Source organism: Anarhichas minor, unplaced genomic scaffold (genome assembly GCF_050575085.1).
Source record: "Anarhichas minor isolate MPS153535 unplaced genomic scaffold, ASM5057508v1 ptg000006l, whole genome shotgun sequence".
Classification (NCBI taxonomy): Eukaryota; Metazoa; Chordata; class Actinopteri; order Perciformes; family Anarhichadidae; genus Anarhichas; species Anarhichas minor.
This window is the reverse complement of record NW_027466452.1, coordinates 1,723,182-1,867,360: the sequence shown is the minus strand read 5'-3', so window position 1 is coordinate 1,867,360 and position 144,179 is coordinate 1,723,182. Positions and strand designations below refer to the sequence as shown.

General features: G+C 41.1%; 4 protein-coding genes and 2 long non-coding RNA genes across 16 annotated transcripts in view; 3 read left to right on the top strand and 3 right to left on the bottom strand.

Annotated features, from left to right (window-relative positions):
- Nucleotides 1-20,021, top strand: part of xkr4 (XK related 4) — a 20,171-nt gene extending 150 nt beyond the window's left edge. Inside the window, exons 1-4 of one of the 3 annotated variants that reach the window (XM_076078104.1) lie at nt 1-548; nt 14,898-15,097; nt 17,812-18,157; nt 19,384-20,021. The exon at nt 1-548 is cut by the window's left edge and continues 150 nt beyond it. In XM_076078104.1, the coding sequence (XP_075934219.1) occupies nt 1-548; nt 14,898-15,097; nt 17,812-18,157; nt 19,384-19,984 (1,695 nt within the window). In that variant the 3' untranslated portion in view covers nt 19,985-20,021. Of the gene's footprint in view, nt 549-14,897; nt 15,098-17,802; nt 18,158-19,382 lie in introns of all 3 variants that reach the window. The other 2 variants (XM_076078096.1, XM_076078109.1) reach the window with 2 other exon arrangements.
- A 9,960-nt stretch (nt 20,022-29,981) lies between these two features.
- Nucleotides 29,982-48,576, bottom strand: tmem68 (transmembrane protein 68). Of its 5 annotated transcripts, none has more exons than XM_076078988.1 (10): nt 48,391-48,575; nt 47,818-47,946; nt 46,632-46,805; nt 45,736-45,835; nt 43,477-43,644; nt 42,460-42,653; nt 38,020-38,080; nt 37,346-37,485; nt 36,823-37,017; nt 29,982-36,226 (listed from the first exon to the last, which is right to left on the bottom strand). In XM_076078988.1, the coding sequence occupies exons 2-10, from the start codon at nt 47,875-47,877 to the stop codon at nt 36,122-36,124; spliced, it is 1,197 nt and encodes a 398-aa protein (XP_075935103.1). In that variant the 5' UTR covers nt 47,878-47,946; nt 48,391-48,575; the 3' UTR covers nt 29,982-36,121. The 5 variants fall into 5 exon arrangements, with proteins under 5 accessions (XP_075935103.1, XP_075935110.1, XP_075935087.1 ...); XM_076078995.1 differs by having other exon boundaries at nt 36,871-37,017; XM_076078972.1 differs by having other exon boundaries at nt 29,982-37,017; nt 48,391-48,576.
- A 297-nt stretch (nt 48,577-48,873) lies between these two features.
- tgs1 (trimethylguanosine synthase 1) lies at nt 48,874-71,363 on the top strand. 4 transcript variants are annotated; one of them, XM_076078946.1, is made up of 15 exons: nt 48,874-49,158; nt 49,300-49,367; nt 49,481-49,617; nt 49,752-49,836; nt 51,527-51,604; nt 51,786-52,331; nt 53,261-53,384; nt 53,579-53,665; nt 56,561-56,717; nt 60,701-61,040; nt 61,134-61,301; nt 61,557-61,703; nt 68,505-68,723; nt 69,032-69,108; nt 70,443-71,363. In XM_076078946.1, the coding sequence occupies exons 1-15, from the start codon at nt 49,043-49,045 to the stop codon at nt 70,557-70,559; spliced, it is 2,466 nt and encodes an 821-aa protein (XP_075935061.1). In that variant the 5' UTR covers nt 48,874-49,042; the 3' UTR covers nt 70,560-71,363. The 4 variants fall into 4 exon arrangements, 3 of the variants coding, with proteins under 3 accessions (XP_075935061.1, XP_075935064.1, XP_075935071.1); XR_012947733.1 differs by lacking the exons at nt 68,505-68,723; nt 69,032-69,108; nt 70,443-71,363 and adding exons at nt 63,732-64,765; nt 67,582-67,600; XM_076078949.1 differs by lacking the exon at nt 69,032-69,108 and having other exon boundaries at nt 68,505-68,686.
- Nucleotides 71,364-88,029: 16,666 nt separating this feature from the next.
- Nucleotides 88,030-127,166, bottom strand: LOC142934494 (junctophilin-1-like). Its single transcript, XM_076078945.1, has 6 exons — nt 126,788-127,166; nt 100,250-101,009; nt 94,788-94,906; nt 92,507-92,773; nt 90,282-90,700; nt 88,030-88,110 (listed from the first exon to the last, which is right to left on the bottom strand). Exons 1-6 carry the CDS (start codon nt 127,164-127,166, stop codon nt 88,030-88,032), a joined length of 2,025 nt encoding a protein of 674 aa, XP_075935060.1.
- On the top strand, nt 109,412-110,822 carry LOC142934526 (uncharacterized). The gene is made up of 3 exons (XR_012947730.1): nt 109,412-110,148; nt 110,378-110,517; nt 110,627-110,822. It is a non-coding gene; the product is annotated as an uncharacterized LOC142934526 (long non-coding RNA).
- LOC142934510 (uncharacterized) lies at nt 113,972-118,442 on the bottom strand. Of its 2 annotated transcripts, XR_012947728.1 has the most exons (7): nt 117,755-118,441; nt 116,505-117,161; nt 116,292-116,337; nt 115,944-116,035; nt 115,299-115,409; nt 114,923-115,199; nt 113,972-114,350 (listed from the first exon to the last, which is right to left on the bottom strand). It is a non-coding gene; the product is annotated as an uncharacterized LOC142934510 (long non-coding RNA). The 2 variants fall into 2 exon arrangements; XR_012947729.1 differs by lacking the exon at nt 116,292-116,337 and having other exon boundaries at nt 117,755-118,442.
- Nucleotides 127,167-144,179: the final 17,013 nt, after the last annotated feature.

The following is a 144,179-nucleotide window of genomic DNA, read 5'->3' as shown; positions in this document are numbered from 1 at the left end:
AACGGGGAGTCGCGGTGCTGCGGCGGCGGCGGGGGCTCCAACTCGACGTGCCTTCGCCCGGGCAGGGAGCAGCAGAAATACACGGTGTGGGACTGCCTGTGGATCGTAGCCGCGGTGGCCGTGTATCTGGCCGACGTGGGCACCGACGTGTGGCTCTCGGTCGACTACTACCTCCGCCGCGAGTACTGGTGGTTCGGCCTGACGCTCTTCTTCGTGGTGCTGGGCTCCTTCTCGGTCCAGCTCTTCAGCTTCAGATGGTTCGTCCACGACTTCGGCACCGAGGACAACGCCGAATCCGCCGCCGATTGCGCCCACATGGACGGGAACAAGCTGCTGAGCGGCTCGGCCTCGCACGGCGACGTTACCGCTCAACACCACCCGGCCACGCCGCAGAGACAGGCGTCGACCGCCAGCAAGAACACTACGACCAACAGCACTGCGAGCACCGCGGTGGGCGGCAGAACCGGGAAACGGTCGGCCTACTACTCCTTCTGCGTCTGGTTCGGCCAGTCCGTCATCCACATCCTCCAGATGGGCCAGATATGGAGGTAGGATGGAGGCCTTGAGATGGGTAATGACGGTGTGTGTGTGTGTGTGTGTGTGTGGTGATGTGATGTGTTTGTTTATGTGTGTGTGGTATAAATGAATGAATGAGCAGAGGGCTGCTCTGACAGTTGGCACTCTTGGCACCATGGTGGACTCTGAATAAGGCCAGATCTTACAGTGTGGCTACCAGCTGCCATCTTTGACATGCTCCCATCTGCAGGGCCAACAGTCACTTATCTTCTATATCCATATATTGATGGGTCATCATCACACAGGAATGATAGGTAGGGAGTTGGCCCCGGCCTGTCAGACACACCTGCTGCAGATGCTGTGGATAGTTCTCTCTTTTGGTGCCATTGGAAAGAACTTCCTACACAGCCTCCGGGTGCAGACATGAATTTGAATGACCCCGTAACTCAAGATGCACATGGTTGCGTTTGACAACAGCCAGCCCACAGTCATTCATTAAATCTATGTAGCTAACCATTGCTGACTTATCCTGGGGTGCACATGCTGCAGAGTAACCGTGGTGGAAGATTATTTGTTGCAGCTTTAATGTTTTATATTGAAATTGTGCAAAATCTCCTATATTCCCGAGCTTAACCTCCGTTGGAAAATGTACCAGAGTCTTTGCAACTCTGTCACTTAGTTTAACCTTCTGTTAGAGAGGACAAAGACAAGCAGCAAATCCTCAGAGTGTAGCCAGTACCCCCCCCCCCCCCCCCCACACACACACCCAACTAAATCAGATCACATGACCTCGGGTGGCCCTGGCTGCAGCTAAAGTATCTACGAACCTGTACATTAGTATGACAGTTTATTACAGAACTATTTGCTGTTTTTTGTGTGTAAAAATGATCCTGATGTGTCCATCAGTGGTGATATGGGATGGAAATCTCAAAACATCAGACAGAAATGTGAGATATGAACATGCTAGTGAATTTGTCTCAGTAGAGCAATTCATTTTACGGTCTGTTGATGTTTTGTAGAAACCTAATTTGGAAACCTACATTACTGTTAACCAGTGGCGGGCCGTGCATTTTATACCTGGGCCTTCACTGCTGTCCTGCAGTTGAACCACCTAACCTCATTATGACGCCACAGCTACGGTTATTATTTGTTTCGTGTAAAAATGAAGCTCAGCATCTATAAATACACTAACTGCAGAGTGCAGATACATGAATACGCGCACGGGATGCTGCGTCATTAACGGACAATGCATTAAAAAAACTGCGGAGCTAAAACATGTATTCCACCGCACACTGAAGAGCACGGGCCATTCAAATGTTATTCACATCAGAGGGAACAATATACACCATAGACAAATGAACACAGTAGTAACACTATGATCACTCCTTCCAGGAAATACACAAAACCGTAATTCTTGTTACTGACGGATTTATTCGTCCGTCAACACCGAGAGGGGAAATGAGTCCACTTGAAAACACATGAACCTTCAAAGATAATCACTTTAACACTTTAACTTAAACTTAACTTTAACACTTTAACACTTTGCGCGCAGTATATCGACTTCTGCCGCTTCTTCTTGTTGCTGTGCACTGACTAAATGTGTCTCCAGAGCAATATTGGACGTAACAATAGTTCCTATCACATATAAAACCAAACAAAAATCCATCTTCATAAAAACAAGTTGTACAAATAATAATATATACTGCCGATGTAAAAACAAAAGCAGTTCACTTACCAAAGCTGCTGTTCACTATTTAAAGACAAAGTCCATCCTCCTTTCTTTGTTAACAAAGAGTTTAATCTCACGGTTGTTCAGTACATCCGTGTGTTTTAGTTCCAGTAAGAAGTCCTTCTCGATTCATGGACGCCAGTGAAGACAGTCGAGCCTCCCCAGTTGTATTTCTTGAATACGTTTTAATGCGTTTGAGGGCTGAAAATGTCCGCTAGACAGAGGCAGCAGATATTGGGATTGTCACCGCCCAACATGTCACGCTAGCCCACTGACCAATCACGTAGTTGTAGGCAGCTAGCAGGCTGTGACACGTCAAAGAATACGCCCAACATGTCAAACTAAAGATCTGATTGGTTGAACACTATGACAATCAACAATATCGTCCCCATTCACTTAAACTGCAAAGGGATGCACTTGTGAATCTGCAGGCCTCTGCCTCTGTTCTTACCTAGAGACACAGAGGTGAGATCTGATTGGATAAAAGCTCTACTTAAAACAAGCTGCACTGGAAGCAGAGCAACTGAGGAAGACAGTAGCTGTGCAATGAGAACATAAGATAATGGGGAAAATATTTTTATAAATTATAATACATGTAGTGTATTTAAGAAAAATTATTAAATTATAAAATCGCTATAACTTTGTGATTCTGTTTAGGCCAGCAGAGAAGGCTTTGCTGGCCCTGACGGCCCACCACTGCTGTTAGCACTAACAGTAACATGAGAAACAGGAGAAAAGTACTGAAACAATAAGTTCATTAGCTGACAGAATATTTTTCACCAGCAATGTTTGATAGTTAATTATTTTATTCAGCTTGCTGTTCCCAGTGTGCTTTGCTGCTTTTCTCCGTTTGCTGTCACTTTTAACTGAATATTTCTTTGGTTTTGGACAAAACAAGACATTTGAAGACGTTAACTTGGACTCTGGGAAATTGTAATGGTCAGCTTCAAGACAAAATTATTATTTAAAATGATCGACAGATTAATCAATATTGTAAATAATTAGACAATACCTTATGGTAAAATGTCCATCTTTGCTGATTTGTTCTAGTTGCATTGTTATAAAACATGTTTGTGTGACAGATCAGAGTTTAGAAGAGGAGACGAAATTTACAATGTGATATTTTATTGAAGATTTTATGTTAAATTGTGTCTTAGGCCTAATTTGACTTGGTATGAAATCGCACTGCCTCAAAATTTCGCTTTGCATCCTTGACCACACAGTCCTAGACAGATATCTCATAATCTGGACAAATAAAACCAGAATGCCAAATTCAGTTTGAGTAATTTTTGTTAAGAGAACATAAAGTCTACTTGATGCGGCAGCGTCACATTCTTTTTGTTTTTTACAGCGTTTTACTAACACATTTGCAGCTTCGTCATTGTTAGTGTGGTAACAGCTGAACTCATTTCAGTGACGCCGTTTGCTGTGATATCTTTATTTTGTGTATTTCCCGGATATTATGCGTAGCTGAGACTAGGATTAATAGAAAATAATAGAAACGTGATCCAGCAGAAAATACTTCCCCTCGAAACGAATTAATATAATCAAGTTTTGTTGTATATTAATGTAATTTTTAGTATAGCGATATCAGATATCGGGCCGATATTGACTCAAATAGCTGGATATTGGTGGCAATGGGGCTTATCTATTCAAATCTGGGATCCCCCAGAATGAGCTGGAACATGTTGCCGGTGAGAGGGAAGTCTGGGTCAGCCTGCTTGGCCTGTTGCCACCGCGACCCGACCCCGGATAAGCGGAGGAAAATGGATGGATGGATGGATGGATATTCAAATCAATTCTATGTTTATATACCAAATTAATTTAATACTGGAATTTTACTTCCTGTTTAAGTTTTAGCAATTTGCTGCTGCATTAAAAAGTTTACATTTGAATTGCAATTCCTGTTAATTTTGAAGATTTTCTAACAAGTTGCTGGTGAACAATTTATTATTTTAACAATAAATAACAATTCCCTTAATTTTCTATTGATGCATTTATTTTTTACATTTTGTTTTACAAAGTTAGGAAAGCAGTGTTTAAGTCAAATCTGATGTTGCCTTTCACATACAAAAATAATCCCAGTCTCTTCCACACAGTGAGGCATGCAGCTTATTAATGAATCGGTATCTGATCGCTACCTAAAGCCCAGCTATCGGTATCAGGACTGAAAAAGTTGGATCGGTCCATCCCAGAGTTTTAGGAGACCAGGCTGCCAGAGGCGAAGTTACTGGAACAAGAATTTGATTTGTTTAATGTACTTATTAAAGACAAACTCAGTAGCAAATAAAACTGGTAACTCACCATGAAATTAATACATGATTTCAAGGAATTTGAAGCCTTGAAGCGGCGAGCTGCTTCAGTACAACTAGATGAAGCCACGTTCTGTGGACATTAGACATTAGATGTAAACATTAGTTTACATCCTGAAAAAAGGCTGCTATATTGGATATTCCGATGACACATCTTTTTTTAGGTTTTAATGCGAGCAGATGGAGTTTGGTGCTTTTATCTACATTTGAACAATTCTAATTATGCACCTAACTGTACTGAGGGCAGTGAGGAACAGACTGTGTCTCACAGTTTCACCATTTGTTTTCTCAGTTCTGGTGCAGCTCACTTTTATTTTCATTACCCAGTAATGTTATATTTCACCCAGCTTCAGTCTGCACAACGTCAGAAATAACAGGAGATTCTCATCTGCAGGCCCCAGTGATGTTTTCACATTTCTTATTCAGTCCGAACAACAATCCTGAAGCTGACGACACAGTTCTATTCATTATTGATGTGACATTCCTGTCGAAATAACGTATTCAATATTTTGGAATTCATATTTCTAAACGATTCAAGAACAAAAAGAAGCTAAAGCATTGTGGTATTTCTAGAGTATAGATCTATTCATTTATTTACAATATATTCATAAAGAAATAAATAACACTTTAATTAATTTAATCATCATGGCATCATCATTGCCATCATTAAACATTTTTGTTTTAGCAGCTTCAAGAGTTGACAGCAATTTGGAGATACTACACTTAATGGATGTGAATTATGACCTACGGTTAAAATGGATCAAAGAGTATTTGAAAGCTTCAAAAAAGGACTACAATTTATATTATAATAGTTTGTATTATCAAAAGTTAGTGTCAGTATTTCGAATGAGGTATTTTAAGTAATGGACTATTGATCAGTATGTGCCAATAACTACATTACAATCAACATATTGAACTTGGGGGCTCATCATACTTTTCATTAGCAGACGTTCAGCATCTTAATGAGCTATAAATGGACATGCAGCTCTTTATTCTGGATCCATTCAGTCGGTCCCCAGTGGATTCTCCTCACAGAGAGTCATTCTGACGGCAGTATTAATATATAATCTTTAACTGTTGCACAGTGAACGTTATAGAATATATTGTAAACATACAAATAGTCATTGTGGCTGGAGATACTCCCTGTTCTCTGCTTTTAAGTGTCTTGGTTGATGAAGCCAATAGAGTCAGTTCAAATAGATCTACACACATGCATATTACGCCATGTACTTGCAATGAAATAAGCTAGCAGTGTAAATTGATATTATACATTTTGTCGGGACAGCAACGTGCAGATACAGTAGTTCCTTGTTTCTACCTAAACCTGCATGAATTCATGTGTTTGAGTCAAATGAATCGATGCAATGTGAAAATGTCGCTTGGAGGGAAATTTCAAATTCCACCCAACTCTGCTACTCCACAGAGCTGTTTAGCCTTTAATAGCTGATTGTTTGGTTTTATAGCTTGCGTGTTTTGTCATCAACCCCACCCCCATGTAGGCAGCCATTTTTGGTATCGGAAAAGTTCTGGTTTCCACTTGTAGTCCGAGTTGACCAATCACGTTGGAGCAGGCTTTGGTTGAATGTAGGTAAATAGTCCATGTGGAGAGCAAAAGTGGCGGAATGCACTGGCCGCAATGTAATCTGGGAACCCACCAGCTATTGTTTGATGATAATTCATTGGTTTGAAATTAGCCTGTAAACTAGCTACATTTCCACTGCATCTCTCAACTCGACTCTCCCTTGTTTGGCTTTTCATTAGCAAAAGTTGAGGGTAGTAACTATTTTTTTTTTGGTTGAGCTTCAAAGTTAGCGGAGCCTATATTAGAGGGAGGAGTAAAAACTCTTCAGACCACTGATTGGTCAGAGAGAATCGTCACTTGCGGGACACGGGACATCCTGCACAAGAGCGGCATTTTTAAACAAGCCAGAAGTGGCCGCAAATTTTTTTAAGTGCAGAAGTTCTTTTGATTGGTTGCCGATGAAAGGACTCAGCGAGTGTCGCGTTGAAGATGATGACAGTGATGGCAGTTTCACGAGCCGCCACGTTAGCGACCACCTGAGGGGTTACTGTTCGCAGTGGAAAACAAAATAGAGAAAAGGACCTGGTACCAAAAGTGAGTTGAGTCAAGTCGAGCCGAACCATGCTCTGGAGATGAGGCATTAGAGACCAGCTGGGGAACACAGTGGAGCATTTAGCAGTTAAAGAGCCAGATATTAATCTCAGGAGTTGGTGGAGACCAAACCAGAGTTAAGAAGAGAGTGAATATTGGACTTACACAAACATCACTGCAAATAAATGATCATGTTGATCCGTCTCTGCTGGAAACTGTTTGCTTACCAAATTAACGTTATGGTGTGATAATATGCCAAATTTGTGTTTTCAGCCTGTTGCAAAGTTCCACAGCATAATAAATGTATTACTGCAGCTTTAGCAACTGTCTTGAAGTTGTGTTGAAAGACAGGATTTGTGGGTTCACAGTGGTGGACAGAAGTGACACAGGGCTGTAAGACTGTCAGGTCCTGGACATGTCCAAGACTGATCTCTGTTCAGCTGAATGTGATAAAGTCCAAAAGGATTTCAATACCAATTTAAGACCTGGACTGGTAAACTAAGTCCTCATCCACAAATTAAAAGTCAGTAACTTTTAATAGTTAACTTAAAATGTTTAAACCTAAATACTGTTCATGTTGAGCCAATATTCATAAGACAACAACACGGAGGCTCCGTAGTCCGGACCAAGGCGGCCAACTTTATTACTGCTTTCAACCTCGACAAAGGCAGTGCAGACCAGATCCACTCCTTATGTTCTTACCTTTCACAATAAAAGCCCTAGATAAATCATATAGAGTGCTGCAGGAATGAGTCCTAAATGCCAGAAATGAGTCAGCATTGTTGAACTTGCTTCGGTTGATATCTTTATTCATGGTGCAAAAGCTCAGACAAAATCGACCTTCCTCTGAAAAAACATGAGATCACTTTCTCACTGTCTTATATTTAAGTGAAAGTATTCATGATGCAAACAACATGAAGGCTTTGAAATAATCCAAACTTTGGCAACGACAGAACAACATGTAGAATGGCACGTACATGCACTGGGGTGAAAGTGGCTTTATGCAACACAGGCATTCACAAAGAAATGCAGTTGCAGCCCAAGACAAACATGACAGAACAATGCAAAAACAGTAGTTCGTCCCTGTGGTGCATTTGTTAAAGATTTTCATCAGGAGAAATGTAAACAGCAGCAACAAAACAGTCAATATGGCTGACATCTTAACATTAAAATTCAACATTAGGGTAACATTTTTTCCCTAACTTTTTCCATTAACTTTGACTGTGTTCGAGCACCAAGCATTATTGATGTAAACACAGAGTCCACCTCCTCTCGTCCCAGATCCGGGATGCCACCATGGAGCCAGGTCTCTGTAAAGATGTGGACACAGCAGTCACAGGTCTCCCGTTGCTGCTTTCACCGGAAGTCTTATTTCATCCATTTTATTTTCCTGCAAACGGGCATCAGACAGCAGTCGGCTGGGTAGAGGAGTAGCCTCAGGTCTGAGCTTAGTCAGCTTAGCTTCCATCTCGGCTCTCCTCCCTCTGCTTCTGGGGCAGTCGACTGCCTTCAGTGGTGTTTGGTTCGGCAGGCCTGGTTGGGTAGTCGGCCTCGGGCGATGATCGTCTCAAGGTCCGCTCATCACAAGTTAATCCAATCCCCACGCTTCCTTCTCAGATGTTGGACTTTTCCCTATTCTGAATTGTCCCTGGTAATATATATTTTTTGATTTTCAAATTGCGTCTCATATTGATTGAGTAAGTCTCACTTTTCCACCTCCGATGAAGAGCGGGGCACGGCTCCTTTTTTAATTCCTCCAGAGTCAGAACGGGGTTCTGTGTCTGTCAGATGGTCTGAAGGGGAAACTACCAAAATCAGCAGAGCAATGACGTAATGCACAGCAGAGGACAGGTAGGTTTTTTTCTCAAACATTATGACTTCTCAGGGAACTCAGATATGTGTCACATATGTTTCACACAGCAGACCTGAGGTCTGTCTGACCCCGCTCTCCCCTACTCACTGGCAAGGTAATGCTGACAAACATTGACTTGATCATTGTGGTAAATCAGAATGCAACATCTTGTTCAGATATATTCAGACCTATAGAAATATTTCTCCTTGTGCATTAACGATACAATCAAACCAGTTCATTTTAAGATTCTCTGGGTCATTCATTGAAATGATGTTGAGACCTCGTAGACTGTGGCAGAGCCAAACAGACGAGGTGTCGTGTTGCCGCTGTCGTGCCGCCTGACTAATGGATTTTGAAACTTGTGTAGGGAGATGATTTATTTTTTCCCACACTACAAGATGTGTTTACCAGGAGCCAAACACAGGTCAGTCAGTAAGCTAGATACGCTCACATTTCACTTTAACTGCTGGATAACCTTCGTGAAGCTCATCCAGCTGTTTATTCATATCTTAAACCTATTTAACAGATCAGCAAGTACAGTACAAATAGGGTGGAAGTGACTTTTATTCTCTACCAAATATAAGTGTGCTCCAGATAAAGCTGATCATGCTTTGAAACGTTTTGATCAGTTCAGTACTGAGATGGTTAATCTGGGAGGAGACCTCAGAAACTAAATCAGTGCAACACTCAAGTTACACTCTGTCTGAAAACTTTATTTTATTACAACAAGACAGAGAAAGTCTACAGAGGGTTATTATTAATTATTGATTTAATTAATACATTTTGTATTATGATTATTAAAACAAGTCGGGGTAGTTTTGAGGATGACGTAATTTCTTCATTTTTCTTACTGTCAACAAATCCCATGTACAGACCCAAACCAACAATGAATGTATTCTACTAATATAATTGAGTAATTACAAATATTTTTAGTATTAGTATTATTGTGTGTGTGTCGAAGCCTGATATAATTTATTCCTTGCCATAAGAAAACACATCATCTAGCCTCAACGTTACACTGGAATACATGATACTTCTTTGCCAAGAACTAAATCTTCAAAATCTTCAGCCTGGTCTCATATAAATGATGCTCCTTTCCTACAAAACTGCATTGTCAATCAGGGACATGTATTTCCTCCCAAATTACGTTTGTTTTTGACGTCAACATTAAAAAAATATATTTCACAACGTTAATATCATGTTAAACACCATAACCAGGGATAAAATATGATTCCCTTGAAACGTAATTGGGAATGCAGTTTAGTTGTACGGGAACGTCATTTTGAAAAGTTGAATTCTGAACCCAAGCCATGACCTGATTCTGATGATCCTGACTGCTGCTGGCAAAGTTTAGACCAGAACCCGACCCAAGACCTGAGTTTTTATTTTTGCTCTATTGCATCCATCATAATCTTCATTTCATGGCTCGCCAGGCCAAAGGCCTCAGTAAACAGTAATTCAAACAGTCCCTGTCAGATCATATTACCATCTAAAGCCCCTCTACGACCACGTAGCCCAGCTCTAAGACAAGTTTGAGACACACGGATCTACTAAATAATAGAATCATTTATATACAACTTAAAGGTTCTGTATAGGGGATTTAAAGCATTAATATTGCAGCAAGCAACAATTCGCTATGTGAAGATATAGCCATTGTAATCCAAAATCTCTAATACCTGTGCTTTGTTGACGTAGTTGGACTGGCCGTGCGTGCCCTTCAGTGCCTGTTAGTGCATGTGATCCCCACTAGCTAGCTCATGGCCGTCGCTCTGCAATGCTCTCATACGGTGGTTACAGCTGATAACGTTGTCCCGACTGCGGGAGCATAGGGCCCACCCTCCGGTCCCAGCCCAGGCAAACACTGTTAGCTCTGTCAGCATTGTTGCCGTTGTTTGCACTGTTAGTGCTGTTAGCACCGTTAGCTGCTAGCTGCCAGCTCAGCCATCACCATGTTGAAAGCCGTTGGGAGCAACAGATATGCTCTGAACTTTGAATTGCCGATATCTTGAGTGAAAGTTGTGTTGAAAAAAGAAAAGAGAAGGCACAGCACAGAGGTGAGAGGGGATCTGAAAGGGACTGACTGCTGCTCTGACCTTTATGCGTGGGGAACAACAGGCCCAGGTGTGGTCCATGCCGCTGTTAAAACTGCCACAGGTCAGCAGAAAAGGCAGAGCAAGTCATATGATCATTTGTTCGAAGCATAGTCAGGCCTTAATGCACTGCATTGGGTGCACTTTTTATTTGAGAGCAGACAGCAGCCCAAACCTTTTAGCCACCGTGGTACCCCGAGCCATTTAAAAAAAAAAGAATTATATCATCAGTAGGGACAGGGATCTACTGGGACTGAAATTCAGCCCTGGACTTTAAAATAGAGAGGTCTTCATGTTCATGTTCAGGACTGAGCCAATCAGATTTCAACAAAAACGAGGATCAGTCCAAATTGGTTTGGGCCGCTCATATCGCCCCTCAATATTGAAAGTGTTAGTTTGGCCAAATCTCCTCTGAGGGCCAGGCTGGCCTGACATAAGATATTGAAAAATAAAAAAACTCTACCACCACCGGCCAGTTCAGCCTGCAATGGATCGGCGGTTTGGGAGTCTTCCAGAACTTCTCGATGACCAGTCCACCCCTAAGAAGGGACCAGGGCTACGGCAGTCAGGAAGCGGTATGGGCGAACACAATGGTGGTTTTGGTCTTTTCATTGGATTTAACAATGTATCTGCAACACAAATACTTGTATTCAAATACAACAGCAGGACTGCAGGTTATGAAATAGAAAAATGTGAGTTGCTTGGTACGAAAGTGGCCATTGTTATTTATCTTAAAATTGTCGTTCAGATGGATCATCAGTGGAGCACTGGTACCTCGAGCCTCTAGCAGCCACTTTCATGCTCAGTGCAGACAAATGGTCCAGTGCCATAAATATCCTATCATGAAGAGTAGCATTGCCATGGTAATGCTGGCAGTACTGATGGAGGTGACGGTGGCTTTGCTTCAAGGGTGAATGAGCTGACTTTTCTTTTCTGTAGATGTGAGTGAGGCAGTCAGAGCACCTTCAGTAACAGCGTGAATGTATCTGTATTTGCAGACACAGACACACAAACAGTGAGATATGTGTCATGTCCATCTGTCCATGTACAGGCTGCAGCTTTATTGCCCTCAGCCCAGATTTCATTTTCAAATGCTTTATTGATAGTGGAACTTCATTTCACGGCCTATTAGGCTGCCGCTAAATGAATGCCATGTGTCGCTGATATTTCAGAGATAGACGGAGGGAGACTCATTAAAATGTAGGCCACAGACAGACTGAAAAGTAATAATGAATTCACTTCATTAAATGAGCTCTTGCCTCGGGTCTGGAGAGGTACAGTTGGAGCTGAAGTATGAGTGCTGCTCAGGCAACGTCCATGTTGCAATCTGGTATTTTCAAATGCAACTGCATGGTGAAACTACAGACTATATAGCACAGGGTCTTTGTGTCAAGAAAGTTGATATTTTCCTTGCTGTTGAAAGGTACTTTGCCCACTTTGGGCATTGTAGAAAAAAAATGAAATACAGGCCTGTGTCAGCAGCAAGCAGAAGCTTATTTTTGACCTTGACCAGAGCAGTTTCAGTGCTGTGAATGGAGCGAAAGCCTGACAAAATGTCTCAAAGATTTCATTGTTATCCATAAAAGACAAAATCAATTGAGTGAAAACAGTCTTTCATTTTATTAATTGCACAGGTTTTGTGCTCTTTTCTAATTCAATCCAAAGGCTTTATAAAATAGGAAATAAGGGTTCCGAAAAGGTTCTTCCTGAAAGGCTGAGGTTCTAACCAGAACCTCTGAAAACCCGGTTTTGGGAGAAAGAGTTCCTCAAGGATCGTTGAAAGCATAGGTCTTAAAAGATCATCGCAGCCCACATACCCCCAGAAACTGTGATTTTTGTGAACCAGGATTGTTGTGGGTTGCGGTGCAGCACATCATTCGGCCTCCTCTCCGGCCCTTGGGGATCCTCATGAGGAAGCCTGGGTGTATTCTAGATGAAACCCTTGGAATATAAAAGGGTTCTTGTTGGAACCCACCAGGTGGGTTCTTGTTGGCACCCATAGAAGGTCTGGATAGAACCTCTAGAGAGGATTCCAGGCAGAACCATCAAACCATAAAAGGGTTCTCTGTAGAACCTCTCATAGAAGGTTCTGGGTGGAACCTTTCACAGATAATTCTAGGTAAAACCCTCTGAAAGGTTTCCAGGTGGAACGTGTATAATCCCAAATAGTGTTATGGGGACAAGCCAAAGAACCCTATATATGGTGCTAACTAGAACCAGTACTCAGTATACTGAGGTGATTTTTAAGTGTTAGCCTGTTGTGTACGCTAGAAATCCCCAACTATAGAAAAGGATTTGGTGGGACCTGGCATGAAAGTTTTTCCACTAGTGGCTGGGAAGAATTTATTTTCTTTAATTTACTATTGAGCACTATAGCAAAATCAAGGACTGTCCCCTTTAAAGTGGGCAATGTTGCTGAATGGGCCTATAGAACAGCAGCCCTGAGAGCTGAACAAGTTGCAACCTGAGAAAACATGTTCATACATTTTGAACACATTTTGAAAAAACACTGCAAATATAGAAAACCACCGAATACAGAAAGGTGCTGCAGGTAGCACACAGCACAATGGAAACTGTTTCCAGGTGACACTCAAAAGTCACATGACTGTGAGAAGCTTAGTGTTGCAAATGAACTAACCTGTAGTTATGTTTTTTTCTGGCTAATTTTAACATTGTCATAGCATGATTCAGATATCATTGCAGATATCTGCTGTTGACCCAGCATAAACCTTTTGCCAATTCAAATAATCTGCCGAAATACAAACAGTTCATTTTGAAAGAGGCTAATGTTATCTTACTAGTGTAGTTACTTTCAGAATTGTCACCAAGTAATGTTCAAGGACAGAAATTAATTGAAACTCAAATTCAAAAGTCGCTAAATGATCCGATCCCTTCAAGCCTCCCTCCAAAGACAATCCTCCAAAATGATCAATATGAATGTAAACAACCAACATGGCTGTTGTTAGGACTCCCAGCTGTCAAGCTAGCAGCTCGTAGAAGATTCTGGCGACGAGCAATGAGTGCACGGGCAGAATACACACAGGTAGATAGGTAGGTAGATAGACGGGCAGGTTGGCCGTCAAATCATTTTAATTTGAATGAAATCATCTGACGGGCTTATTACAGCCTCCCTTTTTTGTCAGAGCAATATATTTATTGATTGCTCTTGGGATGTAAAAATAATTGCAACAAATACAACAAAAAAATCCTAAACACATAATAACCCACCCTGGCTTTAACCATGCATGCAGACTTTCAATATGACTTTGCATGAAAACAATAATTAGTTAATTTGTCCATTTGTCTGTCTTGACATCAGGCTGTAGTTAATGTTTTTTTCGTTGAAGTAAAAATTGAATACATTTTGTCCTAATTCTTGTTTTCAAAGGTTTCCTTTTCTTTAGTTTTAGTCTTGTCTTGGTTGTAAAAAATAGTCCACACATATCATTAAGTGTTTGTACTTATACCTACGGAAAGTAATCGTAATCCAGAGCCAAGACGTGTAGGGCTGCCTCTGCTCTACTGCTGCACTTATAGCACCGGCTTCACAATTAATTGTGTGTATTTTGTCATATTATGTTTTGTCATGCTGTGTTATCACACAGTGATGTTTTGTTCATAATTAGCCTGCCAGTCCAAACTGGCAGGCTAATTATGAACAAAACATCACGAGTCATAAATAATGCTGGGTGAACAGCAGATATTTGCAATAATATCTGAATCATAACAATGACCATGTTAAAATAAACCAAATAAAATGTAAGGTGACATTTAAGCTCATTTTACAAAACTACTAATGGATAACCGACTTCAATAACCTCATAAGACAAAACCATGGCAACAACAGGCCATGTCTCTGCCGTGTGCATCAGTTTTTCGTGTTCCCTGGAAACAGCTCCTTGCACGCCTTTCTGTATTCTGTTGTGTTTTTTGCAGCACGTGTTTTCAAAGTGGTGAAGATGTCTTTCTTAATTTGAGCTCTCAGGGCCAGCGCGTTATAGCCACATCACAACCTGAAATCTATGTCCAGCCTGACTGTTATATACTGTTACACTGATATATGGCAACATTTGCTCACTAACAGTGCGCCTCAGCACTGCAGCCATCAGTGTTTCATATATCGATATAAGTAGAAGGCTGTTTAAGAGGTAGATACATTTGACAAACTGAGAGAATGAAAATAAATTAAGACTGAATTCCAGTGTGTTGTGCCTTTCTCCTTCTTCGTTAACTGTAACATGCGATGTTGATGCTGAAGCATGATATTTTCCTCCATGTCCTCCAGGTATCTTCACACCATCTACCTGGGCGTTCGGAGTCATCAGAGTGCTGAGACAGAGCGCTGGCGTTACTACTGGAGGATGGTCTATGAGTTTGCAGATGTGAGCATGCTGCATCTCCTGGCCACCTTTCTGGAGAGCGCTCCGCAACTGGTGCTGCAGCTGTGCATCATTATACAGACACACAAGCTCCAGGCTGTGCAAGGTAACACACTCACTTACTCACAAGCACAAGCACTCTCACAAACCCTAATGTGTTAGGGTTAGAGGGTTATGCTATATACTTAGAGGAGTTTAATATTATTTAACATGTGCCTGTGCACCACGGGCTACACCCTCGGGATGTTGACTGCATCTCTTTCGACCTAACATAAACGTAATTCTACTGTGAACCTTAAAACCAAGTCTTAACCCTCAAACAATCCTTTGAAGTAGCGAGAACTGGCCAAAAGAAAAGCCTCCTCTGACCACTGTATCCATCCAGGGGGAGGATGTCAAGGTGATTCACTCCTAAATAACCTCAGAATGCACCCGGACGACGGGCTAGAGTGGGCTGGGAACACGGGGGCCCTCGTCAAGAAGGGTCAGAGCGAGCTCTATTACCTGTGGAGGCTTCAGAGTCTGCAACAAGATGCTGAAGAGACACTAACAAGCAATGCTGTTAGCCATAAAACCTTTTTACTCATCAGTAGACTGAGAGGCTGCTGAGGTTAGCTGGACTCCCTAACTATACGGTATGATTACATTTTCTGTAAAAATGTAAGCACTGGGACGGTAGTGGTCCAGTATGGATTGTGGACTGTAGCTGGAGAGGTGCCAGAGGTGCCAACCTTCTAGCCACTACGATTTGGCCTTGAGCACGGCACCAAACCCCCAACTGCTCTGAACTCTCTCCATACAATAATACAATAATGCATGTGTATAACAACAGAGTGATAAAATAGAATTTCCCCTTTGGAGATTAATAAAGTGTGCATACTTCTGGCACAATTTTATACTGGTAACTACATCCATTTTGCAATTTGCCCAAATGCATGCACATGCTTAAAATGTCACTTTTTTAACATTTGTGCGAATGATGTTTGACATGTCTTTTGCATTATTCTTTGCACAAGGTATTTTGCTCGTGTACTGCTGCTGGAACATGCACATTTCCCCCAAGGGATAAATCATTTATCTATCTAGCTTTTCACTGCATCTCAAATGTCCCCACAAAGCAAAAATATCCTCATTGAATTAAGAGCAAATCTATGATTTAGGAAATGTCTCCACACAGCTCTCAACATGACGATAGCTGAGCCAGCGGCTAGCAGCAACATAACTCCACTATACAGTTACACAGCAAATAGTGGTTTCCTACCATATTAATGTTCAGAATGTTGAAGAATGAACCTTTAAGCTCAGACCAAATAACTCCCGCACAAACCCACTTACTTGCTTTCCTCAGTAAATCCAGGTATCATTTCCAAATAGTCTGTTCGAACAGAACTGCTCTCTCTGTGATGTTCCTGCTCACCTAGCATTAGCCTGAGCATTAGCTAGCTAGCTGTGCTCTCCACTGCAGAGCAGTGAATCGGTCAAAAGCTGGATTCCCTCACTTGTTTCACGAATATACACCATTATGTCTGAGTACTACTACGCCACCTGTCAGTAATGTCATCTGACTTCAGAAGCTAGGCAACAATGTAACTGCAGATGCATGCAGACTTTCAATATGACTTTGCATTAAAACAAGAATTAGTTAATTTGTCCATTTGTCCGTCTTGACATTAGGCTGTAGTTTATTAGGCTGTGGTTTATTTATTATTAAGTAAAAATCGAATACATTTTGTCATAATTCTTGTTTTCAAAGGTTTCCTTTTCTTTAGTTTTAGTCTTGTCTTGGTTGTGACAAATAGTCCACACATATCATTTAGTGTTCGTACTTACGAAAAGTAATCGTAATCCAAAGCCAAGGCGTGTAGTGCTGCCTCTAAGGAAGTCAGGTGTTGTGGTATAAAGAGTGACAAAGTCCATGTAGGGAGGAGGTCATGGTGGATGATGGGTCAAACAAACACAGGACTTTCACTCAGGAGACAGCTATTCATATTCTTGTGAAACTGAAAGTCAATGTTAACTAATTTTACCTTATTTTTGTTATGTAACTTATGTACTTAACTAATGCCACATATCTACGTTATGTAAGCAACAATCTAGTTTTACGTAAAAAATGTATTTCACCCAAACTTCCTAAACCTAAACAAGTAGGTTCAAGGGCTTGCACAGGAACACTCATCGCTTGTGCAAAACACACGAAAATTAACTTATCATAATACAAAACATTGTATGAGGATATGTTGCATTGCTTAGCCCCTGTGTGAAAGAATTGTCAGTGACGCCTCTCACCCCAAGCAGCGACTGTTTGCCCTCCTCTCCTCTGGAAAGTTTTAGGACTCACCGTTTCAGGACCAGCAGGCATAGAAACAGTTTATTTTCCTCAGCTGTCACTTGCTGAACTTTGCACCCTTTCTGTTTATTCCACATCCTATTTATTGTATATTGTATCCTGTATATTATTTTGCACATTACTCAACTTTTTGCACTTCGGCTAAACTGCATTTTCTTGTCTCAGACCCTGTACTCTGTGCAATGACATGAAATATAATCTAAAAAAACGAAAAAATAAACAACCTATATTCTAAGCTAACACTTTCCCCTGCTTGCAACGTTTGTGCTAAGCTAGGGTAAACACATACTGAGTCTGTGTAATAGATGCACAGAGAGGAAATCCATACTCATCTGCTTATCTGACTGTGGGTCTGATGACAATTCAGCATATTTTCCAAAATGTGTGCGTTTCTGTCTGTACTGTACCCATGATGTGACACTGGAATCAAACCCGTTGTGTCTCTGTGTGCCTGACTGTTGCAGGTATGACAGCTGCAGCCTCCCTTGTCTCTCTGGCCTGGGCCCTGGCCTCCTACCAGAAGGCCTTGAGACAGTCTCGGGATGACAAGAAGCCCATCAGCTACCTGGCTGTCATCATCCAGTTCTGTTGGCACTTCTTCACTATCGCTGCGAGGGTCATCACCTTCGCCCTGTTTGCCTCTGTGTTCCAACTCTACTTTGGCATCTTCATTGTCCTGCACTGGTGCATCATGACCTTCTGGATTGTCCACTGCGAGACAGACTTCTGCATCAGCAAATGGGAGGAGATTGTGTTTGACATGGTGGTGGGCATAATCTACATCTTCACCTGGTTCAACGTCAAGGAGGGACGGACAAGGTGACACGCTCAACTCCATTTAATGTGACGTAGACCTGAAGAAATAAATCTGTTCTTTTTAAATGAGTTATTTAATTTAATTGTCATTCTGAGGTGCTTGAACAAACAGGATGTAGTACAGACTAAGACAGGTTGAAGCTCCATTACTGGATTTTCTTCTGGCTGCTTAGGGGCAGTCGAACAAGCTGTAACAATAGCATTGACATCTAAGTTGTTATGGTAAAGGTGTTGGCAAGCCTGTTTACACGTCTAACAGACACAGGGCTACATTAGTATGTATTTGAAGGTGTGCCAATGGGCTATGAGAGAATGAAAATCTCCATAGAGATGATAATGTAATATAAACTGGAAAGTCAGTTGAAGTTTGTGATTTCGTCATAACTGTACCACCAGACAATGTGAAAGTGCCTTAAACCTGCATTCTTTCTACTGGCCATCAGGAAACAACTGCTCTGGGTGAAAATAGAAGTCAGACTGAATAGAAGTCTATGAGAAAATGACCCTACTTGACCCCACTTGAGTTTATGGTCTCAATCTCTAGTTTCAAGTCTTCTTCAATACAGCATGATGTTCATTTGGTCCATTTAGAGTCAGACAGACCATAAAGCAGGGAATGCTTCAGGGCGGGGCTAACTGTGATTGACAGGTAACTACCACGGTGTTGTCCGCTCTGGGAGTTGTCCGTGTTTTTGTCTTAGAACTTTAACCCTTACACAGTGGGTTTTCAGTTTATGAAAGTCAATTTTGTTTACATTTTGGTGGCCCTAAAATGTCTTGTTGAGCTTTGGTTTGTTTATAGCTTCACCCTCTCGTGTCACTTCTGGTTGCAAAAGATGGTAAAATGCGGTATTCTAGGCTTCAATACTGTTTCGCTGCATAATATTTGTGCTGTCTGTAAAAGTACTCATGACAAAAACAGCAGTTGAAAACAGTAATTTAACAGTATATTTTAAACATTAAGTGGAAGTGGTTGGCTTGATGGAGGCTCTAATGGAACAATCATTGGAAATCATACTCTAAATATTATGAATTTGGAAAACAGTTGTAGAGGTATCTGTGTTGGAAGAATGGTCTGACATATTAGTATAGCCATCCTCAAGCCCATTGTCCAAATAGAACATAAGCATTTCCAAACTAAACATATCGTGCTAATACTTGAGAGCTGCTTCATGCTTTGTTCACTGATTTGGTTCTTATTCATTTCTTTTCATCATGTCTTTGTGCAGGTGTCGGCTTTTCATCTATTACCTGGTGATTCTGGTGGAGAACGCTGCTCTCAGTGCGTTGTGGTATCTTTACCGGTCGCCTCACACCACCGACGCCTTTGCAGTGCCAGCACTCTGCGTCATCTTCAGCAGTTTCCTCACCGGTGTGGTTTTCATGCTCATGTACTATGCCTTTTTCCATCCCAACGGACCACGCTTTGGGCGCTCGCCGAGTGGCCAGGGTCTTGACCTAGATCCCACTGCTCAGTTCTCCACGCTACCATCTGAAGGTGCCACCAACTCACTACGTTCCAACCGAGGTACCACCGCAACCCTGGAGCGTGACGTGGGAAAGTATTCTGAGCGGGACGGCTGCATGCCAGTTTTTCAGGTCCGACCTACAGTGCCATCTACGCCATCGTCTCGTGCTCCGCGCCTCGATGAGACCGTCATCAAGATCGACCTTTGTAGGAACCGCTACCCAGCCTGGGAGCGCCATGTCCTCGACCGCAGTATACGCAAGGCAATCCTGGCCATAGACTGCTCGCTGACCCCTCCACGGCTGCAGTACAAAGATGACGCTCTAGTGCAGGAGAGGCTGGAATATGAGACCACATTATAGTTCCACCCTGCTCTCAGAACTCATAGAGGGGTGCAGTTGTCAGAGGATTATCCTGCTATAACATAATCAGCAACAGGGACTGTGGCAATAAAGAATTTGTTACTGGCAGCAATTCAACTTTTCATCTCTCATTACTCTCTTTCTGTTTCTATTCCTCGGCATCAGTGCCCACCCAGGAAAATTCAGCCCTGTTGGTAGTGATCGGAGGAACAATTTGGCACGAGTGCAGTTGATGTCACTAGATGTGTTTGGGTTCTTTGCAGGGTTGTTGCTGTTATTTTTACTTCCACTCATCAGGGAAATCCCGTCTGGAATGAACTAAATGCAAACTCTTCGACACTCTGCTCAGACGGTACAAGACGCTTATGCGTAAGGTTGGAAAAGGATATATTTCCATCCAGACACATTTTAATTCATCGGATATTCCACCTTAACCTAAATGACACTTGAATTACACAGAAGTTCTTCTAATGTGATGAAAGGAAAGGAACCCTCATTCAGCATCAGTGAAAACTTTAAACTGTCGGAAGTTCTGATGATGTGATCCTATAGTAGCCACAACTGGGTGGGTACTTCCATCACTATCTACATGAAAAAGCTCATAATTTCTGTTCTTTTAGTGCCAAAAAGGTTCTTTGGACATGTCTTCAAGATTCGGAGGAGTTGGAACACCTCACGCTGGGTTCAGACTACACAATATCAGCCCGATTATAGCCTGACCCGTCAGACGTTGGGCATCAGCTCGGATTGGGAACAAAAATGGGAGTCGGGCGCGACAATTGATCGTTTTATCTTGTGTAGTGTGTCAGGTGGACAACTTGATGACCTCACAATATCCCAACAGAAAGATTAGCAGGTGTTCCCTCATGACTCTAACTTTGGCCAGTAAGAGCAAAGAGTGCCCTTTCACGCACAGCGGTAAACATGACGAAGCGAGAAGAATGATGATGTTGCTGCCGGTGGAACAGTGAAACAGAGGAAAGGTTTTTCTTTTTGTTTTTAGACTTTTTCCGAACTCAAGACAGCCAGCATCATGCACACCGCCGTTGTTTGTTTACATTCTTCTACCTAGCAACTCCTTCCCGATGAAATCGCGTTTTGATTGGCCGGTGACCAATGTGTTGGCTGTCATGTCTCTCGGCCAAGTCCCGGAAAGAATTTATGACTTTATAACCGCCTAATCTGACACAGTGACTATCGTAACAGACACAAATATTGTGTAGTCTGAACCCAGCATTGAGGATGGCTGGGAAGTCCAAAAAGTTCTCTCGACTAAATATTTCATTCTTCTTGGATAACTATGGTCTATACTGGAAGAAGGTCAGACAGAAAGTGAACTACATGAAGACAGTGGTCAAAGTAGCATCTGAACTCAGTCATTGTGTTGTCTTTGGATAAATCAACCAAGCCTGGAAGTAAGGAAGGATAGGAAACAAGAAAAAAGTGGTGAAAGCTGGACAGACACAACCTCACTATCCCATAAGGAAGTAAGTCAAACTCACACAATGCCAAGAAAGAAATCTTCCTGGCAGCTCAGCTCAACTATTTGCAGTCCAGCCTCATATACCTGGTTGTGCAGTGATGCTGATCTCTGCTTGTCTGTGGACGTGAATGTATGTATGTATGTGTGTGTATGTGTATGTGTAGGGGGGGGGGGCAAGACAGAATGACGCAGGAAATGGAAATGAGTCAAGGATGGAGAAGAACAGGCTAAGCAGCCATCTCAGCCAAACTAAACCAACCACCAGGATGTACAGTACTCTGATACAACATGCAGCATTTTTTTACGTAAGAGATGATGTAGAAAGTTATGAAGTCATTGTGTGTGTTTTGTTGTGGTGTGAGTGTGTATGTGTTGGCAATAGGCGACATTTTGACTTCAAGTCTGCTTGATCTTTGATAAACACACGTCACCTTCTGGGGCACATGTTCCTGTTTTTCCCAAAAGCTTTTAACATTGTTACACCAAGCCACACAACACAAGTCAGCATGTTGTTGGTAGTGTCCACGGGCTTTAATGAGAAATGCTAACTGAAGTGCCACTATAAAAGCTTGACAACTGTTATACCACATATCACGGTCTGGGTTGAGCAACGAATGAAATCCATTTTCAGTGAGGAACTTCTAATGTAGGAAAAACAAAAAATATTAACCGCAGGTGGGTGCAAAACACGATTTATTACAAAAGATATAGGTCAATTACACACAAGCCGTGTAAATTTATGAATGAAGGCACAATGTTTCTTCCTCGCTCATGGAATGGGAGGGGGGGTCTGTAACTGGTGGCCAAAAGATATAAAAATGACACGTCATGTTATTCATATTTTTTGACACTTTTCATGTGTGAGGACACTACATATTGGTAATCCTTTACCAAAATAGACCCAGACTAACTACTACCAACAAGTCAAAGGGAGAGAAACAAGGGGACAGTGCTAACTTTGGATAAAATGGTTGCACAGATATAAACTTTACAGAGGGAGGAAAGGAAGGGAGAGTACTTAAAACGATTTGGTGGCTTTTAGCTCAGCTGTGGCTCTGACTGACAACCTTTTTTGAATAGATCATAAAATGACAACCATCCTGTCATCCACTGAGTTCATATTTTGAACAATCATCCCATACTGTTCATAAAGTTTATGTTCAGGTTCCATCAGATCAGCAGCATGGTATGGATGTCCTGGATCAGGGAAGGACAGGAGCAGATGATGATGGAACAAGACTAAAGTTCTAAAGTTCCTGTCAGTGGCAACATTAAGATCTCTGGTGAAAACATCACATTTTTTAAATTTCATTAAAATCCAGACATTTGTTTTCAAAATACTTTGATGAATCAAAATGTTAGTCAAATCACATTCTTCACTGAATGGTGTCTTGAAATCAAGGGTCAGAAGGTTGCTAAAGTCATCTTCTAGGGACCATGACTATCCATGCCATGAGTTCTGTTCAAAGTGTTGTTCAGACAGAACATTGTCCATAAGCCAGGCCCCACTGATGATGAGAGCCAGTAGTCAAATTGTCACGGTGTCCTTTTCAACATGCTGTGTGTATGAAAACAAACCCTCGGACGTCCCCAGTGATTTGAATCAGAGTGCAAAGAGACAACTAGAGACTGCAAACAATGGAGAGCTGCACCATTTACACACTCCCAACCCAACCAGCGTGACTTCAGGGAATGCTGGGAAGATGGTAGAAGATGGAAGATGGTAACAGTGTGTCTTTGCATTTTTAAATGTCTGCACAAAAGAAAGGTTTCCAGATTTCTTAATATCCGTCACAAGTGCAATGTCTTTTTTTCTAAGGATGGCAAGAGGAGAGAAAAGCACAAAACGAGTTAATGGGATAATCATGGCATGAGACTGTAAACCTTTTCATCCTGCTTAACCAAAGCAGCCCCAGGCGCACTGAGCTGTTCTCACCTCAGCTGGTCCTTCATTTTGTGTATGAAGTCTTAATTCTGTTGCAAGTAATTATAGATAATGTCCAAAACTTAAATAAACTTGATCATCTTATTCTTTTGGTTAAAAATATATCACTAAACAGAGGATTTGTGTGTAGTAAAGTATACAGAATATGTAGACCACAGAGAGAACCAGATGGATGTGTTTACATGATCCACTTTCCCAGCAAATATGGGAATGTTCCAGCTATTATTTGCGGTTTTCTCATTAGATACACCTTTAAAATGCTTATGTTAGTTTTTACGATAATTGTATTTTGTTGGTGGGGGAAAAGTCCAATAGAAGGATTTCAACATATTTTTATGCTTGTGAACAGACCATACCAGCAGTTTTGCATGTTTTAGCCATATCTTATTGATGTCACAGCCAATCATTTTGAAAACCAAGCTGCTATATTTCTGAAATTTGAATGTACTTTTTCTAGTGTTCCAGAGCATTATATGGTATAAATTCTTGCTTCAATTTTGTAATCAAGTGAACGTCATCTATAGTCATCATTGTCAAAGTTATTGTTGTAAGGTATTGGAGTGCAGACCTTTTAAATCGATCTACTTTTAATAACGGTTTCATATTGTGAATGGAAACCAATGGAGGCCTGTAACTGTGGGCAAAATACATTCAAACATCTATCAATATACAGCTTGCATCTGAAAATGGTTGTAAAAATATGAATAATGTGTAGTTAGAGCTAAAATTTTCAAAAACAGTGGTATGGTTCTTTAAGTTTGTGATGGTAATTTTACGTTAAATTATCATGTTTTCAAGTGTCTTATTCTTTCAGTATATTGAACCTTAAGTCACACTGAAATACATACTGTATGGCTTATTAATTTGCCTTGTTACACTACTGTGTGTGTGAGTTCTCATTAGTGTGTTGTTTGACTGCACTGAGCAGTTTATAGATAACATTTTTGTTATCTATAAACTGTCTGTTTCTCTTGTTTTGACATTTTTATTTTATTTTATTCCTTTTACTTAATTTTGAGCTTTGGGTTCATTTTTTTAATTTTACACGTCAAAGTCTACAAGACTTGGGGAGTCGCCTACAGGTGAAAATAAGTTATATAAAGCATTATGTGGCGCCAGGGGAAGCTATATGAAATTGGATAAATTGCCTCATGTCATGTCACTTCAGTCAGCGTTGGTTGGGGCCGAAGACTACAAGTTCAATATCTGGATGTGTGGAGTTAGAAAGAAGTGAGTTTACCAGAACTCCGTAGCCCATTGCTCATCTCTGCTGCAGGTTAGAAGCTGCAGGATACATTAGCCTCTACTAGCATTACTAGGGATTCATTTACACTTCTGCAACAACACGGGACGGCATTATCAGCGCTAATCACTTGTGCAGTGCATCGAATGGGTATCGAATGAAGTACTCTATTGGTATCGGTATCACTTTTAGGGCACAGGTACTGGTACTGGCATCTGAATTTCCGAATGAACTGTCAGTCGTCGAGGTGCATTGTGGGTAAGGTAGACATGATGTTTTATTTAACTGTCCAAGTGGAAAAAGCACAGGTTTCACAATGACTTATCTTTAGTGGAATTACGACAGCAGAAAAGCTATCTGTATTAATTCACCAGCAGAGGTCCTCACGGGTTTATCTGCCAGCATTCTGGTTGTGAAAAAAACTACTTTCAAAAGTTCATGCAATAAATGTTTAGTTTGTTTGACAGACAGTTGCTAAACGGAAACAATACCTGGAAAGAATCTTCATGAGAAAGTATGATTGAAGGTTAAGAAGGCCATTCCTTCTTTGTAGCCTACTCTGTGTAAATGCAGCATTATATTATCTGGGGATGCCAAAGCATCTTATGGAAGTTTATTTGAAGTGTTTCCTAAATCCGGTGTAGCCATCTCATGAACTAACATACACGTATATGATGTGTACTGATACCTACTTAACATAAAGCTACCTCAGTTTGTTTCATAGACAGAATGTATTTTCTTCTGTAACGCAGGAGATACACAGGTCCCTGTTTTTGTAAGGAAGACAATAACACTGAAAATACAATTTCCCAAAATATCCATTAACAAATCATATTCAGTGTACTCCCAATGTACGGAAGCCCCGAGAGAAAAGTGAGAGGAAATAACTCTGTTAATCCATTTTCAAAGTCCGATCTGAATGTGTCTATAACTTAAGAACTGGTGAAAAAAAAGTTTTGGCAGGATGACTTTTCTAAGTTTCTTCAGGTGGGGACTGCCAGGTGAAAAAAAATATTATTATTTATTTTCCTCTGGGGAAAAAAAGTTACAAAAAAGAGTTTGTTGCCATAGGAGGCTGAAGTGCACCATCACCCCATGTTCTAAATAGGACTCAAAGCATTTATGTTTTCGTTAACACACAATGTATGCACCTTGAGTTTAGAGTGCATGGAGAAATAAAAACAACTGGAAGAAAACATGAATGCTTTTAGTCCTCAGAACATGGAGGCACTTCAGTCTCTTGTGGACAAAATAAGTATCACAACAAAATACACTCACCTGGCAAAACTTTCTCTCATCTGTTTGATGAAAAGACAAATTATGGAAACTTTAAATTATTATCCTTGCGAAATCTTTTTTTCACTATAGTTCTTCAAGTCATAAACACAGGAGAGAAATGACTTAGAAAATGGATCACCAGAATTGTTTATCTCACTTGTCTCTCAATGCTTCCGTAACAAAGCTAAACACAAACATAATGCAGACGTGCCAAGCTGAAATTGCAAATTGTTTTTTTAACTTGAATTTCCATTATGTACTAATTTTCCAGATGAAAAAATTTCCATCTCATTAAAGTGCTTTCACTCATTCATTCATTTTCATTTGAAATCGTTTGAATCTGTCAATAAGAATTCTCTTTCTGCATTTTAATTGGTCATGAATCATGAACACGCATGTCAGCACTGAACTCCCATGCACAGTTTTTCATGAATCTGGCCCTTGGGTTAATATTTCTTTCAGTAGAGCTAAGTATATTAAAAAAGAGCCATTGAAGAAGGAGGGCTTTGGTCTGCCTCAAGATGTGTTTAATCTCACTGTAAAAAAAAGAGGCTCTGTCATAGACAGGTGAATCCTCTATTAATGTTCCTCATCTTCTGATTGGTGGTGGGTATTCTGCTCACTGCAGGACGTGAATCACAAAATAGGACATGACACATCGACAGACTCATAACTCTTAAAAGCTGCTTTCTATGTTTTGTTTGCCTTAAAACGAATATTTGTGTCTTTATTTCAACCTCATCATCCAAGACATTGTTTGAGTCTGTACTGAAAGCACAGCTTGATTTCGGGGTTAGCCCATGGTGTGTGTGTGTATGTGGTGGTGGTGGTGGGGGGGGGGATTTGTGTGTGTGTTCTTTTTACACTATTCAATAATAATGTGTCAACAGCAGTTACTGTGCTTATACTAGGACTGAGCCGTTGTCCAATAGGGAGGGTGTATCGACTTCGGTCCTCCATCCTCTCAGATGAAAAGCTTTGTGTCCAGCTGAAGGAAACATGGCTGACTGGTGATTGTGTTTGGTTGTAAATCCAGGCATCAGTTGTGACAGTGCTGTAGCTGTAAAGAAATGAATGCGCACTGTAGAGGATCTCACCATTTCCCATTACATTCCCGTTGTGTCTTTGTCACTGAAGGAAAATGCTTCCGTTTATGCCTCAGCTGGTTTTAGCTGCACTTCTTCATCCTGCGGTGTTATAGCCTACAAACTAAGACAGCCAAAGTAAAGGTTATTCAAAAATTCCTTGTGCTTAATTTCAGTAACTGTCAGAAGGAACACCAGGGTACAAACATCAGGGACATAATACATTTATAATGTGGTATCAAAACTATTATACATCAAACAACTACGTTCAAAACATTTATAACAAATAAGTGTGATCATAGAATGCCTTAATTCGTGTCATGATCCATTCTATCCCACCTTTAGAATTCTTCTCACATGTGTAAGACAACGCAATCTCATCCCCACTTGTCATATTTTCCTGCTTGGCCAGTCTTATGTGTAGCATTGTGACACAGTAACACGTGGTCAGCATTGTGAAAAGGTGAGGTTTAGGCAATGTTTGGGTTAAAAAAAGTATGTTTGTTATGTTACTGAAGCTACAAACATCAGGACGTGACTCAGTGATGTCACGTGACAAAGCATCACGTGACATAATGTCGTCAGTAAAAATCATGAAACTTTTGGTTTCATACGCAGGCAGGTATATTCAGAGGCAGGTGAAAGTCCTTCGTTTGACCCATCCACCTTCCCCTTCTGTTCGCCCTTAGCGGACTCTCTTTCTCTTCTAAGTCGGTTGCTGTGACCGTCTAATAATGAGGCGGATGGGTTTACATTGGAGTTAATTGAAAGCCTGGCGGTCAGAAAGTTTGCAGGTATGAAGACGCCGAGGGCTACTGTCCAAGTGTTGGTATTTGATGCAAGTGTGACCAGGCTGTCAGGAAGGACGTGTCCCACATCAATCAGAACCGTAGCCAAATAGTTTAAGATTCCTAAACTTTACCAAAGCTTCGGCAGTTCACAAAACACTCATATTAATCATTTTTGTAATGCTCATGTGTCTTTCTGAAAGGCTCTGAACACAGACCACTCTGTCATTTAGGTGTGAGGTCTGTCTGAGGAGACATGTGGCTGTCCACAGTGGGATTTAGCAATGACCACTCCAGCACAAAGCTGCAATGTATCGTGTTCTTCTGCCCTCTGTAGCTCTCTGAGATGTGAACAGGCCGTGTTTCTTGTGAGCGTCTCGGCCCCGAGGCTGTCTCTGTTCACCAGCTGTAACGAATCAAAGCTCTGCTGTAGAGGTCTGGATATACCAGCCAAACACAACAGAGGAGTACACTTCTTCACTCTCAGCTCACAGCTGAAGAAATTACTATTTAGTTTGGATGGTCAGAACAAGATCCGTGCACCAGTTAGAGATGAGATAACTCAGCTTTAGTAGAAGCACAGTAACCAGCAGGTGGATACGGCTGGGATTCCAGTCACACTTGTATAATCATTCTGTACAGATGTCTGTTTAGAGAGATGGTTGAACATGGATACCACAGATAGTGAACTGATCAACTTTAAAGCTTATCTGTAAATAAATGTATGCAAAGTGTACACGCTAAAAAAGAACATTCCTCTCTTTTTGAGTTCTGACTGTGAAGGGTGTCTTTAGAGGTGTGATGCCACCATGATGGTGGGTAACTATGACGATATACTATAGAGAAAAAAATGATAAATGTGGTGTATGTGGTGTATTTAAAAAAGATACAAATGTTTAAGACAAAAACAAATTGGTCTTTTCAGTAAGTTGCATTGTGTGATGAAAGTCTGAAGTGCTAAAAATTCTTTCAATGGGGAAAAAGTACATTTTATTGTAAAAATAAATCAAGAGTGATAAACATGTTCAAAATTGCATTTTTGTATATATGGGATTTTTGTACATTTTTATTTGAATCTATTGCAACACAAACTACCAAAATACATTCAATAAAGTACACTGTGGTAATTTTTCTGGCCTCAAGATTTTTCATTTATTCTTGGAAAAAAGTCCTATACCCGCTTTGTGTGAGTCTTTTAATGCTGAAATACATAATACTAAGAAGGTTCAATCATCACAACAGAATGCGTAAAGTCTCAGTGAGGAAGAACCAAGAAAAAAGTGAACAAACTTTCTTTATACAGAATGAGTAAAGGTGGGGGCCGATGGCCAATGTTAGACATTTCAGTCCCAGACTTTTGGTCTCAGACTGATAGGAACAACAATGACAAACAAACGGTCAGCAACCAAAACAAGCGGCCCAAAGGCCTTGGCATGGAACATTCTCATACAACACAGTTAGTTATCTTTGTGAACAGAGAGGGAGAATTCGTCCTTTGCACAACAGAGACACGGTGAAGTTCAGAGCAAAAATTACTTATGCATGAATACAATATACTGAGTAGAAATATATACGTAAAAAATGACCATTACAATTAAGAAAAATAATGCAATGCAAAACCCCTCCCAGATGTGAAGACCAGAGGTTAGCCAGCTACACAAGTGCCAAACCTTGGTCAGAGTTTACAGAAGGCTGCAACAAGGAACAGATATTTTGAAAAATGTGACAAAAAGGGTGAGAAGTTGGTTTATCAAATACAATAAATTATAACTAGCACATTTGTCACGGTTTTGGGTTTTGTTTAGTTGTTTCTTCCGTTTTATTTTGACTATCCCTGCCTCTTGTGCCCTGTGTTCACTTCACTTCTTGTCCTTGTCTGTTTCCCGCCTTTGTGATTATCTGCCCCGCCCCTGATCGAACCCTGCTGTGTCTCATCACCTGCACTTAACCTCTTAAGCTCAGGCCCTATTTGTAGGCCTCTGCTCGAAAATGGCATACCCATACTAAGGAGACCACAGTTCTGTAACTACAAGGTCTATTTTAATAATTTTTGACGCTATAATCAGATCACACTTTGAGATTGTTCAGATGGGTAAATATTGTGTATATGTTGCTGGTTAATATAGTGCATGATATGATATTACACAGCTCAAATTGAAAATATTCAGGTTCGCCTGAAAAGAAAAAAGCACTTTTATTGATATGTTTTTGAAATAATGTAGCTGGCTGCCTAAAAACTCTCCCAAATCATAGCACAACCAATCAGTAGTTGTTGAATAAAGGTTGGCTGGGATAAAGTGAAGAATAAGAGGCTTTAGTACAGAGGTCACACGAGGTTGTCATTTTCGAACCAGCTGTTGCAGCTCTTACATTGTACTTATATACTATATAACTATATATTTCACTTTTTTTATCACTCATATTATTCAATACATCCAAATACAGCCGTTAGAAATCATTTTGACAGCAAGGGTGCTCTCAGAGCATGTTTCTGGCTGTCATCCATAGGATTTTCTCAGTTGATCTGTGTGTATGGGGCTGTAGCTCAGCCTATCATCGGTCGATTTCAGTCAATGAGTCCTCCTTCGACGCGTCAGAGTCTCAGGAAGGCGTGTGTCGAAGCGGGTGTTGATTGACAGATTTTCAGCGAGTAAAGTTGCAAGAAGTGCCGCGTCTCCCCGAGCATAAATTTCCGTTCGCCAGAAGTCTGACCACTCGCCCAAGCTGGATTGACCCCCCTTCTACAGGAAACAGTTCACAAGAAGACAGGATGCAGTTGCCAACAATGATTCTAGCTTTGAACCGGATAATTTTCGATGTTATTATTCTAATTTTTCATAAAAGGTGACCAAAAACCAACGATTTTTTTCGGCGAAGACCACTGCCATGGTACCATTGTCCACTCACAGCTTTCTACTGGTTCCACGGTGAGAAACCTTTCTGACAGGAAGTCCCTGGTATCTTGCACCTGGCATATTGGATGAGAAATGCAAAAACCACTGATTTCTACAGTTGACAGAATAAACAGAAGGAAGGAATTTACATGAAACATCTTAATAAAATAGATTTATTAACAGGTTGAAGTGTATCAATATTTAAAAGTGCAACATTTATATACTGACGTCATTTAAAAGACATGTTAGATCATCTCAACATAAATATGAAAACAGGCAACCGGTTCACAGAAGGAAAGCATCCAGATCGACTCAAAAGCACACTTGGTCTCACAGAGGCTTCTTTAGAAGATGAAATTAAAAAAATCTGAGTTGGCAGTGATACTTTGACAACTACGTGTGCAAAATCCATTTTGTTGAATCACAATATTTACATGATCATGCATGCACACGATAAAGTGATCGATCAGTATTTGTACGGATATGATAAATATTACAGTGAGACCATACTTGAGTTTCACGACAGGCTGTTTTTCTGGCTGTAAGAGCTCACATACAAACACACACAGGCCCACAAATACAGAAATCAGACCCAAATGCACAACAAGTTTTTCCTGCAGTGATCATTCAGTTTAATCCTATTTACTTAAATTGAGCTCAAGACTCTTTTGCAGATCATCATTTCTATTTAAAGGGAAACTTCGGCATTTTCTCATGTTTTTGTGTCTAGATTAACGGGAACGAGACGGTTCTAAATTGATTTTCCAGTATCGAGAGAGAACGCTGCAGACGGCAGCTGCTAAACATGTTGCAATGTACTCGCTCAGGGCAACTCCTCACTGTCAGTGTGCATCCACCGACAGGCTCAGATTGTTATTGCAGGTGTCTGAAAACATTATGGAAAGAATTCAGAGAAATAAAAGGGTTTCTTTACCTTTAGCTTGATTCATTTTGCACCTTTGCAAAGGCAGATGTCAAACCGTGGGCGGCATGTTCCAATGAATCTACATGTGGCATATCGGAAAGGGAGTCCAATCTGAGTGGCTTGTTGAATGACATGTTTTCTAATCCAGACAGCTGACAAAATACTGACTCGGTCATCTTAAATACAGTGTGTGGGTTGGTAGACACTCCAGATACACAGATGCATGTTCACAAGCACTAGAGTTATTGACGGTAAGTCCCCTTTGTTAAGTGAAGTCTCGCCGTGAGGTCAGAGGGACAGCACACAATGTTTTACATTCTTCACATTGATTTTTTTTAAGACAGGCAACCAATTTAAAAATGATTTTACTACTTTATACCTGCCTGTTTGAACTTATGAGTTATTCCAAAGTGAAATGTGGTAAGACAGCTTTGGGCTCTCATCTGAGCTGTTGGAACTGCCCGACAGAGGATATTCCGTTTTTTGTGAGCATAATTCTCCCTCTTTTACTAAATATAGTTATATTCTAGTCTTAGTTTAACTCTACTGCATCAGCTCAAACTGATGACTTCTCAGCAGCTCTAGAGGGCACTCATGTACGACGATGATTCATTTCATCATTGATCAATCAATAGATGTTTTCTTTTAATTAATCAATTTATTGTTTAATTTGTAAAATGTAAAAAATGAAATAGTGTAAAATGCATATAAGTTCCTGTCTTCATATGTCTACAGTCAGTCCAATACCACACATACAAAACAGAGAAAAGCACCACATCCTCAGTCACTGCAATTGCCATTGAATCAGAGTTGATCAACGGTTTCAGAACAATGTGAGAATATTTCAAATTTAAAAAAATGTATTACAATAGAGTGGTGCAGGAATGGTTCCTAACAGCCAGAAATGAGTCAGCATTTCTTCACTTCCGGTTCTCTTCTCTCAAAGTCAATGGGTTTTTGGTTAGATGTCTGATGTAAGGTCTGTTTAACACAAGCTTCAGAGATTTTAATGTTTTGTTCTATGGCATAAAGTACTTCAGTAAATATCCCTCTCATGAATGTTTCTATTTTCTGCAATAATCCAAGCCAATTAAAATATTCTATTTAGCACCGGACTGGTTTCATCGAGGTGCTAACTTCTGAAGTTGGCCTGCAACAATACGTCATTCTTGCAGCTCTGTATCAGAAGACACTGAAAACTCTAAAGTAACTCAGAGTCCTTACAGACTGGAGTCTGGACTTACACCAGAAATATTCGCTGAGTTCAGTGGACGGTTCATTGACAATAAAACAAGAAATATTCATATTATGAGTTATCTACCATATATGCCTGGGATTTAGTTCATTTTAAAGCCAAATTCGATTGGAAATATTAAATATTTGTGCAAAATAGAACAAAATTAGGGAAAACCTGAGAGGCAAGTAAGAAAAAGACAATCTGGTGATCCATTTTCTAAGTCTGATCAAAATTGTTTTCTATGTTTAATAAGACTTAACAGGTGAGAAAATGGTTTTGCCAGAATCAATATTCTTTTTTATCATCTGTGAAAACATGTATTTCTCTTGTCAGGATCAAGTGTTTGTTGTAATATTCATTTTGGTTTCAAGAGGCTAAAGTTCACCACTACCCCGTGTTCTAAAATAGGACTAAAAGCTTTCATGTGTTCTTCAAGCTTCTACAAGCACTCTAAACACAAAGGTCATATATTGTGAGTAAGAAAAAACTCACATGAAAAATTATGCCTAACAAAAATGTACATCCCACCTGTTTCACAGATGAAAAAAGATTAAGAAATTTAAAAAAAGATGGTCTCAATCTCTAGTTTCAAGTCTTCTTCAATACAGCATGATGTCCATTTAGAGTCAAACAGACTATAAAGCAGGGGATGCTTTAGGGCGGGGCTACACAGTGATTGACAAGTCGCTACCACAGCGGTTTTTTTCCATCCAGGAGTTGTCTGTGTTTGGGTGTTGTCACGGTGACTACGTCCACTTCTTACAGTCCATGGGTACTTCTCAAGTCTCTTAATTGCATCCCCGTTTCCCTCACTTGCGTCCTTTCCTTGCGTCTTAGTCCCTCCCACCAGGGATGCATGGAAGAAACCATGCCAGGAGAGAGGAACGAGGAGATATGTTTTAAGAGACATGAGACGTCCTTTCCTCAGTTGCGTCACGTGGTCTGTTACTGTTGACGGCGGATCAGCTGATCACAGCTGGATCAGCTGTCAGTCGGCTTTAACAGCTGGAGAGACTTTTGATAAGTTTGTGTTCACATGATCACTGTACTTAATAACAGTAACTAATAATACTAATAACTAATAAAGACACACAGTAATCACCACTGTAGAGGTGTTTCTCTCTGTAGTCTGTTAACAAACTGTGTCCTGTGTTCTGTTCATAAACGCAGGATCGATTTCTACCAGGGGAATGCGATCGTCTTATTTATGAATTATTTGCGTCTTTGCGTTTTGAAATTGTGACTGTGGCGTCATTATTAAATAACCCAGAATATGTTTATTGTTTCTCTTAAATGATAAAACTCATCAAACACTCAGGAATGATGTAAAAAGTGTTTCGTCTCTCCAGCTCTCTCTGACTTTAATTGTTTCCATAATAAAAGTTATTGAGGGAAACATCAGATCATGAAAACACAAATCTTTCTAATAAATGAAGAAAGTTGTTTGTGGTCTTTTTGTTGTTCAGACTACAATGAACATTTATTTAAACCAGATGTTGAATCACAAACCTAATTAAATATAAACTGTCAGTCAGTCCGATCGGCTGCAGCGTCCAATCACATAACTGATGAACAGTGAGGGGGCGTGTCGGCCGTTAAAAGACTTCCTGGAAGTCTGTTCTCGTGGGTCCTCGCTCATGGCTCCTCCGAGGTCCCTCCTCCATCCTCCATCCTCGCTCCTCCGAGCTACATTAGAGCTTTGGGACGGCCGTAAATATGGCGGCGCAGAAACAACTTCCGGTTCAAGCGAGGATCGAGGAGCGAGGAAACGACACTTAAGAGACTTGAGAAGTACCCATGTCATAAACACAGAAGAGAAAACTATTTTGATCAAAGTTAGAAAGTGGATCCCAGGATTTTTTTCTCACTTGCCTCTCAGGGCTTTTGTACAAAATAATAGGAACACCTTACAATATGATGTAATTTTATACAACATAACCTATAGCTTGACAAATTAAATACATGAATCAACACTTGACAGCCTCTGGTTGTTCTAGTTACTTTGTTCAGCCTCTGTTCATGTACACCAAGCCAAAAACTATTTAGACATCACATCTGTCACTGGCAGTGTAATAAGATTCACTATACTGTAGTGAGTAAAACTAAGGTTAGTGTAAGGAAGACAACCGTCTCATAGAACTGGGACTTTTTCATCACTGAGGGCCTGACATTTTGAAAGGTTCTTTAGGGAACGATTTATCCAGTCCATTCATTTCCTGGAACTTTTCTGAGTAAGTAAGTATATGTACCTATTGAATGACTAGTTTCAGGTGTTAGGTGTTCAGGTGATACATACCGTTTCATTTGAGTGTTTACATGTTGGCTGGACGAGTGTAGTTCGGTAGAGATTATAAGCAGTCATTAATATCCAGGGGGGAAAGAACTTTCTCCTTGTCCCTATAATTACCCACCCTCCGTATAATTATACACAGTTAGATTGCCCTTTGTTTTAATTATTGGGACAATTTCCAGTAAATTACAATAAAAGAAAGAGTTTGAGTCATTTGAGTCCAGTCGCGTCTTTGCATTAACTTTGTATGCAGTTGCACTGTGCGAAAAGTTGACTTTGCGTTTGGTGTGAACACACCATAACCACCGTCTGCTCCAAGCCAAGTAAGACTGAAGATGTGCAAACTCAAGGTTTATCATGACAAGCAAGTATCTGCACAGTCACTGCAATCTATAGGCATGGACAATACACCACATTTATTGACTAACCAAGACTAAGAATCTCTTGCTGACATTGTTGTACTTGTATCACAGTTTTCAAATAAGAAATTGCCTGAATCCCATATATTTACAGAGAGCATCTACAACGACGAAGTTCAACCCACCAATCAGTCCTAAGATCCATCTTCTATCTGACCATACAGTAATTAATCAAGATATCGGAACACAACAGATTAGATAGTGTGCCTATCTGTAATGAAAATATAATAATCCTTTCATTTCATTCGTTTGAGGTATAATTAATGTTAAGTCCAATATCACAACTTCAGGAAGTCTAGCTTTTAAACAGATTCATCAGATGGAAAAGGGAGTCGATGTCCGCAAGGAAACATATCAGAAACGTGTGATACAAAAAACATGTGGAACCTCAGCAGCTGCAGCCGGTGGAGTTCGGAAGCAGTGATGAAAGCTGTGCAAATATTCCAACATGTTCCACCAAACCTGTGCACACTGCAGCCGTCTGAGCCAATGGGACGTGTCGTTTTGGTCACACACTGGATAGTTTGTCTCCGTTGTTGCACTGCTGATGTTAATGGTCTTTGTGTTTGGTGTGAAATCTCTCCAACAAGGCTCTCAGGATGTTCCCTGGGATCTGCTGGTGCTGGTCTATCAGAGACTGAACTGCCTGCTGCACCTGCAGAGCAACAGCACTGTGTATGAATGGTTGGTGCTTTTCTCACAGTATTACAAACATCCTGCAGGACACCACAGTCAGAGTGCTGATATTTGCACTGTGCCTGGTTGATAGATAATTCAATAAATGAATGCAAGTTTGTTTACATAATGCCGCAAAAAAACACAAAAATGTAATTATTTTGTGTACACTAGATGCTGGGGGACTTTTTTATTCTTTTACAGTCTGGGATGAACTGTCCCCTTCCTAAAACTAAAACTCTATATATTGATAGTACTTTCCACTTTCACCGAGTTAAATCTTTCTAACTACCAAATAATCATTACATTTTACATTCTTAACCCTTTAAAATTTAATTTTTTCACAATGTGGGGTATGTTGATGATTAGCAACCCATAGTGGAGACCAGGAAATTAAGATGAAAAATTCCTTCCATCCATCATCTTTCTATTATCCGGGGCCGGGTCGCTGGTGCACCTGGAAACCCCGAGGCGTTCCCAGGTCAGACAAGATCTATAATCTCTCCAGCATGTTCTGGGTCTACCCCTCACAGCACTGAACCGCCTGTCCATCTCACGCTCCATTTTTACCCTCACCCGTGAACAAGACCCCGGGATACTTGCTCGCTTGGGGCAGCGACTCACTCCAAACCCAGAGGGGGCAATCCAATGTTTTCCGGCAGAGAACGTGACCTCAGACTTGGAGGTATTGACTCTCATCACGACCGCTTCACACTCGGCTGCAAACCCCCTGAAGGTCGCGTTCTGAAGGAGCCAACAGAACCACATCATCTGCAAAGAGGTGGGATGCTAACCTGAGGTCCCCAAGTCAGACAACCTCCTCATCCCGGCATCTCTTGATAGCTATCGGCCGATTAATCAGCTAATCAATTAATCTGCTTTTCTCCTGCTCCAAACTATCGTTATTATAACGACCTTTAAAACTCCACTAACAGTCAACTGTTCTAACTGTTGACAGGGGATTTATAATCAAATCTAATCGTGAGGCCAGTGAAGATTCACACCTCTAGCTTATGGCACCTTGAAGCACATTTTCAGAAGACTGTGATGGTCAATGCTCACATGATTTGAGGAGAAGAGAAGAAGAATGAATACTGACTTTCTCTGCCAGCTCTGCAGCGTTTACGTTGGGGTCGTACGGGATGGGGTCACCAAGGAAGGTCCGAAACTTCACAGGGAATCCACCATAAACAGGAGCAATGGGGAGGCGAAACCTCTCATACACCCAGCGGAAAAATCCTGAATAAAGAGACACACACACACACAGACAGAGACAGCATGTTACATGGAGAAATATAAAAAGAAGTCTCAGATTAAACTGCAGAAGATGACAAATGAACAGGTCACCATCACATTCATATTATATCATTCATTGAGTCCGGTCAGCACACTGCCCTTGCTACCACACTATTGTGAGGACTATATTTTTCTTCTAGTGCAGACCAAAACAAACTGAAAGTATCCACTAACAAGTATTGTGTGGCTATCAAAGCCTGATATATCGAGCAGCTACATTGTTGTCCTAAACTATTACCAAAACGTAAATGAGCCACACTGTAGCACTGGGGGACAAGTGCCTTCATTACCATGAACACACACTTGGATTATTTTCACACCCATATCCCACATACACAAATACTCAAAATGCGATGTTTCTCAGTAGATTATAGAGGAAACACTCTCCATACAGCTGAATGCAATGGCCTGTGCTGTGTCTTCCTTACTCAGCTTGGTGGTGCTATTTTAGAGATTTGAACTTGCTTCTACACTTACTGAGTGTTCCCAGCGATCTGAAGCCTTCCCGCAGATTTTGAGTAAACATTGGAATTACTGGCTGGAAGACAGGGAGAGCAAGAGAAAGAAGATTAGAGAGGAGGGCTTTCTACACCGCACATTTCTAACATGAATAAAACAGATGCTGCAATTAGACAGTTAATTATGACACTAATCTGGCCTTGTTTGTGTGTGAGGCACTAAGCTTTAGACATTTAATACATGTACATTGGCAAACTAACTTGTCTGGGTTGGCGTTCCTGGTGGGTTTTAGACAAAATAAGTTGCACATCCATGAATGTTTAGCTGGCTGTTTTTAGTGTGACAATATACAAATGACCACATGGTCATCTGATGATGAACGGCCGCATAAATTTGTGACTTATTTTGTACCAGCCAGAACGTTCGTCATCACACTTCATATGAACTTCTGCTGGTCAGCTGCATTTACATGTAGGAAACTAAAACATGCACTACTTGTTCGTATCTGCAGTGGGTAATTATGCCAGGAGATTCAGTATCAACTATCTATCCATCCATCCATTTTCCTCCGCTTATCCGGGGTCGGGTCGCGGTGGCAACAGGCCTAGCAGGCTGACCCAGACTTCCCTCTCACCGGCAACATGTTCCAGCTCATTCTGGGGGATCCCGAGGCGTTCCCAGGCCAGCTGGGAGATGTAATCCCTCCAGCGTGTTCTGGGTCTTCCCCGGGGTCTCTTCCCAGTTGGACGTGCCTGGAAAACCTCCAGTGGGAGGCGTCCAGGAGGCATCCTAATTAGATGCCCGAACCACCTCAGCTGACTCCTTTCGACGCGAAGGAGTAGCGGCTCGACTCCAAGCTCCCTCCTGATGACCGAGCTCCTTACCCTATCTCTAAGGCTGAGCCCGGCCACCCTACAGAGGAAGCTCATTTCGGCCGCTTGTAGCCGCGACCTTGTCCTTTCGGTCACGACCCAGAGTTCGTGACCATAGGTGAGGGTAGGAACGTAGACCGAGTGGTAAATTGAGAGCTTTGCCTTCCGGCTCAGCTCCCTCTTCACCAAGACGGTCCGATGCAGCGCCTGCTTTACTGCTGCAGCCGCACCGATCCGTCTGTCGATCTCCCGCTCCATCTTACCCTCACTCGTGTACAAGACCCCGAGATACTCAAACTCCTTCGCTTGAGGTAGGCACTCCGTCCCCACCTGGAGGGAGCAATCCACCGGTTTCCGGCAGAGCACCATGGCCTCAGATTTGGAGGTGCTAACTCTCATCCCCGCCGCTTCACACTCGGCTGCAAACCGCCCCAGTGAATGCTGGAGGTCACGATCCGAGGAGGCTAACAGGACCACATCATCTGCAAACAGCAGAGAGGCGATCCCGAGACCCCCGAACCTGATGTTCTCCACCCCCCGGCTGCGCCTAGATATCCTGTCCATGAAAGTCACGAACAGGACCGGAGACAAAGGGCAGCCCTGGCGGAGGCCAACACCCACCGGGAACGTGTCTGACTTATTGCCGAGAATGCGGACACAGCTCCTACTGCAATCGTACAGAGACCGGATCGCCCGTTGTAATGTGTCCGGCACCCCATACTCCCGCAGCACCCCCCACAAGAACCCCCAAGGGACCCGGTCGAAAGCCTTCTCCAAGTCCACAAAGCACATGTAGACTGGTTGGGCAAACTCCCAGAACCCCTCCAGTAGTCTTGCGAGGGTAAAGAGCTGGTCCACTGTTCCACGGCCGGGACGGAATCCGCATTGCTCCTCTTGAATCTGAGGTTCGACAAACGGTCGGAGCCTCCTTTCCAGCACCCTGGCATAAGCCTTCCCCGGGAGGCTGAGTAGTGTGATACCCCGGTAATTCGAGTACACTCTCCGGTCCCCCTTTTTGAAAATGGGAACCACCACCCCAGTCTGCCAGTCCATGGGCACTGATCCCGACCCCCATGCGACATTGAAGAGGCGTGTCAGCCAGGACAGCCCAACCATGTCCAGCGCTTTCAGCATCTCAGGGCGGATCTCATCCACCCCTGGCGCCTTGCCACCGAGGAGCTTTTTGACTACCTCAGCGGCCTCTGCCAGGGATATGGGTGAGCCTCCCCTAGATCTTCAGGCGCTGCCTCCTCTGCAGAGGACATGTTGGTCGGGTTTAGGAGTTCCTCAAAGTGCTCTTTCCACCGCCCGACGATGTCCCCTGTCCGGGTCAGCAGTTCCCCCCCCTGCTGAGAACAGCCTGGGGTAAGCCCTGCTTTCCCTTCCTGAGCCGTCGGATGGTTTGCCAGAACCTCCTTGAGGCCAACCGAAAGTCCTTCTCCATGGCCTCCCCGAACTCCTCCCATGCCCGAGTTTTAGCATTCGCGACCACCGCAGCTGCAGCCCTTCTGGCCTGCCGGTACCTGTCAGCTGCTTCGGGAGACCCCTGGGCCAACCAGGCCTTGAAGGTCTCCTTCTTCAGCTTGACGGCTTCCCTCACCTCAGGTGTCCACCACCGGGTTCTCGGGTTTCCGCCACGACAGGCACCGATGACCTTCCGGCCACAGCTCCTAGCGGCCGCGTCCACAATAGAGGCTTTGAACATGGTCCATTCGGATTCCATGTCCCCAACCTCCCTCGGGATGTGTGAGAAGTTCTTCCGGAGGTGGGAGTTAAAGACCTCCCGGACAGGGTCTTCCGCCAGATGTTCCCAGTTCACCCTCACTACACGTTTGGGCTTGCCGGGTCTTTCCAACCGGTTCCCCTGCCATCTGATCCAACTCACCACCAGGTGGTGATCAGTTGACAGCTCTGCTCCTCTCTTCACCCGAGTGTCCAAGACATACGGCCGCAAATCAAATGATACGATTACAAAGTCGATCATTGATCTCCGGTCTAAGGTGTTCTGGTACCAGGTACACTTATGAGCCACCTTATGTTCGAACATGGTGTTCGTTATGGCTAAACCATGGCACGCACAGAAGTCCAATAACAAAACACCATTCGGGTTCAGATCGGGCAAGCCGTTCCTCCCAATCACCCCCTGCCAGGTTTCTCCGTCATTGCCCACGTGAGCGTTGAAGTCCCCCAGGAGAACTATGGAGTCGGTAGGCGGCGCCCTTTCCAGGACCCCTCCCACCGACTCCAAGAAGGCCGGATACTCTGAACTGCTGTTTGGTGCATAAGCACAAACCACAGTCAGAGCCTTGCTCCCTGCAACCCTTAGGCGCATGGAGGCGACCCTCTCGTTCTCCGGGGAGAACTCCAACACAGCGGCGCTCAGCCGGGGGCTCGTGAGTATCCCCACTCCCGCCCGGCGCCTCTCACCCTGGGCAACTCCGGAAAAGGACAAAGTCCAACCCCTCTCCAGGAGCTTGGTTCCAGAGCCAGCGCTGTGTGTGGAGGTGAGTCCAACTATATCTAGCTGGTACCGCTCCACCTCCTGCACCAGCTCTGGCTCTTTCCCCGCTAGCGAGGTGACGTTCCACGTCCCTAGAGCTAGTCTATGCTGCCGGCGATCGGCTCGCCCAGGCCTCCCGCCTGACCCGCCGCCCGGTCTGCATTGCACCCGACCCCGATGCTTATCCCTGCAGGTGGTGGGTCCACAGGGTGGATCAACTATCAACTACCTAAACAAATACAAATATATTTTTCCATATTGACAATTTTCAATTAAAAGGTGCAATGTGGTCAGAATTTAAGTTTAAAACATCCATAAAATGAACTAACATGATCAACAGAATGTGTGGAGGTTACAATGTTGACGTCATGTCAAAGACGTCTATGTGTTGTGATGCAGAGGCATGCTAACTAGATCGCCCCGGCCTGTCCCGTCTTGTAGTACCACTTGTACCTCCAGGGGCAATAGTGAGTCACTGTAGCGTCCAGTCTGTCCTCAGTCCAACACGAGAGGACCAAGAAGTAGAGCTGCCCAGAAGGCTCGTCAGTCACGTTAAGGTACAGTGTCCGTGTACATTTTGATAGTTTGTTTATTGGATTAAATCAAAAGTGGCAGAAACAGAAAACAACGCATGTTTTAGAGATTTTTTTGCCTGGAGAGAGACATTCAGTTAAACCACAGCGCGGGCAGTCAGACTAAAACTAAAAATGTATCGGAAAAATGTGGCTTAAAACTGTATAAAAAGTCGCTTTTGACGCATGCACAACAGGGATATTGTGTCATTGATATTGACGTCCAAATAGAACGGAACTTGATTAAAGGTACGTTATTCTCTAGGTTTGAACATTTTTGGAAATATTTGAGATAAAGTTAGCACACAACTCAAGAAATATTATATATATATATATATATATATATATATATATATTACAACTCATTTTTGTACATTTTAATGCTGAAAATGTACATTCTATACCTGCAAGATTTATAATGTGAATGTTATCTACAATGTCGTGCACTCCAGGTTGAAACTTTGACAAAAGCCCTGACGGACAGTGACGGTAGATTTCAGGAAGCATAACGCACCACTTGAGAGTCGATGGCGACCTGGGCAAAGCCTTTGCGTTTGCCCCAGAGGAGAGGGTAGGTCTCATCACTGAACAGAGCTTCCCGCACCCCACCTGGAGAAATCCCCAACAGGTGACCACTCCTCAGAGCCCGCACACACTCCTCCTGAGGACCGTGGATCACACTGAACACCTCCAACAGTAACTTGAAACCTGGAGGAACGGGACAGGATGATAAAAGTAAGGATACATTAAAATAAGAAAGAGCCGAGGTGAAGATAAAAAAATTAAGACAAAGCTAGTATTTTCAAAAAGTGATTTACTGACAAGATTTCCTGACGTGTGTCGCGTACAGAGGTGAACAGAAGGGTGTCAGAAACAGACTTCACCGACAACAAATGGTTCTGTGTCATCAGGGTTTTCTGAATGGTAGTGCAGCTGGAGTCATTCAGTGACTGAACTGTGAAGGTGGACTCTTTATAGTCATATGCACAGCAATTACAGAGGAGCTGTTTAATGTTTGAAAATGTTCAATATTAATAAAGTTTGAATAAACAAGCAAACGAGCGGACAACACCGTGGTAGTTACCTGTCAATCACAGTAGCCCCGCCCTAAAGCATCCCCTGCTTTATGGTCTGTTTGACTCTAAATGGACCATCATTTACTAAATGAACATCATGCTGCATTGAAGAAGACTTGAAACTAGAGATTGAGACCATAAACTCATGTTTACAATGTATACTGAGGTAATAAATCAAGAGAGAAGTAGAGTAATTTTCTCATAGACTGCCCCCTGGTGGACATTAGAGAGAATGCAAGTCTTAAGACATTGGCATTGGCTTCACTCAGCAGAATCAGAGGTTGCCGCCTGGTTTCAACTCTTTAGTTTGGGTTAAGCCCTAATTTATGAGAAAAAAATCTATTAAAACAACAAATTGAAAAGCAAACCAAAACATACACTGAACATAAAAGGAGATCAGCAGTACTTGTGGGGATTGGTAGAGTATGCATTCATGTGTGAAACAGTGCAAGTACCTGGGACCTTGAAGAGGAAGTGGTCAGCTACAGAGTGGCAGGGCCGTCCCTTCTGGATGATGACATTGGCAAGAAAGTAATAGTAATCGATGGGAATGGCTCCATGATAGTAAACTATCAGTGCTGGTCCTTTGTCAGGGATCTTTTCCATGCCATGGATCTCATAACCTGGAACACAGAGTACATGAGGCATACATGTTATTCCATTAAAAGCCAATAAGTACAGGGATTTATTTATCTGGTATTGTGCCTAACTTTAGTAAATCCTAACATATCAGTTATGGAATTATTCTGCAGATGCTACGGATCAAAATCAGACCAAACTTTTCTATGGATAACAGTTTTTAGCAACGACAAAGGCCAACATGTGGCCTGCAACAAAATAGCTAGTTTTCCTGAAATGCCTTTTGCTACTGAAGCAGTTGTTGATCACTTGTGTCCCTTACCGGCCAGTTAAGAGAAGTGAGTCAGCAGTGAATGACAGTACAAAACAAAAAGTGTGAATCATTGAAACAATGACAGGTCATTGAGCATAGAGTCAAATATTAGCACAAGAAATATTAGGCTGCTGGGTCCAGTAGTATGCAAGATTAGCTGTGGACAGACAGACAGACACACACACGTGAACTCACACACAACTGAATGCATGATCTCCCCACAGGCTTATGCCTGGCAGAAATAATGAGGAAAGCATATTCACTAATTTTGCCAAAATATTAATAGCATTGAGAAAAAAAGACTGCAAAGTGAGAAAATAACTAAATACAGTCGATCCAAAAACAGAAAGTCCTTTTGTGACGACCCTCTCTCCCTGTTGCTCTGTTTGTGTGGCTGCTTTCCCTGTAGGTGTTGGAGGTGGGTGTGGCAGAGGGTCATCAGCAGAGTGGAGAAGAGTGTGTGCCAGTGCACTCTGTTTAAAACCCTCTTGAGTCTCAGTGGGTCCCTCTCTCCTTCCTGAGACACCATTTGGGTTTTGGTTGAGGTTTGTTTCTACACTATACAACATTGCATACACACTTTCCTCGCACGCACTCGCCTACACTGCTGAAATAACTGACTTCACATGCCACTGTTAGTCTATGTTTATCTCTTACGTTGCCTTAAGTTAATAAATAATTTATTAATTTGCGTCGTTGTGTGCATCTACTTTTTTTGTCATGGCTGTTCGGCCTGGTTTGTAACACTTTACACAATTCAACAAAACCCATATAAATCACCCTGTATTAAGTATATTGAAATAAAATAGGAGGCACATTATGATGGAATGTATTTCAAGAGGGGATAATAATGTGAGAGGAAAACGTATAGAAGTATATTATTTAAAATATTTGCTGATTCATATTTTCCATATTCTGCCCCCACCTTGTCATGAATCATCACGTACAGTAATAAATAAATCCAAAGTTAAGTTAAACAGCCACCAGAGGTTCCACACTGCTATACTGTCTCTGAACACAAATAGAATTGTGTTACAATGTGGTAGTGGGATATAACAAATATCACTGTTTCATTAGTATTACTGTGATCATTATATATGATACTTATTGTAGACACATTTTGTAACCAATTATGCTCCAGCCTATTTTCCACAATATTAGAGTAAGTAAATATGAATCGGTAAAAAAGATTCTGATGGGAAGTCATTAATTTTTAAACATGTTAAAAACATTGGGAAACTGCAGAGAATGAAATAAAATATGCCAAGAAATATTATAGGGTTGTCTCAGATGGAGCTATGGGAGGAATATGAATTGGATTTAAAAACCAAACATCTACACATGGAGTGATCCTTTCCACCACTTTGAACCAGAGATCTGTACAGCACGACATTACTGCAAACACAGACCCCATGAGTGGCACTTTAGTGCCTCTGCCTTTAACGCAGAAGTAACTATAGCTTTATCGTAACTATTCATATAATAACTAGCAAGCACAGAAAATACACAAACCCTGGTCTTTGGTTGGTTTTCCCTCTTTGCTCCATACATACATAACAATGCATATCCATGTTTTACACCAATACCTGTTTAGATTAATTCAAAAAAGAAATTAAAAATAAAGCATAAATATAAGAATATTGTGCTCAGGGAGAGGAACCACAAGTAAACACACATTAGAGTTGTGTTAACTGTAAGAAACAAGATAAAATACTACTGATAAACAACAACAACATATTTCTATTGCAAGGCAGCAGTTCTGAAGGGACGGAATCAAAAGGATGCCACAAATCTTCAGTAAATGAAGCCCATGGTGTCTTACCATGCCATATGGCTCCATGTCCGTCCCACAGAGTAGCCAGGGTCTTCCTGGCTCCGTCCCACAGGTTGTTGCAGTAAGCCTCCCTCAGCTGATTCTTCCTCTGTTAGAAGAAAACATCAGAAAAGACATGACCAAAGGACCAGGCAAGATACTTTTAACAACCTGGGCCCTGTTTCAGATAGCAGGTTCAACAAACTCTGAGTTTAACCCTGAACTCTGAGTAAACTAACACAGAGATGGGAAACTCTGAGATTTCAGTTCCAGAACAGCTGATCAGAGTTTGTTCAGTCAACTCTGAGCTAAGCTCGTTTATGGAGAAAGAAAGAAGCTATCGTCAATGAAGCTCCGATTCCACGATTCACCGTGGCAACAGGTACTTAGAAGGCAGAGCCTCCATTTGAATCCAGTGGAAGTAGAGATATGAATGCATGTACGATGTACAAGGACTGCGCTCATTTATCTTTAAACAAGAGCCGGATTCAGAAAGGCAAAAAGTGTACAATTAGGTTTAATTCAGTGTTCATTAATTCATCATTTACCAGACTATGATAAAGTGGTGGCATCTGGCTGTGTGTTAGGCTCTAGCCTACATCACATTTTAAATAGAATTGTTCAGTTTTAATCTGATAGCGACAAAACACAGGGACCAGCAACTGAAGATAAAAAAATAGAGTTGAAGATTGATGATTGTAAGCTCACAATCTGATCCAGTAAGATCTGTCTAATCATGACAGGGTATTAAATGTGAGTAGTAGCAACCATTACTTCTACCTAAAAACAAAGGAGTTCAATCATTTGTGGGTGCTTTCATTGCATGAAAGTGCATCATTTGGTGACTGACATGAACTGACGTACACTGCTGGCTCAGTGCAGATTGTGCAAAGAGCGGTTGCTACCTTGTAGACATGAAGGAAGAGTATGGAGAGGTAAAGGAGGATGACGATGAGGAAGGGCAGGATGAAGACGACGACCAGAGGGGTGAAGACCCACAGCAGGTACTCCAAAACACTCAGGTAGTCCTCCAGCTGACCAAGGCCGGCCCAGTCCTCCCACGCGTGGAACACACACACCTGTGGAACGCGACAGACGGGTCAATACTTCGGTCCAGACCGGCACGTCTAAACAGCTGTCGGACGGATTCCCATGATATTGTGTGGACACATTCGTGTTTATACGGAGCACATCTGGGGTTAGAAAACCAGATGTGTAAATCCGAACAAATGCTTAAACCCTGCTTTCGGATCTGCAATCAGTGCACAAGGATTAGTCGTGGTAGCATAGTGACTGGGTCGCAGAGATTTGTTCATACCGCAATACTTATAATAAAAGGGCACAGACTTCTTGACCAGAGATTTTGGTTCTATTCGATTCTATGACAAATGTGAATGTTTTAGTATCGTTAGAAAGACAAACTTACTGTCTTCCATTTGAAACCATTTCTGTTAGACCAACCTTTTTGAGACTGAGAGCCTCTTAATGGATGGAGACTAATATGGAAAGCTTCTTCTTTGATATAATTATACCAAATAATAAATTTGCTCAGTTTAACTTCAAATTATGAATATCATACATTTATATCATACTCTTTGGCTCCCTGTGTTGGCTACCTCTGTGTTAGGCAACGCAGATATTACAGGATGTCTTGGAATGCTACTAATTATTTCTGGGTTTACTATGAGCTCTATGGAATCAGACAGAATAATAATTCCAACGTTGATGCTTCCAGCACCCTAATAGCTGTTCACACATCAGGAAAATAGGAGCATCTTTGTGATTTGGGTGGACTGACCTTTTTCAGAGGGCACATTAAACAGTGCACACACACACACGCAAAAGTCCATGTTGTTGGCTGAAGAGGTGCTAGTTCACCTCCTGGACACTGCCTGGGTTCCCTTGAGCAATGCGTTGAACCCCAAATAGCTTGGAGCGCAGATTATGTGGCAGCCCCGTAACTCTGGCGTCTCTCCAATGAGTGTGTGTGTTAGAATTTCCCTAAGAGGGATTAATAAAGCTTTCTTTCTTTTCTTCTTATGAACAGCAGCCGTGTTGTAAGTGTAAATACTGAATGGACAGGGTTCCTACCAGGAAGGAGACAGTGTCCTCTGCTCCCATCAGACAGGACTGGTTCCCACTGTCTGACATCCTGCTCTGCGGTCAGCCTCAAGGAGAAGGAACACACTGCATGGAGAGCATCTGCTTACACACAGGTAACTGAGGGAGAGAGGAAAACAATAGCTCAATTACACTGCATTTAATTTAGCTTATGGTCAGCTGTCTGTGTTAGGGAAATTAACGTATATCTGAGGGTTTTTTATTGTTTGGCAATAAAGTTTTATTGAAAAACGTGCCTTTTGTAATAATATTTTTGAATAGAAATAAAATCGGGTTTGAATGGCACGAGAGTCACGACACCCATCCCTATTTGTGGCACTGAATCAAATGACAGCTGTTTTGCATATGCTTTCATCGAAGCTATATTTAGTGTTACACTCTTAGCAATGAGTACAGGAGCTGTGGTAAAACAGTGAGCTACCTAATGTCACGTTAACTGAGCAGAAGAGCAAAATCTGAGAGTTGACAGCAAGCCTTCAGTGTTTACGTCAACGGCCAAAGTCACCTAATTACTTAACACAGAATAAACACAGAAAACGTTACCTTAGACCTAGACAGCTACTCTGTGAACAGAGCCATGACACAACACGCCACTGTTTATTTAGTGTTAGCTATCCTAGCATAATATATATATATATATATATATATATATGTATATACATATATATATTTGTTAGCTAACAACTGTCCTGTCGCTAACTCCGGAACGCTTTAACTGTGACACTACAGAATGTTGCGTCCCCTGAAAACAGCGTTCAGATAGATAAGTTCCACTTAGCAGCGACAAACTTCCTGTTTGACACGTAGACTTTAAGATAAAAGCATAAAAAACTAAAAAGTACCGTTAATAATGTCATATTTTCTATTTCTAAAAAATAATAATATAACGATAAGTTTACGGGTCCAGCACTACTGTAGTAAACACAATCCAAGAAGTTAAAATCAGTTTGACCCCTGCATGCTCCACTGCCACACTTTTGTTCTGAAAAGACATGGCCGGAAGTATCAGTTCATGGTCCCTGGTCCTACGGAACTGTTTCCTGAACGTGAGTGTGATGTTGAAGTGAACCCACGCTGGTCTCGACATAGACGTGAACTCCGGGTGAAGCCGGTGTGTGGACGTGTGTGTGTGTGTGTGTGTGTGTGTGTGTGTGTGTGCGTGCGCGCGCGTGCTGCTGTCCGTGAGCCGATCGTCATGATGCTGGAGAGGAGCAGGGTGACGGTGGTGGCGGAGATCTTTTTCAGCAGGAGACTCTCATCTGAGACGGAGGAGGAGAGAATTCACTGTCGCTGCTCCAAAGCCTTCGTGCAGTAAGTCTCTCACATGTGATTGTGTCCTCCAGCAGTTATTGTCATGAGTGTGTGATGATGACACACACCGTAGAGTGAAGATGGATGAAGCTGAGGAGATCTTCATCAGCTTTTCTTCTTCTCTGTGTTCTCTGACTGCAGGGATCGGGAGCTGTATCGCTCTGATAACAGACTGCTTCCATTTGATCTGGCAGACACTAGAGTCCAAGGTATGCTATACATATAACGCCACTGTCAACATCTTTCACAATACACTGGGCCTTCAGAAGAAGATGGAGACAATGGAGAGTCCATTTGAAACCAGTTGCCCCTCCACTCACAGAAGCAGATGATGATGAAGAGGAGGAGGCGGAAGATGATGAAGAGGAGGAGAAGGAGGTGTTGAATGAAGAGGCTCAGCTGATGGCCAGCATGGGTCTGCCGGTGGCTTTTGTCAGCTCCTGTGGCCAGAGGAGAGGGGTAAGTGGTTCCCGTCAGCACCGTGTCTGTGTGGTCTGTTGTGCTGTTTCAGTCGCCTCCTAGAGGTGAAGGTAAACTCAAAGGTCTGGAGCACTTCCTGCCACTGAACAAGCCTGTCTTTGGTCATGTGACAGGGGAGGAAGTTGAACAGGAAGCCTGATACATACCGGTCAGAATCAGCTGGAGAGGAGGAAGAAGATCTACAGGTTGACAACAAAGGTAAGACAATTAACTTATTGTAGTTACAAATACGTATGCGACAGAAGCCATCCACAGTTCCAATTCATTCAAAAGTGAATACATAGTAAAGCAAGCAGCTTGACCGGGTTCCGGCTATGAGGTTATGCACTGATCGGTGATCAGTTTGAAGCTTATGAAACACGTTTGGGCCTACGCAGCTTTGGTACCTCCTGCTGCAGCGTCTCAGGCAGGACAAATCAGTAGCGCCTGACTTTTAAGGGACAGCGTGTAGGATTTGGTGGCATCCAGCTGTGTGGTTGCAGATAGCAGTGTTATGATGGCGAGGCCGTCCATACCATAATAACACTACTATGGGAGGAACAGAAGTCAGACGGAGGCTGGCGGTACCACGGTTTTACCACCTTTTAGTGCCAGAGAACTACGGTGGCCTCTCTGGTAACGTAAAAAAACAAACCGTGAGAGGCCCTCTCTAGTTTTGTTTGTCCGTCCTGGGCTACTGTAGAAACATCAACACACAACATGGCTCACTCCGTGAAGAGGACCCGCGCCGCTTTTCAGACGAGAAGCCCTCTTTTATACATACTGTACATAAATACTAAGCATAACATGAAAGGTACTTCATTATTGTCACAAGATTGATCTCAGATTGACTAAAGTGTGAGTACTCATTCCTCTTCATCACCCATACATCTGTAAAGCAGGAAATGGTCCACTGACCTTTTCAAACCTTCCCTCTCTGTATGTACAGTATACCACTTTTTGAAAAGGAAAAGTTATTATCAATTTCCCAACCCAAAGTGTGACACTTGGTCTTTCGGTGTGCAGGAGGCTCATACAGTATCTTTCATTATTTGTTCTCCTCTGTTATACCTGCGGTCGTCTGGGTACAGCCCGAAAAATAAAAAAGCCAGGGTCGATTGGAATGTCTTCAGAGATGATCTTTCATTTCATTTAACTGCATTGACAAACAGTACAATAGTGTCCCCTTCACCTCAGTGCTTTTTGTGCTTAAATCTGGGATATTGCTGTTGTATTGATTTAAAGGTCCCATATTGTAGAAAGTGAGATTTTTTGTTTCTCATCATAAAACAGGTCTATGTGCTTTATAAATACTGTGAAGTATCAAACCACTCAATCCACAGACAAATGCACAAACTGTGCCTGTAAACGAGCCGCCAGGACTTTGTGATGTCACAGCTATGAGAACAATACTGTGTTTTTATGCCTCTGCACCGCCGATAGCCGCGACAGAGGCAGATATGTTTTCAGGTTGTCCGTCCGTCTGTCCGGTCCATTCTTGTGAAAGCAATATCTCAGGAATGCCTGGAGGGGATTTCTTCAAATTTGGTTTAATATGCTAATTATGATTAGTAGGATAAAAAGTGAGGTTATTTTGGATGACTGGTTGGTGCAACTACTACGTGGTAAACCCCAAATGAACCTGAAAACAAGCACGATATGTCTCCCTTTGGTTTAACTGGTTCGATACATTTACACTGATACAATCTCAGTCGAGTATTCATTGATTGAGTGATCCTAGTACTCCAATGTAGATCTGCTCTAGATCTTCCCTCCTCACATTGTCATGGCCTTTTTCTGTTTTGTGTTGTCCTAATTCATGAATTTAATTGTATTTATTTGTACATATTATTATCATGTGTGCAGTGTTGTGATGTTATTTGACGGTGCCTTGTGATTTTCCACCTAGTTGATGTGAAGGAAGTGTGTGATCCACTGGAGGAAGGAGCAGGAGGGAGACAAGCTGCTGGCTGGGAGACCTACTGGGGTAAAAAGGACATGAACATGACAAGGACACATATTCACACTTGTACTATGAAACTCAATCAAATGTGACGTTTTCCCTCATCGGTCTATATCAAATTTCTAGGTGTGTTTCAGACATTGTATGTAGTTGTCACACTGTAAATATGAAGCTGATTTATCTTGGTTTCCTCTGTGTCCTGCAGCTCAGCAGGGAGAAGCTCTGCTGTGGAGCAGCTGGCTGGAGAAACATCCAGAGACTGATCCAGGAACAGTGACTGCTTTATGGGACGACCCGGACACAAAGGCTATCTGGGACAAACACGCCGCAGAGACCTACTACACCTACTGGGAGCAGTACTCATACTGGTCGGCACAGGGCTGGACCGCTGACCAGTCCGTCTGTAATGGGAACACTGGTGGAGAAGAAGCAGCAGCAGGGGGTCGGGTGGGCGGAGACAAAGAGACACACCCAGATATCCGAAGGGATGGACAGACAGAGGCTAAGAGCCACCAGAGAGACGAAGAAGGAGTGAAGGCTCTTTGTGACGACGTCAAGGATTTGAATGATCTGCTTGGACAGAAGTGCACATTGGAAGCAGGTGGGAGATCTGTGAGTGACTCAGAGACGGACGGACGGCGTGTGAGCGCGGCCGAGAGAGAGCTCTGTGGCTCTGATCATCCCTCTGATGGGGGGAGCGATCGCAAGAGACCTGCAGCCTCCTCACAGCAGAACACCGCTGAACATACAGGTGAGAACCGGGTGTACACGTGTTTCCATGGCCAGGAAATAAGTCAGTGGATTCCCCTGCATTTCTACACAATTTAGTCATGATATACGATCTGAAATTCTTCACAGTCACATTAATGGACAAGCTACATGTCCTGGAAAATGTCACACAAAAAACAATTGCACGTTTTGGTATATTTATTGAATTATTTGCTCCAAACATTCAAAGTCAGGGGAGAAAAGGAAAGTGAACCCTTGGTTTTAGTAAATGTATTTTACAGCAGTGACCACAGCCAGACGTTTCCTTCATATGTAGAGGAATTTCACACCTGTTTATTGACATTTCAGAAACATCGAATGGCTCTCTTCGGTTCATGTCACAGAATCTCAATTGATTTTAGGCCAGAACGTTAATGCTGACGTACTTGTAGGCCAGCTAGAAGCTCTGACATGTCAAAGAATACACCCAACATGTCAAACTAAAGATCTGATTGGTTGAAGACTATGACAATCAACAATATCGTCCCCGTTAACTTAAACTGCAAAGACATTCACTTATAAGTCTGAAGGCCTCGGGCAGATTTTTTTACTTAGAGACAGCATAGAGGTGAAATCTGATTGGATGACAGCTCTCCTTAAAACAAGCTCCACTGGAAGCAGAGCAACTGAGGAAGACAGTAGCTGTGCAATGAGAACATAAGATAATGGGGAAAATATTTTTATAAATTATAATACATGTAGTGTATTTAAGAAAAATTATTAAATTATAAAATAGCTATAATTTTTATTATTTTTGATTGTGCCAAATCACTACTGAAAATGTCTAATCTTACTCATATAGACCGAGCATTTCCCCATAAACATGCAATTAGACATATTAGGGTTGTAGTGAGGTTGAATGTGTATTTGGTGGGAGTTGCATTGCTAAATATCTTGTATGTTTGGACTCAGATTCCCAGCAGGCATCTGGCAGCCCTGACAGACGGTGTGGCTCACAGGACAAGATGCCAAGTAGAGAAAATGATGACGATGATGACAAACCCCCTGGAGGAGGACGTGCCAAAGTCAAACGCAGGCGAGTTTCTACTTTGTGTGTATTGAATGTGTATTTCCATGAGATCTTTTCTGATGTAGAAATTAAGTTTGAAGTCTCAAAAGAAGCAAATGTTTTTCCAAAAAGAAATACAACTAAATTAGGATCAAAAACGAGATGTAGATGTGAAAATAATAATTATAAGTACATTGTGAAGCAGTATTTTGTGTTTGCAGTCATGAGCTGGACGTGGAGGAGAACCCACATCTGACCCCTGAGGAAGCTTGGAGTAAACTGGGACTCAAACACAACCCGGAGCCTCTGTAAGTCCTGTGTGTGTGTGTGTGTGGGGGGGGGGGGGGGGATGGTCTGTTTGCACCTTGGTTGGTCAAAAAGCTCTGCTGTGCTTTAACGAGCGCTGGAAGTCTGTCATAGCCAGAGAGCTTTTCCAGCAGACTGTTTTTGATGCTGTTTACAGTTGTTTTACTGACTTTTTTTTGGTCTTGTACAGCATGTTGACAATTTGTCTGCAGCTCATTAAGATGTGTTAACAGATACTATGTGACTATACTTTACTCAATTTACTTACTGTACTACCGCACACCATTTGTATCTTTATTTCCAAGGGGTGCAACGGATCACAAACCTCACGGTTCGGTTCGGATAATTTTTCGGATCAGCAAAGAAAAGGGGAGGAGACGAATATAACTTTGCTTTCCATTTATTAATTAAAGAACTTCAAGAACACTTAAAGAAAAGAACTTTGGGCTATAGTCTTACATAAAAACACCAATATTGAAGATGTCCAATTTGAAACAGAATGAAATAAATAAATAAAAATAAAACATTCAAGAATACTCAATTCTGTTAAGTTTAAGTGCAACATGAGGTATGTTGATACCCTCGTCCTTTGATCAATGTTGAAAGAAAGAAACAGCCAGTGAGCTAGCTTCCACTGTTTCAACTGAACTGCTCGGCAACAACTAGGGTCTGTTTACTTCCTGTCAGGTTAAGTCATTCAAATACACTGCAATAATGTTTACATTACTGTGAAATGGTCTACAACTTTACATTGTTTTTAAAAAGATGAGAATATCTCCATTGTCTGGGGAGAGGGTAGACCTTTCTGTGGTGACTGGGATATTACTATTGGGCGTGTCTAGCTTCCACTCTACTGCTTCTGTCAGCACCTGCACCAGGTGTGTCTGTGTGACTCTCCCAGAGGGGGCGTGTCTACAGCTCCTGTCTGTGTGACTCTGACAGAGGGGGCGTGTCTGCAGCTCCTCCTTGATGAAGTGAGCGTCAGTCTTTTGCTCTTCATAGAGGAAGGATCTTCATACTGAAGTGGTGTGTGAGGGGATTTCGTATGGTGGCTCAAGCACTTTAACCAGATTTCCCACACCGGAGTGTCCCCCGTCGCTGACAGACCAGGATGGTGGCGCTTCATATGTGTGGACATGCCCGATGTACTGTCGTTGTCGTATGTCTTTCTCTTTAAAAAACCTACATACCGTAACGGTTTTGTCCACCACGTCATTATAAGTTACACGGAAGACAAAATGCTCCCAAACTTGCGACTTAAATGATGCCGGGGGCTTCTGAAGTTCCTCCGCTCACCATGACTTTCACCGTTAAATGCTTCTGTGACCGAGTGTCCTGGGTTCGTGTATGAGGGGCACTTATAAGACGGTTATAAGCGGAGTCGGGAGACCAGACATCTCGTTCAGCCCACGGCTTCTCTCTTTATTTTTGTTCCCCCCCCCCCTTCGACCAGAGGCGGGAGTTGCTTTACCTCTATGGCAACCCTGAAGGGACATATCATCTCCAATACAAAACGATAAACATGAGAGTCTGTTACACTTCTAACCTGCTCCATTCACGTGAACACACTGCTGCTTTATATCTGTTCACTGACACTCTGCATTGATATTCAGGGACTTGTTACTTGAACAGCAGCAGTAAAACTTTATTACACACTATGATGATTAAACTGTAAAAAAATGAATAACACATACTCAATTTATCCGCGGTTCACAAGTGTGCCGAACCGGGAGGGGTGATCCGAACGTATCACGGATCCGTTACACCACTATTATTTCCTGATTAGCAGCGGGAACATAGTCGCTCTATTTTTTACATCTTTTTCTCACTACATATAGACAATAATAAGAAAAAACTAGTTCACTTGTACATGTGTTAAAGCAAAGTTAGGAACAAATGAAATACGTTATTAAATATTAGTTTCATGTTAAAGCTACTACGAGGAACTTTATTTGGTGTTGATTATGGCGGTCCCTGTTTCCAAGCACCAGACTGCAGCAAAGTCCATGGCCCTGACCACATATTACTATCATCTGATCATTACAGGGTCAATATAAGTAATTTAATACATGATAGTAGTTCCACAGGAGCAGCTTTTCATATTTAGTGGGCATTTATTTTCCAGTATCATTTTGACAGTCATGTGATCTTGAACCAAAGGCAACTAAAACATTTATAAAGGTTGTTCATTCTAACAAAGACAATGTGTTTGAATCTGCATACACATTTGGTTTGTTTTGAAATTAGAAACGCTGTAGTATTTACAATAATTTATAATATTGGCAAGTGAAAAATGTGAGTTTGCCCTTAAATCAGTATTTATATACAATATTTGAAGATATCTTGTTAACCGGTTGAGAAGGACATTATCAGTGCGGTTGGGATACTTTAATGACCAGTGTGTAACATTTTGAGGGAACTATTGGCAGAAATGGAATATAATATTCATAACTATGTTTTCATTAGTGTATAATCACCTGAAACCAAGAATTGTGTTTTCGTTAGCTTAGAATGATCCCTTTATATCTCCATAAAGAGTCTGTCCTCCTCATGGAGTCAACCATTTTGCACCGCTATGTTTCTACAGTAGCCCAGAACGGACAAACCAAACACTGACTCTAGAGAGACTTTCAGGTTTTACGTTACATGAAGGCCACCGTAGTTCTCTCCACGCTTGGAAAGAGAGGAGTGAGCAGAGGGTTATTCAGTTGATTGCAATCTGCAACCTCACCACTAGATACCACTAATTCCTACACCCTGCCCTTTTAATTATTATTTTTATACTAAGCGGTCTAACAGAGAGTCTCGTATGTAAGTGAAGTGTCATGGTGTGTCGACATAGTGGAGCGGTTGTCACACGGTGAATGTCTGTCTCGATGTTTCTGTTTGTGTCTCAGGTTCCACAGTGTGTTGAGCTTCCGAGGCAATGCTGGTCAGACGTGTCAGAAGCAGCGGTGGGCTAAGAGAGCCGTCCGCAGCATCCGCAAACACACCAGGTTCCCAGAGACGTGTGGAGATGACACACGGCCACAGACCAGCACCCCCCTCTCCAAGGTACCTCCTGTAAAGAGTAGAAAGGGTTTACAATGTCTATAAGACCGGCACAGAGCAAGGAGTGTCCCTTTGGAAGGAGGTCCTGACTTGATTGCTTGGAATGGGCTTCTGTTTGGTGCTGACTCATCTGTCAGCGTTTCTTTGTTTAGAAGAACCATCGATCTGCAACATGAAAATCCTCTTGATTAGTTTACCAAATTAAAGTTACTAAAAGGAACTTTTAACTGATTATAAAAGAGTCATTTTAATACTAATGGCTCTATATGGGTCTTGTGAATGGGCGTGGTGTAATGGCTCGCTAGCGCCCCCTATTTATTAACCCCACAGTGTGTTTCACCTCAATCTATGGAATTTGGTAGGTATATGTAGCATATGGAGATGTACAAATAAGTCCCTTGGAGGTATAGCATCGGGTTTTTTATTTTAGCACATGAAAACTTCAGGAGATGTAAAGCAGTGTCTAATCTTTAACATATTCAAGCACGAAAACAAAAAGTTGACACATCTTTGCACATTAAGATGTAGGGACAAAACATCCCTTAATATGCATTTTGGACCAAAGGTATTGAAAATTGTGGATAACCTTGCTTGTTAGCTTTCCGAAGAACAGAGACCCACACTGATATGTTTCTTGTTGAAGAAGATATGCGTGTCTTCAGGACGTCTCCTGAATGGTCGGTCCTTCTGGTCAATCCAACCACGTTCTAACACTCACTCATGTAGATTAACAGGTAGGAAAACAATTGTTAAAAAGGTCACAAAGTGATTGATTTCTGACGGAACGACTGAATTGTCTAACTAGACCAGGGGTTCTTAACCTTTTTGACCTCGGGGCCCAACTTTTCCAGTACAAAGTGTCCCGGGGCCCATTCAAATATTAACACTATTAGTTTAACTAATTGATCTCACTCTTGGTTTGATTTGTATTCAATAACTATATTGTTACCTGTTCAACTCCACCCCTATTTTGGAGCAAACCCGCCTAAAATGACATACCCAAATTAAAATGGCTGTAGCTTCTGAACCACTCTGACTATATGCATCAAAAGTGTCAGAATACCTGTAGGTCATATAGAAACAGAGCAGTGGGCCTTTGGAGTCAGTAAAAATTGAAGATTTTTGTCCGCATAAAATACAAAAGTATCTTTCACTATAAATAACTGCCTGTGGCTGTATCTGTACAGGTAAAGGACAGTATAGGGCTGTAACTACACTATCAGTGAACAACTGCCTCAAATTTGAAGAAGATTGGACAAAGTATGACCATTCTACAGTGTTTCTTCCATGAAGAGATCCAGGCGGAGCTCTAAAAGGATATTTGAAGACCCAAATGGACACATGGTGACCAAATGATATTCTGACACACTAAAGGTGTTTCTCCCTTTATATTTTGATATTATAGTATTTTCCTTTTATTTTTAGCCTTTGCAAATTGCAAAAACTAAGTATATATGGTCGAAGACGTGGTGTGTGAGTAGCGGACTTGCTGTGCGTAATGGCTGCGGCCGAGCGCACGATCGAGTATGCGGGTAGCTCAGTTACGCAAGGTTATACGTTGGTTGACGGCTTATAGAAGAGGAAGATAAGGTTTGTACTATAAGTACTAGCGTTTTCTGATGCCACTAGCGCCATGGTAACATCCGCTAGCACATTGTCGGGTCTGTAATGTGTCTTTTTCCGTCGAAATGCTGCAAGATCCGACTTGCAGCGGTTATGGCGACTTTGGACAGTGTGTGTTTGGGCTCCTTTTGTGAAAAATCCATAAGAAATGAAAGAAAATCGATGATTTCTTTGCAAAGATGAGGATTTTGGGCATGCTGGGATACCAAACACGGCCATGTTTTGTGACGTGTTTGCGCAAGAAAGCCGTAGGAACGGAAGGGGAGGGGATCGAGGACGCCTCGCGGAGTTGAACAGGCAAAACCCTTGTCAAATAAATGAGATGATACAATGTGATGATCACAAAGACATTTATTTATCATGTGTATGTAAACCTGCATACACAACAAGAAGCCCAACAGGCTTTCCCACGAGCGTTGGATGTTTCGTCGCCAGGTGTCGCTTTATTTTTGAAGGCTTCACTGCTTCGTTTGATAGCATTAGCCCACATTCCACACACTGAGCCCTCAGCTCTGCCTCGTTGCCTCCGTTCACAAAGCCGTACTTAAGAAAGTCAGGATTGTACTTGCGCACACATTTAGACTTTTTTTGGAGGGGGGTATGGCACCACTGTGGTCTTCATTTTTTCTTTCTAAAAACTTATCCATAACTTCCGCTACAGGCTAGCGGCTAGCTGAGTGTCTTCTTCTGCTTATTGGAGCTTGTTAAACAACTGACTGACGCATTACCGCCACCAGGTGGTGAGAAGCTATATTGTAACTGAGCGTCTCATGGATAACAGTAATATCTCTGGTGTCTTCAATTGATAACCTATGCGGCCCTCGCGGCCCACAGGTGCAAAACTGAAAGTTTTTTGCGGCCCTCTAGGTGGCGCTCGCGGCCCAATCGTGGGCCGCGGCCCCATGGTTAAGAATCACTGAACTAGACAACCCCGACGGTTTAATACACAGAACCATTTGAGCAGTGGCGGGCCGTGCATTTTATACCTGGGTCTCCACTGGTGTCCTGCAGCTGAGCCACCTCCTAATAACCTCATTATGACCTCTGAACCCGGAACATAAAAAAAAACAAAAACAAAAACAGCTGAGTTACCACACGTATGTTCTGGGAGGCTACGCTAAACTAGCTTAACGGGAAAACAACAGCGGAACACGCATTCTGCTACACACTCAAGGGCCATTCAGATATTAGATGTAAAAAAACAAACTTACCAAAATGCTGATCACTTGAAGACAAACTCCATCCTCCTTTCTTTGTTGACAAAGAGTTTAATCCCACGGTTAAATCCCAACTCACAAAGCCGTTTCTCCTTCTTCAGCCATTGAGTGTTAAAAAACAAAGCTAGATAAAACAATAAATAATCTACACCAAGCAAAATGCAAAAAATGTCATAATTTCTTCCATATCTTTCAATTTGAACTTTTACTACTCCGACTAAGCCTCTGATGGCTACCTTAAGTTTCGTTTTCCAATAGTCACGTGCTCGCCCACTGACCAATCACAGCGCACGCTGCACCTCACTGCAGCGCTGCACCTGAAAACTGAGCTGCACGTAATGATGACGTACTTGTAGGCCAGCTAGCAGGCTCTGACACGTCAAAGAATACGCCCAACATGTCAAACTAAAGATCTGATTGGTTGAACACCATGACAATCAACAATATCATCCCCATTCACTTAAACTGCACATGGATGCACGTGTGAGTCTGCAGGCCTGGGTCTCTGTTCTTACCTAGAGACACAGAGGTTAAATCTGATTGAATAAAAGCTCTACTTAAAACAAGCTGCACTGGAAGCAGAGCAACTGAGGAAGACAGTAGCTGTGCAATGAGAACATAAGATAATGGGGAAAGTATTTTTCTAAATGATAATACATGTAGTGTATTTAAGAAAAATGATTCAATTATAAAATAGCTATAACTTTGTGATTCTGTTTAGGCCAGCAGAGAAGGCCTTGCAGGCCCTGACGGCCCACCACTGCATTTGAGAAGCCGTTGTTGGAAACGTTCACAAATCACCAGGCAGGTTATTGGATGAACCATCCGTCAATCAGTTAGGAGTAGAGTGGAAACATCTTTTCCAAGGAGAAAAGCCTTCAGTGCCGTTCTTCGCTCTTCTTTCAATGAAGAAACTCTCTGCAGTTCTGACAAAACAGATGCTAATGCAACAGCTACGCTAACTCTCTCTCTTTAGGAGAGCCACCATTGTTGTTTAGAACAAGCCTCTTTGTGTTGTCCCACACCCAAACCACCCTTATGGATTATCTATGACAGTCAGAAACAGAAAGTAACAGAATGTTTTTTTATTTATTAGTTTGAATGTAACATAGAAGACCCATTCAATGAAGACTGTTTGTTTCACAGGTCAAAAACTTCCTTGAACAGAACCAGAGAGAGACACGGATGAGTGAGATGGGAGGAGGGAGCCCACAGGAATCTGAGGACAAGCCTCCCGTTCTGGAAGAAGTACCGAGAGAGAAAGAGGAGAGGAAGACGAAAGGTGCTGAGGAAGGAAGTAGAGAGGCCATGGAAGGAGATGGTTGTTATTCTCTGTCCAGTTTAGATGCAGGGAGAAACTTCAGCTCTGCCACTGTGGACAGTGAGAGAGAGGAGGAGGAGGATGAGGAGGAGCAGCCCGGCAGACAGTTAACATGTCTAGAAACTCCTCACTTTCTCATGTCTGACGCACTTGAAGGCAGCAGTGGTAAGCATAACATCTGCCAGATGATTCTGATGACAATCCTGGAGAAGAGTGGAGTAGCTTTGTAATGAATAATGTGTATGTATGTGTGCATAGAGTTGAGTGGGAAGAATGGAAAGAAACCGAAGAAGAAGAAGAAGGGCAAGCGAGGGAGGAGGCAGCCGGTCCCAGCAGAGATGGCAGCAGAACCCGAGCTGGCTAAATACTGGGCCCAACGCTACAGACTCTTCTCCCGCTACGATGAAGGGATCCGGCTGGACCGAGGTCAGTCTGCACTCAAGTAACAAGTCATTTATGGGAGAAAGTAACTAGTATTGATCCATTTACTCTTGTTACTGAAATCGAGTGTTTGCTATTGGGCACTTGTGTGTATTTAAAAGACGACGTCATCATGTTATTCGGCCAACTGGATTCTGTACTGACGCACACATGCGGTCTTGGTAGAAGAGATCGTATGATGAATCTTGGGCTAGCCTCATTTGCATAATCAGCTGTACTGACGCACGCTGCGTGTTTCAGAGGGCTGGTTCTCTGTGACACCGGAGAGGATCGCCGAGCATATCGCCCTCAGGGTGGAGCACAGCTTCCCCGACTCCCAGCTGGTCGTAGACGCCTTCTGCGGTGTGGGAGGAAACGCCATCCAGTTCGCCCTCACTGGAAAGAGAGGTAAGCCCAATGTTTGTCTATGTTCTTCCACCTCCATTCACTTCTTTCAGTGCCTTATATCGATGGTGACACTTTTCTTTCATCAGCGGCTGTGGTTGACTGACGCTGATACATTAGACAATATTATCGGCTGATTTCATTTTAATCAGATATACAGTTGTGTGAAAAAGTGTTTGCCCCCTTCCCGATTTCTTAATTTTTTGCATGTTTGTCACACTTAAATGTTTCAGATCATCAAACAAATTTAAATATTAGACAAAGATAACACAAGTAAACACAAAATGCAGTTTTTAAATGAAGGTTTTTATTATTAAGGGGGGAAAAAAATCCAAACCTACATGGCCCTGTTTGAAAAAGTGATTGCCCCCTAAACCTAATAACTGGTTGGGCCACCCTTAGCAGCAACAACTGCAATCAAGCGTTTGCGATAACTGGCAATGAGTCTTTTACAGCGCTGTAGAGGAATTTTGGCCCACTCATCTTTGCAGAATTGTTGTAATTCAGCCACATTGGAGGGTTTTCGAGCATGAATCGCCTTTTTAAGGTCATGCCACAGCATCTCAATCGGATTCAGGTCGGGACTTTGACTAGGCCACTCCAAAGTCTTCATTTTGTTTTTCTTAAGCCATTCAGAGGTGGACTTGCTGGTGTGTTTTGGATCATTGTCCTGCTGCAGAACCCAAGTGCGCTTCAGCTTGAGGTCACGAACAGATGGCCGGACATTCTCCTTCAGGATTTTTTGGTAGACAGCAGAATTCATGGTTCCATTTACCACAGCAAGTCTTCCAGGTCCTGAAGCAGCAAAACAGCCCCAGACCATCACACTACCACCACCATATTTTACTGTTGGTATGATGTTCCTTTTGTGAAATGCCGTGTTACTTTTACGCCAGATGTAATGGGACATACACCTTCCAAAAAGTTCAACTTTTGTCTCGTCAGTCCACAGAGTATTTTCCCAAAAGTCTTGGGGATCATCAAGATGTTTTCTGGCAAAACTGAGACGAGCATTTATGTTCTTTTTGCTCAGCAGTGGTTTTCGTCTTGGAACTCTGCCATGCAGGCCATTTTTGCCCAGTCTCTTTCTTATGGTGGAGTCATGAACACTGACCTTAATTGAGGCAAGTGAGGCCTGCAGTTCTTTGGATGTTGTTCTGGGGTCTTTTGTGACCTCTTGGATGAGTCGTCGCTGCGCTCTTGGGGTAATTTTGGTCGGCCGGCCACTCCTGGGAAGGTTCACCACTGTTCCATGTTTTCGCCATTTGTGGATAATGGCTCTCACTGTGGTTCGCTGGAGTCCCAAAGCTTTAGAAATGGCTTTGTAACCTTTTCCAGACTGATAGATCTCAATTACTTTGTTTCTCATTTGTTCCTGAATTTCTTTGGATCATAGCATGATGTCTAGCTTTTGAGGATCTTTTGGTCTACCTCACTTTGTCAGGCAGGTCCTATTTAAGTGATTTCTTGATTGAGAACAGGTGTGGCAGTAATCAGGCCTGGGTGTGGCTAGAGAAATTGAACTCAGCTTTCCAAAGATGTAATAAACCACAGTTAATTTATGTTTTAACAGGGGGGGTCAATCACTTTTTCACACAGGGCCATGTAGGTTTGGATTTTTGTTTTCCCCTTAATAATAAAAACCTTCATTTAAAAACTGCATTTTGTGTTTACTTGTGTTATCTTTGTCTAATATTTAAATTTGTTTGATGATCTGAAACATTTAAGTGTGACAAACATGCAAAAAAATAAGAAATCAGGAAGGGGGCAAACACTTTTTCACACAACTGTATGTGACGGTGTATTTGTCAGTTGGGCTGCTCGCTCTGGTTTTGTGTTGGCTTATATCCTGGCTTCTGCAAACCGTAATTCTTTTATAGATTTATCGGGTAATCCAGTAAAAACAAATCATTACGATAATGTAAGTGACTTGTAATAAGCACGTATCAGCATTTTTAGATTAATTTGCGATGGAAATGGTCCAAGGTGAAAGCAAATGTTTTTGTCACCTTTTATTAATCTGTGTTTCAGAGGCTGTTGTGGGCTGAAGGTGGGAAGAGGGCTAAGTAATGCTCTGAAAAAATTGAATGAGGAAAAAACAGGCATGGCCATATTCCCAGTGGTCCCTTGAGCTCTCAGCTCAAGAAATGTGAATGAAAATGGGTTTTATGGGTTGAACCCATTGCAGTTTGGGGAAAAAAAACATTGTGTTTAGGATTGGAAAGCTGAGACTCCTTTAGATCCAATGAGCCCAATTGTCTTCATGTGTGATGTTAGTCCCCATAGTAGCCATTTAACTTGATGTCACTGTGTAGAATTACCTGATGTGACCTCGAGTGAAAATACAGCCTCGTGAAACTTTACAGCCACAAACAAGAGATCGAGGGCATTCAGAGGATGCGTGGCTTTCCTAGGTATATGGACAATAAGGGGGTTCTGAGCAGTTTCCAGAACAGAAGTAATCTCCAGCCAATCACCGAAAAATACAATTCTTTAAGACAGGGGTTCTTAACCTTTTTGACCTCGGGGCCCAACTTTTCAAGTACAAAGTGTCCCGGGTCCCATTCAAATATTAACACTATTAGTTTAACTAATTGATCTCACTCTTGGTTTGATTTGTATTCAATAACTATTTGTTACCTGTTCAACTCCACCCCTATTTTGGAGCAAACCCGCCTAAAATGACATACCCAAATTAAAATGGCTGTAGCTTCTGAACCACTCTGACTATATGCATCAAAAGTGTCAGAAAACCTGTAGGTCATACAGAAACAGAGCAGTGGGCCTTTGGAGTCAGTAAAAATTGAAGATTTTTGTCCGCATAAAATACAAAAGTATCTTTCAGTATAAATAACTGCCTGTGGCTGTATCTGTACAGGTAAAGGACAGTATAGGGCTGTAACTACACTATCAGTGAACAACTGCCTCAAATTTGAAGAAGATTGGACAAAGTATGACCATTCTACAGTGTTTCTTCCATGAAGAGATCCAGGCGGAGCTCTAAAAGGATATTTGAAGACCCAAATGGACACATGGTGACCAAATGATATTCTGACACACTAAAGGTGTTTCTCCCTTTATATTTTGATATTATAGTATTTTCCTTTTATTTTTAGCCTTTGCAAATTGCAAAAACTATGTACAGTGGGGAAAAAAAGTATTTAGTCAGCCACCAATTGTGCAAGTTCTCCCACTTAAAAAGATGAGAGATGCCTGTAATTTTCATCATAGGTACACTTCAACTATGAGAGACAGAATGGGGGGAAAGAATCCAGGAAATCACATTGTAGGATTTTTAATGAATTAATTGGTAAATTCCTCGGTAAAATAAGTATTTGGTCACCTACAAACAAGCAAGATTTCTGGCTCTCACAGACCTGTAACTTCTTCTTTAAGAGGCTCCTCTGTCCTCCACTCGTTACCTGTATTAATGGCACGTATTTGAACCCGTTATCAGTATAAAAGACACCTGTCCACAACCTCAAACAGTCACACTCCAAACTCCACTATGGCCAAGACCAAAGAGCTGTCAAAGGACACCAGAAACAAAATTGTAGACCTGCACCAGGCTGGGAAGACTGAATCTGCAATAGGTAAGCAGCTTGGTGTGAAGAAATCAACTGTGGGAGCAATTATTAGAAAATGGAAGACATACAAGACCACTGATAGTCTCCCTCGATCTGGGGCTCCACGCAAGATCTCACCCCGTGGGGTCAAAATGATCACAAGAACGGTGAACAAAAATCCCAGAACCACACAGGGGGACCTAGTGAATTACCTGCAGAGAGCTGGGACCAAAGTAACAAAGGCTACCATCAGTAACACACTACGCCGCCAGGGACTCAAATCCTGCAGTGCCAGACGTGTCCCCCTGCTTAAGCCAGTACATGTCCAGGCCCGTCTGAAGTTTGCTAGAGAGCATTTGGATGATCCAGAAGAGGATTGGGAGAATGTCATATGGTCAGATGAAACCAAAATAGAACTTTTTGGTAAAAACTCAACTCGTCGTGTTTGGAGGAGAAAGAATGCCGAGTTGCATCCAAAGAACACCATACCTACTGTGAAGCATGGGGGTGGAAACATCATGCTTTGGGGCTGTTTTTCTGCAAGGGGACCAGGACAACTGATCCGTGTAAAGGAAAGAATGAATGGGGCCATGTATCGTGAGATTTTGAGTGGAAACCTCCTTCCATCAGCAAGGGCATTGAAGATGAAACGTGGCTGGGTCTTTCAGCATGACAATGATCCCAAACACACCGCCCGGGCAACGAAGGAGTGGCTTCGTAAGAAGCATTTCAAGGTCCTGGAGTGGCCTAGCCAGTCTCCAGATCTCAACCCCATAGAAAATCTGTGGAGGGAGTTGAAAGTCCGTGTTGCCCAGCGACAGCCCCAAAACATCACTGCTCTAGAGGAGATCTGCATGGAGGAATGGGCCAAAATACCAGCAACAGTGTGTGAAAAGCTTGTGAAGACTTACAGAAAACGTTTGACCTCTGTCATTGCCAACAAAGGGTATATAACAAAGTATTGAGATGAACTTTTGTTATTGACCAAATACTTATTTTCCACCATAATTTACAAATAAATTCTTTAAAAATCAGACAATGTGATTTTCTGGATTTTTTTTCTCATTTTGTCTCTCATAGTTGAGGTATACCTATGATGAAAATTACAGGCCTCTCTCATCTTTTTAAGTGGGAGAACTTGCACAATTGGTGGCTGACTAAATACTTTTTTCCCCCACTGTATATATGGTCGAAGACGTGGTGTGTGAGTAGCGGACTTGCTGTGCGTAATGGCTGCGGCCGAGCGCACGATCGAGTATGCGGGTAGCTCAGTTACGCAAGGTTATACGTTGGTTGACGGCTTATAGAAGAGGAAGATAAGGTTTGTACTATAAGTACTAGCGTTTTCTGATGCCACTAGCGCCATGGTAACATCCGCTAGCACATTGTCGGGTCTGTAATGTGTCTTCACAAAGACATTTATTTATCATGTGTATGTAAACCTGCATACACAACAAGAAGCCCAACAGGCTTTCCCACGAGCGTTGGATGTTTCGTCGCCAGGTGTCGCTTTATTTTTGAAGGCTTCACTGCTTCGTTTGATAGCATTAGCACACTGAGCCCTCGGCTCTGCCTCGTTGCCTCCGTTCACAAAGCCGTACTTAAGAAAGTCAGGATTGTACTTGCGCACACATTTAGACTTTTTTTGGGGGGGGGGGTATGGCACCACTGTGGTCTTCATTTTTTCTTTTTAAAAACTTATCCATAACTTCCGCTACAGGCTAGCGGCTAGCTGAGTGTCTTCTTCTGCTTATTGGAGCTTGTTAAACAACTGACTGACGCATTACCGCCACCAGGTGGTGGGAAGCTACATTGTAACTGAGCGTCTCATGGATAACAGTAATATCTCTGGTGTCTTCAATTGATAACCTATGCGGTCCCGCGGCCCTCGCAGAAAAACTACAAATTGTAAATAAGAATTTCTTCTTAATGACTTGGCAAGTTAAATAAAGGTTAAAAACTTTTTTTTTTTTTAACTCACTCAGGTATGAGCATATAAAAAGTTGTGTGTCATCTGCATACCAGTGGTATTTGAAGTTATGATGAGTAATAATGTATCCCAAAGACGGTGGTGGGCCGTCAGGACCTGCAAGGCCTTCTCTGCTGGCCTAAACAGAATCACAAAGTTATAGCTATTTTATAATTTTATAATTTTTCTTAAATACACTACATGTATTATCATTTATAAAAAATATTTTACCCATTATCGTATTTTCTCATTGCACAGCTACTGTCTTCCTCAGTTGCTCTGCTTCCAGTGCAGCTTGTTTTAAGTAGAGTTTTTATCCAATCAGATTTCACCTCTGTGTCTCTAGGTAAGAAGAGAGGCCCGAGGCCTGCAGAGTCTCAAGTGCATCCAGTGCAGTTAAGTGAATGGGGACGATATTGTTGATTGTCATAGTGTTCAACCAATCAGATCTTTAGTTTGACATGTTGGGCGTATTCTTTGACGTGCCAGAGCCTGCGAGCCGTCCTATAATGACGTCAGCATTACATGCCGCTCAGTGTCCATGTGCAGCTCTGAAACTTAACAGCAGAGGCTGTCGGGTAGTGAATCACATCACGTGATGCAGCTCAGCCAATCAAATATGGGCATTCTGACTGAGTGAGATCAGATGTACCACACACCATGACACAGTGGGCTGAGACGAGGAAAGACATTGCAGAGCAGTACGTTCAACGTTCAAGTTGTGAAAGTAAAATCCTATGATAATCTCTTTGGGTCGCGGCTTGTCATTAAGGAATGACAGTGGATCCCACAGCCAGACCAGCTGAGAACATTATATTTTCCTGAATTTAGGCTTTTGCATTTTCTAAATGCTCTAGCATTATTCAAACGACTCATACCGAACAGTTTAATACGAAGATGTACATAGTTACAGACTTAAAAATGAATAATAGCTGTGGCGCGATAATGTGGTTATAAGGTGGTATTTCAGCTGCAGGACAGCAGTGAAGGCCCAGGTATAAAATGCACGGCCCGCCACTGCCCAAAGAAGCTTGTATAAAGAAATAGAACAGGGCCCAGAATGCTCCCTTGAGGAACTCCATATTAATGTCAAGATTAACGTTTAAGCCTCTGATCTGCCGCCAGGTTTTAATGTTTCTCTTTCAACCCTGTGATCAGGGTCTGAACCTGCGGGTCGATTATCCGCTTGGCGTCTCAGAATGCTATCTGTCACACTGGTGGGAAAAAGGTTTTTACCTAAAAAGTCTACTGCTGTGTTCCTTTTCTCAGTCCTGGCCATTGATATCGACCCGGTGCGGTTGGACTTGGCCCGGCACAACGCTACGGTTTACAACGTCGCCGACCGGATCGACTTCCTGCAAGGGGACTTCCTTCAGCTGGCCCCTCGTCTCCATGGCGATGTGGTCTTCCTGTCACCACCATGGGGAGGGCCAAACTACCTGACCGCTGAGGTGTTTGACATCAAGACCATGATGCAGCCTGAAGGATATCCTTTGATGTTAGAGAGTTGAAATTTGCAGTAGATATTCATGGTCTCGGGAGGATACTCCTCTGACATTTAGTCTTGTAACATCAACTGGGCAAAGTTTACACATGTCATATGTCATTGTAATGGACAGATTGTCATTACATTGACTGATGATGTAGCGCTGCCCTCCGTACAAAATGCCAGCTCTATACACAATAAATAACACCTTTATCTTCTCAATCTGAAATGCAGCTACAATTGGAAATGTTTGAAAAAGCGGATTGTGTTTATATCAGATAATGGTTTTCATCCTTAACGGTAGACACATTTGAGATTTTCCGCCTGGCCAAACTGATTTCAGACAACATAGTGTACTTTCTGCCTCGCAATGCTGACATGGATCAGGTCTGTATGTCCAGTCTGGATGCATGAGTGTTGAATAGGCTGTTAGATACTGCATAACAACATAAGGATCTCACCCGGGCGAGAGCCTGGGAGGTGTGTGTGTGTGTGTGTGCGTGTGCGTGTGCGTGTGTGTGTGTGTCCACAGCTAATCTCCCATTCTGATATCTTTTGTGCTAATTTATGACCATATGCTCAAGAGCCTCTTGTGGTTGCAGTGATCCACAATTTTTGAAAAACCTTTTTTATAGACTGTTTAGTACCGTCATTGTCTGTTGACTCCTCGCTGCTCTTAATTGGTCGTTGGGGGCCGCAAGTGATCAACAACTACTTCAGTCAGATTTGCACACCTAGGTTAGCCGTGAACGTCGGTCCAGTGCTACACTTGATCTTTCTATCCATCAACATTGATCCATATGATATATGATGCTCAATGGAGCAGTGCTTAGTGCTTGGTGTGTGAGAGTAGCGAATGTGTACGGTTGAGCTCAGGGCAGACAGGTGCTGGCGAGCAGAGGGATCGGTTGCCAGTGAAGTTGCCAAGTGGCAGTAAATCTACAGGTTACAGTTTCCCATGAATAAAGATGAATAAACACTGCAAAAATACTCCTCAATACCCAGCTGCCCGGCAAAAGTGAAGGGAGAGTCTGTGGGATTACAAACCGGTCTCTGGACCGAGTCGGACAGCAGCACACTCGGCTCAGCTTAGGTCGCAAAATGTAGATAAATATATTTATTCAGCGCCTTTTTAATGGGCATCAACCTCACGTTTACGCACATGTTGTCTAAAAAAACCACATCTGATCTGCTTGCTGTTTAGACAGGAGTCAATTGTGATTTGTATTCATTCAATCAAACATTGCCGTGGAGATCTGAGTGCACTTTTCTTGTTCAAAGAAAACCAGCTACAGCAGCACTTATTGATAGAGGTCTCCAAATTCGGAATGGTGCATCTGGATCTACCAGTGACATATATTGTACCTCCAAAAATGATTCTGTATCGAATATCGAAGTCATTATTGTAAAAAAAAAAAAGAAAATTGCAATTGATAAAAAATCTGAAAAGCATGTTCCAAAAATAATTATTCTAAATTGAATTATCAGAAATGGGCGTGGTTTACTAGAAGCAGCTGTTTGAAAGGCTTTTTGTTTTGTCCAAGATTTCTTTCTCCCTTACAAATTGTACAGGTGTTTCTTTAACAGTTTCCGATAAATATTATATTATATTTCTATTATATGTATAATATATGGTCGGGTTTAACTGCATTAAGCAGCAGCTTTGAGCGACTGGAGCGACCCCCGTGTGATGGTACATTATCTCCATGATCTCTCCACAGATCGCCTCTCTGGCTGGTCCAGGAGGGAAGGTGGAGGTGGAGCAGAACATCCTCAACAACAAGCTGAAGACAGTGACCGCTTACTTTGGCAGCTTGATAAAGCCCGACAGCGAGTAACCATACGACACGTGGACCAACGAGGATTTCTTCCTCCTTTAGTTTTTGTACTTTTTGTAATTACACTTTTGTCATAATACGAGTGTGAAATCTTTCAGACTGTTATTCTGTGACCACCCTGCATGGTTGAGTTAAAGGAAGACTTCACTCCCAAAATGTTCATTCATTTAACAATGTGTCACCTCGTCTTCCTTGAATTCTTGAAGAAAACTTTCTTTTTCTCGCATGCGTCTACGGTGAATGGAGAATCCGAAAAAGGGAGGAAAGTCTCGATGAAAACACAATTTTGGAATAATCCGAGTCCCACAGTAGCAGGCCTGCACAAGCGTGAGAGCGTTTATGCCGAAGTGTTTTAAATAGTAAGGTTTTAGCCAAGATGCATGTGTTTATGAAGTAGACTTTGATTATATTTCATTACATTTTGTGGGTGAAGTACTTCTTAAACCCAGGTGTTTCTTAGTTTTATGTATTCTTCAGATTAAATGTCCAGTATGTGGGATACGGCGGCATCGAGTGGTGATGTAGCAGATTGGAACAAACTGAAACTTCTACCGCGTGCAGAACTACATAGGCCCGCTTTAGAGCCGATGTAGCTCGTTCAAAAGTAACGAAAACACAATGATTTTTATTTTCAGGTGATTATACACAAAAGAAAACATTCTTGTTGCCAATAGATTCCCCCATAAATGCTACACACTGGCACTTTGAGGTAAGGCTTTAAAAAGACTGGAGTTTTACAAATAACAATTGAACTATCTTTTTTTTTATTGTACATTAGAGCGAATAAATATTTTTCACAATGTTGATTGTTGTCATCTTCATTTTTGATATGAAAACATGTCATTACACCGTTTAGTTTGAGGGAAGTTAAAAAACAACACAATAAGGTTAACATTGGATGATGTGACGAGTAGCCACCTTAGAATAGGAGAGTAGGCTGCCAAAAGAGTAGCTAGTCGAGTAAAGCACAGCTGTATATGTATATAATATGTCTGTCGTTATTAATCTAAGGAAACCAATCACCCAAAATGTTATTTAGATATACCAAAGTCTGTTATCTTACCATAAAAGTTAGTCTCATAGTTGCCTTCCTCTTGTCTGCTGACAGTATCCATCAGTGGAGCTTTGAGTTTAAACATTGTAAGAGGAGATACATTTAGAAATCTTCAGCCTCATATTGTTTAACGGAATTTAACTTTTATTTTTGATACATCTGTAAGTATAAAAGAGATTTTAAAAAGCTGTTTATTTCTGCATTCTTAACATGAAAAAAATGCATTTTTCTCATCATTTTACTGCACTATTTTTGTACAGTTCCTGAATCAGTATGGTCTGAACCCTGCCAACATACCATCAGATATTACCTTCAGTAGAAGTAACTTTCTTTTTTAAAAAGGTGTAAAAGTTCTGCTGATGACAATTTTGTTTCTAAAAGCCTCTAGTTTTATAATAAATACATATTCTGATATTCATATTTCTTTGAGGTGCATTAGAGATATTAGGTAACTATTAGTGCAAATATGAACTAAATACAAGCAATCATTTCAAAATGTTTGCCTATTCTTTTAGTTCTTTCACAGCTGATTTAGTTTCCTGTGTGCTACTTTCATCCATAGTTTGTTTGTTCGTAAGAACGTTTCCAGTAGTGATGTTTCACGTTTCTTGGGATTTGAGCCTTTTCTATAAAATATTTACTTCCGTTCTATATCTCACTCATATATTGTTATCTCTTCATCTGTATGGTTTGTATTTTGAAGACATTAACTGAAGCATTTCTTGACAGATTCCTCGACTCAAGGAATCTGTCTTGTGTTGTTGTTTTTTGTCCAGCCACCAGAGGGCGACATGACATCTGTTTCACATCTCCACCCTGAATCCATCTCCTCTGTGTCCACAGGTTGGTTTATGTGAACAAAATCACGTTATGCAGCCAAGCATTGCTCAGACCTACAGACCGTTGTTTCAAATTATAGTGGAGAATAACTTCAATACCAAATTCAGAGTAAATGTGTATAAAATTATGCTTAAAATGTCTTGAATATATGGGTTTCATTTCAAAGTAATAGCTAGCTGTTTTGTATTATTTTGACGTATTTGCACAAGTAACAAAACAATAAAACATATAAGCTAGAGGAAGCCTATCCCTGTATATTTCCACTCTTTACTTTGTATTGCAAATTTGGGCTGGTCCAGGTGCACCCTACCTTTCACGGGCCGTGCATTTTATACCTGGGCCTTCTGTGCTGTCCTACTGAGCTACGGTTATTTGTTTCTATTGGTGTAATAATACACGTATTCGTATTAAACCGTTCGGTACGAGGCTTACGAACCGAACAATATGTTTGAATAATACTAGTGCATTTGGAAAATGCAGAAGCTTAAATTGTGGGAAATATAATGTTTTCGGTGGACTGCGCTCACGTAACAGACAACGGGCTGTGTGACCTTTTGAACCCGGAACAATAACAAAAAAACGAAATAACCCCGCGATGACGGGATGCTTCGTCATTAACGGACAAGTCAGAATCAATAATTAACACAATGACGAGAACCAGTCACATAAAATGTCAAGCATGACAAATCAATCCAGCAACGCTAGAGCGCGAGTCATATTATTCATAAAAACGACACGATAGACAGCAGTGACTGCAAAAAAACAAACGCGGCGAAGGAAACACCGGCCGGCGAAGGAAACACCGGGCTGAATCTGATTGGATGACAGCTCTCCTTAAAACAAGCTGTGCTGGAAGCAGAGCAACAGAGGAAGACAGGAGCTGTGCAATGAGAACAAAAGTACATGTAGTGTATTTGTGAAAAATTATAAAACAGCTATAACTTTGTGATTCTGTTTAGGCCAGCTATGACGGCCCACCACTGCCTTTCACCCAGTGCATGCTGGGACGTATGGAAAAGTAATGGATGGAATTTAAGATCTGAACGTTCTAAGACTTCAATGATCTGGTATTTACAAAATAAAAACAACAACAAAGCCTGTAGTGAGATTGTGCATACTTCACACTACATGGTGTCATTACTCTTACAGATTGTGTTGCTTTTAATATTTCCCATTTTGACATGAATGTGTTTCCTTTTTATTTTGTTCCTTTATTGTATAATTACAACTGTGTAATTTCTTTCAATACGAGTGTGATAAACTAAAACATTACTGAGCTTCTTGAAGTTTGAGGATGATGGCTGAGAAATCAGTGCAGATGTCACTACGGGTGACTGAGAGTGTTTCGGCATCCATTTAAGAGAAACTGGACGGGTGGAAATCAGGCTTCAGTCCTGTGTTGTTGGGTACGGAAGCCCTGAGAGGCTAAAATTAAGAAAAACTAATTCAGCTGATCCATTTTCTAAGTCTAATCTTGTTTTCTCTCCTGTTTATAATTGAAGAACAAGTGGATTTTTTTTTTTGCTGGAATAATTTTTTTTTTTATTTACTCTTTTCCATTCATCCATAAAAATTTCTTCACACTTCTTGTGGCTGAAGTGAGTATTTCATCAACAAACATTTGATGAAAAAATGATAATTATTCACCCACCAAACATTTCTTTCACCTGTTTTCAGAACAATTATCCTGATAAGACTTTTTTTGGTCATAAACACAGGAGCGAAAACTATTTAAATCTAACTTTGTTTCCGCCCTCATATGCCTCTCAGGGCTTCCGTACTTTAGGCCTTCTCATAATTGTATTTTAATGACTGACTTGAGTGAGAAATCATTTCAGTCCTTCACTTTTCTGGGATCTCTCCTTCATCTGTTTCCATCTTGTTTTTAGCATCATGCTTAGAGCTTGCTTGTGTTGTAAGTGCCACACGGTTACACTTTCACAATGAATTTGCCACATAAGGACCACACAGACCACAGATGCCTGACCCATGATGATGACATGTGTGAAGGGTTGACGACAGGACGGAGAAAGACAGGATGTATAAGACGGATGAAAATATTCTAGGTGTCTGGCTGTTACTCTATTTTTGCAGACCACTTTATAAATAAAGTTATTACGGGGTGACAGAGGTACATGATCAGCTGCTCTCTGCTGTCATTCATTAAGAGCCTTCTGAGCTCCAGATATGATTACTCTCCTCAGGATCAACAAGACACCAAGGTGTGTGTGTGTGTGTGTGTGTGTGTGTGTGTGTGTGTGTGTGTGTGTGTGTGTGTGTGTGTGGAATCAAGTTTAGCTAGTATAGAGGGTAGCTAGTAGCAAAAGTATGCTTTCACATACATGTGTTCAAAGTTTTCAGGGGCCCAAGATGAGGCAAAGATGGAGGCTCAGGCCTCAGTACATGAGACACAATTTGCTTGATTTGACTGTAAGAAGCAACTGAGACTCACATAATCATTTAATAAAAGCACACTGATATAACATGTTAGAACATGTTTTAATTTCAAAAGAAAGATTAATATGGAAGTCTATTTCATTCAATATAAAATAAATAAACAGATGGATAAACATGGCTATGAAATAAGTAAATAATGTTATAGATATATGAATAGATATAGATGTATAAATAAGTCAATATAGTTCAATAAATAAACAAATCTATTTAAAAAAAAGGATGTCTTTAAAGGACGGCGGGGGAACATTAACTAGCTAGCCGATTGTTGCTTTGGTCTGAATCTTTGAGATAACCCCGCCTACTTCATTTGAATACAACAGATGGAAATAATAAAGAGCTGTGTAATAAATGTGGCATTAGGAAATAAAAGTTCGGCATTTTAGTGTCTGGTCTGGTCTCTGTGTCCTGTCATCTTCCTGCTAACCTGTAACCTTTTCTTTTAATTTGGATCCCCATTAGGAACTACCAAAGAGGCAAATATTCTTCTTGGGTATTCTTCACACATGTAAAGATTGCATCATAATGTAAAACGTATATATATATATATATATATATATATATATATATATACATATACACACACCTTTTACTAGGTGCCTAGGGGCTCCCAAGGCAAACAGGTCTCAGGGGAGAGCCCAGACTAAGAGCGCTTCAAAATAACCCTGATGATAAGCAGCCCACGGTCTTCAGCCACCGGGCTCAACTGCAGGACAGCAGTGATATATATACATAATACACAAAAACAAACAAAAAACGACAACAATGAATCAACAACAATAAACCTACTGGCTTATGACAATGATAATAACAATGCTTATCCGTAGATTTACTATTTAATGTAAAAGCAACTCAAACTTCATCATTTGGTTTGTCCTCACTTTTTACTATCTGTATCTGTTCAAATATTTGATAACCAATCCCTTTTTACCATTATTCAAAAAAAATAATAGAGCCAGGTGCCATCTCTAGTATTACATCGGCAACCAGACCTTTATTATGTTTGTTTGTCAAATGAAACCTAATACACACAATGACATAACAATACAGTTTGTGGATTTAGCTTTTAGACTAAATTCTAATAAATCAATCAAATGCTCATCGAGATTTAGAACATGTGAAATAATACCAATAAAGCTTAGTGCTCCAGAGCGAGGTGTGATTCTTGACGTGTCCTTTGCTGACCACAGTCCTCGGTCAGACTTGGCGGGACTTGCTCTCTGGTTGGTGAAAACCAATGCAAACGTTAGCGTGTGTGGTATCCCCCGGCAGAGAAGTGATGACCTGTGAAATAGGAGAGGGTGTGTGCATCGGGAGATGGTTGAGGTTTGACACGGTCTCTCGTTTACATACAGTGGCAGCCTGAAACCGAGGGTGCTTGACCTTGGCGTTTCTCACACTAAAATACTGTACCTCCCAAACTGTACAACATGGTCTAAGTTCTCCCTCGCCCTCTCCTGACAGGACGGACGGACCAGCAGAGTCCAGCTAAGGGAGGGGGAGCTCAGACTAGAGGGGTTGAAATTTGAGCCCTAAATGTCTGAGCCCTCTGTCCAATGTCTCGGGTCGACTGTGCCAATCATAAGTACACGAGAATTGAGAAGATAATCAACATATTATTTGGAATCTGGTCATTTGGTCGAGATGGCGGCACATGTAGGCGCAGTAACTCGGCATCCTGACTGACACCCTGCACGGTGAGGCGGGTAAAGATAATGGATGGATATGAATGGATATCATAACCTATTGCAGTAATGTGTTTAGGGATTGAAATTGAAATCTGTTTCTTTGCTGGCCCATAGAAGTGGCTTAACCGTGCCAAATTTGTATTTCTACCATTTATTTCAGGCCTCAAAATTTACATTTTCTGTGAAAAAAAGTACTTGGAAAAGCTAATCATAGCTGACCCAGCACCATCTTTAGAATAATGTCATATTATCTTTGTGTGTGGAAGCGCTCCATCTCCAAAGCCTTCAGTAGTGCGTGTCAGTCTCCAGGCAGGCCAGCAGCTGACAGCCATCACAACTATTTTGGTCGGAGCGGAGCCCAGCCAACTTTCACACTTTAGTTACGTTTTTAGTTGGGGCTTCTCTAATGGAAGAGAACGCTGCATGCTGGGGGGGCAGATCAACTTAAGCAACAGGGAATGCCCCTCTCATTGTCTAACTGCACTGGACGTGACCGCGATCACATGGATTACATATTTATTACGTTTTACCTCCGTGATCAGAACGTGATGCTGATCATACACTCCCTGTCGCTCATCATGGGAGTCTGGAAAACAAAGGCAGGGGGACAAAGAATACACCAACACAGAGTGCAAAATGTAAACCTGCTTTTTAATCGATCTCCATAGAAACAACTGCCAAAAAACAAACAAATGTCATGTAAAATAACTGATAACAATATGTGCACTGCATCACCAGCAACAGCCGAGGTGAATCATTTGCATTCAGCAATCAAGGCAAATATTCAAAATACAGTCAAGAACAGTTTTAGAAAAAAAGGCTCCCAAAATGCCTCAAAACCCGAACACAGTATACAGCGATGTAGAAATTCTATACAGAGACGAAAATTAAAAAGGTTGTCATTTCAATTTCAGATCTCAGCCATAAGCGATTGTCCTGTCGGGGCGGAAGAAACTATACCATACAAATATATGTTGGAGCTTATTCCATACCGACCCGTGCATTAAAGGCTCCTCCGATTTGTCACAAGCAAGCTTAAACCAAGCTCCAGACAAACTGCTCTAATTAAATGAATGACCAATTTTGCCGCCAGTTATACTTTAGACCGCAAAAACTTCCCTGATACATCCGAGACTCTCTCACCTTCTCTTCCCTGTTCTCCTCCATAAACAACATTTCATCAGAGCAGTGCCGTTCCAATCCTCTCCTTCGTCTTTCTATAACAACAGCCTCGTTTCCTCTCTAAGGTCAGACCAGAGTAAAGCATGGTGTTAGTGTTTTCTCTGCTTGAAACTGAACAACACCCACGCTCCAGCGAAAGGAAATGAAGGTTCTTAACAAAATCACCTACGTCTTATTTATGAGGTGCACGTGTTTGCGCCCACCACGGGTCGTCCTCTGGGATTAGCATGTGATCATCCACGGCGATGTAGGCCAAAACATGAGCGACCGTTAGGGTTGAAAATAGCACTGCATTAAAAAAAAAAAGCGCCAGGGCCTGTTAGGTGTGTGCATGTTGCTACAATGACAAGATGAAACACTGGCTGGTCATTTGAAGGCCTTAACACTGCATATCAGTGAACAGGACTGGCTCATCTCGGACGAGTCTGAAGTCTGCATAGTGAGGTCAGGATGCATGGATGGACCCTAGGGGACTGGTATTCGTGTCCCGTGTCACACCAAAAGATGATGCATTTTAAGGTTACGTACCATGACTTATATCACATACATAACGTAGCCTATAGCTAAAGCAACTGTAAGGAACTTTTAACTGGTTTTGAAACAGTCTCAACTTAATATAGATGCCTCTACATGACCTACATAAGTAAACCTATAAAGTTATTCTTAATGCTCGTCATCGGTGCCGCCGGGTTGTTTATTTTGCGCAAATCCTTACGGCAGCAGCGATTCCTTCCCCGGCCAGGAGCAGAGCTTCGTTTTGGTTTTTCGCCTGGGAGCTGAAACCGACACCACGCTGCTGGAGACCCAGGCCGTATTGCTGGGCCTGCTGGAGGGAAGGGAGGCACCGGAGAACCAGAACCAGGACTGACTGGAGCAGACTGTCAGACGATGCTGCAGTAAAATGAGAGGTTTTCTCAAGGGAATCTGGTGCTCGGAAACACTACCACTTTAGTCCACAGAGACCACCACAATGAATATTTGTCGTAGCTTTAACTACGTAACAGACATATTTTAACCCAAACCACAATCTTTCAAAACCTAACCAAGTAGTTTTGTTGCTTCAACCTAAACAAGTATTTTCCTGTGAACACATAAGTTCTTTTTTAAAAGACACATGCAAAACTGATGCTAGAGGGGTAGGTAGCGCATCATAGTTTGAAACACTGCTGTATTTGACAAGTAGGGAGACAGAACGTGTTGGACTGTCGTACCTCTGCATGTGAACTTTCTGCTTTAACACTTGACTCATTTCACCTACAATATCTGCTTCTTCTAGTAGTTACAATAGCACAGCACCATTCACAAGAGCCACACACTGAAGCACTGAGTAAGGCATTTAACACTACACCATTGTCCTCCACTAGAGTCTGCACCTTATCTCAGACCTTTGTTGCTTCCATGCAACGTAATCCTCTTCAACAAAAATAAGACAAAGCTTCCTCTTTCACAATACATTTACTTAAATACTCATATGATAATATCCATAGGCTACTTCCCACTACATGGCTTTTCATTTCATTTCACCTCCTAGTGATACGTCACCGCCTAGTGATACGTCACCTCCTAGTGATACGTCACCTCCTAGTGATACGTCACCTCCTAGTGATACGTCACCGCCTAGTGATACGTCACCTCCTAGTGATACGTCACCTCCTAGTGATACGTCACCTCCTAGTGATACGTCACCGCCTAGTGATACGTCACCTCCTAGTGATACGTCACCTCCTAGTGATACGTCACCGCCTAGTGATACGTCACCTCCTAGTGATACGTCACCTCCTAGTGATACGTCACCTCCTAGTGATACGTCACCTCCTAGTGATACGTCACCGCCTAGTGATACGTCACCTCCTAGTGATACGTCACCTCCTAGTGATACGTCACCGCCTAGTGATACGTCACCTCCTAGTGATACGTCACCTCCTAGTGATACGTCACCTCCTAGTGATACGTCACCTCCTAGTGATACGTCACCGCCTAGTGATACGTCACCTCCTAGTGATACGTCACCTCCTAGTGATACGTCACCTCCTAGTGATACGTCACCTCCTAGTGATACGTCACCGCCTAGTGATACGTCACCTCCTAGTGATACGTCACCTCCTAGTGATACGTCACCTCCTAGTGATACGTCACCGCCTAGTGATACGTCACCTCCTAGTGATACGTCACCTCCTAGTGATACGTCACCTCCTAGTGATACGCCACTGCCTAGCTTTGATGAAAAGCTGCCAACTGAGAATTCTCAGGCCCTCAAACTGGGAAAAAAAATACCTACAATGTTTACCAAACTTAAATTAGATTTATCATTTAGAAGGATATCAAGATTTGCAATAAGCTCCAATAAACCATATTTTTTTGTGAAAATCCTCCATGTATCACATGATATTTAAGACTCCATGTAATATGCTCCAGCCTGCCTTAACCAACGATTTTACAGCATGTTTTAGCTTGGACACACCTTGCTTACATATTCAAAGAATTGCCACATTATTCATGTCTGTTACTACAGTTCGGTGAATTCTGCAATGACTGCCAGATACAGATGTTATTATTGTGTAATAACTGATTTTCCACCATTTTTCTAACCTATATCACTTGCTAATCTTTGGTAATACGGAGGAATTAAACTCTCAATGTTATATTTTCAGTTATGTCAGAAACTCTGAGCTACAAGATGAAGCGATTTCCCTTCAGATAGTGGAGGGCACTAAATTCCCAGTGATGGAATGAAGATGCATGTCAGTGCATGGTGTTTCTGATCAACCTGTTCTCACTCCCTACTCGTCAAATACCGACGCTTGGTCAGTGCCTCTCGACGTCTGATACCACCGCACAGAAGCACCCTTTAGTATGAGACGCACCAGGCTTTCTACTAACTCCAACCTAAACCCATCTTCGTCATTCTTCAAACAAACAGGATTTTCACACAGGAAGCCGCTGTTCGTGTCCCGTGTGAAAAATATCAATGTTAACTTTTTGTACATTAGTTTTGTTACGTAACTTTTCTCAACACTTTTCTTACCTATTTTTGTTACCCAAACCTAACCACGTCAATTTGTAAACCTAAGTTGGACGTTTATTTTGAAAAGAGACTGTATGCGTGTAATGAGCAGAAACTGTACCTTTTTCTGTGAGCACAGAAGTTTATTTTGAAAAGACACTATCCATGTAACGAGCGGAAAATGACACACCGTGTCTGACACATATAAAGCTGATGCAAGAGTGGTACTTTGAGCGTCATAGACAGAAGCTTAGGGCCACTGATGGAGAGTCTGTGTTTGACGAGTTGGGAGGGAGAATATGTTCTAATCGAGTTTCTGTGGGATCCAAATGGAAATTAAGTTATTACTCTAAAATACACTGTGAAGCCTTGTTGGGACTGAGTTTGCAAACAAATTTCTTTAACTTCTGCAATCCACTCTTTCTGTCTGACTGAATACTTTATACTAATCATACTTTACTCTGACATCCTAACTAACAACAACATATCTGCATGCTAAACTAGGCATCACAATCACATCATAAGAAAAATAAATTATGCTAAATCCAGTAATCAGGGTGGAAACAGATTTAAGACAATGATTTTTTATCCTTCTAAACTTAATTAAGAGTTCAAATATTAATTAAGAGTTCAAATATTCTAGCTAAACCTTTCATCCAAATACACAAGTATATTTGACATGTTAGTAGTGGCTGATTTCAAATGGGCAAAAACTTTATATTGAAACAACCATTCACACACCAGCAGCTTTGAATAATTGAAAAACACAACATAGAACCAAACACAAAATGAATCTCGTTCTTGGCTTCTAGACGCTTCTACAGATAAAGCTACATGTCTGGGTGGAATACTCCGATTATACCATGGCTACAAAAATCTATCGAAAGTACTGTTTATCATATCATAGGGCATACAACATTTACATTTTTGTAATCCAGAGCAAACGATCACTGCACTATTCCACTAGGCATCAGTGTTCCATTTGGGAATTAAAAATGCTGACGATGAGACAACATCACAGCTGTGCAGTTATCTGAAAGAAATGCAAGTGAGCAACATCATCCAACCCATGCACGCAGATTTACATGTGAGCGATAAACCACCTAATTAATCTGCAGAAACAATCTACAGAGTTTAAATGTATTAACAAAGAAATCAATTGCAATCAACAACCCCATAATACATCTTAAAGGTAAACTGACTGTACGCTGTATGTATTAAAACCCATCCCATCACAGTGAAGCTTTATTTTTCCATGTCCGTAATTTCTGAATTATTTCCTGGAAAGAATTATAACTTAATGAAACTACTTTGTTCATTACGAACCCATAAAATAAAGCGTATCAACCATCAACATTTAGACATTTTGCCTTATTGTTTTAACATACAGAATATTGAGCAAGAACTGAAAATGAATCATGAGGCCATTGTTACACAGGTATCATGACTAAATCCATAGACAATATTGCATCAAATAGTAAACACAGGCTGTTAATCAAATGCCAATCATATTCATCTTAATCAGCAAACACATTTTTGTATTGGTTAAAGCTGAATAATGCATATTCCCACATCAAAATATGAATAAATAAATAATATATATTCAGCATCACGGCTCTCTGTTTCATGGTATTTATGCTATAATACCTAAGCAAATACTTTTAAGTGAAATATTCCAAGGACTAATTGACTGACTGTCACTTTAATAATCTTATATATATACATACAGTATATGATTCCTTGGATGGTCTGTGTTACTAAAATCACAAACGTTTATCACTGCATGATAACCGCTGTGTGTGACAAACAACAAACATTCTGTTGAAACCATTTGGAGACTTAACAACAGAAGAGAAATCTTTATCATCAACTCAACATCAATGAATAGTATTTACCTCAACAGTAGAGTCATTTACTGCGAGTTTAGCAAGGACCATAACAATACAAACATATACTGACTCAAATGGTACAACAAAACGAACATTTCTAACAGCTCCACCTTTCCCAGAATGGCCAAAAAGAATCATACAACTTTGTCAGCCTAAAGTGAGTCATGAGACCTTAGTGTGTTGTATATTCCAATATGTAGTAAATCATGGTTAAAACAAAGAGAAAACATTAGTAAGCGTTGTGTTGTATATGGATCCCGTGTTTTTGTATACTGGTACACTTCACAGACAGCAGTGGACAGTGTAGTACACATTCAGCATTCCTCTTAAAGTCAGTATCTTTAAGGAATAATTTCACTAGTGTGGTACATTCATCATTGTATTTTAGGTAATGTTGCGGAAAAGGAGATTGAGGAGAAGGGGTTAGCAGCAGAGCTCCAGGCTCGAGTCTACCGGGACATGACCAGAGACTGTTTGAACAAGCCACACGACCTCCACCAGTAACACTCAGGTAAACTATAAACCGTAATATTTCAACATAACTGTATCTTGGAAATGTAGGTAACATAAAGTTAAGCAGAGAGTAGCATAGCTTGCTAACGTCAGCTAGCTATGCTCATGTTGTTACCAAACTAACATTAAAGTTAGCTGAAATGATTACATTGGGCTTCTTGCATTGTATTCCCCTGTTGTTGTTGTTGTTGTTCTGCTAACGTTAGTTTGCCAACGACATTAGTATAGCTAACAATGTAGGGTCAAGTCTACCTAACTAACTCTATAAGTTACAGTTGTACTGAAATATCCCGTTTGTATGGTTTACCTTGGTGGAGGTCGTGTGGCAATGACCTGATACAATGTATTAAATATACGCTTTATTTATTGGTAAGTAAGTGCAATAAATACGTGATTTTCCACAATGGGTCCCAGCGCCCAAAGTGCCCGGGCCTGGAGCTCTGTAGCTGTTGGGGATTGAGACCAAATATCCTTGTGATTAAAGAGCAATTCCACACCATGTTTTATCTTGAACACGCCCTGTTTCAGCCCTGTTCTCAGCTGTACAGTACAACCGTCTTGTACAACTGCCAACGCCTTGTGCTTCGCTCACACATAACTGCAAACCATATGACGGTCGCACGCTCTTCATCCCTCTCTTCATATTACAACTCCGAACAAGAGTTACACATGTAGCTTTGGTTCTATGGATTATGATGTATCTGGATTTCTCTCCACACTTCTTTTTATGTATTTCTGGATAGTGGAACATCTAACTTCCAAAGCTGACTACAAGGAGACATTTTAAAATGTCGGTGGTGTGCATTTAGTCGACCACAGATACTCACAGTCAGGTGAACCAGCTGTTAGCCTAAGGTACAGCTAGCTACTCACAGGTTGTGTATGTGCCAGTGGAGGAAGTAGCAGTTTATAAGTGCCATTAACTTAATGTGGTATATGCTGCTCAAATATCAGACAGTTTTGTAGGTTTTTATGGTACTCTTGTTTTAATAAAGTGTATTCTTATACAAATCACTCAGTCACTCGTCAGAATAATTGTTACACTACCTCATTATGAAAATCAGCTAGCGTAGTGTGAAATGTAACACAGCTGAGCTTCTAGACATGTTCAAACAGTGAGCTAGTGTATGTAAATGTATTAAACTGGGCTCCGTTTAAGTAAATACTAAATGGTATGCTATATACAGCTATCATACCCCATACGTTAATGTTAAATGATGCGAAATCGTAATGAGGACTGTGCAAACATGAATGAAAATATAGAAACATAGATTCATAGTTCAGCACAAAGTATCAGAGAAGGCCATGTCAAAAGCAATACATCCATTCGTTAAAAGACTCGGACACCAGACTACGAGGCTGTGCTTTACAAATAATACAAACCCCTCTGATTGTCTACTGTGAACCTGATGCAGCATAAAAAATGGCAGGCACTGAGACCCACGGAGACAGATAAAAACAGATACGAATGGATCGATCGACAGACCGATAGAAATAGAGCCACTCTCCCAGGACGTGGCAGAGGGAGAATCAGCCGAGCGCTTCACATTCCTGCCTGGGCCCTTCTCACCCACCGCCACGTCACTCCGTAAAATAGTAAGGCAGCTGTTAGCTTCCATCAGCTCAAAGTGCATCTCTGAACATATCCAGTCCACCGCCCGCCCGCCCTCACAAACACACACACACACACGGCAGAAGCAGACACGTGTCAGATACACTGAGACATGCAGAAGCTTGGTTTCCATCCAAATAGTTCTGTGTGAATTTTTATGTAAGAGACAAGTTCAGTATTAATAGATCCAAATTCAACAAACGGTCGTCCGCCATTGCAAAACCTTCTTCATGCTCACTTGAAGCGAAACATAGTTTCTTAATCAACACGTTATGCAGCAGATGGCAGCAGAAAGGTGTTGATTGACTAAATAATAAAAGCCCTGTTAAAGTGCACTACAGTTCAAAATGGGCTCACTCATTGCTGCAACCTGCAAATGTGTTGTAAATATTGTCCGTTCAAAGTGGATGCATCTGACTGCATGCATGTTCATGGCATGTGACCAACAAAGGCAATGATTACTTTTCAACACGGTAGAGGCGCTCTCCGTTCCTCTGGTGGATCGTTTAGGAAACAAATTCTCTTCAACTCAGCTGGACAACATACAAACTTTTTATTGCAGCATTTCAAAACTTGCCAAATTTGCTGAACAGTGGATTGGAAATGGAGCTACAGACGGACAAGCACAGGCAGCGGAGGTGCCGGGCCTCACACTCACTCACACTCACTCCACTCTCCAGGCCTTCTAGAGAATCCATAGTTGGGGTTCGGGGGGGGGGGGGGGGCATTTCCACACCGGCATATGCTTGCTTTAGCTTTCACTGCACTCTAAGTACAGTCACAAATCATCGCCAGTCCAATCAAGGACTCGGGCATCTTTCAGTCCATCCAGCGAGAGGGGGGGGGGGGCTGGGTCATCTTTCTCTCTCTCTGCTTTTTTCTCTCTCTCTCCTCTTGTGCCCCCCCCCTTCTCTACCTTCACTTGGCTATTTTCAGTCCTCCGTTTTGCCCATGTCTGCCATTCTGATGGGCACCATTTTCTTAAAAGGCCCCTTTGGCTGATGGAGAGTTAGTGACTTGGGCGACTAGTCTGGATGAGTCCACTGCAGGGGATAGATGTTGGAAGACATGTTACAATTATGTACATAGTATATCAAAGTACACGTAACTATAATTCTGTAGATAACACCAGGATTTTATTATTATTTTATTTGTTGTTATTATTAAATACACTGCTATGTATTTGTTTCATGTGCACAGATAAAGGTGAGGGGATGTTAATGAAATTAAACTACAAACATGAAATTATTACAAAGATTCTCACAGAGGCTTGGGTCTTTATTTACCTCTAACTACAGAGAGAACCAGAGCTTTCCATGAAACAGGCTCGTATTAGAGGCAAGTCTTTATTTCAAATGTACTCTGCTACAGAGTCACTTAACTGTTTGTAAGGGATGGATTAGACAAAGTCATTAGTGTGTTCTAACGTAACCTGAAAACATTAGCCTATATGAGATAGCTTACTATCTACTAACCAAGCATTACAGGCCAAGAGTAAAAACATCGTTTCAAGTTTGTCGGGTAACTTTTTACGTGAAAAAGAGTCTTTCATGACTAGCACCTCCTGGTTGTAGCATTTCTCCACTCTATGGAAGCTGCTCTTGGATGCTGGCGCTGTTTATGGTAACGTTAGCGTGGAAATTTATTTTTCTTATTTATTTAATCTTTGTTTAACCAGGCAAGTCACTCAGAACTAATTCTTATATACAATGGTGGTCTGGCAAAAGACAAACCTCTTGAGGGAAAGGGGGAGGGGCTTGACGCTACAGATAGATGCATCAGTTACCCTTCATCCTAAAAGCCTTTTCTCTTGTGACGTTAAAAGTCAAACACACCGCTTGAAAATATGAAGTAATGTAAGCTAAGCAGCCGTGTCCTTATCATACTTAAAATAGTCTAACTAGCTTTACACTGCAATACAATTTCCCCGTCAAATGTATCATCAGCTGTTGAGGATGCTGACTGTGTGGCCGGGACCTGCTAGCTTTAGCCTCACACTTCTAGCACCATATCATCCGTGTAGCCGTCAATTACATATTTACGATCCTTGTACAGGGTTCTCGTTTTAAAATAAGCTAGCTGGAAGTCATTAAAAAGTCAAGCGGAGACAACATTAGCTTAATTACCTAGCTAGTTACAGCGTCAGGTGTCATTTCAGCTGGGGAAACCATGGTTGTTAGACATGAGAAGCCTATTTTCATCTTCTTGTGTCTGAAATCAACCTGCTGCTGTTCTCATTGTAAATTGCATGTGTTCCAATGGAGACTGGAAAGCTCGACAGGCATAGTAACAGTAACTAAGCAAGAGTCAGTGAGCAGTTAAACAATACTGAAATAATAATAGATAACTGAGAATGGTCGAGGCTTAGAGAAATAATCATTGAGAATGGTCTTGGAGGTATGAGAAGACTGCAGTCACAGCAAAGGCAGCTGTTCTAAGATCAGTTCTGGTTCAGGGCACCTGTAGCTTCAACCAATCACTGGCACTGGTTCAGTATTGCATTACTGAATGCAATGGTGAGTGTTTTTATCAGGCGCAATGAAATGGCGTGACATAGAGGCAGCAGGACGACCAAGAGGCTCATGTTTTATACAACAAGCCAAGCTTCATCATTATAAGCATATTTTATCATATTTTAGTAAGATGCTTCATTGGTTTATTTGCTGACACAATTAAAGAGTATGGTCTAGACCAGAGGTATTCAATTAAAATTCAACGGGGTCCAGTTATAGAGAATTCCATCCTTGGCTACGACGTGTCCTGTGGCGAAATGTCCCTGAGCAAGACACTGAAACCCTAACTGCTCCCCTCAGGAGCAGCCCACTGCTCAATGTATACTAGGGATGGGTTAAATGTAGAGAATAAATTTTCCCACTGCAGGACTAATAAGGGATTGTCCTGTTCTCTAAACCACTTGTTTCAGCTCTATTCCACTCTGTTAACATCTTTGTTGGGCAGTGACTGAATGTTAGGATTCTAGTGGCCCCCTGGTCTAGACCATAGATTGTATAAAGATGGACGACATGACAGCTCCACAAAAGTGAAGCCAAAACATCTTCGCCCCCTGGTGGCTGGCTGCAGTACATGTCAAAACCCCCACCTCCTCCATGTTAGCGGATGGGACATAGGCCTAACTAAAGTACGTGCCAAATACATTTTTCCAAAACATGGTGTCTGTCATTTTAAGTAGTTCTTATCAAACTGATGTAAATTCTTACCTGAGTTCAGATTTGGTCATGTAAGGAAATGGACAAAAATGATTGCTAGACCTACGTTCAACAGCATCACTAGAGCCACCAAGATAGAGTTCGGGCCCTGTGAAAGCACAAGAAAAGTCTCTAAGTAGCAGTTACAAATACATACAATGCCAATTCAAATGTCATTACATTTGAATATTATTAAGAAATGTTAAGCAACCCACTATTGGAACATCTCACTAAATGTTAACTTAATCTGTCATTCTTATAATTAGGAGGTTAGCTTCGAAAAATAACGGTGAGAAAATACACAAGGACCATTTACTCTGCTCGATTCTATGTAGAAACAAGATATGTTTGTTTCTTCTTGATTTGAACATATAAAGTAGTTAATAAAATAAAATAAAATAATTTAAATCTAATTATTTTCCTTAAATACTTTAACCCTACTCACTTGCTAGAATTGAAGAAAGAACATTTGAAAGATGCATTGTTAAAATCATAATTATGAACAGATATTAAAATCAAGCACAATTATGGCACTCAATCTTATGTTATGGCAAATGTACGAAGGAGTCAAATGTCTTTAGTTGCACAGTTCAGAAGAAAAATCCTTAGTCCTTATATCAGGTCAACAGGTGAAAATATGCAAACTAAGGCCACGTCCACACTACTCCGTTTCCATTTGAAAACGCATATGTTTTGCTACGTTTACACTGAGCGTCCACACTCTGCCGGCGTTTTCGAGCATCGAAAACGGAGGAGTTTGAAAACGCTCCCGAGGACGGATAAGTTTAAAAACGCCGGGGTTGCGTTTTCGTGCGGTTGAAAACGGATAAGTTTGGAAACACCCGCGTTCGCTACTTGATTGGTTCTTAGCAGTCATGAGGTCTCCTTCCCTGATTCGTCACACTCCTATCACGTGACCGTTACCCGGAAATCATAAACAACAGCCTTGATTACCGATCGACTACCAGCTTAATTTAACATGGACAACTGATTACAGGTGTTGCTGACCTTGTTGTCTTTACTAGCAGCTGTTGTTCAGTTGCAATAAGTCTGCATTATTACGGAGGAAGCAGCTGTTATTGGAGCGATCAGCAAGCGGCGTGACCAGCGGCGTTATCAGACCTACGGAGGACGTCTGAAGTCACGGTTAACGGCTTTAGGGAGGGTGATGGACACAAAACAGAGGACTTTCCTGTCCTTATTAATGCTTATTTTGTTCTGCACAACTATTGTGAAGTCCGCAGATAAAGTGTAAAGGAACAAAAGCAGTAATTGCTCTCCAGTAGGACAGAGACTTCAGACACCAGCAGAGCTACGAGTGAGAACAACAAAACCGAGGGAACGAGTGAGAGACGTGTGTTGACTACATTGATGGACCCATAATCTAGTAAACCTTTATGTGTAAGTGTTGATTTTAAAGTGAATTTGATGTGTGTGAGAGAGAGAGAGAGAGAGAGAGCAAGACCCGCAGCGCTGTAACTAAGTCTGAAAAATAAAACTTCTAAAACTTTCCACGAAATGTGTCTGTTTGAGTTCATAGAGGAAGATTTTAGAGAAGATCTTAAGTATCAAACACGACCTTTCATTCTTAAAGACTAAGTTATTACTTTGTCGTATTTTTTTTAAACTAAGCAACCAATGTACTTCCTGTTTACATCGGCACCATCATGCCCAGTGTACGTGAATAGTCACGTGATATTCATTTTCAGGCGTTTTATTCTGGACGGAGATCATCTCGAAAACGATGCTGAAATGCCGTGTGGACGGAGATCGTTTTCGTTTTAAAACACGGAGTAGTGTGGACATGGCCTAAGAGCCGTGAATGAATCATATTTTCTTCTGTATTGTCCAAATTATGATGAGTTAAGAATATCAATATTAAATGAAATGTCTATTCAAAATCCAGGAATGTTTTGGTGCACTGACGATGACAGAACGAAATGGCTATACGATTTTAATGCGTGAAAGTTTAATGTATCTAGAGTTTATTTTAAGCTTTAGAAACAAATGTAGCTAACTTATAAGCATTAAAATAAATTTAAAACAAACGTCAGGATGGTTTATTTGTTGAGTATTATATGTAATTTATGTTGCTACTCTGGTTTCTGTCAAGTTTTCTAAATAATGGGGCCTTGTACGCCTGTTTTGGGCTAGGAATATGAATTATGCATAACATCTTAACACAATATGTCAATGTATTTGCACAATTACACATCAATTCACTAGAAATGACAAGTAAGTATCTGAATCAAACAAGTACAGTAACTTTATCTAACTCACCGACTCCTCCACTACAATTTCCGGAGCTATATCCATACTAGCTTTCTTGGTTTCTGCAAGGCTCTTTGGTTTGGTTGATTCCTGTCTTTTTGGCTTGGCAGGCTCTGGCGCTTTGGTGGCCTCTTGTGAAGGGCTGGCGGCTGGCAGGGACTTTGGTGCGGGTGCCCAAATCTGTTTGGCAGGTGGCGGCAAGCGCGCCAGGCTTGATGGGTGAAAGTCATCCTCCACACCAATCGGATCCTCGGGTGGCGGGATCTTGACGTCTGCCTTGACATAGTAACCGTGGTACTGGGAGTGAATCTGCCCATTGCTGGGGTAACTGCTCATTGTTGTGGTAACAGCTGGTTTGACCGCTGGAGGAGCCTCCTGCAGCCTCACTTCCTGTCTGAGAGAAAGTTTTGATGCTGCTTTTGTTATGCCTGCCAAGTAACAGAAAGGAGAAGAGGAGAGAAATGAATATCCAAAGAACCAACACAGATATTGTTTGGGGAATTATTTCCAGGTGTCCTTGGGCAAAACACTGAACCCTAAATTGCTCCTGATGGTCAGGCCAGCATGTTGCACGGTAATTCACTGCCATCGGTGTGTGCGTATGTATTATACCTGGATAGCAATTGAGTGCAAAAGCAATATAAAGCAGTCCATTTCTGATCATCAGTTAATTGTGCCAGAGCAACAGGAAAAAACAATCAGCAGCAAACTTAATAATATCAAACTCAAAAACAAGAGGCCAAGTATACAGGCAATTGGCTCAAAGTCAGTGTATAAGACAGTGTCCATGCACTCAGCTGTGCTATCACTATTAGCCTCTTCCAATCGCGGGCCAGTTAACAACAGTGAGTGAGGAGTCAGCAGGCAGTCAACAGCAGTGAAAAACAGGCAATAAAAGGTGTTTTGAGAAAGTGTGAGTCACCGTAACCACAACAGATAAGATAAGATAATCCTTTATTAGTCCCGCAGTGGGGAAATTCACAGGATCACATCAAGATCCATCAGCATGCAGCCATACCTGGCCACTACAACTATTATGTAGTTTGCTGCAGCAGAATGTGAGTTTAGCCCTGGACAGACACAGAGGTGCACACTCACTCGCAGACACGTAATAATGAATCACACTGCTTTTCTTGGCAAGACCCGCCCTGTGTAGCTGGTTTAGGCAGAGACGATGGGTTAGGATTAGGCATTGACTTTGACTAGTTAGGATCAGGATAACTCATTGTTCAGGGCATAGGACTTGAACAAATCAGGTTACTGGTATAATGATCAGCATGGTTGCCTGGCCAATCCGTGTGCTTTAATGCTACACAGGGCAGGTCTTGCCAAGAAAAGCAGTGTGAATCAGAATAAAGCCCTACGAACGAATGCCAATGCCGACTGATTGCATGATCCTCTATACGGAGATAATTAATGGATAAGGAAGTGACTATTCTGCACTTTTATAGGCTACTTAAGATCCCTGGTTTCTGAGTCAGTTACTCTCTTACAACTGACACTGCTGGTTGCTGTGTTGCTGCAGTAATCACCGTTAAATGCCACATTTGCTGCTAAAATGACTGCTGCTGCTCACCATGTTGCTATTCATTGCAGCTGTTGACTTTGTTGCTGTTCCCTTGTGTCTACACAAGTAGTGTAGTTGCTGCAAAAATGATTGCTGCTACTCACCAAGTTGCTCTTAACATCATTGCTGCTGCTCCCCAAGTTGCTCCTAAAATAATTGCTACTCTTCACCAAGTTACAACTAAATCATTGCTGCTGCTTACCAAATTGCTCTTTAAACTATTGCTGCTGCTCGCCATGTTGCTTCTTCACTTATTGTTGCTCTTCATCATGTTTCATCACCTAACATTCATTCAGCCCCTCTCAATAAACAGTATTCCTCTCTAGACATGCTAGCTGTGCTCAAGGCCTCGGCACCAAATCGATGCTGACACTCCTCCAACACAAACATGGATACTGTTCATTATAAAACCATCAACTGACATGTAGCTGAATATATAATTGAACATATATACAAATATTTGATTCTATTATATTCTAATTTAAATAAATGTTCTATGTTTGTGTCTAGTCTGAATGGGGGTAAACCTTACATTTCATTGTACAACCCTGTGTTGTAAAATGACAAATAAGTGAACATTGTAACCTTGATGACTGTTAATTGCTGATGAAGGATGTTTCATGAGAAAGACATGCTTGCCAAATTAAAAACAACCCAAGTGGTTTACCTGCTGTCAAAGACTCAGCCGCCGGGGTTTTGTTCTCTTTCCCGGCATGCTTCGTTGGAGCGACGGCGGCGGGAGCCTTACTGCTAAACAAGGTATTTTTAACAACAGTGGGTGAAGCAGTGGGGCTGGGAGATGGAGACGGGTCGGGTGTTGTGCCTTTCCGGTAGAAATGAGGGCTCCCTGATGGAGATTTCTCCTTTTTCTCCTCCACAGGAATCTCCTTCACCTCTACTGGCTCATTATACTTCTGCCGTATGTAGTCCGGGCCTGAAAAAACAGACAAGTAAAGAAAGTTATATTTCACAAGGATCACCTGCATCTTCTCTTCCAAATAAGTTTGGGTGACCTGGAGGATTATTCACAACCTGTCTGATCACCTGACCGCTCATGTTTATTCACCTGCTGGACTTAAATGTATTAGTATGATAGGATTGATGGCTAAACTATGAAAATAAGACCAATGTTGTAATACATTGGAATTGTTCTTGAAGATTTTCTTTTGGGAACGATCATTCAGTACATGAGTGCAAGACAATGATCACTGTCTTATCCTACTGTGCATTGACTGTAACTAGAGGAAAGGGAAAGAGTTCAAAGAAGACACTGTTTGGAATACAAAACAGAGCTGTCGATGAGGATCAGTATCTGTCAGCGGCTTACAGTTTGAAACATCAGCTACAAATGGGAATTCATTGTTTGTGAGTGGAACTTCCAGCTGAAAGTATAAACACATAACTACATTGCAGCATTTTAAGACAACTCGTGTAGTTTTATCATTCTGTTATTCTTTCTTTTGCTGCTGTCTATTGTAAATAATTAAGAGCACAATGAAACCGGTAATTGTTCATTTTAAAGACCTGGTTTTAAGAAACCATATTTACTATTGTTCTTAGAACACTATGGTATATTACATGGGAGAAGGCATAGATAGACTGGATATCCACGTTTGTAGTTTTATTTTGTTCAGCCTTTCTGTATGGTCCTTTTATTCTCCTGTCATTCTCACCACATGTCTGGTGGACTACAGTGATGTTATAGATGTGAACTTGTCGACCCAGAAAGTCCACATTGCCATTGAGCTGAGCCATGTGGGATCTAATGCCTCTTTTCCACTGCATGGTTGGATTCGACCCGACTCTACTCAACTCACTTTTGGTACCATGTACATGTCTAGATTTTGTTTTCCACTGCAGATAGTAGGCGGGATTTTTAGCTGATCTTCATAGTAACGAAGCGTGAAACTGTCATCTTCAACTGACACAGCCCTGGCTGGCAGCACCTCGCCAATTGTATTGCATGGTTCTGCAGGCTGCCATTTAAAAAAAAATAATCTCGGTCAAGTGATAAAAAAATGCCGTTGCTATTGACTGTAGCTTGGCTTTTTAAAGATGTTTGTGCAGGATGTCCCGTGTACTGACTGAATTCGAGCTAACTGCTAACCACTAACAGAGTAGGACGAAATGAAAGCATGATTTGTTTTCTTGTTTCTTTCACTTTGAATTTCATCCAATGAACAAACATTGAAATGTAAACTTATTTGAGTGTTGTAATTACTATTCATGTCATTCAGAATGGCCCCTCGCTGCTCTATTGGCATCCTGTTATGTTACCACCAATAAACTCATGTGTCACTAAACCCTTTCCATTAGCAGGTGGCCTTTACTGGCAGACAATGATCTTCGTAATCTGTTCCTCCACTTTGGCACTAAACATCAGCTAAGGGCACGTCTGTGATTATTGTTCAAGCTTTTGTTGCAATAACTTAATATGATGATATTATCTTGACATCACAAGTTAATGATCTTTTTCTCCTGACAATGAGACACTGTTATCTAAAGGAAACAAGATAACAAACACATTATCACAAGACAGAGATTCTTATCCCAATTAACTCTTGATCATGCTTGATTACCTACAAATCACTTGAGTTCAGTCAATCATTTCTATCATTTGTAATGCAGCCCTCCATCCAGATGTCATGAATCACAGACTTTGTGAAAAGTCTCTGACCCTCTCCATAATATATATATCACTGCTTACTGCGATATTAATTGTTAACATTAAGGCCATGTCTTTGAAATCAACATCAAATCGGGTGACCCCCTGTGATGCAGAATGAATGCAGCACTGTATAACTTTTAGAAAAGAAGCATCATTTCTATATTCTACTGCTTTCAGAGGCAACATAAAAGACAGATTTTTCAGTGTCTTTAGCATTTAATTCACCTCATGCTTCTCCACTGTGCTGTGTCTGGCTGTGCTGGTGCTGCTGTTACAGTACCTGGCTGGTGGAAGCCCGGGGAGAGCTCTCTGGCCACAGCCCTGGCAATGTCAGAGTCCTGACTGGCTGACTGGGCAGCCTGGTCTGCAGCCTCTGCTTTGGCCCGGGCATGGGACGTCCTGTAAAAAGGACACAAATATTATACGTAAACTCAGTGAGTTTAGCATCCAGCAAGTAACCAACATACTCGCACAGCGTAGTTGCCCACATTTTGCTACGCTACATGCTATATACATACACACACATATGGCTTTTTTAACCCAGGTTAACGGCTCCCTTTGCCTGGGGCTAAGACAGACTTCACACTGGCACGATCCTGGCACATTCCAAAGTGGGCTAACCCGACTTTATCCTGCAGCTTGCTGGCCCTGCTCCCGAGTTTGCAGGGTTAAACACGGAGCTAAAAGCTGCCAGTGTGAAATGGGGCTAAAGTAAACGAGTTCTCACAGGACATTCTAGAATGTAAACATTAGTCACGTGCTCCATCAGACATCCAACCCGGGGCTGGTACAGGTGCGGTGTGAGTAGTATAAGGTTTAGGTTAACCTTGGGTTAACAATGTGTGTGTGAAAACGGGGCTAAGTTATCCCAGCGTAAACTCTTTATGTGCACTGTGAAGAGCCTGCATGTCTACAATAGGGCTGCAACAACTGGTTCTTTTTCATCATTAAGTACAGGATAAGAATACTTCCAAGTATTTATAAAAAGATAGTATAAGGGCATACGAGTTTGTGCATAAGATAAACAACATTATGTAATATCAGATATTATTTTTAACGGTATATAAACAACAATTAAAACAGTGTGTGTCATTTTCTAATTCTGTATTATTTTCAGCTGCAGGTTGTTTATTTGGCTTTCAATTTTTTCTTGTGCTTAGTGACTAAAAACTGCTACTGTGACTGGACCCTCACTCACACTGAGGAGCACATTAATCCATCATCCCATGGGGCACTTTTATCCACTCAGAACTGGTGAGACAGTGAAGAGTAGAGTCTTGAATACAGTCGGTACCCTGACTAGTACTGCCACATGAGAGATAGAGAGTGACAAATATACATCTCTACATTTGAAATCAGCTCAAATTGTAGCAGAACCCCGAAAGAAAATGTAAGGTTACAGGAGAAGCATGTCATCTATATAGGAGTACACGCAATGTACTGTGTAAAGCGTTTGATGTAAGTGGGATCATCACATAACAAGAACCCACTGTTTAGATTCACAACTATACAATATACAAATAAATAAACCCACACTAGAATTACCGCCTCCAGGGTGTAAGCCTCTTGCCAACCAGTCAAGTTGCATAATACATCCATGTCCATCCAAAATATCATCACTTCATCATTTTATCCTATTGGACATTAGAATTGTCATAATTAGCATATTGATTATTGAGTTATGGACAAAACACGTTTCCTGAGGTCACAGTGACCTTTGACCATCAAAATCTATCAGTCAGTCAAGTGGACATGTGTGCAAAATTTGAAGAAATCCCCTCCAGGTGTTAGTGGGATACGTTCAGTGGCCTTATTATTAATCACATTAACCTCGGTGATGAGTGCAAACCGTCTGTGCCATTGCCTTTGCTTGCATCCATGAAAACTTGTATATCTTGTAAATCTATAGCACAACACTAGAGCACTAGGTAGGGGGGAGCCCCGGATTGCCTCTGGGTATTTCACACACATGAGGCCTCATTTCATCCTTGAGTACAAGTGGACGTTTGTGTTAAATTTGAGGAAATTCTGAAAACATAATGCCCCCGGCCGCAGCTGGCGCCTGCACGGAGGCAAGAATCCATTTAGCCTCTCTTTTTTTAGCCAACGCTAACCGATTAAATGACAAACAGGGCCAACGGCAGGTCAGCTGTCGCTAACTCACGTTCGCTCCGCCAGTAATTCAACGACAGGCCAAAATTGAACTTGTCTGTACCCAGACACAATGTGTTTGTGAGTGAAGAACCTAGATGTCACTTACCACCAGTAGGTGACATTTAAAACTGATCCCCCGCTGGTAAATAACCAGTGTTGCAGACAGCTGTCAGTAATACCATGGCTAAATACATTCTAATAGCCTGTACATCCATGTTACATCCAGAGATGGGCAAAAATACATCAAAATGTATTTTGATACAAAATACAAAATACCCCTCAAATAAATGTATAAAAATAAAATACAAAATACTGGTGCCAGAAAATGTAATAACATACAATACATGTATTTTGTATTTAAAATATAGGAAATACTTTTTTCTGGATTTTCCGTTTTCTCACAATTTGGTATAGCAGAGCATTCAGGTTTGGGCTATAATGTACACAAAGCTCTGGTGAAGCCCACAAAAAGGAAGAACAGTCACAGAATGTCAGTGTAACTAAGCAAAGCTATTAAAAGACAACTTGATTGATTGTGTATATATATATTTTTATTAATGGGACTTAACAGCCCATAAACTTGTAGAATGTATGAAATAATAAAACTAAGAATACTTTAATGATATGCCTTTTAAATAAAATAAATTGGATATTTAATGTTTTTTTTTTTTACAAATGGACATCTACTGTCATAGCCTGGCTAACTGTGAACTATATTATCTGCCAGTAATTGATATGGCATTATGACATTCACATTGAGAAGATACAGCATAACTTGTAATACAGTGCAATATTAGATGGTCAGACGTCTCTTGATAAGGTTATCATGAACATACAAGCTCCCAATCTCCCTCTTCCTATAGCTAGCTACTCGACTGATAAGTTAACTTGCTAAACACTGGCTATGCACTAGCCTAGACAGCATGCTAGCATCATTAGCATGTTAGCATCGATCGCTAGCTTGATATTATAACCATCACCATGTATATACAATAGGCTATGTAGCCAGACCCAGACATAAATTATACATCAAGCTAGTTGACATCTGTCACACTCAGATAAAATATTTGACAGACAATCCGTTGAACTTGAAGATCTGAAGACTGAACTCGTGAACTGTTTTTTGATTCGTGGAGAAAGTATTTTGAGTATTTTAAATACAAAATTACTCCACTCTAAAGTATTTTGTTACAAATTACATTCGATTTTTTATCGGCCCTATCAAATGCAAATTACAAAATACTCAAAAGTAATTGAAATAAGTATTTCAAATACAAGTAATAGAAATACTGCCCATCTCTGGTTACATCCATGTTAGCCTCTTGCTAGCATAGCCTAGGGTGCTGACGCAGCACTGAAATGATCCAAAAACCTTTTTTGTCATTACAGTATATTATCTGTTGGTGCCACAAACCCCTCTGCAGTAAAATAGTTCCATAATGAACAAAAGCTTGAGTGTTTGAATCGAGGATAATTGGTGTTCCTTGAGGAATTGTTACTGGTATGGCTTAAAGCTATCTGTGTATTGTTTTCTGTCTTGCATTGTTACTGTTGGCCATGGTACTATTTCTACACTATTTAGTGAAATCAATTTAAAATCGACGTAGAGCCACAACAGAAACCTAACCAGGGAAGCTCTGGTCCAAAGGTCAGCCATGTCATCACTAGAGTTCTTCCACACTGACCAAGAGAATATCAGATACACACTACTGACTGACCGTGTGTGTGTAGGGGGGGGGGGGGGGGGGGTCAGCTGTTGATAAGCGTCGCCCTCCTTGGCCATATTTAGACAAGCACTACTTCTGACACACAAACACACACACACACACACACACACACACACACACACACACACGTAAGACATGCACTTGTGCACAAACACACACACACACAAACTGGCAATCTGGCCAAGAATGTGCCTACTTGCTTCTCTCCCTCCAGCCCACACACCTACTCTCTTGACCTCTCTCTCTATTTTCTCACTTTGCTCCCGCCCCCCCCTCTTCTCTCTCACAGCTCTCGCTCTCTCAAGGAAATGAAAGAGAGTTTGGTTGTAACGGTAAAATATCCATGACAATGAGCCGTGGCCTTTTACGGTCGACAACATGCTCGACTCAGTCATGGATGTATGAAGAGAATGGAGGCAGTGTTCATTCTTAGAAAAAAGATGCTCGTCGGCACATGAAGTCAAAAGTGCTCGACTGCCGAGTATAAAATTACCAAGATCTTCCGCAAACATGGAGCCCACAGAGCGAGCCCAATAGAGTTTTCTTTAACTCTGACTCTAAACTGCTCACTCTCGGCTTGTGGGGAGGGAGAGAGAGAGAGAGAGAGAGAGAGAGAGAGAGAGCACAACAGCTTTGGACCCATTAATCAGGGAAAATATACGCACTGACTCACACATGTTGATTTGCACTAACAAGTTATAAACTTGGCTTTACACAGAGCAATTATAGGATCAGGATTCCTGAACAGTCTTCACGATCAGCAAAGAGATTTTGACATCATGCTAAAATCACGTATTTGCTATCATAGACTCCTGTGGTTGGTTTGTTTGCTTTCACGCCGAAAACTAATCGCACCAGAGTCCTCTTGGAAACCCACTTTTCCAAGCTGTCTCGGTCTGGTTGTTTGGTCCGCACCAGGGTCCGATTGACAGCCTTCACACCGGCCCAAACGAACCGGACTAACCGAGCAAAAGAACCTGAGTTTGTTTTAACCGAACCAAACAGGTGAGGTGTGAAAGCACCCTAAGACTGTTGCACAGAACTGCACAAATGTTTATATTGTCCCATATTTTTTGCTTAAAATTCAGTGAAACTGTTAGAGTGTAGACAGTGACTACTGCTTTCTCACAGGGCACTCAACAAGTTAACTGCTGAGATCTGGGAACACGTTGACATCACACCAAAAAAGTCCAAGAGAGCATGAAACATGAGCAGGTCAGACAAAGTTGGGAACAGGGTTTTTTCGAGGCGGTAGCACAGAGGTAGATTGAGTCGTCTTCTAATCGGAATATCCTCCAGTCCATGTCCATGATGTGTCCCTGGGCAAGAAACTAAACCCTGAAGTAGGTACCCAAGCATCAGTGTATGAATGTGGGGGAGTGTAGTAAATGAGTGGTCGGAAGAGTTGAAAGGCACTATACAAATGCAAGTCAATTTACCATTTAAACCACTAAACCACTTTATTTGGAAGTCTGAAAGTAGAATAATCTCTCATTGCACAGGAAAACAGTGAAAACACAACTATGGACTATAACTAAGTGTGTAAAAAAAAAGGAGGTGCACCTGTTAACTGTGATGGCTCTATATATCACCTTTGTTTTCTTTTTCAAATACTTTTGGCTTTGTCTGATTGTCTGACTGCTCTTTTCAGTGATTTCAAGGCCAAGACGTGTCCTGATGGCGTAAGGGTTTAAGATGCTAACCATGTAAATGCAACATCTTCAGTGTAAGTCCAATCAGGCACCTTTGCAGGATATCCCCTATTACTATAGTCAGCTCTCTGCGGAACTCTATCTAACATAAAGGGAAACTATGGCCCAGAAAAAAGCTTTCCGAGATGATCTTACGCGGGACATTTTACCTGGAGATGGCGATCTCTACTTTGGTTCTGGCAATAGCTGCTGCTCTCACTGCTCCCTCGATGGCCCGGTCCACCTTCTGTTTGGTCTTGGTGTTCCTCAGCGGGATCAGCTGCTTCCTGATGCCTCGGGACAGAACGTTGTTCTTGTACTTTCCTTCTTCCTTGGTGCCATCGGGAAAGATGGTGCAGCCGTAGCCATGTCGCTTATTGTTCAGCCACTCGCCTTCATACTTCATGCCGTTGGAGCGCTCGGAGACGCCAAAGCCGCTGCGCTTGTCATTCTTCCACTCGCCCATGTAGGACTCGGTGGTGGTGGCGTCCACGTTGTCCTCCAGAGGCATGTAGTCGTCGCCGGCGTCTCCGTCTCCAAAGCTGATGGTGGAGTTGGCGTCGCTTGAACTGATGCGGCTCATGGTGGTGTCACTGTGTGCTGAGCTGCGCTTACTGGAAATCGACGAGCGTGAGTCTGACTTGCGCAATCGCTGGAGGCTCCCGAAGAGGGAGCCTCGGCGGAAAAGACCCTTCTTCTTTTCTGAACCTTCTCCGTCTGAGTGGAAGTTGAGTACGAAGCCGCCGCGTGTACCGGCGGGGCTGTCGGACAGGCTGTCATGCAGTACCGTACCGTTACTCTGCTCACTGCGGAGGGATGACAGCGAGGTTCGTAGAGGGGAACGAATGACAGAGGCCATACCGTACGGAACACTCTGACGCACGCCATAGCCATGACGCATCCCACCGGTCCACTGACCCTGGAACGTACCTGCAGCGAGAACAGAGGGAGAGAGATGACAGACAGTGAGGGAACTGTAAAATACAGATATTTAAAAAAGAGAGACAGAAATCTCACAGAATCACCGAGAGATTACAGAAGTCACTGAACAGAAGCATCCATGGAATAAGGGCTGGAAGGTAATCAACCAGGCAAGAAGAGAACAAAGTTAAAAAAACACTTACATTCAGGAGCGGGGTAGTTTGTAGTCATGGTTTTAAACTGACCTAAAGGAAAATTGTATGTGCTGCACAAATTTCCCCAAATCTAGTGTTTGCAGATTTACGTGGAATGCGTTGATGCGTCAGATTAAACATGAGTTTAATGCGCAATTTCCTGTCCGCCATATTGGAAAGGTCAAGATAGATCGCTAATAAATAAATATGTGTTTTATTAAGAGAAGCAGACTTCTGAAAAAATTCTGAACTGACATTTGAAATTGAACATTATATTTTTTACCAGTTGGAATTAAATTACTAATCAGCTCTATGCCAAAACATGAACCTTCTTAATAGCCAGAACTTCTTCTGGGACATGCAGGCTCTATAAATAAGTAAATCATTTAGAATTTCACCTTTTGTGAGTTTTGCAAAAAATGTAGATTTCTTTATGTATTGTATTAGATATTAAATACTATTATAGAATTATATTGTATACAACAATATTGGATTATAATATGTTATATTATTTAAATAAAAGGTTGACTGCTAGACGTTATGGTTATTAATTATTGGTAAGTTAACGAAAGAATTCATCACCTAATCAATGATTAATCAAGAAAATGGAATCCTTATATGGAATACAAGAATGCATGAACCAATGATTTTGACTTAAGTAGAGCTGCAACAATTGGTCACTCAACAGAAATTAATCAGCAACAATTTTGATAATCAATTAATCATTTAAGTCATTTTTAAGCAAAAATGTAAAAAAAACACCATTCTTTTCTTTAGGCTTCTCAAACGTAATAATGTTTACGTACTGTTTTTGTTATTATTATATATAATTATGGAGGATCAGAAAAAGAGAGAAGGAAATCTGAATAGAGTTGTAATAGTTTAAGCTGGTGGTGGCTCTGTCTGTCTGATCAGGCATGAATCTCACTACTGAGTATCTTACCATCCACACAGATGTTAATGTCACCACCTCTGATAACATGCAGGCTACACGCACTTGATCAGAAACACTTAAACCATCAGTGATATTTGTGCTAGTGAGCCTGAACTATGATACAAGCAACCTTTCAATCATTGAAGCTATAAGCCAACTCAATATTCCATCAGTCCAGTCTCACCATCGCCCCCCTCGACCCCGGAGCATGAAGGAGAGGGCCCGACTGTCTGTGTGTCAATAGTTTTCCATCATATCTTCTAATACTGTGCATATATCATATTTAGTTTACCTAGACTATAGTTTTGTGTGTAAATTCGCTGCAATGAATGATGCCACACACATTCTGCCTCCTTCAGTCACCTCAGCCGGCACATCTTCACCTCCTGCACACACAACTTTATAATTAGCTGTCAGTTTAAAGAGGTTTCACGTCATTCAGAAGCAAAGGGACAGTGTTTTTTATTTTTCATTGAATTAAATAACTACCAAGGTCATAGCTGGCTACGGCCATGAGGAGATAAATGATTATTCTGAGCCGGTGCTTAAGCCTTGTTGGTGGAACCAGCTCCTGGTTTGCTGATGTTGATCGATTCATCGGTGGGCTTGAATTTTTACTGACCCCTTCACTCTTTTCTGTGAACTGATTAAGTGAAAAGCAATTACTACAAGTCATACAGTATGTAGTGTGAAAATACTGTCTCAAAAAGCACACAACCAACAGTGCAATGGCTATAAGATGGATTTCCCTTCTGTGTTAAGGGGACTAACAGCTCAAACACTGCTTTAGTTCTACTACATTATCCTGGTGTGTCCCGTGTTTCTGTGGTTAAAAAGTAACAATGAGGTCAGTCAAAGGAAACGGAAAACCAGGTAATATGTCAAAATGACTCAATGAGAACTTCATTTGTTCACACATCATTCTTATTGCATTTATATTTTGAGAGGAAGCGACTGATTATCTCAACAACTAAGCCGACTCATTGCTTGACTAATGATTGCCCAGATTAAAATGCATGTATGCAGTGTTACATGTATATATATATATGCCATATACAGTATATACATGTACCAGCCACTAAGACAAACTGTAGCACAGAAAATGATCTGGTCACAATTCCTTACGAACATAATTCAAAGAGATTGTTATTATAAAGTAGGGATGGAAATGGAGAAAGAGGACAGCTATAACATTAGCTGTTAGCAGCACAGTCCTGAGCCTTTACAGAGTTTGCATTGAGTTACAATATGATCCTTTTACGATCTTTTCAGCAGCAGTGAGTACTGAGTGAGGGTAAATGTAATTCAAATGTAATCTTGTAAAACGTAGTTTTTGGCAAGAAACTTCACAGCAATATAAAATAGAATTATGACTTCCTAACATAATTAACTTCCTGACATTAGTTTTAGGCAGCTTGTTGTTTCTTCATGTATTTGCACATGTAAACAAGGTTAAACATTATGCAATGATGGCTGATAAAAATACCTCACATTAGATATCAATAGTCGTACTTGACAAAAGGATAAATTATAAAGGAGGATACAAACATAAAGAAACAGAAATTGCATAATTCATCACAATTTTAATAATAAGCAGAATACAGAAATTGATAAAATGAACAAATATTATAGAAGTTTGAGTTTACAAGTTGAGATACATTACATTAAAATCCATGAAGTGGTATACAAATTTCCTTTTCTGATGTTTTTCAATAAGGATCATGTGGAGTGGATTGTAGTGATGGAAGCAGGTTGTTCCAAAGAGATGGTCCCCTGGTTTTCAATGAATATTGATTAAGTCAATATGGAAGATAAAAGTCCTCAGAGTCTTGTGGAATATGAGTAAATGTCTGAGAAAGACTTCTGGAAAGCACTGGGCAAGTTATGAGTTAGGTTCTACATATTTATACATGAACACAGAGGTCTGGTATATGTTCACATTAGATATAGAAATTGAGTTTGTATTTGCTGATGAAAAGAGAAGATGAGTCGCCTCTTTTAGCAAAACTAAACACTCAAAAATGTCTTTTGGATTTATAAAATCGTATTGAGGTAAATGGGGCATGTGGCAGCCCTAACAGTGTTACAATACATACTATTAGAATAAGATAAACTGTAATAACTGCATAGTCTATAATACATTATTTAATTAAAACTACTAATGCCATGAATTTTTTTTATCAAAGCAAATATTTATTGTTTATTTCTATATTCATTGCATTTGAATAATGTGTTTTTATGCACCACTATAGATGACAATAACAATGCAAAAGGATAACATTTAGAATCTCTGTAGGTATACACTGCCTTATTGACGGATGAAATAATATTTGACGCTTCCAGGAGGTGGGGAAAAAGTTAGTCTGTATGTAGGCTACTATGTTATGTTAAAAATATCACTCAAAATGTGGTGTCCCAAATATTGAGTAGGCACAAGTTAGTCTCTAAAACAACGAACAACTAAACTGTTTAGTCAATGACATGAACATAGAGCAACTGCTGTAAAATAACTAATATAAAATGCCTGCCATACTCCTACAAAGGAATAAGAAGTAAACAAAAGGAAATGAAATCCGGGTATGAAGTAGTGTTGACACACTCTTTAGAGCAGTTCAGTTACAACTGTAGGATACAACACATGTGTTGATGTTCTGGTATTTTGATGGGCCTGTGAAACAAGAAACATTTCAAACTAGAAAAGTTTCCTCAGTAGAGTGCACACCTCCACCAGGTGTGTCTCCCTCTCTCCTCCCAAACAAAGAAGAGGTGAATCTCACTCAGTTGTCCATCTTTGGCTCCCTTACAGCCAAGATGGCAGTGAAGGAAACAAAACAACAGGGATTCATTCATCTCGTATGGTGCCTAACGTTAGTGGATCATAACAGGTCTGATATGGAATTAATCCAGTTCAAAATAAGACCAAAGTTTTTTTATGGATGTCAATTTTTGAGCCTCAACAAAGGCTAACATGATCCCTGCGACTAGGAAAGCCTAGCCGATTGCCAGAAACGCCTTTTGCTACTGAATCAGATGTTGGTTACTATCGGCCGACACGAAGCAGTCAGTAATAGGTTCTTCAAAAAGAGTGAATCAACGCAACCTCGAGAGGTCCTTGAGCATAGTCATAAACAAGCACCAAAAATGCTCAACCAAGCGATCAAATGTAAATACCAGGGGAAATTTTTTTCAATGCAGACATGGAGCTTTTGCTGTTGAATGAGGAAGAGGGGGAAATTATAAAGTTCATCGTAATTAACTATTGCTAATATCAATGTGCGTTCTAACCACATCTACCGGGAATCAAAACAGGAAGTCAGGGGTACAGCTTGATTCGATTGGCTGCCTGGTCAAGCGTGATATTGACAAGCGACTCCACGCCTGGCGCTGAAAAGTTGAGAATATTTAGAATTTCTTAAAAACCTGCCTGAAAACTTAGCGCTCGGAGCAAGAGAGGAGCGCACACCAGTACCACAGGGAAACAATGGTTTGCGTGCGACGCATTCTAGCAACACGTCTCGGTGTGATCGGCCCCTCAGGAGGTTAAACAGCTCATATTTCATCTCTAATATCTATTTTATATTGCTGTGAAAACATCTCCTTTAACTGGATTTATTGAGGTGTCTCGCCAAAAGCAAAATTTTACAAGATTACATTTGACCACACATGATTATGTTGTAATATGTTGTACCTTCGCCCCAATAGTCATTTTTACTGTTTGGAGCTTGAACGCACCTCTTAAACCCTAGCCCTATTTTTAGCCCTCTGCTCGGAACCAGCTGTTGCATTGCTGTATACTCATTTTATATACTATATAACTACATATTAACTATATATTCACTTGATTTATCACTAAGAGTGTTCAATACATCATAATAAAGCAGTTTGACACCATTTTCAATAATGTTGAGCAGTTATTATGTGTCATATCTGTCAATCATAAAAATAAATGCCTCATAATGTGTGTCTATGTGACCCTGGAGAGGCCTGTGATCGGCCGATTTACACGTGTGAAACAGTTTTAGATGCGGGATAGTCCAACGGGAGCCATGCGGGGGTGTTTGATCGTATCTGGGTCTGTTTACTGACTAGAAATCGCAAAATGCTGGCCCAACCCCCCTCTCTACTTGGTTTGGTCCCCCTTGCAGAATACCCTGGCATTTTCTCATTCAACCTCGCAGCGCATTGATTTCACTTGCAGAGGCGAGGGGAGAGATGCAGGAAGTCGCTGCTCGAAAATCCAATGGAATAAATCCGTTTTTCATCTTCAAAACCATCAAAATGTAAGTTTTTTACCCAATTTTTTTGCTGGTGACATGTGACTGATGTTGGCTTATAGATATATAACGTTTGAACGGTTTGAAAGAGATTAATTCCGACGACGCTATTCGTCGCGGGGTCGAATCACGGCCCTGCTACATGTGGTCATCCGCCAAGATCGCTCCGCGCGTTCTCATGCCAGACCAAAACAAAGTATATAGTACGCAGTTTTTTGTCCAGAAAAACGTGGTTTTGTGGTAAAACTTGTAGTACTCTTCTAGATATGATCTTAGTTTATGTATAATTGTGTTTTGCAGTGTGTAAAATGGCTGCCATGGTTGTTTCGCCCAGAATTTCAATTTTTCACAGGTATTATTATTTTTTTTTAAACTTTTGTATTCCTTTCACAAAAGTGAATTGTACACAGGGGTACCCCTGGGGTACCCCCTCTAGGTCCCCAATATTGGGGACCCTCGGGTTTAAGAGGTTTTAATTGAACCTCCGTTGAAGTTAGCAGTTAACTCTGTTAAAAGCAGGACTGTGATAGGGAGAGGCCCCGTAGTCCACAGAAGAGCTGTTAACTGTGATTCTTTTACGATGCATCGATCTGGATCAAAATAACGATTTCATGATCAGCGACCTAATGTAAAAGTCAAAACATGGATACATATCATCTTTTAGATATACGCCTTTATTTCTAAATTCAAATGGAGCTTCTGTATTACCATTTGTCGTCCAAGTGCACCTCCTTCCTATAGAGCCCATTAAAAAATGAATGATCAAATCCTATTTTAGTGGCTTTCTATGAGTTGATAAATGTAACGGATTGTGGTCGTGGCAGACTTTGTGATTGATATAATATGGTATTGTGATGAAACTTGTAATTTACACCCCTCCTAGTAGAGACCCAGCGTGCAGTACCAAGGCCCTGGGATGGGAATCTAAATGGAATGCGGCCATCATTATCTTTATTCAGTTGTGTAACCTGTGTTTTTCCTGATTCCTTTGTGTAAAACATTGGTAGTACCACCAAAACCCCAAATTTGACTGTGAACTTTACTGCATTAGAATAACATGACTGCTGTACTCTGTGAGTAGCAAGGCTATTACGATTTAGAAAACATACAAAGTACTCAATGGAAATCTTAGACAGGGAGGTAAAGCTAAACAGAAACTAATAAGAAAGATCTGTGAGATGAAACGTTCTTACTATATCATTTTTCATAATTGCCTCCATGACCTGTGTTGACTGTGTTGTTAAGCAGCCCAAACTATGCTATCTAACTTCCTTGTCCGAACACCTGTGAAAAGAAATTGCAATAGAGAGAACACTGGCAAGTTTGGTTGTACATTGTAAAATGTGCCGCTAACTACATATTTTGCTCACAGTTATTTAATCACCAAATTGAAACTGACTGTCATCCACATTTGTATGGTAACAACGGATCACATGTCTAATTGTATGTGAAAGGTGTTGTTTGCAGAAACAAACACACAGATAATTCTCCAACTCCAACTGCAGCCCCCTCAGCTCTACTGAGCATCATAGCAACTTTTATGTCATTGTTTTAGTTTCAAGTCTTCATTTGCCATATGCACAACAGATCACCAATCAAAGTGTATATAAAATAGAATGAAATCAAATGCAATGTAATATTGTGGTAGACTGGTGTAAAGTAGTGATGAAATGAATAAACTGTAATTGAGACAAGTTAAGTTAAAGATATACAGGTGATAAACAGGTATGTACAGGTATGATATATATACACTACCTGCTCTGATACTCTGTACACTACCTGTTAAGGTACACCGTACACTATCCTCAAAATTACACCGTAAACTACCTAATAAGGTGCACTGCACATTCTCGTACACTACCTGCTGAGGTACACTGTATACCAGGGGTATCCAATTACAATTCAGCGAGGTTCAGTTAGAGAGAATTTCCTCATGCAACGGTCGTTAACATCACAATAATGTCTAACTTGCACTCTGATTTCATCACATATTGAAGTAGCCTAGTAGTTGTATCGACGTCTGTATGAAGTCAACAACTTAGTGTCAAATCAAATAAAGAAAGGGTTAAACTCAACAATATTTATTGTCAGATTTCATATTGAACGTGATGAATTATAAATAATAAATACGCTAATAATAAATAAATGTTCTCTTATTTCAAGTAAAATAAGGACTGTATTAAAAAAACAAAATATATAAGAGAAAGCTTTTGAAAAATGTGACTCTTAAAATAAGGTACATCGTACACTACCTGCTGAGGTACACCGTATATTACCTGCTGAGGTACACCGTATATTACCTGCTGAGGTACACCGTATATTACCTGCTGAGGTACACCGTATATTACATGCTGAGGTACACCGTATATTACCTGCTGAGGTACACCGTAACACTACTGCTGAGGTACACCGTATATTACCTGCTGAGGTACACCGTATATTACATGCTGAGTACACCGTATATTACATGCTGAGGTACACCGTACACTACCTGCTGAGGAACACCGTACACTACCTGCTGAGGTACACCGTATATTACATGCTGAGGAACACCGTACACTACCTGCTGAGGAACACCGTACACTACCTGCTGAGGTACAATGAATATTACCTGCTGAGGTACACCGTATATTACCTGCTGAGGTACACCGTATATTACCTTTAACGGCGAAAGTCATGGCGAGCGGAGGAACTTGAGAAGCCCCCGGCATCATTTAAGTCGCAAGTTTGGGAGCATTTTGTCTTCCCTGTAACTTAATGACTGATAAGGATGGTGGACGAAACCGTTACGGTATGTAGGCATTATTTAAAGAGAAAGACACACGGCAACGGCATGCCCACACATATGAAGAGACCATCCCGTCTGTCAGCGACGGGGGACACTCCGGTGTGGAAAATAAAGGATTTCAAAATCTGGTTAAAATGCTTGAGCCACGATACGAAATCCACTCACGCACCCACTTCAGTATGACGCTTGTTCCAGGCCTCTATGAGAAGGAAAAGACTGTAGAGACCTATGGAGCTAAATCCAGGTCAAATGTTTTGTTCATTTGAAAAAAAAAATTTAACCTGAACATTGAAAAATACAGCAATGTATTCAAAATAAAAATAAGTGAATTAAAAGTTTTTTTGGGTTGAATATAATTTTGATTCAGTTCTGGAACTTTTTCGAATACATTTTTTTTCAGTTTTCACTTTCATATATATTTTGATATTTGAGTTCTTATATTTTTCAGTTTCAGATTTTATATTTTCAGATTCAAATCTTTTTTTTCGGTTTCAAATCTTTTTTTCACTTTCAGGTTGTTTTCTTTCAGTTCAGATCGTTTTTTTCAGTTCAGACTTTTGACCCTGATCTAACGTGGGGGGCGTGGTATCAACTGAGAGGGGCGTGTCATCATGAGTGACAGCATAACAACGAGGGCTGAGGAGTTCCTCAACCATGTTGCCTTCAGGTAACGTGGGCACCGCGAGAATTATGATTCAACACTTTCTATACACCATATTCACGTGATTGGAAGTAAAAAAAATTACGCTAGTGCCAAAATTCTGTTTAGCAAGCTGTTTTAGCCTCTACTTGGGACGAATCACAGTAAAAGAGCAATAAACTATACCATATTGGGCCGTTCAACTACCACACTTTAATATCTGACGTTTCGCACTTCCACACACCACTGTGAACGCAGCATAGTATCTTTGCGATGGCGTCCGCTCCACCCGGACCGCCTGCTGGCGCCAGCGCGCAGGTAAGAAATCGACTTTATTTTTTTATAGATACTAGAAATTATCCTAAATATTATAATGATGATTGTAAGATAGCGTCATACATAAAGGGAGAAGATTTATTTAAGTGGGGATTTCGCCAAAGCTAGAAATTAAGCAACTAGCTTAATGCTATTAGCTAGTGTTTGTGAATTGTTCCCTCCTTACACTGACCAGCTCAAGTCCTTCAATGTGTGTTGCCTTTCGTAACAGAATGTCGACTATAATTCGACAGTGGCTGCAGCTGCACAGAGCCTTATAAATGTGCTCGCACAGAACCTCTCTCAGGGACAGCAAGAGCAAGGAAGAACGCAGCAAGAGCCATCGTCTTCTGTAGAACAGGACATGGCCAGGTTTTAGTTTTTATGGAATTTCATTTTTCATGTTCATTTAATGGTAGTTTGACTAGTTCATATGTATATTCATCATATTTTAATCTAATTGTTTTTTTTAATCATGTAGATCTTTCCCTGGGTTTTCCACAAGAAAAAGTAACCGTGGAAAGCGAATGATGCAGAGTCTAAAGACCTGTGGCACAGCATCCACAAAGACCTGGAGGCCTTTTAGTTTCTATGCATACCTGTTGAACATTAATGCAGAGACAACCCCAACCTCCTCTGAAGAGTTTGACCTTGCCCGGGCAGGACTTGGAAAAAGACATCTCAACATGTCCAGGGATATCGGCCATGAAGAGGTATTGCATAAAGAAAACATACTAGTTACAAATTGCACAATTGTTTATATTTGAAACATGCAACTTCATCCTAGTGTTTGGCTTTTCTTCAATATTTTTCTTTTTCACAATATTTATTTTGGCTGAGCAAAGCCATTATCACAATAAGCATACATATAGATTGTGATGGAAGAAGTAATCTTTGACTTAAGTAAAAGTAGCTATACCACTGTAAAAAAACTTTGTTTCAAGTAAATGTCCTGCATTCAAAACCTTAATTATGTCAAAGCACAAAAGTATTGGCATCAAAATATAGCAAAAGTATAATTAGTCATTTTGAAGAATGGCCCATTTCAGTATCATATATATATATATATATATATATATATCATGTTATTGGACTATAATTATTGATGCATTAATGTTGATCACTTTAATGTTGCGGCTGTTGAAGGTGGAACTAATTTTAGTAATATGTATTAATAATCTAAATCTGCAAAGTAACCAGTAACTAAAGCTCTCAATGAATGTTGTGGAGTAAAACGTACAAGATTTCCCTCTGAAATAGTTGAGTAGAAGTATAAAGTAGCATGGAATGCAAATACTGAAGTAAAGTACAAGTACATTTAAATAGTACTTAAGTAAAGTTAGTAAATTAAATTAGTTACACTCCACAACTGCATATACAGGTGCTGGTCATATAATTAGAATATCATCAAAAAGTTGATTTATTTCACTAATTCCATTCAAAAAGTGAAACTTGTCTATTATATTCATTCATTACACACAGACTGATATATTTCAAATGTTTATTTCTTTTAATTTTGATGATTATAACTGACAACTAAGGAAAATCCCAAATTCAGTATCTCAGAAAATTAGAATATTGTGAAAAGGTTCAATATTGAAGACACCTGGTGCCACACTCTAATCAGCTAATTAACTCAAAACACCTGCAAAGGCCTTTAAATGGTCTCTCAGTCTAGTTCTGTAGGCTACACAATCATGGGGAAGACTGCTGACTTGACAGTTGTCCAAAAGACGACCATTGACACCTTGCACAAGGAGGGCAAGACACAAAAGGTCATTGCAAAAGAAGCTGGCTGTTCACAGAGCTCTGTGTCCAAGCACATTAATAGAGAGGCGAAGGAAGGAAAAGATGTGGTAGAAAAAAGTGTACAAGCAATAGGGATAACCGCACCCTGGAGAGGATTGTGAAACAAAACCGATTCAAAAATGTGGGGGAGATTCAGAAAGAGTGGACTGCAGCTGGAGTCAGTGCTTCAAGAACCACTACGCACAGACGTATGCAAGACATGGGTTTCAGCTGTCGCATTCCTTGTGTCAAGCCACTCTTGAACAACAGACAGCGTCAGAAGCGTCTTGCCTGGGCTAAAGACAAAAAGGAACTGGACTGCTGCTGAGTGGTCCAAAGTTATGTTCTCTGATGAAAGTAAATTTTGCATTTCCTTTGGAAATCAGGGTCCCAGAGTCTGGAGGAAGAGAGGAGAGACACACAATCCACGTTGCTTGAGGTCCAGTGTAAAGTTTCCACAGTCAGTGATGGTTTGGGGTGCCATGTCATCTGCTGGTGTTGGTCCACTGTGTTTTCTGAGGTCCAAGGTCAACGCAGCCGTATACCAGGAAGTTTTAGAGCACTTCATGCTTCCTGCTGCTGACCAACTTTATGGAGATGCAGATTTCATTTTCCAACAGGACTTGGCACCTGCACACAGTGCCAAAGCAACCAGTACCTGGTTTAAGGACCATGGTATCCCTGTTCTTAATTGGCCAGCAAACTCGCCTGACCGTAACCCCATAGAAAATCGATGGGGTATTGTGAAGAGGATGATGCGAAATACCAGACCCAACAATGCAGAAGAGCTGAAGGCCACTATCAGAGCAACCTGGGCTCTCATAACACCTGAGCAGTGCCACAGACTGATCGACTCCATGCCACGCCGCATTGCTGCAGTAATTCAGGCAAAAGGAGCCCCAACTAAGTATTGAGTGCCGTACATGCTCATACTTTTCATGTTCATACTTTTCAGTTGGCCAAGATTTCTAAAAATCCTTTCTTTGTATTGGTCTTAAGTAATATTCTAATTTTCTGAGATACTGAATTTGGGATTTTCCTTAGTTGTCAGTTATAATCATCAAAATTATAAGAAATAAACATTTGAAATATATCAGTCTGTGTGTAATGAATGAATATAATAGACAAGTTTCACTTTTTGAATGGAATTAGTGAAATAAATCAACTTTTTGATGATATTCTAATTATATGACCAGCACCTGTACATTATACATACAAATGATACATTTTTTCCTAAACCTGTAGTTCTTAATGAGAACTTTTACAAAGGCCAATCTATATCTCCATTCTATGTAGAAAGACTTAATGTTAACACAGAATGCCATTTATAACCATTGTGCTTGGCCAAAATAGTGGAATATCTCCAAACCTCAGGAAATCACACACATTTGATTACATTTGTTTTGGATCAGCTGTTCTTCTGTGACTGAGAGTACCTCTGTTTATTTCACTTCTTTAAATTAAAGACCTGCATTGCAGTAAAAAAGGAAAACTACATTTTAAACTGTCACATAACTTTTTTTTTTTTTTCTTCTCTTTGCTTCATAGCTGAAGATCATGAAGAGGACGAAGACGGCCATGGTCCATCACACCTGCAAGGTTTCTGGAGTGTATCACGGGCCAAGGTCACATCCCACTTCTCCCATCCGAGAAGAAGGATTTTGCTGTGATGCTCAGATTTAACCACGACTGCAGTGCAGACTTTGGGCATCACAGCATCTGTTACCCTGTCGTCTCAGCATGTACAGAGACAATTGCACTACCCGTACGACATATGAGGTCATATGTCGAGTTCAAAAAGGTTATGATGGAGGCTTTTCGTCGCGGGCAGGAATTTCACAATGTGTAGACAATTCTCTCTCTCTACCCTCTATTTTTTTTTTTTTTGCCTCTGTTCATGTTTAGCAAAAACTGCTGTTTTAATACTCTCATGTTCTGAGAAAAGAAAAGTATTTAATTGTAATATTTAAAAATACTTGTTTTGAAAAATGAGTTCCGTAAACACAAAAATTGTGTTGAATGTTTATAAAAGAGAACAACATGTTAAGGTTTGGAATTAAAAAAAGATTTTATACCATTTTTTTTTTTTTTTTTTACATGTGGCTTCACTGTTGCCAGTCACAACAAATAAACATTTAAAACACATTCATTGTATACTTGTTGGTGTTAAAGTGGTAAAACCCTTGAAACACAACGTTTGCATTCATGGTACATGAGTTAGTACATAGTTCAATACAGCTAAATAAATGTCTCGGCCTTAGGACTCAGATGGTCCAGCAACATCAATAGCGGGCGGCCCTAAGGCGTGCCATATCCTGCTCACATAGGGGACATGCAATGGGTGGAAGAATCGCTCCAGAACTGGTCGCATTTTGCTCACTGGCACTGTTGAAATCAAGATCTGCATCCTCTATTTCCTTCATTTAAAAAAAAAAAAAAAGCAGATTTCTTAATTAAACATTTGTCATATAGAAATCAGAGGACATAAAGTAAAACTATAAAGGTAAGCAGATTTTAAATAGATCAACATGTGAACATAACTGATACTATGCTGATGCAAGTATCAACATAGTATCATTTAATTTGTTTTAATGTGAACAAAGAGATACAAGCCCTGATCAGCATTTGAACAGTTTTGAATAAAATTTGTTCTGTTATCTCTTTCATTAATTTGACGTTGGTGATTGAAAAACACTTTGACACATCTGTTATTAAGACATAAAATACAAAAAAATATTCAATTTTCTTACCCCAAATTATAATTGGTAGTGTAATCTAAAGTAAACTAAATTCAGTTGTACCTAGATGTTTTTTCATGGTATAAGTTTTGAGGGCTTCCTTTACAGTGCAGTGTTTTATGCACAATGCTTGTGTCTAAAATAAATTCAAGGAAATGGTGTGAGCTTTGCTATTCTATGAAGTAGGAACACTGGTCAAAACTATAAATATATAATACTATGTTTGCTTAAAAATAACTTAGAATTGCTACCTCTGCCAGGTCTGGAGCATTAACAGGATTCTGGAGGAGTCCGATTGTCCACAGTTGTTGTGGGGACAGATTTTGCTCTGTCCTTAAAGGATGATTATCCCAACCCATCCTGAAGACATCAAGATCCCTCTGCAGACGTGGAAGAAATACATGCTGGGCACAGAATAGGTGGATGCTATCAGAAGGATCTGGAACACCTTCATCCTCAAGGTTGTGAAGAATCTCGTAGGGCACGTTTGAAACAACCATCCAAACATCTCGCCACAGATGCTCTATTCTGGTAAAAAAAAACATAAAATTACCCTCAAGTATGTACAATATACTGCAACACCTGACATTATTAATTCTACTGAATATTATAAAAATATATATATACCTTTGATTGTGCACACTCTTTCCTGAGAGGAAACTTCCCCTTCCGCAGCCTCTAATAGTGAACATGCATCGTGCTACACCAACATTTTCCACTCCTTGGTCACCTCTTACTCTAAAGAGAATGTATCCCAGTTAAAAAAATAAAAGTTTAAAATATGTTTAAAAATTGGCAATGTAAGGTTCTAAATGTAAAAACAGAAGATATAGGCTACAATAACTACATCTTTATTTTGTGAGAATTCCAAATGCATAGACTTTGGACAAATACCTAATAGTATCATCCAAATCATTGTAATGATTGATTACCAGCATAGATAGAAAGTGAAGTGATGAAGTATTGTATACGACACATTTAATCACCAACAGGTCTTCAGACAGATAAATAGTGATTTGATTCACTTTGATTTATCTTAACAAGTAATGAAGTATAGAATTTGTTTAAATTCTCAACAACTTAGCATAGTAATTGAATTAATGTAAGTAAAGAATCGGTCCTAGTTACCTAATGTCTTAGTTGTGCATAAACCTCTCTGGTTATCTCACTGCTCAAAACGTTCAAACAAGAATACATGTTTAACTGACAGCTAATGCACAAATCACTGAGGAATGAGTACCACGGTGAGCCACACCTATGTGTTGGTCTTACCTTAATGGAAAGCCATACTTTTGCACTGCCTCCAAGAAGAAATCAAGTGCAGTGGATTCTTTATTATTGGTCGCAGCACCCAGGTACATGATCTGGAACAGAGAATATCATTCAGTGGAAATAAATAAAAGCATTTTTTCAGACCCGTAAATGTATGTAAATAAAAGCTAGTTCACATCACACATTTTTGCTACATGGTATAAGATGGATAATAACAAAACTATAGATCCTTTAAAGAGGACCTGTACACCCTACAGCAATTGTTGCAGTAGACCCATATCGGTCATTTTCAACTGTCATCATCTCACTTAGTCTGTAAGTAATGGTTATTGGTGAAAAAGAAATGACCTTTCGTGAGAATCCATCAATCCCTCCAAAAATAACAAGGCCATATCTTTGGGGGGGAAAAAGAAACACAAAATGCTGATGCAAAACAAGGGTGGTAAAAAAATGTCACTGGAAATTTGTAAACATATTCATTTTTATTTTTAGTGTATATCCTGTATTTAGCCAAAGCACTGTATATCTAAATAGCATGTAAACATCAAATGTATGGCTTACCTGATGAGTTTATGATTTGTGTCGATATGTACCAAGTGCAGAGGACCCTGAACCGAATATGTCCTTCGTGCAACACACCCCATCCTTGTCATTCTTGAGAGTACACCAACAGAGTCTACACGCTGCATGGATGAAAACACTCTCTTCCACTGGACACGGTGGCCCATGGCCTGCAGCATTCCTTTCATCATTCGGTGTGGTGTCCTGGCTTTCACTGACCTCATGAAATTGTCTAGTTGTTGATCAGTTAGGCTAGTGTAGAACTGCATTATGGAAAGGCCATTATCGTGCATGCGCCGTTTCACTGTACTCTCAGAAATACCCAGAAGTTTTGCAATGGATGACACTGGTAAGGACATTTGTATCAAGCTTTGTAGTTGCTGAGGAGACAACATATTTTGGCCGTCCCATTTCTCCTTGCAACACTGGCACCTGACTAGGGGTCGGATCAGAGTCCTCTATATTGATAAGTGTTGACAACTGCGTCAAAGCATTAATGACATCCTCTGGCATCTGAACCTGGCCCGACAATGACCTAAAAAGAGCCATCTCCTGGTTGACTACAAACCGCAAATAGTTCACATCTAGGGGCAGTCTTTGAGTGACCTGGGAAACTTTAGTCAGTCGTCTCTGAAGAAAGTCCCTTTTCAGTTGGTCCTAGAAAAAACAAACAAGTTATTTTACTGGCTTGATTACATCTTTTAAGTTACAGACACATACATATAACAAACAAACAGCATGCAAGTTATTACTTAAAACGTATGCAAAGTGAGCCAACTTGGAAGGCGTCTATCATAGCCTAAATTACGTATCAGAATACAACAACAAAGAGGACTGCAAAGGTTATGCTGTGTAAACTAAAGGTCCGTCCACACCAAGAACTATAACTATAAAGATAACCACAGTGATAACGATGTGAGGATCCACACTGATGAACGACAAAGTTCTGTAAGCATTGGCGCCAAGCAACATTTATAAGGCTCTGTGCAGCTGCAGCCACTGTCGAATTATAGCCGACATTCTGTTACGAAAGGCAACACACATTGAAGGACTTGAGCTGGTCAGTGTAAGGAGGGAACAATTCACAAACACTAGCTAATAGCATTAAGCTAGTTGCTTAATTTCTAGCTTTGGCGAAATCCCCACTTAAATAAGTATTCTCCCTTTATGTATGACGCTATCTTACAATCATCATTATAATATTTAGGATAATTTCTAGTATCTATAAAAAAATAAAGTCGATTTCTTACCTGCGCGCTGGCGCCAGCAGGCGGTCCGGGTGGAGCGGACGCCATCGCAAGGATACTATGCTGCGTTCACAGTTGTGTGTGGAAGTGCGAAACGTCAGATATTAAAGTGTGGTAGTTGAACGGCCCAATATGGTATAGTTTATTGCTCTTTTACTGTGATTCGTCCCAAGTAGAGGCTAAAACAGCTTGCTAAACAGAATTTTGGCACTAGCGTAATTTTTTTTACTTCCAATCACGTGAATATGGTGTATAGAAAGTGTTGAATCATAATTCTCGCGGTGCCCACGTTACCTGAAGGCAACGTGGTTGAGGAACTCCTCAGCCCTCGTTGTTATGCTGTCACTCATGATGACACGCCCCTCTCAGTTGATACCACGCCCCCCACGTTAGATCAGGGTCAAAAGTCTGAACTGAAAAAAAAAACCTGAAAGTGAAAAAAAGATTTGAAACCGAAAAAAAAAAAGATTTGAATCTGAAAATATAAAATCTGAAACTGAAAAATATAAGAACTCAAATATCAAAATATATATGAAAGTGAAAACTGAAAAAAAAATATGTATTCGAAAAAATTCCAGAACTGAATCACAATTATATTCAACCTGGATTTAGCTCCATAGAGACCGCTTTCACCACGGCGGAGTGGAAATTCATAGTCCGGTGCTGCAGACACGCCCGTCACACAGACACACACCTGGGGCAGGTGTTGACAGAAGTATCAGAGTGGAAGCTAGACACGCCCAATAGCAATATCCCAGTCACCACAGAAAGGTCTACCCTCTCCCCAGACAATGGAGATATTCTCATATTTTTGAAAATAATGTCACAGTAATGGTAAACATTATTTAATAGTAAACATTATTGTGTATTTGAATGACATAACCTGACAGGAAGTAAACAGACCCAAGTTGTTGCCGAGCAGTTCAGTTGAAACAGTGGAAGCTAGCTCACTGGCTGTTTCTTTCTTTCAACATTAATCAAAGGACGAGGGTATCAACATACCTCATGTTAAACTTAACAGAATTGAGTATTCTTGAATGTTTTATTTTTATTTATTTAATTTTGTTTCAAATTGGACATCTTCAATATTTATAGTTTTTATGTAAGAAAAGTTATTTTCTTTAAGTGTTCTTGAAGTTCTTTAATTAATAAATGGAAAGCAAAGTTATATTTGTCTCCTCCCCTTTACTTTGTTGATCCGAAAAATGATCCGAACCGTGACTCAAGAACCGTGATCCGAACCTAACCGTGAGGTTTGTGCTCCGTTGCACCCCTACTGCTGAGGTACATCGTATATTACCTGCTGAGGTACACTTTACATTTCCTGATTAGGTACAGTGTACGCTACCTGCTCAACAGCATACAGCAGACAGACAGTTAGAAACTAGTGGTTGAACATAGTGGAGCATTTAGCAATTAAAAAGAGACAGATCATTTTCTAAGGAGTTGGAAGAGACCAAAGCAGGGGTAAAAGAGAGTGAATATTCAACATCATCTGGTGGATACAAACACCACATGAATGATAATGTTGCTCTGTACTACTGGATGTGTAAATTGTCAACTGTTTGCTAACAAATTATCCTTGTCAACTAAATAGGTGATGATTAGTCAATGTTTTGATCTATCAGCCTGTTTTTGCTGCATCCAAGTGGCCAAATCAGTAATTGCAGGTTCAACGGATCCTTTAAAGCAGTGGTTCTCAACTGGTCTGGCTGCGGGACCCACCATCACCCCTTAATGACAAGCAACCCACGACCCAAATTATATATATATATATATATATATATATATATATATATATATATATAAATATAATTTGGGTATATCTATATTCAAGAAGTCTAGTAGTAGTAACGTCTCTGTGTAGTAAACAACTGACAAATCAAAGAAAGTACACATCAATTATATTTTAACAATTATTATTCTCAGTTTTCAAATTTAACTGGATGGATTATAAATAATACATAGAAATACATGAATAAATGTTCTTCTCATTTCAAGTAAAATAACAGCTGGATTAAAAAATAAATTACGTAACGAAATTCATTTTGGCAAAATTATTTTCACTGAATTGCCCTGCAGCTTTAAATTCAGTTCATTCAGGGTGATAAAGCCACAATATTATATTTTTCTCATCTTCTAAAAAGAGAAATTAGTGTTGTGAAGAATTCAGCTATATGAGTCTGTCCAGTAAGAGTCTAATGACTCTGGTCTCTCTGGACATTCTTCTCTTTTGGATATCGTCCTATGATTTGACTTTTTCAACTGATATTTCAACAGTCCTGCTCTGCTCTCTGTATCCTGTCTCTCCCCCATGTGTCAAGGTGTGTGTACATCTCACTCAAGTCAGGAAACTTGTCAGAATACCCATATTTGATTGGCTGAGCTGCATCATGTGATGTGATTCACAACGCATTGGTCGGTGTTTTTCCTGCACCGCTGAACAAGTGCCGTAAATGCTGGAATAACTCCGCTGCATAAAAAATTCCCTTCAAAATAAAATCACAACTTTTTGTTTTTGTTTTTGGCCCTCGACCCACTGAAAACGGGTCCGCGACCCACTTTTGGGTCGCGACCCACCAGTTGAGAATCACTGCTTTAAAGCAGGGGTCTCAAACTCATCTTCACTCTGGGCCACATCAGCATCACGGCCTCAAAGGGCCGGTTGTAAGTGTAAGACTGTGTAAATGTATCTACTCCCTAACATATTGGTAAATAACTGTCTCTGCATTTGATTATTGTTTATTCAAGTGTAAAAATATTGTACATGCAGTAATATAAATGTAAAAATATATTTAAGCACATATCTGTTATAACTTAAATCCTTTTAATTTAGGGTTAAGAAACCCACATTACTCTATCAAAGATCTAAATATTAAAGAAAATAGCAAAGACAAATATCAAACACAAGTTATTACAATAACTTTGTTCAATGCTTAAAATCCTTTCAAGGGTGTATTTGCACAATCCCACGTGAAGTATTTCATGTGTTTTAAAGCCACGTTTAAAGTAGTCTTCAATGTACTCACAATACATTTCCATGTCACATGTAGGGTAACCAGCCAAAGAGCTGCTTCTATGACTGTGTGTTTAAGTATCTCATCATTTTGACTTTCTATCTCAGAATTATGACTTTCTATCTCATAACGTCGACTTTCTATCTCATAATTTCAACTATGGGGATATTTTTATTATCAAGTCTATGATAAATTATTTTTTTTTTTTTAATTTTGCTGGCGGATTCGCGGCCCACATAAAATGACGTGGCGGGCCAGATTTGGCCCGCGGGCCGGGAGTTTGAGACCCCTGCTTTAATAAAGTATCGATATATATATTAAATTAGATTTTTAATAATTGAATATTAATATCAGTGGCTGCCTCAGGAATTCATAAAAGGTGACACAAAATAGCATAATGCACACATGGTTTACCTCGATTTGCAGCTCTAAGGTTGATTTGGCATCTGAGAAGAATGTGAGATCTTTTTGTTTTTATGACGTCAACAGAGCAAACAGTGTTTGTCCACGGTGAACATGTTGTTTTTGAAAGTCTTAAGGTCAATAATTATGGATTATAGCAGAATATTTCAATAGATAAAAACATTTTTGAAATGATTACATCTATCTTTTTACAATGAATTTTGGCATTTGGACTCCACAGCTCTCTTGAGTTATTGGAAATGTTTAGATCCCAATGGCAAACAATCCTACACAGCCACAACTGGAATCTAATTCTACAAATAGTATAATACTCATAATATTAGTGGAAAACATACAAATGTTTTAGAATTTGAATTACGACATAATGAATGAAGCTTTGTACTATTCGGTACAGCCCTAAGAGATGTTAATCATCCATCAATGGCCGTGCATTAATTACTGTACTTACTTAAAACAAGAGTAAATACTTTAGTAAAGGGATCATTTGCTTGTTCTTTTTGCTGTGAAATGATACAAAAGTGTATTTTCATTGTGTACTTCTATGAAATCCTACAATCTTTGGAGATTGCATGGAAACTAAATCCCTGACTAACAAGACAACACACCCGGTGCATAACATCTGTACAACTGTACATCTGTCTGTCTGTGCTTGAGTCTGAAATTTGGACAGTTTTTTCCGATTCTAAAAGCACCACCAGTAAGCATCATTATGTGATAAAACAGTAAGGAAAGCTCAGACTCTGATCCTTATGGCTTCAGCTGGAGAATGTGAGAATGAGCTATTTTAAAAGATGGAAGTAACTTGAGACACTGGGAAGTCTGTTGGCTGCCCAAACATAACTCTATGTGGAATAAGCCTCCTCCACAGTGGTCGGTATTCTTGAAGTTTCTCTCAAAACAGAGCCTATTTGGGAAATTCACATAGTAAAAATGGTAATTTATCGTAATTTTAAATTGTTCATTTAGTGGTGTCCTTGGTAAAAAATACTATCTTAGTATCTGCTGCCAGGTTTTAGTAGATATGGAAGTCTAGATTCATTAAAGCCCAATTTGGATGGGACCTCAGTAAAAAAACATCATATGGATTCAGTAAGTAAGTAACACAGGGTGAGCAATTGATATACAAGTGAGCACCTGAGGGGTGAAGAATTCCTTTCAGAATCCTGCAACCCCTCAGATTTGACTTGTGACCCCTTGAGGGGGTCCCAGCCCCCAGGTCAGGAACCTCTGACCTGAAAGTGGCATGAAACACAGGCATAGGGGGTCAATTCCTAAATCCTGTGGTCCTCATGTCACACACACAGTAATATATGACTCTATTTGGCTCTATATTCTGTTGTAGTATGATTCATTGGCTACTATATCACTATATACATGTTCTCTAAATATATTGATGCAGAGATGTGCCATTTGTTTATTAAGACAGACATATACATTTTTGAATTGTTCTGATTTCTGGAAGTTCAGTTTAAGAGGATATAGAATAACTGCTTGTTTATGCTGTGCCGTTGAAAGCACTGATTCCTGAAAAGAATACACTACCAACCGAGTCCTAAAATTACAGCATTCAATCAGAATTCTCAACAGAATCATGGGAAATATTTTGCGATAATATGATATGCTGTATTAATTTACCATGGCTGTTTCTGCAAACTCAACACTGTCAGCAGGTTCAGGAGCTTAACGGAGACGCAACGAAAAGAGGACTAATTGAGAACAGTATTTCTGTTGAGTCAGAGCAGCAGTGTGACGTGGCACTGTTATTAAACTGAAGAAACTAATGATGCTGTATTAATCATAGGAGCCGTTTCAGTCCAAGTCATTTGGCTTTGCACTTCTCCCCTTTGTATTTGATAAATTGCCTTATTTGCTTATATGAAAATGACCACTGCCAGAGTTGAAAGGGGAGTTATATTGGGTTATAGAAGTCAAAATTAAACAAAACAAAATTAATTTAGTTTCAATGAAAAGTCTATAACTACCCTTGCAATACCTTGAAACCGAACTGTATAGACATGAAATGCATAATCGTAGCTCAACAGGCTAATATGACACTAGCACTGCTTGTATTTAATGAGCAGTCTTCGATTGTCTGATTGGCTAAGAACAATTTGACAAAGTAAAATGGATTAATTCTGGCCAAATCAAGGTACAGGGCAGAGCTAAAGATAGAGGGAGTAGAAGAGAGAGGGGCCCCTTGCCTGGGAAGCAGAAATGGTTTCACATAACCAGTAGTGGGTAAAAGTAGCTCCACATACCCTTTACTGCTATACATGAATGTGATACAGCTCAGGCTTCTACTTGGGCAAAAGTGCTGAAGAAGAATTTGTTATGAAATACAGAGTAAGAAGTTACAGTAAACACTTGAAAGTTCTAGTTGACATTCTAGTATTACAGTGCTCCAGCCTACATCTTGGTTTGGTATGTTGTTTTTAATAAGGCTTCCTCACAGGTTTCCATGGATCGTGGTTTTATCTGGACCCTGGTCCTTGCTCCCACCATGGCCCTGCGAGTCTTTGTGCTTTCTCGCCTCGCAGGTTTCCGTGGATCCTGGTCTTGCCTCCTGCCGTGGTTCTGTCATATGCATTGAATGTGTTGTAACTCTGTTATGTTGTTCATTCTGTACACATGACATCTATTGCACTTCTGTCCATCCCAATAGAGGGATCCCTCCTCTGTTGCTCTCCCTAAGGTCTCTTCCTCTTTTCTCCCCGTTAAAGGGTTTTTTGGGGGAGTTCTTCCTGTTCTGATGTGAGGGTTCCGGGACAGATGATGTCGTATGTGTACAGATTATAAAGCCCTCTGAGGCAAATTTGTAATTTGTGATTTTGGGCTACACAAAAATAAATTGAATTGAAATTGAATTGAATATAAAGGGCACATCACCTCCATAAAGTTGGGGGGGATTCATAATGGTGTGTTCACACCAAACATGTAGTGCATTTGTCGACGCGACATGATTACATACAAAGACGCTAATATGAGAAATTCACCTATTTGCTATTAATGTCCTTGAAAGCTATCAGCGCTAAGATTCTCCTGTTGTCAGCAACTTTCTGACGTTGGTGAATCAGAAATTGAGCAAAAGTGTATTGTAGCCATCTGGCAGCACTCTATGTTAGTACTTCATAATTGTACAGAGACCAGACGAAAATGTATGTGTATAAATGTATGTCGTCGATGGCGAATATGCATGCTTAATTTAGACGTCGTTTTTCTGAATGTTGATGGTGCCGCTACAATATTAGCATAGCATTAACCCTGATTGACCCAAAACAAGTATTTTAAAAGTTGTTTGCCTGTCATCCCGCAGACAGTCCTGACAAAGAATGAATTCAGACGTTTTACAAATCGGTATCATGTTGGAGTTATCTTAGTTACGTTTTCATCTGTTTATTGCGATTAAACCACAGAAAATATCAGTTTAATTTGAGTTGATTCTGCTGTAGAAATCCAGATTAATTCAGTAAACATGTGACTTGCTCGATACAGTTAATTGAGCTTGATGAAAATTAAATGGAGGTAAGCCCCTCCTCTCCGGCGAGTCTCACAGGAATAAGGCAAATAAACACAAATGATCATACGGCCAAACTCGCACTGGTAGCATGAGGTGAAGATTGGCATTGTGTTTGGTGTGAACACAGCATGAAGAGAAACAGAACAGTCCAAATCAAAGCAGCAGAGGTATAACACTTCCCATCTTTTTGTCCCTATGTATCCAACACTTCTCATGATGCAACTGAATAGCATCTTTTGTTTGACCCCCCCTGCCTGGTTAACACCCGTCTGTCACCACACAAACAAAAAGGTATAGTCTTTAAGTCAAAGTTGAGATACGCCTCAAGACATCAGTATTATTTAGTCAGACTTGACACAAAGCAGCCTCAGAATACGTCATAGTGTCAGGTGTTTCTGCGGGATGAGTAGTACTAGTAATTCTGAATCAGCTATGGTGCCGCAAATACAAACATTGCACAGACCCAGAAACTAAGTCTACTATCTCGTTTTAATTGAACTTAACAAGACTGAACTGAACATGCTACCTAACTGGCTAAGTAGCTAGGCGGAGTTGGTTTACTGAGCATCAAATTGAAGAGACAGTGTTTAGGGCTCTGGTTAGCAAATTAAATCAGAGTCACCTTGATAGCGTTTTGATTCTAAAGATGTTCCTCAGAGAAAGACACAACTCTGAAGATCAAAAAGACAGACTTTCTGTGAATGCTGAAGTTAATGGGAGCTAGCTAACAATGCTAACACAGTCTCTTCTCTTGCTGGGTATTAAGGTGGCCTAGCTAGCTAGGTAGCCTGAGCAGACTTGTTAAGCTAAGTGAGGCTTTAAAGCTATAGAAGTTAGTTACTGTCTCTGTGTACTGTGTTTACTTACAGCAGCATCTAGTAGGTTGATTCAGAATAACGCTGGCATGGTTGTTGCTCTCGCTAACAAGAGCTAACCGGCTAACTTTGGTAGCAGTCATTGCGCTTGCTCACTTAACCTCTATAGCGAGGCAGGGGGTACTTGAATGACTAATAGGTGAGAGGGCGGTGACGTGAGAAGTGACATTATAAAAAATGGGGCAGCAGCAGTTCAGTCCATGGGGACATGGCACGGGAAATTTTATTGTATTCAATGTAAGGTTCCACAACAGGTGTGCTCTGTTAAAATGGAGCATTACACATTACAACCCATTAAAGTGGATGTCAAAGCCTGCTCTGCAAAAATGAGGCAGCAATGGGGGTCATCTGTTCAAGTCCAGCTCAGACCAAGTACGGGGTATGGACTAGTCGATGTTCCAGTTCACCTCCTGGGCACTACAGAGGTGCCCCTGAGCAAGGCACCGAACCCCGGTCTGTTGGGGGCGCCATCCTATGAGACAGCCGGGCCCCCTCGCTCTGATTACTGCGTGTGAATGTGTGTATTTCCGGTCTGTGTGTAAAATGACAACCAAGTAAAAAAAAATAAGAATTTCCTCCAGAGGGAATAATAAAATCTTCTTCTAAATTGTGTGATGATGAAATGTTTTAACAAAAAAGAAAAAAGAAATAAAATACCAAAGAAAAGGGGCATTCCGAAATAAAATTAAGTACAAAATATTCTATTAATGAAATGTAATGATGAAAAAACATGATACGTTTTAATCATTTCTACAGTCTCTTCATAAAGTGTTGGTTCATTTGTATATTTTACACTATTCAGGGCCTTTTCTAGGACACGCTTATGGTTGATACCAATCTCTCATTTTGGAAAACAAATCTAATTTGTAGGGTTACAAGCCTGGGAAAAATGTAAAATATCTCAAATCAATTACAAACACTTGCTTCATATATTCCACAGCTTCTTAATAAAACGGAATAATAGTATGAACATAAGTTCACAACAAACCCAATGTTGCACTTGTGTGAGGGTCTGTGAGTGTGTGTCAACGTGGGTTTGTTAATGAGGGCGTTAAGGTTGATGTGTGGTCAGTGGGCACAAGCACAATGCTTTTTATACAATGTATCAATGTATTCGTTTCTAAAAATAGACTAAATATGTTCCAACATTGAAAAACATCTAGTTGCATCAGAATTGATGTCCCTAATGATGTCCCCCTCTCACCTCCATCACCGTACGTCTCCACGCCGTATCCGTCCTGCAGCCCGTTACTCCAGGTGCCCTCGTACCTGGCCGGTGTGTTCAGGCTCTGCCGGACTCCGTACCGGCCCTTGAACCCGTGAGTCCACTCTCCCCGGTATATCCACCTTCCCTTAGTTTCTACGCCGAGTCCGTGGCGCTTCCCTTGCGCCCAGTACCCCTGGTAAAGGTTCCCGCTGGGCCAGGTGTAGACCCCGACCACCTCAAAACCGTTGGACCACGAGCCCGAGTACTCGCCCTGGCCCTTGGGACCGGTGCACACACCCTGGCCGTGGGCTTTGCCTTCCTCCCAGCCTCCGCAGTAGGTGCCACCATCGTCAAAGTCGAACCGACCGCCCGTCATTCAGAAACGGAGGGTAAAAAGTACTACTCGGTGGCTTATTGTGAAGTCCAGAGAGTGCGGGTTGTTCTCAGATGCGCGGTGATGATGACAGGGAAGCCCCGGTGAGAATAGGAGCTCCCAGCGGAGGTGTGATGGAACGGGGAGTGATGGCGCTGGGTGCATCAGCAGTGCAGTGACGGTTACTGAAAGCGGGACGTGGGAGGGTGAGAGGCGGCCGCCACGGCTGCCAGAGTCGCTCCACTGCTGAGTGCTGGAAGACTCTCCCACCCTGAAGTGAAGTCTGCCAAAATACACGTGATGAAACACGATAAGCTTCCTGTTTGAGTTTTCATAATAAAAGCCGGTCATTCAACTGCTGTTTTCGAGTATTGGTCTGAAAGCAGGAGGTGAAACAACAACAGTTAGGACATACGGGGATTCATTTTTCTATCATAGCACGTCACCACAATAGTGACATTGTGATATTAACACATTACCTATCATTTCAACTGAGAAACTATTTGTTCATGAAACATCCTGGAATGTTGAAATTCCTGGCCCCATGATTGCTGTGTGTCAATTAGTTTTCAGTAATTTGAGAAAAGGTCTTATATTTTGACAGAAGGCCCCTCCAGAGATTTGAGTGTAATTAGGCCTAGACTTAATGTCAGTTATCCACTTTGCTTGTTTGGTAATCCAGCCGTGTTTCTCCATCTTTTTAAAGGTTTATTATTTTTCATCTCTTGATAAAATAACTTTTTCAAGACTGAAATATGGTAATTGCTGTCTGCAACCAATTGTGTAGGGAAGGAATGAAATGCACCTTGGCTTACCCTGTTTAAAGCTGTTAACATGTCTGATTTCTAAATTTAGAAATGACACCAGCTGTTCTCACTGTTGCCCAAACTGCACATGTAATATCGGCACCAAAGAACAATGGTGGAAATACAGACCATATTCAAGAAAGTAATTGTTAAAAAACTAAATTCTTGTTGATTTATTCGAATTGTCCTACTTGCAATAGCTATGGCAACATTATTTTATCCAAAAGTTATGAAATGTGCTTTTATTTTGAAAACAGACAGTATTCAGCCTGTACTTATACGACTAACTGTGAGCAGCTTCATGTCAGTCTGTAGGCCTGTCGCACAATCACAGAAGAGGCTGATCAACAGTTTTATTTATATAACAAAACAGAAGTCGGTTCATGAAGCAACTGAACAATACATTGAAATAAATTATTTTTTATATGCACCACCATCCATATTAATTGATTGATGATTAAATGTATAAATATATATACCTGTACTGTATCTTAATAATTATTATTAGGCTATTGTTGCATGTCATAATTTGGAAGTCATTGTAAATATTTATTGCTGATGTAAAATTCAGTTTTCATTGCATTTGTATTGCTCTCTTATTTTTAATAAATTAGTTCATTGAATTCCAGAAATTAACATTTTCCTTCCATACAAGTCACAAGTCACAGGAAGTGATGAATTTGAAAATATGAGGAAGGCCTCCAGCTAAAACCATTGTACTGCTTTAATTCCCCTATCCTGGTAAATTACATTAAACAATTTAAGGCTAATAGTACCAAGTGTATAAATAATATATAAATAGTAGCTAATAGCTAATAGCAATTTCTACTCCTTGTGACATACAGCAGTACAGAACCTGTTAGCTTTGTGCCACCTGCTTTCAAAAGTAGCAGATGCCAAAAAGAAGATTGTTCTTGCAGGTTATGTTAGAGCAGTGGTTCTCAAACTGTGGGGCGCGGTGGTATTACAGGTGGGGCGCAGGGGGAAATGCAGATTTTTATTTTATTTTTTATTTTATTTTTTAAGTAATTAATAAATACATGGCGAAAGTATGGAAGCCCGTTTCCGCCACTGTGAGGAAAAAATACAGATCCTGTAAGTCATTATAATGAGATACCATCTCAAAATAATGACTTACTATCTCATAATAATGAGATACTTATTATGACTTAGTGACTGAGGGCGGGGCATAGCAGAGCAGGGTTACGGTTTAAGAAGGTACCCTGTTAACTGGTGACCTTCAGCCAAACTCAAATTAACTCAACTTGACACATCTGTGTTCTTGGCTGGTTGAATTCTTAATTTTATGGCTTTGCTTTTCTTGTTGCCTCTGATGTGTTATTGTCCACATTGTGTATTTTCACCTCATGACAACATCACAAACATCTGCCTCATTAATTTGCAGTGCTACAAAGATTTGTCTCGGAAACCAGCTGTATTGTAAACTGCTCCGTAGTACATGTCAAAATGCTCCACGGTAAACACGCAATCTGGTTTACTTAAAAGTGATTGCAATTTTCTTTATTCTGTTATTTGAAAAACCACAGACGGAGGAGTCACAAAATGTTATTTCAATAAAAATTCAACATAGACCATTTTGTTACAATTTTGTTGGGGCGGTGGGGCATGAACATTATTTCTTCCTCCAAAGTGGGGCGCGACAGAAAAAGTTTGAGAACCACTGTGTTAGAGGAACAGCCCAAAGGAGTCATATTCATGACATCTAAACTCAATCCAGCAAAAGAAGGAAGACAGCAGCAGTCCACAAAATGACAGCAGGTCTGGATACAGGGACAACTCAAAGAAGTCATCTCAATGCATTGACAAACACTGCCATCTTCTGGAAAATCTAGTTTTCACAGATCAACCTGCTGCTGAGTTCTCAAGTTCTCAGGCGACTCAGATTTTCCGGAATGTTCTGCAATGACGCAGAAGTTGAATATAGAGAAACACGTTTGTATGTGGACGTGTCATTTTATTGTCAAAGCATTTGCACGGTTCCCCATACCTTTTTTTTATGTAGGTTGAAAGTTATGTCATGTAATGTTATAAACTAATACTATTTTACTAATATTTTTACAAAATATTACCCCAAAAAGGCAAACAAATTCAACAAAACTATGGAGTCTTTTCTTTGGGGGGGGGGGGGCCTTAGCACATCATCTTACATAGCTGAAGTTAACGTCAGTTAGTCCCACCTTAAATTCACTAGGGAAAGTTGGTCAGACTATTCAGGTGTTTGGGAAATAACCTACACAGTTATTTTGAGGAATATAGATTTTCTTTTTTAGTGTGATCTGCTGAGCTTATTCTCAAAGACATTCAGTTTGAGTGTATGAACACAATAATTGGCGGTGGAATTGGCTGCGTGTTGACCGCCATGCAACACTGAAGGGGCGTGTCCGCCATGACAGCCCAACAATATCTAGAGCCTTCAGCATCTTATGGCAAATGTCATCCTCACCTGGCGCATTTCCACCAAGAAGCTTTTTGACTGTATCAGAGACCTCTGCCAGGGAAATGGTTGACGCATCAAACTCTGCCTCCTCCACCGAGGACGTGTTAGTCGGGTCCAGGAGTTCCTCAAAGTGTTCTTTCCAACTCTTGGCACAATCCTCAATCCAGGTCTGCAGTTCTTCTCCCTTACTGAACGCAGCCTTAGCCGAGCCCTGCTTTCCCTTTCCTCAGACGTCTAACGGTTTGCCAAAACTTTCTTGAGGCCAACCGAAAGTCCTTCTCCATAGTCTCCCACACCCCTCCCCCACTCGCGATTTTGATTTGGTGACCATTGTAGTCCTTCTGACCACCCTGCTTCTTCAAAAGCCTAACCCTGACAGGCAACGATGCCCTTCTGAACACAACTCCAAGGAGCCCCCTCCACAATGGAGTTTTTGAATATGGCCCAGTCGGATTCCATGTCCCCAGCCTCCTATGCACGAGAAATTCTTCTGGAGGTGGGAGGTTCTCCAGTACAAGGGTCTCAGATAGATGTTCCAAGTTCACCCTCACCTCACTTTGGGTTTGTCAAGTTTGTCCATCAGCCTCCTCTGACATCTGATCCAGCTAACCACCAGTTGGTGATCAGTTGACAGCTCTGCTTCTTCACTTTACCGAGTGTCTGAGACAAATGACTGCAGATCTGATGATGTGTCTCTCATAAGCTCCTGTTCGCCCAACCTGGAGCTCTTGACCATCACATGTCGCCCTTTCTATCTTCCCTGGGAGTTTACTTCAGTCACCTTCAGTGTGGTCTACATTCCACCACAGGGGGACAAACAATGTTCTGTCTGAGGATAATGATGCCCTTGTTGGCTGCCAAGTTAACCACAGAGATGCCTCCCTCCCCGTTCATACTCCAAATGCGTCAAATAATGCTGCTTGGTCAGTGGTCCTCGGCGTCTGACATAAACGCTCATTTAGCGTGTGTATGCCAAACACCTGAGGCACTCATGAGCTGTAAGTCACTCGCTAGTCACGTGAGTTGTTAGTCTGTGAAGTTAACAACAACCATGCGCTTTTCTTAAATGGTTTTGTTTCCCAAACCTAACTTCCTGTGGAGACCAAAGTTTATTTTGACAGACTATGCATGTAACAAGCGTATGCAGACACGCAGTTGCTGACACGTTCATAATTGACGCCTGAGGGGAACCTATAGCATCATAATTTAAGCTTCATGCCACTGACCAAGCTACATTATTTGAGGCATTGGTGTGAGAATGTGTTGCCTTCATCGTTGCTGGGGATTTCAACAACGCTAACCTCCATGAGTATTGCCAAACCTTTGACAACACATCGCATGCCCCACCAGAGGTGAACAGACTCTGGCCCCGCTTTGATCCCGCTTTCATCAGACTAAATATAGAGTCAGAATGCAATTAAGTCCCGCCCACATCGGAGGGGAAACAATACATTGTTCTTCATTGACTTTTTATTGTGTGTAAGTGACTTCTTGTCAACAGAATAATACCTGAAAGCTGCTGTAATGGACTTGCATTTGTACAGCATCATTAGTTGCAAAGACAATTGCATCTAGATTCACATCGCGGACCAGCAGTTGTCACGGTTTGATTCTAAAATAACTGGGGTGGACGTGGACATCCGTGATGTCACACAGGTGCTGTATCTAAAGGAACAGTATAAAAAGCGTATGATTTGGCCGGATCACCCACCGCTGTACCAGCAGCTCCTGGAGTCAAAATACCCAAATCCTCAGAGAGGAATGGTACACTTTAAAAACAAACTTTTTACTACTAGATTCATATCTGGAAAAACACAACATTGCGATATGAATGTTCATTATCCATTTCCCAAGTGTTATTGAACTGTTATTGATGAATAAAATCAATGTTCTGTTCAGTCTTTGACGTGACAAAAAAGTGTTTTTGCTGTGTCGTGTAAAGTTCAGACCGGGCCAGTTGATGAAGTCTAAACTGCTGATCCCCAACTCTCTTCTTGTTCTACACTTAAAACCTGTTACCACTCCAGTAAAATTAGCCTAAAACGCCTATCCAAGGCATACCCAAAGTAAATTGAAAGCTGTTCTTGAACCATTTGGAGTACATGCATGGTTTTGGTCTCTTTTGAAAGGTAACACTCTGAAGTTTCTTCCCCAACAGAATAATTGTAAGTGCTACTGGTATTGAGTAATAGAAGTTTGAACACACTGAAGTAGAAGGTTTTTATTTCCGCCTGGCTATTTTTTTGCAAACAGATGCCTGCAGATGACTATAGCTGGAACTTATTAGCTGGAAAACACAATGGGACCACAGCATGAAGCCTTACCTAGTCCAAGTTCAAATTTGATAACAATACCACAGAAAATGAATATTTTACACATGTTTTACTAAGGGTATGTCGAGGCGCTTTCCAAAAAGGCCATTTGGAGACCCATGATAACCATGGTAACATACCTAGGCTGTGTAAAAATGTGTATTCATAATTGAAAGTAAAGCTTATTTATGTCGATATACAGTTATCTTTAAGTTATTTCACCATTATTCACTTTCCTAAATTCTCCAAAACTCTCAAAAAACACACTTTGCATTTTACGCAAAGTATCGGCCAGTATGTCCGCTAGCTCTACAGAAAAGCCTCTCAGACCCCTAAACTCAGCCTACCTAGATTTTGAATTTTGTGAAAAACCCATTTTTGCAAACTCCTCCTACATGCTGATTCCGATTGACACCAAATTTGCTCTGAATCATTATTGGATCTACATCATCAAAGGTTATTAAAATATTTTTGATATCTCTTTGTGTTTACAAGATATGGACCAATAAACGTCTTAGGGGCGTGGCTTATATATCAATACACATAATTTCTCAACCATTTGTCCTAACATCACCAAATTTGCAGCATATGTGCACATTGCATCCAGTAACATACCCTGCAGTTTTCATTTCATCCAACCACTAGGGGGCGCTACAGTAAACCCGCGATGTGCTTTTTTGTCACTTTGTTCAGCCTTCGTACTTTAACGAACTCCTCCTACAGAATTTATGCGATCAACTTCAAATTTGGTCAGGATGCTCTTAAGACCTTTGTGATGAAAAGTTATCAAATTCGTGAGTTTTCATTCAAGAGCCTTGACGTGGCGTGGCGGCCATTTTGCCTCATTCGGCATGAACAATAGAGTTGTTATAACTCAAAGGTACATTATTCAATCTGCAAAAAATTACATATGCATGATGCTACTTCAAGTCTGAGCATACATCAATGTCAACATTTTCAATAACTCATAGCGCCACCTACAGGCAAAAGGAAATGTCACATTTTATACTTTTATTTCTCCTCCTAGACAGTTGACCAGATCAGTCTCAAATTTGGTAAGGAAAGCCTTAAGACATTGAAGATGCTTCATCATGAATATTGTGAGTTTTGGTTGAATGCTGTTGCCGTGACAACGCATCATTCGCCATGAAAAAGAAGCTGAGGGTTCAGTGGCTTGGGATGCTCAAAAACTCATGGAATTTTGTACATGTGTCGTAAGTGATGGGAAAACATATTTTCTATGGCCTTTAGGCTTGGTTGTTGTAAATTGTCTCCATAGCTTCCCCTACAATATTTCACAAACGGCCATTGTACGTGATTCGCTAACAAGCTGATGTAACTCCACTGGACTTGCTCAAATCTGTCCCAAACTTGCCATACTTGATAACAGTCATGGCCTGAGGATGTCTACAAGCCAATTTTCACTCAAACACATAGCGCCACTTACTGGCAACAGGAAGACAGCGTTATGTGACAAACGGAATCCGATTTACATGTCATTTACATGATGTGGTCTATACTTGATATAGAGCAACATAATGCATGTTTGCGCGTGTTCTCTAGCGCCACATAGTGGATACAGGAACTGGTGGAATATTTGCACTACATAATTTCCAGCGTCACAGTCCACGCATTAAAAATACGTTTAACTTGTGGACCATCTGCGACCATCAGACAGATGGTCGCAGATATGTATGGCTGCATCGCTGCTTGCAGCTTTAATTGACATTGATTTGCATAAGGACCTTGTTGACGGATTTATGGCCAATCTTTTGCCTGTCAACATCATTAGTAGCAATACCATCAAACACCATTCAGATACGATTCAAACACGATTCAGCAGGGAAGTCATAATTGTCAAACCGCTTGTAAAAACCATTGGATTTAGCCAGTTCATCTACAACATGTAAGGATTTGTTTGTGGGTTTCATGTTGGTGGCTGTTTTCATGGACTTCCATAGTTTTTTAGACTGGAGGTTTTCCTCTATTGCCTCCCTATGGTGTTCCCTAGCTTCTTTCAGCCTCTGGTTCAACTCCTTTTGTACAGTTTTTAGTTGTAGGTCTTGGTCTTAAATGCTTGCTTGTTTCTGTTAATACAGTCCTTCACCTCCTTTGTGATGTAAGGTTTGTTGTTCGGGTAGACTTTTATTGACCTTTTTGGAATCACAGTATCAACACAAAATTGTATGTAACTTGTTGTAACATCTTTGGCATTGTCCAGGTTTGGCTCTCCAGAGAAGGTATCCCAGTCTCTGCATAGAAACCAACCTTTCAGTGTTTCTATGCTGTCGTGTGTCCATGCATTGATAGATTTAACCAGAGGTTTACCGCTTTTTAGGGCTGTCTTGTATGTGGTGATCAGGTGAACGGTGTTATCGTCAGAGTTAGACAGGGGTGGTTAAGCTATGGCTGTGTATGCATGTTTGACATTACCATAGCACTTGTCTGAAGTCCGATTCTTCCTGGTATCACATTTAAGCCATCATTAAAAAAAAAAAAAGCCAACTTAACTTGCTAGCCGACGTTAGCTCAAGTTTTCAGGATATTAATCTGCCTCCTATGCTCCACCCACAAAAATACATCATCATGTTCACAAACAGAAAGGGGCCTTCAGAGGCAAACATACACATTTATTGATGTTGTAATGGTAAATTTCTACTTAGTATATTGTGTAAATGACTAAGCACCTGTACTTTTGCTCTGAACTCAGTACACCTTCACCCTTTGTGTTAAAATACGTGCAAATGTATATTGCTGTTGGGTAATGGAAATATTATATTCTTATAAGTATTTTATATTCTTATAAGTAAACTGTTTTATAACTTGTTTTGAAACAGTCTATCATAAGCTTACATCATGTAACTTGTGATCCATGCAGCTGACTGCCTGCACACATATCCTCTTCTTCTCTGTGTTGGATATTGTATATTCACATGTTCTTAAGGAAAAAACGTATATATCTGTTGTTGCACAGATAAAGCACTTCTTATACTTCTTTAAATGCCACGGCCTGAAACAGGATGTTCCATTTTACGGATCCTGCCCCGGGGAAAGTGGGGCAGGATCCGTACCTAACACGATGGTAACTCCGTCGATAGTCCGACCAATCTTCGTGGGTTTTAGTGTCCTCACAGAAGTGTCAGACAAATACCTTTGGCCTTTTATCTCAGCCCGTAGCTGAGTCGTTAGGATTTTGGAATTATTGTCTTACTAAGTCTTGTACGGCTGCGACCTAGGCGCTCTCAGTAGGATGTAACCCTAACACCCAGTATGAATAGTTACGTAGATCATATATACCTTACGATTGCCTATTTTAAGTTTCTCCACATTTTTTGACTAACACTGCCAAGTCTTCATCCAGGGAACTGCTCACAACAATCACATACAACAATTTCAATTCAATGAAACAGTCTCAATACTACAAAAGCTGATGCTGACACTCCTGCTGTAACAGGTATTCCCTATTCAGCTTTCACCGCTTTAAGCTTGCACTAACAATCCTGCATTAACAGGCTTTCCTCCATCAGCTTTCTCTGTGAGTTTTTTTTTTCATTTTGTTTTCATGCTGTCTTCTGATAGCAGAAATGTCTTCTTATCCCCTCTCAGGGTGAAGACTTTTAAGCCTATTCTATTATTCTTATTAAATAAGTATAATTCAGATTCCTTTTATGGTGGTCTGAGGCTGGTACCTCCCTTATTTCATGCGTCACTCACACATGATTCATCCTGCTTTTAGGTCTGCAACAGAATGTAACTGGTTTGATCCTGTTTTGAACAGGAAGGATTATATACGTTTTGAGTTTATGGCCTCACCTTAAAGGTAGACTACAGCGGAGGTCACGAGAAACGGCAGTCACGGAAAATTCCCTGCCTTCCTAGAATATAACAGTCAACTATTCAGAATCAGAATCAGCTTTATTGCCATGTATGCGTGCGCATACATGGAATTTGACTCCGGTTACACATTGCTCTCATCGTACATACATACAGATTGTGGATCCCAGAAACCTGAAGGTCTCCACAGCAGACACAGTGTTGTTGAGTATGGTGAGGGGGGGCAGTGTTGGGGGGCTCCTCCTGAAGTCCACTGTCATCTCCACAGTTTTGAGCTTGTTCAGAACAGGTTGTTCTGACCACACCAGAGGACTAGCTGTTCAACCTCCCGTCTGTACGCAGACTCATCACCGTCCCTGATGAGGCCGATGACCGTTGTTTTGTCTGTGAACTTCAGGAGTTTAACAGTTGGGTCCTCTGAGGTGCAGTGGTTGGTGTAGAGGGAGAAGAGCAGTGGGGAGAGCACACATCCCTGGGGGGCGCCAGTGCTGATAGTCCGGGTGCTGGATGTGATTTTTCCCAGCCTCACCTGCTGCATCCTGTCTGTCAGGACGTTTGTGATCCACTGACAGGTGGAGGCTGGCACAGTGAGCTGGGAGAGTTTGGGTTGGAGTATTTCTGGGATGATGGTGTTGAACGCTGAGCTGAAGTCCACAAACAGAACCCTTGCATATGACCCTGGGGAGTCAAGGTGTTGCAGCATGTAGTGCAGTCCCATGTTGACTGCATCATCCACCGACCTGTTTGCATGGTAGGCAAACTGCAGGGGGTCCAGCAGGGGCCATATACATTCCATATATCATTGGCAATGGCAAGGTACACATTTATTCAGTCATCAATACTTGTTATTGAATTGATGATGTGATGTAGGTAGAAAAATACATTTTGACAATTCAGTATATAAAATGAATATTATGATGATCAAAATATCGTCATGGTTTCATTTCCATTCCCAAATCAAGAAGACAGAACATGTAGAAGTTTTATGGGATACAGGAAAAGTTTTTTAGTACACATGAACACATTGGATCTGTAGCACTGATTGTAACAAAATAATCAATTAAAGTGTAGAACAATTAAAATGAATAAAATATAAATACATGTCTAATAGATTTAGCAGCAGGTCAGGCACAGAAAACGTTACCGGTGTTTGAATGTAGCAGATGCCTTTACATGACACTGTGACAATTCTGTCTAAATTCGTAGATATGGTTCCAAGTACAAAGTTTGCATTGAAGGAAAAGTACTATTTGTACATTGTGTATGACCCATGATAAATATTTATGACATTTAAGTCTGTACCACAGCCGGCTTTGATGTTGTCATATTTTTGACCAGGACAAGAGAACCATGTTAACTTGTCATCCTGCATTACAACTTGTTTGTGTTACAACCTACGTGGTGTTCATAGCTTATTTAGCTGGTCCATGTCCCATTTTGGATTAAATCTGTGTTGGTTTGTGAATATTTGGTGTTATCTGTATGTTGTTTCATGAATGTCTCTAATCTAATGGGTCGACGTCGTTAGTGACAGGAGGATAAAAAGTAAAGTAAACATGTGACACTAGATGGCGGCAACAAGCCATCTGGATCTAAACAAGACCAGGAGAGACTACTGTATATGGAGGAGCGCGAGAGACGGGGGAAGTAAATGTCGAAGTTCTGGAAATTGTCTTGAAAGAAAAAAAAGAAAGAAAAAGTGTGGGGGCCAATATAAAATGCATTGTTTGTCTTATATGTTTCTCAATAAACATGTAAACAGTTTTTATGTAAGTGATGGCAGGGGTTTTCCTGTTTGGCCTCATGATGGGGCTGTTGTCTCTACGAATTAATACACACAGCGATGACAATGTTTGTTTGTATGAGCTTACAGGCACAGTAACATGATCGTGTCAGGTTTAGTGCAAAGCAGCACTTGATACTGGAGGGTTTTGACGAAAGCAGCCCTGAAAATGAAGATTGTACTTGAAGCTACTGATGATGAGGAATTGTTTTTGTGCTGTTTATGAATCAGAACATTTAAAAAGCAGAAGTGGACCATGAAAATAATGAAGATGGCATGAGCTAGTGACCACGATCAAGATGCCGCCCAAGTAGCGGTCCCAAGAGAAGTTATGACCAATGAGAGAATCGTATATTCCCTCAACAGCCCGGAGCGCGTTGCAAGAGCCACGTGAAAGTAGTTTTCCTGGGCAACTACCGAAGCCAGAGGATCTCATAAGTGTCACAATTTCCTCGGCCTTTAGCGGTTGTGGCCAAGGCTGGAGAAAAGAAAAGACGTCATGCGACTTTCACGAGCTGATGGACGCTAGAAAAGGTTTCCCCACAAACAGAAGCTTTGCTGAGAAACCCCCAAAAGAAACGCTGGAGATGCCACATCTGTCCATCCACGCTCCACCGCAAAACAGTGGAAATTGCACACAGCCATGTTGCAATGCCCACAAGCAAGTGATTTGTGAGTACTATGCTGACTAATTTGGGTTGGGTGCCAATGAGAAGTTAAGATTAAGAGATGTGTAAGATTAAACATGAAACGGGCTATGCTGAAATATAATAATGAATTTGGTATTTATAAATTACATCAATACAAGATTTGGAACTTCAGAAATAGCAACATATTTGTGTTTGTTAATGTTAATACGTTAAGTATACAAGCAACATTATTTTAGGCTTAATCTGCGTTATTCAAGTGCTTGGTCACCTGGGGTAGGGAGAAATGTTTTGAAAAACACCAATGCGGTGAAGGGTTGAATATGACAGCACTCTAGCTTGTTTGTTCACTCTTTGGAAATTGCGTTGCCTCTGAACACTAGAGTGAGCTTTCCTGCTCCCAGCTGACAGACAGGCCGGAGTGGCCGGTCAGTAATAACACTGAACATTACGCCATAAGAAATAATTAATCTGCAGCAAAGCATGACTACTGTAAATGGAACTGTCCAAGTAGAGGTGGCCAAAATTGTTTTTCTTCCCTGTGTGGTATAAATGCGTCTTCAATTGCCTTAAAGCGAGAACAAATGACCAGAGCTCTGCAGCGACAGCAGATTGACTGTTCTATTTACAGCTGTGTTACATTCCCCGATTAAGGTCCAGGGGATGAGGGGGGGGCACAATGTAAATAAACCCAGGGAAAGAGACTCATGGGCAACGGATGAATAAACAAAATAGTATTATATTAACAATAAATGAAAATGCTCGCAAAAACTACTTTCTGAAAAAATGGAAAGCAACACTGATTAACAGCAGTAACAATTTAACTCAAAAGACCACAATATAAACCAAACTAAAGGGTCATGCTACAAACACCAGCCCACACCCCTCGAGCAGAGGAGATCACCACATCTAATGCCATGTCCATACTACTCCATTTCTACTTGGAAGCAGAGTTGTCAAATAGAAACGATCACACGGGAGTTTCAGCATCATTCTCGAGTTGATCTGCATCCACACGGCAGCCTTCGAAGACGGACAGCACGTGACCATTAACGTACACTGGGCATGCGCGTGACGGTGTAAACAGGAAGTGGATTGCTTGCTTAGTTAAAAAAAATACGACAGAGTAATAAAGTAGTCTTTAATAATGAAAGGTTGTATTTGATACTTAAGATCTTCCTCTAAAATCTTCCTCTATAAACTCAAACAGACAGTTCGTGGAAAGTTTTAGAAGTTTTATTTTTCAGACATAGTTACAGCGCTGCGGGTCTATCTCTCTCTCTCTCTCTCTCATCAACTTTACTTTCAAATCAACACTTACACGTAAACGTTTACTAGATTATGGTCAACACACATCGAACACTCGTCTCTCACTCGTTTCCTCTGTGTTGTTGTCTGTTTGTCACTCCTAGCTCTGAATAGCATTTATTGCTAACTATAGCTTCAGACAGCCGCTCCGTGGGGGCTGATGACGCCGCTTGCTAATCGCTCCAATAACAGCTGCTTCCTAATATGTTATTGGTCAAGAAATGTGGTTAGCACACGTCTAACGCGCTTCCCCTCGGTTTCGTTGTTGTCTGCTCTCGTGCCTCTGCTAGGTGGCTAGAAGTCCCTCTTGTACTGCAGAGCAGCATTTATGCATTGTTCGCTAACAGTTTCTTTCTGAACCTCACAATAGTTGTGGAGCACAAAACAAGCACAAAGGGAAGGTCCTCCATGTTTATGTCCATTGCCCTCCTTAAAGTTGCAAATCTTGCCTTCAAACGTCCGAATGAACATTCAATCACCATGCGTGCCTTGCAAAGTGATAGCCCATAATACTGCTCCTGTGGTGTAGCTCCGCCATTGGGATATTCCTTCATGAGATACGGCATCAGGAGATAAGCTGGGTCACCCAGCAGAAAAACAGGGACAGCATCTTCGCCCTCTATCAATTATTTTGGGCATGGGGGAATTGCTCCATCTTTTAGGGCACAACTCTAGCTCTGAACATCATGTAACATGTCCGACTAGCTAGCTTCTAAGCTAATTTTAACATTACCGCCAATGGGGAAATGCTAACCGCGATTAGCATTTAATACAACACAAATGCTATTCTAAAAGGGCGAATATAATATATCTTCGTACATCTTTTCATGCTTCATACAGACATACTTACAGACTAAGGCTACCAAACGGAAGAAGTAAAACGAAGCAGCGTGTCTTCTCATTAGAATCTAAAAACTGCCTCACCTGCATTAAACAGATATAATAGAACCCTCAGTATTTTATGGTACTGTGCACGGTTATCAATCTTACAGCACTGGCTAGATGATGCAAAACCATCTGTTTCAAGTTGGCTCTATAATGTTCTTCAATTAATCCCACTGGAGAGGCTCACACATGTTCTCCAAGGAGACATAGATGGGTTCTTCTCTGTTTGGAACCCTGTTATGGATTTTATTGGAGAGGAATATGCCGAAATCATACCAAGAGGTTTTGCAACCGTGGGATCCAAGTGACTCTGAAGGAAGAAAGTCCACAATATTTTGTTTGTCACTGTGTGCGACTGTTTGTATGGTTGGCCGCCATATTGTATGTAATTCATGTGGAGGACAATATTTGGCATATAAAATGTGTGGGCCGAAAAGTGGATGGGTGTAGGAGGGAGGTTTTTGTAACTTTGGGTTCCGAGGGACGCCCAGGGAGCTAGGTTCACAATGTTCATTGGTATCTAGTAGAAGGATGATGATTTATGTTTATTTACTTTATTTATTTTTATTTATTTTTTGTTGTTTTGTTTGTTTTGTTTTAGTTTTTTGTATTTTTTGTGTCCGGGATTGGTTGTTTGTGTGGTTGGCAGGTATGTTACGTGCTGTTCTGTTTGTGAGTGGCATGTCGCACTCCTGTGTAAACTGAAAATAAAATAAAAAGATTGAAAGAAAGAATCTAAAAACAATGTAGCTCACTCGTAGCTCTGAATAGTGTGGAGAATTTCAGTATTAAACGCATTATTAGTAGTATTTAATAACACCCCTAGTGGTGAGTAGAAGTGTTACAATAATAAATATGTTAGTCACAATATGTTTCCATATGGAATGTATTATAGGTTTACAATATTCTTACTTATAGAGGATATTATATGTTACAGTATATTAACTCATTGAATGTATTAAATCATAGAAGTATAGTCACTGTAGGTATTAAAACACTAAGAATAGTTTTGAGGGTCAGATAGGGATTCTGAGTGAGGTGTCAGACATGCAGCAGCAAATGGAGGCGACCTCATCGATGGAGGATGGGGCCAGTGGGACGGTCAAATGCCAAGCTGACCAGCAGGACAGAGAGGAGGAGTTCAAGATGTTTTGCGAGGAGCCAAGATGTTTTGCTAAGGGATCGATAATGGGAGGGGGCAGAATTCAAATGAAGCCAATCACTAATCGCCACGGAGGGTCATTCACACGTTTTATGACAGTATCGGACACTTTCCGACTCTCAGGGGATACAAAAGACAATGTTTTAGGGAGTTTACCTCAGATCACTGCAGCTCTCATTTTCAGTTAACTGGCCGCGCCGGACTGTGAGGAGATGCGTGTATGTGGTCTCTGCTCTCGAGAACATTACTATTGATAGTTAATTCAGTTTGTAAGTGAATTTGTGTAGTACATTAAATATTGTTTTAATTTTGGACCGGGTCCAGCTCATTCTTCTGATGCGCGTGCGCAGTCTGAAGCTCGCAGCAGAAGAGTACCTGCGGCCTGCAAGCTCCTTCATCCTTTGTTCTAACCCTAACAATAGCATTTACGGCTAACTGGCTTGGCCGCTCCATAGGGCTGATGACGCCGCTGGTCACGGTGCTCGCTAATCGCTCCAATAACAGCTGCTTCCTCCACAGAAATGCAGACTTTTACTGCACAACAGCTGCTAGCTGTTCTGACTAGCTAACAGTGCTGTCAATCTTTTCCACATTGGTATAGCTCAATTATATTGGCTCTGACGCATCGAAGGAGGGGTCAATCACTGAAATCGACCAATGGGTTCGTGAGATACAGGCCTGCGTACACACAGGGGACTGAAATCCAGAAAAACTCCATTACGCAGAGACACACAGACAAGGCTCAGAGAGGTTTCTGGCTCTCAAAATAAAGCCCAAACTGCTGTATTTGGATGTATTGAACACCATTAGTGATATACAAGTGAAATATATAGTTTGGTACATGATAAAATTTAAATGGAACAGATTGTGCCAACATTCCCATTTTGGTGACCTCGCCTGACCTCTCTGTACTAAAACCTCTCTAATTTTGTTCTGCTTCACTTTACCAAAGTAAAACTTTGCAGAAAGACTGTTCACATATTGTGCTATGATTTGGGAGAGGTTGTAGACTTGCAGCTGCATCATTCCAAAGAGATAATTACCCTCTAAGGGCTTTTCTTTTAGGCAAATCTGAAAAATGTTCATTTGTGCTGTGTGCCATCTTCATTTACTCTTAACCAGTAACATATATACTGATATTTACACATCTGAACAAATCTCACAAGTGTTCCCTTTATTATAACACCAACATTATTAAAATAGACCTTGTGGTTGCAGAGATAGTCTTTTTAGTATGTGCATGCAATTTTCGAGCAGAGGCCTAAAAAGTAGGAAAATATTTTGCTTATATAAAGTCTTTGCTTGAGTCAGTTGAAGTGATGGTACACATGCATGTGTGTGCACATGTACAGGATGGTACCACCTCTTCCTCATTTTAAACAAGTAGATTTGGGACTTGTGAACCCTCATTCATTATTACATTGGTGCATCACTTTTCAAACTATCAATACACCGTCAACAGCTGCGCTTTCTCACTCTCTCTTTTCTCCGACAGTCAGCTGATACACACACCGCTGCAATGCCCACACTACCCTACCTCCTCTCGCGGAGGTTGTTGTCATGTTATAGCCTTCACTGTTTCCCATTATTTACCTAGAGTCTAGGTAGGCTCACCACAGTTTCATAGTGAACCAAAAATATTTTTACACTTCAATCTCGGCAGGTCAGGGAAGCCCGCCTAGTATGGGAGGACTCACCGGTAGGACCGTAAGATTTTATGCCCTCAGTGTTGTAGAGATTTTCCCCGTGCTATCAAGAAAGGTATTGAATATCGATATTTTTCAAGGTATTTTATCAAAGTTAGAAATTCCAGTACTGTGA

Bases quoted from the DNA above. Each gene is read 5' to 3' on its own strand.
- tmem68 (XM_076078972.1), bottom strand. From the start codon at position 47,877: ATGTCAGACAGTGGGAACCAGTCCTGTCTGATGGGAGCAGAGGACACT. The intron at 46,806-47,817 runs GTAGGAACCCTG...CGCGTTCCACAG, and splicing joins AGGACACTGTCTCCTTCCTG to GTGTGTGTGTTCCACGCGTG. The intron at 43,645-45,735 runs GTAAGACACCAT...TCTGTGTTCCAG, and splicing joins ACATGGAGCCATATGGCATG to GTTATGAGATCCATGGCATG.
- LOC142934494 (XM_076078945.1), bottom strand. From the start codon at position 127,166: ATGACGGGCGGTCGGTTCGACTTTGACGATGGTGGCACCTACTGCGGA. The intron at 94,907-100,249 runs GTAAAATGTCCC...TCCTTTTTACAG, and splicing joins GTAGAGATCGCCATCTCCAG to GACGTCCCATGCCCGGGCCA. The intron at 88,111-90,281 runs GTGAGTTAGATA...GTGCTTTCACAG, and splicing joins AAATTGTAGTGGAGGAGTCG to GGCCCGAACTCTATCTTGGT.
- tgs1 (XM_076078946.1), top strand. From the start codon at position 49,043: ATGATGCTGGAGAGGAGCAGGGTGACGGTGGTGGCGGAGATCTTTTTC. The intron at 61,041-61,133 runs GTAAGCATAACA...ATGTGTGCATAG, and splicing joins CGCACTTGAAGGCAGCAGTG to AGTTGAGTGGGAAGAATGGA. The intron at 69,109-70,442 runs GTCTGTATGTCC...ATCTCTCCACAG, and splicing joins GCAATGCTGACATGGATCAG to ATCGCCTCTCTGGCTGGTCC.